Source organism: Homo sapiens, chromosome 16 (assembly GCF_000001405.40).
Source record: "Homo sapiens chromosome 16, GRCh38.p14 Primary Assembly".
NCBI classification, from domain to species: Eukaryota; Metazoa; Chordata; class Mammalia; order Primates; family Hominidae; genus Homo; species Homo sapiens.
In genome coordinates, this window is record NC_000016.10 from 77,120,769 (window position 1) to 77,242,664 (window position 121,896).

At 42.3% G+C, this 121,896-nt stretch overlaps 3 protein-coding genes, 1 long non-coding RNA gene and 1 pseudogene across 7 annotated transcripts, besides 16 other annotated features; 3 read left to right on the forward strand and 2 right to left on the reverse strand.

Annotated features, from left to right (window-relative positions):
- Positions 32,919-33,088: an enhancer, noted in NCBI's record as "experimental_45133 CRE fragment used in MPRA reporter constructs". NCBI's record gives its function as "activates a minimal promoter by MPRAs in K562 erythroleukemia cells, with activity observed for the introgressed 16:77187669 variant allele {active_cell/tissue: K562}" and the evidence as "EXISTENCE:reporter gene assay evidence [ECO:0000049][PMID:34662402]".
- Positions 59,911-60,111: a silencer, noted in NCBI's record as "peak2646 fragment used in MPRA reporter construct". NCBI's record gives its function as "represses an SCP1 promoter by STARR-seq MPRAs in K562 erythroleukemia cells {active_cell/tissue: K562}" and the evidence as "EXISTENCE:reporter gene assay evidence [ECO:0000049][PMID:32103011]".
- LOC124903725 (uncharacterized) lies at positions 69,140-69,798 on the reverse strand. The gene has a single exon (XM_047435021.1). It carries the CDS (start codon positions 69,796-69,798, stop codon positions 69,454-69,456), a length of 345 nt encoding a protein of 114 aa, XP_047290977.1. The 3' UTR covers positions 69,140-69,453.
- Positions 70,140-71,088: an enhancer, noted in NCBI's record as "H3K27ac hESC enhancer chr16:77224805-77225753 (GRCh37/hg19 assembly coordinates)". NCBI's record gives its function as "activates a minimal SCP1, AML or CMV promoter by ChIP-STARR-seq in naive and primed H9 embryonic stem cells {active_cell/tissue: H9 hESC(naive and primed)}" and the evidence as "EXISTENCE:reporter gene assay evidence [ECO:0000049][PMID:30033119]".
- Positions 70,214-70,503: an enhancer, noted in NCBI's record as "active region_11149". NCBI's record gives its function as "activates an Ori minimal core promoter by ATAC-STARR-seq in GM12878 lymphoblastoid cells {active_cell/tissue: GM12878}" and the evidence as "EXISTENCE:reporter gene assay evidence [ECO:0000049][PMID:35858748]".
- Positions 70,422-81,630, forward strand: MON1B (MON1 vesicular trafficking associated B). Of its 3 annotated transcripts, NM_014940.4 has the most exons (6): positions 70,422-70,490; positions 70,708-70,865; positions 72,683-73,009; positions 73,567-74,386; positions 74,767-74,914; positions 77,340-81,630. In NM_014940.4, the coding sequence occupies exons 2-6, from the start codon at positions 70,718-70,720 to the stop codon at positions 77,538-77,540; spliced, it is 1,644 nt and encodes a 547-aa protein (NP_055755.1). In that variant the 5' UTR covers positions 70,422-70,490; positions 70,708-70,717; the 3' UTR covers positions 77,541-81,630. The 3 variants fall into 3 exon arrangements, with proteins under 3 accessions (NP_055755.1, NP_001273568.1, NP_001273569.1); NM_001286639.2 differs by lacking the exon at positions 72,683-73,009; NM_001286640.2 differs by lacking the exons at positions 70,708-70,865; positions 72,683-73,009.
- Positions 70,524-70,573: an enhancer, noted in NCBI's record as "active region_11150". NCBI's record gives its function as "activates an Ori minimal core promoter by ATAC-STARR-seq in GM12878 lymphoblastoid cells {active_cell/tissue: GM12878}" and the evidence as "EXISTENCE:reporter gene assay evidence [ECO:0000049][PMID:35858748]".
- Positions 76,292-76,461: an enhancer, noted in NCBI's record as "experimental_45171 CRE fragment used in MPRA reporter constructs". NCBI's record gives its function as "activates a minimal promoter by MPRAs in K562 erythroleukemia cells, with activity observed for the non-introgressed 16:77231042 variant allele {active_cell/tissue: K562}" and the evidence as "EXISTENCE:reporter gene assay evidence [ECO:0000049][PMID:34662402]".
- On the forward strand, positions 78,640-92,447 carry SYCE1L (synaptonemal complex central element protein 1 like). 2 transcript variants are annotated; one of them, NM_001129979.3, is made up of 11 exons: positions 78,640-78,744; positions 85,673-85,732; positions 87,442-87,501; positions 87,697-87,771; positions 88,329-88,376; positions 88,649-88,703; positions 90,445-90,508; positions 91,362-91,431; positions 91,514-91,601; positions 91,806-91,878; positions 92,089-92,447. In NM_001129979.3, exons 1-11 carry the CDS (start codon positions 78,684-78,686, stop codon positions 92,161-92,163), a joined length of 729 nt encoding a protein of 242 aa, NP_001123451.1. In that variant the 5' UTR covers positions 78,640-78,683; the 3' UTR covers positions 92,164-92,447. The 2 variants fall into 2 exon arrangements, with proteins under 2 accessions (NP_001123451.1, NP_001335853.1); NM_001348924.2 differs by lacking the exons at positions 87,697-87,771; positions 88,329-88,376.
- LOC124903726 (uncharacterized) lies at positions 90,819-91,363 on the reverse strand. The gene is made up of 2 exons (XR_007065121.1): positions 91,261-91,363; positions 90,819-91,163 (listed from the first exon to the last, which is right to left on the reverse strand). It is a non-coding gene; the product is annotated as an uncharacterized LOC124903726 (long non-coding RNA).
- Positions 91,363-91,722: a silencer, noted in NCBI's record as "silent region_7730". NCBI's record gives its function as "represses an Ori minimal core promoter by ATAC-STARR-seq in GM12878 lymphoblastoid cells {active_cell/tissue: GM12878}" and the evidence as "EXISTENCE:reporter gene assay evidence [ECO:0000049][PMID:35858748]".
- Positions 91,363-92,443: a biological region, named in NCBI's record as "H3K27ac-H3K4me1 hESC enhancer GRCh37_chr16:77246135-77247108".
- Positions 91,470-92,443: an enhancer, noted in NCBI's record as "H3K27ac-H3K4me1 hESC enhancer chr16:77246135-77247108 (GRCh37/hg19 assembly coordinates)". NCBI's record gives its function as "activates a minimal SCP1, AML or CMV promoter by ChIP-STARR-seq in primed H9 embryonic stem cells {active_cell/tissue: H9 hESC(primed)}" and the evidence as "EXISTENCE:reporter gene assay evidence [ECO:0000049][PMID:30033119]".
- Positions 91,783-92,112: a silencer, noted in NCBI's record as "silent region_7731". NCBI's record gives its function as "represses an Ori minimal core promoter by ATAC-STARR-seq in GM12878 lymphoblastoid cells {active_cell/tissue: GM12878}" and the evidence as "EXISTENCE:reporter gene assay evidence [ECO:0000049][PMID:35858748]".
- Positions 92,223-92,312: a silencer, noted in NCBI's record as "silent region_7732". NCBI's record gives its function as "represses an Ori minimal core promoter by ATAC-STARR-seq in GM12878 lymphoblastoid cells {active_cell/tissue: GM12878}" and the evidence as "EXISTENCE:reporter gene assay evidence [ECO:0000049][PMID:35858748]".
- Positions 92,343-92,392: a silencer, noted in NCBI's record as "silent region_7733". NCBI's record gives its function as "represses an Ori minimal core promoter by ATAC-STARR-seq in GM12878 lymphoblastoid cells {active_cell/tissue: GM12878}" and the evidence as "EXISTENCE:reporter gene assay evidence [ECO:0000049][PMID:35858748]".
- Positions 99,626-100,496, forward strand: VN2R10P (vomeronasal 2 receptor 10, pseudogene; annotated as a pseudogene).
- Positions 99,708-99,817: an enhancer, noted in NCBI's record as "active region_11151". NCBI's record gives its function as "activates an Ori minimal core promoter by ATAC-STARR-seq in GM12878 lymphoblastoid cells {active_cell/tissue: GM12878}" and the evidence as "EXISTENCE:reporter gene assay evidence [ECO:0000049][PMID:35858748]".
- Positions 105,562-105,731: an enhancer, noted in NCBI's record as "experimental_45200 CRE fragment used in MPRA reporter constructs". NCBI's record gives its function as "activates a minimal promoter by MPRAs in K562 erythroleukemia cells, with activity observed for both the introgressed and non-introgressed 16:77260312 variant alleles {active_cell/tissue: K562}" and the evidence as "EXISTENCE:reporter gene assay evidence [ECO:0000049][PMID:34662402]".
- Positions 109,903-110,072: an enhancer, noted in NCBI's record as "experimental_45205 CRE fragment used in MPRA reporter constructs". NCBI's record gives its function as "activates a minimal promoter by MPRAs in K562 erythroleukemia cells, with activity observed for both the introgressed and non-introgressed 16:77264653 or rs12149296 variant alleles {active_cell/tissue: K562}" and the evidence as "EXISTENCE:reporter gene assay evidence [ECO:0000049][PMID:34662402]".
- Position 109,988: a transcriptional cis regulatory region, noted in NCBI's record as "Neanderthal adaptively introgressed variant 16:77264653 (GRCh37/hg19 assembly coordinates) or rs12149296 in the experimental_45205 CRE". NCBI's record gives its function as "modulates activity of the experimental_45205 enhancer by MPRAs in K562 erythroleukemia cells {active_cell/tissue: K562}" and the evidence as "EXISTENCE:reporter gene assay evidence [ECO:0000049][PMID:34662402]".

A 121,896-nucleotide genomic window follows, 5' to 3' on the forward strand; every position in this document is an offset into this window, starting at 1 on the left:
ATTACCAACAGGAAATTATTACCAATAGTTTAGTGGACTGTCCTCATTTTTTTAGTCTTATTGAGTTATAATTGACAAATAGCAATTGTATATATTTAGGATATACAACTTGATGTTTAGATATTTGTATATATTGTGAAATCACAAATATATTTGTATAGATTGTGAAAACACAAGATATACACATTTGTATAGATTGTGAAAACACACACACACACACAAAGCTAATTAGCATTTCCGAGAAAAGTTACCTCTTTTGTGGTAAGAAGCATTTAAAATCTAACTTTATTGAGCTTCAAGATAATCAATTTAGACCTCCATGTAGAATTCCTTACTCAGGGGAGATAGGCCAGGAGGGAGCTGGAGATGTCCTGTGCTAAGTCCTGATTATCCATCATCCAAGTGAGCTAGTCTGTGTCCTGGGGTCAGGAGCAGGCACCAGAGTCCTGGCACCTTTAGTCCCTCTACCGACTTCATCCACCAGTATCGTATCACCAACAAACGAAGTGAAAACAGGAATCCCACAGACCTCTGGGGCAAAATCAACATGTAGCTCCTTCCTTTTCCCTTTAGGGTTCATTTAGAAATGACTGGCAATGCAGACGCACTCTGTATTCCACCATATGTCAGTGATTTGAAGACACAGGTTTTTCACATCTCAATGGCTCTAAAATCTAGATGCATCTTACGATTGATTGCTGTTGGCCAGGCAGAAGCTGTGATGTAATAAATGAACCCTGTGACTAGAGTAACATTGTACAGAAGAGAGAGAGAGAAGACAATAAAGGTTTTGAGTACAATAGATAAGTTGTTCTTTAACTTCAGAGGACATTAGAATCACCTGGAAAGTGTTTTAAAATCCAGATTGTCAGAGCCCTCTTTCAGGACTTTGGATTCACTGGGCCTGAAGTGTGGCCAAGAATTTGCATTTCTGACAAGTTACTGGTGCTCCTGATGTTGGCCTGGGAACCATCTGAGAACTGTTTCTCCAGGAGCTAGGGACCGAATGTTTGCAACCCTCAAGATTCATTTATTGAAACCTAATGCCCCAATGTGATGATATTATCAAGTAGAGCCTTTGGTAGGTGATTAGGTCATAAACATAGAGCAGGGGTGTCCAGTCTTTTGGCTTCCCTGGGCTGCCAAGGAAGAATCGTCTTGCACCACACATAAAATACACTAATGATAGCTGATAAGCTAACAAAAAATTGCCAAAAAAATCTTGTAATGTTTTAAGACAGTTTATGAATTTGTGTTGGGCTGTATTCAAAGCCATCCTGGGCATGTGGCATGTGGGCCACAGATTGGACAGGCTTGGCAGAGAGCCTTCATGAATGAGTTGCTGTCTGTAGAAGGGGCTGAAGAAACCGTAGTTTGCCCCTTCCACCATGGGAGGACACATACGAGAAGGCACCAATTATGAATCAAAAAGTGAGCCCTCACCCGACACCAAATCTGCCAGTGCCTTGATCCTGGAGTTTCCAGCCTCCAAGACTGTGAGAAATACATTTGTATTGTTTAAAACTCCCCAGTCTATGGCATTTTGATATAGCAGCCCAAAAGGACTGAGACACAGGCTTTGGCACAGATCCTAGCTGGTCTCATCTGCAGCCCATTTCTAACTTGCACCCAAGACGGGTGTATTAGTCTGTTCTCACACTGCTGATAAAGACTGGGTAATTTATAAAGGAAAGGTTTCATTGACTCAAAGTTCCATATGGCTGGGGAGGCCTCACAATCATGGCAGAAGGCAAGGAGGAGCAAGTCACATCTTACATGGCAGCAGGCAAGGGAGAGCATGTGCCTGCAAACTCCTCTTTATAAAATCATCAGATCTCATGAGACTTATTCACTATCATGAGAAGAGCAGAGGGAAAATCCCACCCCTATGATTCAATTACCTCCCAACGGATCTCTCCCACAACACACGGGGATTATGGGAGCTACAATTCAAGGTGAGATTTGGGTGGCAGCACAGCAAAACCGTATCAGCAGGTCATTTCTGCAGGTTGCTGGTCATCTGTGTTCTCTGTTGATTTTTACTTCCTTTCTTGTAGATTTTGTCCCAATTTTTTATTGTTCACTGAAGAAAAATGTGAAATGACAATATCTGGCGTCTGATATCAACCTTTTTATATGCTTTTTTTTTTTTTTTTTGAGACAGAGTCTTGCTCTGTCACCAGGCTGGAGTGCAGTGGCATGATCTCGGCTCACTGCAACCTCTGCCTCCCGGATTCAAGCAATTCCCCTGCCTTAGCCTCCCTATTGAATAGCTGGGACCACAGATGTGTGCCACCACGCCCAGCTAATTTTTGCCTTTTTTTGTTGTTGTTGTTGTTGAGATGGAGTCTCACTTTGTCACCCAGGTTGGGGTGCAGTGGTGCAATCTCGGCTCACTGCAACCTATGACTCCGTGGTTCAAGCGATTCTCCTGCCTCAGGCTCCCAAGTAGCTGGGATGACAGGCACACGCCACCACGCCCAGCTAATCTTTGTATTTTTAATAGAGACGGGGTTTCACCCTATTGGACAGGACGGTCTCAATCTCTTGACCTCGTGACCCACCCTCCTCGGCCTCCCAAAGTGCTGGGATTATAGGCATGAGTCACGGTGCCCAGCCTTTATATGCTTTTAATCACAAAGTCCTCTCACCTAGTTCCTCAAGGGCCAAAATTAGGGATCCTTGTAGACATTCTAGCAATATGAGGTCACCCTATAGTTTAGTGCACTCTCAGATTGGATTCCTCTATAGTGTAGTTGAGTCTGAAAAAACACTCATTTAAGTTAATGAGCACTATTGGTATTATTACATATATTGCAGCTATCAGTTTTCTTAATGCTTTTACATAGATTATTTTGTTTGAAATCTTGAAAGAGGTAAAATGTAATTCTTTGTTCATTTTTATTACCATCCAAAGTTTTCTCCTTTGTTCTAGGAATATTTATTGAGGTCTGCTAATGGGTGTGGTGACTGCATTCTACAGGAGCAAAAAGAGAGGAAATTGTGGTCCCTTGGGTAGCTTACAAGTGACAAGACATGCTAAACAGTGGGATGGAAGCCATAGCAGGGATGTGCATTAGGGACAGTGGGCATACTTGGGAGAGGAGAGATTCTGCCAGCTGTGCTTTGAGTCAGATTCATGGAAGATGTCATGGATGAAGAGATAGTGGAAGGGAAAGTGGATCTTAGAAAGGAATTGGTATTTATCAATACACAAAGAAGGGAAGGGGCACCCTGGTGGCAGGACTGTTTCAGTAACTTGTTGTCTTTACTCATCATCATATTCCTATGCCTAGCCCTGGGCCTTACCCAAGAAGACTTACTTAACTGAATTCAGACCATGTTACACTTCTATAAAAAGTGCCTTATGGTAGTCTCTCAATCGTTACTGCTCATGATAATCATCTGGGATATTAAAAAAAATCTCTGCCTACACTTCAATGAGGAATTCCACTGGTATTGGTGGGGTCTAAGCACCAATATTTTGGATAGCCCAAAGGTGATTTCTGTGGACTGAATGTCTATATTCCCCCCAAATATATATTGGAGCCCTAATCCCTGATATAATGGTATTTGGAGGTATGGGGCCTTTGGGAGGTTATCCAGTTGTAAGGAGAGACCCTTCAAGAATGGGATCAGTTGCCTTTTAAAAAGAGATATGAGAGATATCTCTCTTTACCTTGTGAGGATACAGCAAGAAGGTGGCCATATGCAAAGCAGGAAAAGAGCCCTCCCTCACCAGGAACTGAATAAACCAGCACCTTGATCTTAGACTCCACAGCCTCCAGAACTGTGAGAAGTAGATTTCTGTTGTGTAAGCCACCCAGTCTGTGGTATTTTTGTTACAGCAGCCTGAGCTGACTATGACAGTAATTCTAATGTGTAACCAGATTTAAAAATCTCTGCCCTGTGGTAGAGTCTGGTGGTTCAGAAGCAGCATTATGGAAGAAGCAAGAAATACAGATAATGTGATCTAAATGAGATACTCACACTCTAAGCATTAGTCTCCTCATCTCTGAAATATAATAATTGTGCCTACTTTATAGGATTGTTGTGAAAGTTAAGTGGACTTCCATAGATGCAGCATACTGCTTAGAAAAGTATCTGACAGGGTGCCATAGAATTTTAAATTATGATAACTTATCTTTTAGGAATATTAGCCACTGATTTAGGGATAAGTAATTTCCTCTTTTTTAATAATAACAATGCAAACAATATTAAAAGTAATACAGAAGGTAAAGAAGTTTGATCTTCCGGCCGGGCACAATGGCTTACGTCTGTAATACTAGCACTTTGGGAGGCCAAGGCAGGTGGATCACCTGCAACTGGGAGTTTGGGACCAGCCTGATCAACATGGTGAAACCCGGTCTGTACTAAAAATACAAAATGAGCCAGGCATGGTGGCACATGCCTGTAATCCCACCTACCTGGGAGGCTGAGGCAGGAGAATCACTTGAACCTGGGAGGCAGACATTGTGGTGAGCCAAGATGTTGCCATTGCACTCCAGCCTGGGCAAGAAGAGCAAAACTCTGTCTCAAAACTAAATAAATAAATAAGTAAGTAAGTAAATAAATAAATAAATAAAAGAAGTTTGATCTTCCCAGAGACAGTTGCTTCCTAAATGGAAGTATTTCTCAGAACTACCCTACCTGACACTGTGGCTAAATGACTGAGTGTAGGCCGGGCACTGTGGCTCACACCTGTAATCCCACCCAGCAGTTTGGGAGGCCAAGGCAGGTAGTTCACAAGGTCAGGAAATCAAGACCATCCTGGCCAACATAATGAAACCCCGTCTGTACTAAAAGTACAAAAATTAGCTGGGCATGGTAGCGCATGCCTGTAATCCCAGCTACTCAGGAGGCTGAGGCAGGAGAATCCCTTGAACCAGGAAGTCGGAGATTGCAGTGATCCGAAATCACGCCACCATAGCACTCCAGCCTGGTGACAGAGTGAGACTCCATCTCAAAAAAAAAAAAAAAAAAAAAAAAAAGACTCAGTGTAAGCCCCGGAAATATCACTTGACCGTGGTTAGCCCATTGGCTAAGTGAAAACAGAGGTTTCTTTCTCTTTCTAAAGTCTTCCATAACAATAATTATTCTTCTTCAGCTTCATGAGTTTCACAAAAATCTCTATTATTGTCTGTGATAAGAATATTGATGAAAAAAGAAATTATTTCTTCCTGAGCTACTGTTCCAATGAATTGTACTCTATTCTTCCAAAATTCACAAAACCCTCTATAATTCCTCGTGATTCAAAGTGTGGCCTAGGAGCCCTGCCCCACACCTGCTGAAATGGAATATACCTTTCAACAGGGTCCGCAGGTGACAACCTCAGGTTTGCAAGGCACTGTTCTAACAGTGCTGGGATTGAAGAAGGAAGTGATTTCCTTTCCTGAAAGAGTTAATTGTATGCATAAATCCTGGAACTGGCCCTATGTAGTCTCTTTCCTGGGGAATTGAGTTTATTTTTTATTGTGGTGAGATATTTTCCAACAAACCCTGATGAAGTCTCTCAGCTGTTCTACATGGATCCTGGAAGCCCCGTTCACAGCTCTCTCCTTTGAGAAAGAACTGGTGAGCCTTCTTGCTGAAAGTCCTAGCTTAAAAATGTGTACCCAACCAAGAGGGGGTAAAAAACTGCCGTTTCAAAACAGGTGCACTGCTTTCATTCCCTTTTAAATTAAAAACGCAACAGTGTGTCTGTTCTGTTCTGCAGAATATCTTTTTTCTTCCCTGATCTGGAAGAATGTTTCAAGTTACAGTCCAGTGGAAAAACATAGCCACACACACAGGGTTTTCTTATCCTGCTGTGCTGCTTGTTTCTGCAGAGTATCGTTCTGCCCAGAATCCATTGTCAGGAGATTGAGAAGAGTCTGACCTATTAGAACATAATACTTAATTCTATAATAAGGAAAGTACAGACAGAAGAGTGAGAAGTTTAAAGACAGTGTTACTTCCAACATAAAAGCCCCACATATTTTGGACATTGATCTAAGGGTGAGTGATTTCTTCTTGTTTAATAATAACAATACAGATACTGTTAAGAGTTATATAAGATAGAGAAGTTTGACCTTTATAGAGATACCTGCATTTTGAAGGCAAGTCTTTCACAACTACCCATCACTATGCCTGAAGTCCTCCGTGTATGTGTATTTGTCCGTTTTCATGCTGCTGACAAAGACATACCTGAGCCTGGGTAATTTATAAAGAGTAAGAGGCTTAATGGACTCACAGTTCCATGTGGCTTGGGAGGCCTCACAATTATGATGGAAGGCGAAAGACATGGCAGCAGGCAAAGAGGGAATGAGACTCAAGCAAAAGGGGAAACCGCTTATAAAACCATCAGATCTCGTGAGACTTATTCACTACCACAAGAACAGCATGGGGGAAACAGCCCCCATGATTTAATTATCTCCCACCGAGTCCCTCCCACAACACATGGGAATTATGGGAGCTGCAATTCAAGATGAGATTTGGGTGGGGACACAGCCAAACCATATCAGTATGCCTCTCTGAAATGTCACTTTGGATCTTCGTTAGCCGATTCTAACTAAGCTTTACAGAGGTGTAGTTTCCGCACTACAAAATTCATCCTCTTTCAGTACACAGCTTGATGAGTTTCAGTAAATTTGTATGGTTACAGAATGCTTCTATTACTCCAGAATTTCCCTCATGTCCATTTTTAGTAAATCCCTGTATCTATAATCAGCCCCAAGCAATAACTGCTCTGTTTGGTGTCTCTGTAGTTTTGCCTTTTCTATAAATTTTACATAAATGGAATCAGGCAATATGTAGTCTTGTGTGCTTGCCTACTTAGTAAATGCTTTCGAAATCCATTCTTGTTGCATATATCAGTATTTTTTGCCTTTTGATTGCTGAGTAGTGTTTCATTGCCTGAATATACCACATTTTGTTCATTCATCTTCAACCAATGGGATGTTTGTGTGGTTTACAGTCCTTAGCTATTATAAATAATGCTGCTATGGCAGCATGGATGGAGCTGGAGGCTATAATCCCACAGAAACTAATGCAGAAACAGGAAACCAAATACCACATGTTCTTACTACTAAGTGGGAGCTAAATATTGGATACATATGGACGTGAAGGTGGGAACAATAGACACTGGGGACTACAGGAATGGGAGGAAGAGATTGAGGCAGAGTTCAAAAATTACCTCTTGGGTACTATGCTTACTACCTGAATGATGGGCTCAATCATTTCCCAAACCTCAGTGTCACACAATATACCTTTGTAACAATCCCACTCATGTACCCCTCAACATAAAATAAAAATTGAAAAAAAATACAAAAAATAATAAATAATGTTGCTATGATTCATTTGTAAGCTTTTGTGCAGATATATGTGTTCTTTTCCTTGGTAGATTTTAAGAAGTAAAATTTAAAAACTAGGAATACAAGAAATGACTTCAATATAATAATGGACATATATGAAAAGTCCACAGGTAACATCATACTTAGTGGTAAAAAATGGAAAGGTTTTCCTCTCAGATCAGGAACAAGATGAGAATGCCCATTCTCATCGCTTCTACTCAACATAGTACTAAAAGTCCTAGCCAGAGCAATTAGGCAGGAAAAAGAAATAAAATGCATCTAAATCAGAAAGGAAGAAGTAAAATTATTTCTGTTTGCAGATGACATTATGTCATATGTAGAAACCCCTGAAGACTCTATACACAGACAGAGAGAGAGAGAGAGAGAGAGAGAGAGACAGAGACAGAGAGACAGAGAGAGAAAGACAGAGAGAGAGAGATAGAGAGAGAGTAATAAATTTAGTAGCAAAGTTCCAGGATGTAAAATCAGCATGCAAAAATCATTTGCATTTCTATACACTGACAATGAGCTCTTCAAGAAAGAAATTAAGAAAACCCATTTACAATAGCATCAAAAAGAATAAAATACTTAGGAATAAACTTAGGGAGGTAAAATTACACTGAATACTACTGTGTTTTGGTAGGAGAGTTACATTAAAATAGAGTCGCTAGTGTGTCCAGAGAAGTGCCTTTATCTTCGTATAATCATTATTAAGAAGAAACAAGTGAATCTCTTCCCAAATTTACCCTCTGAATGTAGGTTTATATGGTGCTTTTGACATTAACTAGTGTTTACAAAACACCTGCCTTCTACATCTTTACAACTGAATGATGAAAGCACGATGAAAGATAATCAGAGAAAAGCATAAAAAGCAGTGCTTAAGAAATGAAAGCACAGGAACTCTTCACATTTGTCAGAGTGTTATCTTCATATTAAAGATGAACCAAGAGCTGTTTATTCTTCATTTGAAAATGTGGTATATACAGGTTGCTTCACATTATGGAGTTTTCTTCAGCAGCCAAAATTCTAAGTGTCTAGAGCTCACAATATATATCTACTTTCCAATTATATGCAACCTAAGCAAATAAATCTTTACTAAAAATTAAAATCTTTCCAAAATATTCAGAAAAGTGAGTAGTCATCTTTTTTATAGCACTCAGATATATTTTGATAAATTACTTTTCTCCAGCAAAGAGTGAGGCATAACAGCTGGATGTATATATTAATCAGTTTAAATATAAGAATATTGAATACCCTAAGAGACACAAGAATGAACACTGTTAAGGTTCTTTGCATGTGCCCCAGATATTACCTGGTCCATCTATTTTAAAAAATTATAAAACAATTTTCATCCACCCATATATCATCCTTGTCCAAAGAGGATTGCCTTTCCTTCAAAGCTGTTATAAGTGCCCTCAATTCTAGATTAGTTAAATAAAAATGCTATTTACTCCTCAGGTTTGCTATCACTTTATCAACTGAGAATTGCCTAGGAAAGCAGGCATCTGTTGCCATAGGTCATTAAATTTTCTCTCTTTCTCTCTGTGAGCAGCCACTTACAGGATGGAGTGGAAGGAAAAAGGAACACTGTAAAGAAAAATATCAGTCATATATTTTGTCACTCCCCTGCATTTTTTCCCCTCATTAAATTTTACCTCCGAACCAAAACAAAACAAAACAAAACAAAACAAAATAGCACAGAGGCAACCTTCCTGCCATATTACAGTCTTACTCTTTTCTCCACCTTGGATGCAAATGTAAGATTGGAAGCCTTCAAAAGCAGTGCTTTGAGTCTATTTCTTATTTCATTTATGTGTTCAAACGTCTTATTAGGAGAGGAAAATAAGAAATGGCGTTTCTTCCAGTAGTAACCATCTGATACGTCACTAGTCTCCCAGGTCAGCCACCTAACTCTTGAGTGGCCATTCAAAGATTTTTTTTTTTCTACATTGATAGTCACATTCCCAGTAACCTGATTGAAAGCTGCAGGGTTGCTCAATGATTATGCTCTTTGAAATATCTGTGCCACCTCCACTGGGTTCTTATCAGTCTCGAGGGCAGAAGCTCTCACTGGGAGGTGAGTTTCATCAACTTTCATTTTTAAGTAGAGGAAAAGAAGCCTGGAGCCAAGAAAATATGTAGCCTCCTCTGCTGAAAGCCACATATCAGCTCAGTCAATTTCCAGTTCCTCCATTGAAGCCTAATTTTCCCTTTGAACTCAGAGAAAGCTAAGGATGCCTCTTTCTTGGGACAAAAAGAAGAATGCCCTTCCTTCATACAAATCTATGTTGGATTTCTAAGTGAATATGGATGACAAAAGGACAAAAGGATGCCTTTGGGTGGAGGTGCAGAGGTGAGGAAGAAAAAAACTTTAAAGTTGATTGTGTGAACGTAAAATACCTGAGAGACACTTTAATAGTTGCCTAGGGTTGTCCAAAGTCTTGGTTTCTTTCCAACAAAGGATTTCTTTGTTGGAATTGTGTTCAGACAGGCATGAATTGAAATCCCAGCTTAGTCAATTACCAGGTGTATTTCTTTGTTGATTTAAGTTTTCTGGACCTCGGTTTATAATTCTGTAAAGTGAAAAACACTGGCAGTGTCATTCCTCTTCGTCTCTCCAGCACCTGGAAAGGCATCTGAAAATGTTTGTCATGATGTTTATGAAGAGAAGGATGAAGAAGGGAGGGACCAAGCACTCTGCTTCTGCTTAATAAACTCCGGATGTATGTTGATATCCTTTCTTTCTCCTCCAGACATTTCCAACCAGATTGCTTTTCTGCAAAATCCATGCTAAAGATTCTTAACTAGCTCAAGCAGACAGTGTATGGATGTTGTGGTCTTAAAAAGCAAGTTGGCAAAATTTTCACTTGAATTGGTTTGTTAGATTGTTTTGCCTTGAGTAATATTTTTGGCAATTTTTTGGAGAGTTTCAATAAAAAAATAAGTATTTAAGGCCAGGTGCAGGGGCTCACACCTGTAATCCCAACGCTTTGAGAGGCCGAGGCAGGAGGATCACTTGGGGCCAGGAGTTCGAGACCAGCCTGGGCAACATAGTGAGACCTTGCCTCTACAAAAATATTTTTTAAATTAGCTAGGCATGGGGGTGCATGCCTGTAGTCCCAGATACTCAAGAGGCTGAGGTGGGAAGAGTGCCTATACCCAGGAGTTCAAGGCCGCAGTGAACCATGATCCTGCCGTTGCACTCCAGCCTGAGTGAGAAAGCAAGATCCTGTCTCCAAAAGAATATAAGTAGTTAGATTCATTTCAATTTAGCAAGATAGGCCATTCCAATTCAAGTTCTGCTCCTAAACAGAGGCCAGACTGGCTTGAAGGAAAGATAGTCTAACATAAGGCAGCCTGCATCTATTCTCTAGGTTTATTCTGTAGTTTAAGCACAGTGGGGCTAAAAACACTATTGATTACAGCCCTGATTTCCTAAAAATGTCATGGACGTTTTACACTTTTCCTCTGAGGCATTAAATACCAGGCCTGCTATTAACCAGATTGTGATAACAGACACAGATAAAGACAACTGCAAAGTTAACAGTAAAGAGTATTTCTCCAAAGGTCATGCTGCAGCGATAGCATATCATAATGACCCTCTTCTTTGAGGACTACTGAGTTCTTTTAAAAAAAGACATCCCCAGCCCAGCTTTGCAACTTCCACCTCCCCAACAAAAGTTACACTTCATAATAGCAAACAATTCAGAACTGATTCATGCTTCTCTAGCCTTTCCTAAGACTCATCTAACACAGAAACAGCTCCATAGAAAATTCTCTCCATCCCTTCTTACCAAGGGACACTTCACGATTCACCTAGCATACCCTCCCTGATTGCGGAAAGTCAATAAATATATTTCGTTGGATTAAAGGTTTGTTCCTGGTGGACTTTGGCTGTAGTAATTCTATATTTTCCTTGCAGCTAAACAAACAATTTTTTCAACATACCCAAAAACAGCAGGCTCAGGTAGAGGAGCCTGTTCTTCCCTGGAGTTTGGATAAACCTGAGGTTTGTAAAGAGCTATTCCCATTTCCTGGCATGGTTCACAAGTCCACCGGGATCAGTAGAATGGCTGGAAGCAGGAAGAGATGTTCCTCTGTGACTGAGCACAGTGACCTCTTTCCTCTGGCTGCAGCCAGTATTTTCCAACCTTGCCCTAAAAACAATGTTGTTTCCTTGAGGTCCTCCTCCCCCTCCCTCTCCCCCTCCCCCTCCTCCCGTTCCCCTTTCTCTCCTCCCCCTCCCCATTCCCTTCCCCTTCCCCTTTCCCTCCTCCCCCTCCCCATCCCCTTCCCCTTCCTCTTCCCCTCCCCCTTCCCCTCCCTCTCTTCCTCCCCCTCCCCCTCCCCCTCCTCCCCCTCTCCCCTCCCCTTCCTCCTCCTCCCCCTCCTCCTCCTCGTCCTCCTCAAAACCCATGCACCACTGACTGCAGATATCTCAAAGTGTGGCATTTGACACTCATTCTCCATCTCAGGGCAAGACAGGTTTGATCATTCAAGGTCTTGCTAAAATGTCATCTCTTCAAAAACATGTTCTTTATCCACTCTGAACCAAGCAGCCTCCTCTCAGACAATCTCTAACACAACAGCTAACTTTATTTTCTTTTTAGTACTTATCACACAAGAAGTACTTAGTACTAGCTGATATTATCTTGCTAACTTGGTTATCATGTGCCTCCTTGCCCCCACCAACCTCCAAATCTAGTGTTTAAGCTTTTAAGGGTAGTTGCCTTGTCTATCTGGTTCACCTAATTTATAAGAGAAGTCCCGATACATATTTGTTAAGTGAGATTGTGTTACTTTGAAAAGGCAATTTTTAAAAAAAAGTGAGAGTGCAGTTGACCATTGAACAACGTAGGGGCTAGCGGTACCCGCACAGTCAAAACTCCACATATAACTTTCGACTCTCCAAAAACTTCACTACTAAAAACCTACTGTTGACAAGAAGACTTACCGACAACATAGTTGATTACTACATTTTTTGTGTATTATATACTGTAGGCAATAAGTTACAGAAAAGAAAATGTTGCAGTGAAAACCGTAAGGAAGAGAAAATATATTTACTAGTCATTAAGCGGAAATGGATCATCATAAAGGTCTTTATCCTCATCATCTTCACATTTAGTAGACTGAGGACCAAGAGGAGGGTTGGTCTTATTGTCTCTGGTAGTGGAGTCGGGAGACAACCTGCATATAAGCAGACCGGCAAAGTTCAAACCCACATTGTTCAAAGGTCAACCGAATTATCTTTTCTTCAACCAGGTTTTAAGCCACAACTGGTCTATTTATCTTCTCTGGCAACAAATAGTCATAAGTGAGGTGAAAGGGAATTAATTTGCAGATGTTCTGCAAAGGACCTTTCCATTCTATAAAATGAATTGTTGGGTTCTATATATCAAACTTTTTTTAAAAAATTATAAGTATAGACACAAATTATATTATTATGACATGCACCCAGACCATACTATCGAAGTGGCAGTTAAGCAACAAGGGGCCAGTTCATACAAGTATTTACTACATAGGAGATGGCCTTGTCATTCACTCAGGCACCCAGGACACAGTCCTGAGCACCACCCTTGGCTTTGTTCTCTTCTCTCACATTTCACGGTCAGTCACACACTGGGTCCCTAATCAGATCACTATCCCCTGCTGAAAATCCATTAGAATAATTTTCAAATCTCTCAGGCCCCTACATGAGGTGGGCTCTGCCTGCATCTCCAATATTATGTCCCACACCGAGCTCTTTCCTGACTCTAAGCCTTTGCATTTGCAGCTTCCTCCAGCTGCAGCAGTCTCCAGGGGTCCCAGCGCTCTTTCTTATTCGATGTCAGAATAAACATTACCTTTCCAGAGTCCCCTGTCACTATCACATCACCTGCTTTATCCTATTTGTTTCTTCATAGCACCTGTTACTCTCACGGTTATCTTCCTCATCTGCTGATCTACTTGTTCCCTGTCTGTCTGCCTGCTCTGCAATGTAAAGCCATGAGACATGAGGGCTTGCACACAGTAAGTAGGGTCTAGGTAATTCTTTTCCCAGTCCACCAGTCAGCCAACTCTCAAGTCCCAGGCACCTACAAGAGCCTATTCAACTGGCTTCTGGGAAGCAATAGGCAGGAATTTTGGCACAAATCCGATCATGTCATCTCTCTGCTTAAATTCCTTTGGTTGCTTCCCATTGCCTTTAGAATAAACCCAAATTATTTTTTTTTTACTCTTTCTGTTTTTAATTTAATTTTAGTTCTGGGATACATGTGCAGGACATGCATGTTTGTTACATAGGTAAACGTGTGTCATGGTTGTTTGCTGCACCTATCAACCCATCACCTAGGCGTTAAGCCCTGAATGTATTAGCTATTTATCCTAATGCTCTTCCTTCCCTTGTTCCCCTGACAGGCCCCAGTGTGTGTTGTTCCCTTCCTTAGGTCCATTGTTCTCATTGTTCAGTTCCCACTTGTAAGTGAGAATATGTGGTGTTTGGTTTTCTGTTCCTGTGTTAGTTTCCTGAGGATAATGGTTTCCAGCTCCATCCATGTCCCTGCAAATTACATGACCCTTTTATGGCTGCATAGTATTCCATGGTGTATATGTACCACATTTTCTTTATCCACTGTATTATTGATTGGCATTTGGGTTGATTCCATGTCTTTGCTATTGTGAATAGTGTTGCAATAAACGTAAGCATGCATGTATCTTTATAATAGAATGATTTATATTCTTTCAAGTATATACCCAGCAATATAAACCCAAATTCTTTACCTGGCTTACAAAGGCCTTCTTCTCCAGGTTTATTTCTCACCAGACAATAATTTGTAATGCTCTCCACTTTCCCCACTGGGTCTAGTCCATGGTCAGCAAAGCAGGCAAAAAACCAAGTTCAATCCAAAGGCTGGAATTCAGTGAGTGACCAGAGTGGGTGCCACAGAATCGAGATGGATGTGGATGTAGTGGTCTGAACATGGAACAGGGCCCTGACCACAGAGGGCAGGATGGTCCCAGAGCCTCCACAGATGCAAAGGGCAGTTATGGTCAATGGCCTGAGCTCTGGGGAGGCAAGGGGGCACCCCTCCTGTTGTGCCCAATTTCATTATGAAGAAAGCCTGAGCTCCTGGTTTTAGGGATTTTAGAAAGAAGCACTTTGAAGAGAGTGGGATTAGGAGTCTCAATCCTGAGTCTGGTCCCTAACGGACAGATTTGTGGCAAAATAGACTAGAATAGACATTTGAATTTTCATAGATCAAATTCATAGATCAGACTCTACCTTAGGCTATTTCATTACTAACAGCTGTGTGAAATAAGTACTAAATTCTCATCACTGAAAAGGATCTGAGGCTCAGAAAGGTGATTTGCCAGCCATGGTCATACGTGAATCTCATGCTGATCCCATCATGGTATGCTCTGACCTGGGGTCTTCAGAGATCATGAAGTTGAGGCTGAGGCTCCTCTCCCATTGTCCTACATTTTTCTATGCTGAACATGTGATATTTAGTCCACAGCAAAAGTAATTCAAAATAATATCTGGCCAGGCACAGTGGCTCACGCCTGTAATCCCAGCACTTTGAGGGGCCAAGGCAGGTGGATCACCTGAGGTTAGGAGTTCGAGACCAGCCTGGCCAACATGGCGAAACCCCATCTCTACTAAAAATACAAAAATTAGTCGGACATGGTGGCAGGTGCCTGTAATCCCAGCTACTCGGGAGGCTGAGACAGGAGAATCGCTTGAACTCAGGAGGCAGAGGTTGCAGTGAGCCAAGATCGCACCACCGCACTCCAGCCTGAGTGACAGAGCAAGACTCTCTCAAAAATAATAATAATCTTTCCTAAATCTGGAAGTTACTTGTTAAAACATTGTATGGTTTATACAGATACAAAATAAAATAACTTCATTAAGAAAAAGTAGTAAAACAAAAATAAATTCAAGTCTTAGAAACACCTTTGATAATATTAAAGTTTTTCTCACTGCCACCTCAAATTCTTCTCAAATCTGTAATTCCCTCCCCACGCCAACTCATGCATCAGCTGATGAAGTACAGCCTCCCATTTTCCATTCATTCAGTGAGCCAGTCTGTCCATACATCAGAATACCCTCTGACCACCTATTACTATGTTCCAAACATCATTCTTGGAGCTGAAGATATAAGATCTAAAAGGGCAGGACTTCATCAGTCAATGAATTTACAACCTACTGGAAGATACAGAGAGTAAATCAGTAAGTCAATTCTTATAGTACAGTCTACATAGCAAAGGATAGGCTAGAATAGAATTGGGTAGGGCACGGTGGGGTACAACAGGATAAGGTAGGGAAGGGAAGGAAAAAGTAGTGTAGTATAAGATACCATAGGATACTATAGGATAGGGTAGGACAGTTCAGTGTGGCCACTGAAAAAATAAAAGTTGAAAACCAGGAGATGGGAGGCAGGAGTTGTCTCAACTGGACTGTGGGGCCAAGAGGCTAAAGGGAAACAGGCTGAGTTTCAATGAGTAAGTGGGCATTAGCTGGGTAAAGAATGGTAAAAACAGATGTATAACTTAAGAAAAAGGGCATTCTCTTGGGTCAGACTGCCCTAAATTCAAACTCCTCCTCTGTCCACTGCCGCCTACAAATGGTTTTAGAGCTTACAGCTTACAGCTTAGACAAGTTGGCAATTAAATTAATTGACTCTTTGGCAATTAAACGCTCAGTAACCTCGTGTGCCACAGGGCTCCTTTCAGGTTCTTGATTCTATGCTTCAAGTTTTATTTTACAAAAGAAAAAAAAGGTCAGGTCGTGTCCTTGATTTGGTTTAATGACACACCAAAATCTGGACTACATTAGCAAGATGAGAGTTGTGTCCTTTTCTGCCTCCAGCCGCGATCAGCCTGTCCTCCTGTTCTTCTGCCACTCCCTGCCTCTCCTCTTAAACTCCAGCCCTACCAGCTGACCTGAAGTACAGGGCCTGCCCAAACCATGCTGTGTCTTGCGTCCTTGCCTTTGCTCCTGTGGGGAGCTCTGCCTACGAATGCCCTTTCCATTGTGTTTATTGGAAAACTCCTGGGTAGTCCTCTAGAATAATCTTACTCATCAGCCATCACCCCACCCTCCAATGTTCCTTCTCTATACTAATTCTGTTACATGTGTTCCTATCTGTGGTTTGTCACACACTCTGAAAACATTTTTGTACTTTCTCTTCCGCCTGTGAGCACTTAAGGCCCCTAAGGACAGACATACTGAGGATCTCTATAAATGTTGCATTCATAAACCAATGGCTCCTTCCAGACCCAAATGCACTTTCTTATCTGACAGAGGAATCCAGTTTGATGGTATTGCCACAAATTCATTTGTTATAAAATTTTATGTTTCCTCTTGAGAAGGGAAATGTCTCCTTCCTTGGTACTTTAAGAAAACAAATTCACGTAACAATTATAATAACTGAGATAAAACTGTAGTTTTTCACTGAGCATTTAATTTACCTTGTTTAGATAGAACTGTATATCTATGTTAGATTAGACCTCAGGCATGCCCAACCATTTTTTCACTTAGAATAGTTTTATTTTTATTTTTATGTTTTTGTTTTTCTTCAACTTTGATTTTAAGTTCCGGGGTACATGTGCAGGATGTGCAGGTTTGTTACATAGGTAAACCTGTGCCATGGGAGTTTGCTGCACCTATCAACCCATCACCTAGGTATTAAGCCCAGCATCCATCAGCTATTCTTCCTGATGCTCTCCCTCCAACAGGCCCCAGTGTGTGTTGTTCCCTACCATGTGTCAATATGTTCTCATCATTCAGCTCCCACTTATGAGAAGATGCAGTGTTTGGTTTTCTGTACCTGCATTAGTTTGCTGAGGATAATGGCTTCCAACTCCATCCATGTCCCTGCAAAGGACATGATCTCATTCCTTTTTATGGCTGCATAGTATTCCATGGTGTATATGTACATTTTCTTTATCCAGTCTATCATTGATGGGCATTTGGGTTGCTTCCATGTCTTTGCTATTCCATGTCTTTGCAGTGATGAGCATATGCGTGGGACATGACCAGTGTTTTAAAAGTTCTATTAGGATTCTGAGAAAACTGATGGTTTATATTCTTTTTTTTTTTTTTTTTTTTTTTTTTTTTTTTTTTTTTTGAGACGGAGTCTGCTCTGTCGCCCAGGCTGGAGTGCAGTGGCACCATCTCAGCTCACTGCAAGCTCCGCCTCCCAGGTTCATGCCATCCTCCTGCCTCAGCCTCCCGAGTAGCTGGGACTACAGGCGCCTGCAACCACGCCTGGCTAATTTTTTGTATTTTTAGTAGAGACGGGGTTTCACCATGTTAGCCAGGATGTTCTTGATCTCCTGACCTCGTGATCTACCCACCTTGGCCTCCCAAAGTGCTGGGATTACAGGCGTGAGCCACCGCACCCGGCCATGGTTTGTATTCTTAACGTGACATGAATTAATATTTTTGGTTGGTTAAGTTCTTCCATCTAGGGTCTTGATCAGTCTTTCCTTTTGTCCTGGAATTCTTTTAAGTCATTCTGTTAAGACTTTATGGTTTTCTTTGCTTATACTTTCTGGTTATATTAATTCCCAGGAATTTACATCTTCGTTGCTGTTCTGAATAGGATTTATTTTCTGATTTTTATTTTTAATTTAGTATTGTAAATATAAAAAAGGAGTTTTATATCTTTTGTTCAATACTTTATCCAATTCTCTTAACTTTCATAGTTTAGAGTTTTTACCTTTATAATCATATCAACATGTCTCTTTTCTTCAATAAGTATTGTAAATATTTCACTTTTCGTTTATATTACATTAACTGCTGCTCCAAAAACAAAGATCAAAATAGAGTAATGATAGAATCTAATCTCAGTTTTTAATGGGAATGACTTTCATATCTTACCCTTTAAAATATTGTTTGCTATTTTTAGTAAATAACAGTTGTATGTTTTAGCTTCCTTCTAATCCTACTTTCTTTGTAATATTCACAATAGCTCTACATTGTATTGAATAGCTTTTCAACATCTATTGATATCCTTTGGTTCACTGATATAATCAAATGTGTTGATAAAGTTCCTATTTTTTAAGTCCTTGTGTTACTGTAATTAATCCCATTTCTTCATGTCATATAATTTTATAAATAAATATCTGGATTCAGACATCTGATTATTTATTTGAAATATTTACCTCTATATACTTGGAATTTGTCTAATTTTCTCTTGTGTCGTATCTTCATGATACTTTATACAATGAATTAATGATCTTTCAACTTTCTCTGTGGACTAGAATTTTTTAAATAGCACAGGAATTACATGATGTTTGAATTTAGAGTAAACTCAGCAGTAAAACCATCTGAGCCTGCCACCAAATTTGGCTATGGTTATTGGTCTGTTCAGATTTTCTCTCATATTGGGTCAAATGGGGTATTTTACATTGTGACAACAAGTTAGCCATTTCTCCAAGATTTTCCATTGTCATTGGTTTGTATAAGAAGCTTTAATATAAATCTTTAAGCTCTTCCATATTTGAAGATGACATCTTGTTATTAACATTGTATCCTTGTATATTTATTTTCTCCTCTCTTTCTCTCTCTCACTCACTCTCTCATACATTTGTCACACACACACGTTTCTCTGGGATTTTCTTTTGTATTCTTATCAGAAATAAAATTTGTATTTTGCACAACACAGAACATACAGTATGTTACATAAAATTAAGTAACAGTGTCTTAAGATAAACGTTTATTTTTTTCTCAAGTAAGAGACACGCCAAGGTGTGCAGTCTGAGACAGATATGCCAGTGCCTCAGCATCCTCAGGGATCTAGACTCAATCTCATGCCCTGATTCCCGATGCCTGCCTTCCATCCTTGTGGTCTTTATCATTCAAGATGACTGTTGGAGATCCAGTCGTCAGATCTGTGTTCCTGGCAAGCAGCAGGTAGAAGAAGAGAAAGATCAAAGAATCACCTGGCCAGGTGCAGTGGCTCATGCCTGTAATCCCAACATTTTGGGAGGCCAAGGCAGGCGGATCATGAGGTCAAGAGATTGAGACCATCCTGGCCAACACGGTGAAACCCCATGTCTACTAAAAATACAAAAATTAACTGGGTGTGGTGGCGGGCGCCTGTAGGCCCAGCTACTCAGGAGGCTGAGGCAGGAGAATCACTTGAACCCAGGAGGAGGAGGTTGCAATGAGCCAAGATCGCCCCACTGCACTCCAGCCTGGTGACAGAGCGAGAATCCGTCTAAAAAAAAAAAAAAGAAAAAGAAAAAAAAAGAAAGGCCGGGCGCAGTGGCTCACGCCTGTAATCCCAGCACTTTGGGAGGCCGAGGCGGGTGGATCACGAGGTCAGGAGATCGAGACCAACCTGGGTAACATGGTGAAACCCCGTCTCTACTAAAAATAGAAAAAATTAGCTGGGTGCGGTGGTGGGCGCCTGTAGTCCCAGCTACTCAGGAGGCTGAGGCAGGAGAATGGCGTGAACCTGGGAGGTGGAGCTTGCAGTGAGCTGACATCGCACTATTGCACTCCAGCCTGGGCTACGTACGTAGCGAGACTCCGTCTCAAAAAAAAAAAAAAAATCACCTCACCAACAATTTAGCCCCCATTATTATTCTACTCAGATTTTCTAGACCATACCTTTGTTCCTACGCCATCTTCCAGGACTTAGTCACAGAGCCAGAACATGAGACAATGGGGAACTAGGAATGCAGCTTGAGTAGCTTTCCATTAAAAAAAAAAAAAATCGAAGTTCTATTACTAAATGAGAGGAGGACGTTTACTGGGTAGAAGTTAAAGTGTCTGCTACAACTTCATGCATCCTAGCAAATATTTCTGCTTTTGCTTACACTTTAATTTTTATAGCTTCCAACCTTCATCTCAATTATTTTTTCCTAATATCTAATAGTTTATTTTGATACTGATTTTTAAAGTTCTGAAGCCAAAGAGTTTGTGAATTTTTGTCTTTTTTCAAAATTATACTAAAACATTTGAAAATATAAATTTGAAATCCTGTATTTTATTACCAAATTTGCCACATCTTAACCCATTACCAGTGGGGTAAGCGTTTATGGAGCTGCCCAGAGCCTGCTGGAACTAACAGCATTGGATTTTAGGGTTTATGATCCTTGAACATTTATTTCCTGAGCTTGGTGGTTATTTGACATATTAAATATCTCTTTTCAAGCACATAGTCTCCCTGTATCATAATTCATTTAACCAGTTGCCTTTTGCCAGACATTTAGTGGTCTCTAATTCTTCAAGATTGTAAGTAATGCTATGTTTGCCATCCCTATGATCTATCTTTGTCCATCTGTGTAATTATTTCTGTAGGATTAATTTCTTGAAGTGGAATTGCTGTGTCAAAGGGCATACACATGTAAAATCTAATACCTATAATAAAACTACTTATTAGTTTGTATTTTGCTCCCAAAAGTGTCTTCTAGAAAATACAAAATTTCTTTCTCATATACACTTTTGGGAGAAGTGTACTTGGTAAAGCTGGTTTAGACAGCAATCTGGTAGTATCAGTCAAAACTTAAAATGGTATCGCCACTGATGCAGTAAGTCCTCTTCCAAGAGTCTGTCTTACTGAATTTCTTATATATGTATACAAATATGCACTGTATGTGTTGACTTGGAAATATAACCTAAAGACATTAAAATTAAGTGAAAAAATCACTTTGAAGACATATACTATGATCCATTTTGTGCAAGAAAACTATATGTGCATATATAGCCATATATTAGTTCTTAAATGCAAGATAAAGGAATGAGAAGAACACATATCCAACAATTGCCAGTGGTTACCTCTGAAGATGGGAGTGAGACAGGGCCCAGTTAAGAAAGATTGGAGTAACGGGATAGGTCTGTTTATGTAGATCAGCTTTTGTCTTACATGTATCCACTAAGAATATATTTTCCACTAAGAATATATTTTCATCTTGGTATTGAGGAAGTAAGATACTTATTAATTAAAATTAAATTAGAATATGGTACATACTTTTAAGTTATCTGTATTTCTTTTAATTATTTAATCATATTGTTCAGTTATTTGTATCTTACTGCCTTGACAACACCATCAAGGAGATCTGGGTTCTTTCTTGCTGCTCTGTTAGGATACAGATTGGCTGCTGCAGTAGCAGCTGTTATACGAAGACCAAATGAAATTCAGTGAAAAAAGAGGGGCTACTTTCAAAATGTCTCCTCCAAAGAAATATTAACTAGCAGACCATCCAGGAGACCTCTCCAAATACACACACATATGCATCCTTTCATGGTCATAATTTTCCCATGTTCATTTCTAGACTAGTCCCTGGCAAAAGAAATGGGATGACCAAGAGAGGCCTAATGAAAAATCTGATCATAAGAAGAAAGGTACATACTTGAGCAAAACCAGAAGGCTTTAAAAAAGAAAAAAAAAAATGAGGTAATGGCTATTGTATGAACAACCAGTAAGTTCTGGCAGTGTGGTGAAAGGGATCCCTCCTCCCCATGATAAGTATTCTGCCCTATTGATTTTTTTTAAGTAATTCTAAAATTTAGACCTCAAGGCAAATCTTACAGTGAGTGCCCTTCCCCAGAAACATCAGTTTTCATGGTGTTTCAGTGTGAGTTGTGGTTTAGGGCAATTCATATTGGGTACAAATTTGTGTGGTAAGGGTCTTAAAAGATTTCTTCTGTTCTACATGTACCTACAGATGAAGAAGTTTCCTAGGGAACTTAACAGACTACTATGAATCTGAAAGACTATAACATTTGATAAATCATAAAATAAAGACATCGTTTTCAGAATCTATCTATAGCTTAGAGCCACAGTCCTTTGTTCCCAGAATGGGCACCATCCAAACACCAGAGTTGCCTGGCATTGGAGCTTGGGGTAGGGAAGAAGCGTAGGGAAAGGTAGGCTTCTAGAAATCAGAGAAAGGCTTGATATGGACAGAACTTTGCCTAGATTAAGGAAATCATTCTACTTTCTTCACCAAGTCAGGCCTTATGAGCCTTACAAGTAAGATTTAAACTAAAAGTTTTAATAACTTGCTAAAGGCCAAGTGTGGGAAAGTGTGAGAATATGGAACCCCTGGGAGACTCAGACACAAGGGGAGTTTATACCAATTAATGGTTATTTTCAGTTGACATCACTGGGAACTTAGAAGTCAAATGGGAAACACGGTGATACAGAAGGCATAAAGCTCCACCCAGATCCTTCTCCCCTGTGGAACAAAAGCCTTAGGCTGTTGGGCAAAAGGCAACAAGAACTGTCAACCCCAGAACACAGGCAAAGACCCACTGCAGCCAGAGAAAGGAAAAAGGAAAAAATCCACTATTGTCAGGAAAATGTCAGAAAACCAGAAATTTATGACCTTTGCAGGAGTGGCAGGATCACTGAATGTGCTCCACCAGTGAGACCCAGGGATACAGTAGAAGCCCAAGACTGAGGTTAAAGAAGGAAAACCAGAGAAAACTCTCCAGCCCTGTACCCTCAACCAGGCCAGGGAGTATGAGTCACCAGAAGAAGAGCTGTCTGTCACATGGAGAGGAGCAAGAGTGTGCAGAAAGACCATCTCTGAGGTTTTGGCTCACAGGGAAAGCCTAAGGTTAAGAATTGAACAAGAACATTGAGAAAAATCCTCTGGCTACCCAACTCTACCCTAGGCACAAGGTAAAGCTGGAAGAATTCAAAGATGGTGGCCAACTGAAAGTAACCACAGCAACAACAAAATGCAGACCTAGCTTACCCACTAACTAGATTGCCCCAAAACCCCTTACTAAAAGTGTACTGGAAGAAGAGGTGGGCCCATTTCCCAGCATAGTGTTATTCCATCTCTACTGTCCACATGGTGGCCAGTTTTCTATCCCCCCAAAAAAGTGTGAAAAACACACACAAAAACAGAAGACTAAAAAACAAAACAAACAAACAAACAAACAAAAACTGTCAGGCTGGGCATGATGACTCATGCCTGTAATCCCAGCACTTTGAGAAGCTGAAGAGGGCAGATCACTTGAGGCCAGGAGTTGGAGACCAAACTCGCCAACAAGGTGAAACCCCGTCTCTGGTAAAAATACAAAAATTAGCCGGGCGTGGTGGTGCTCACCTGTAGTCCCAGCTAGTTGGTAGGCTAAGGAAAGAAAATTGCTTGAGCCCAGAGGCAGAGGTTGCAGTGAGCCGAGATCACTTCACTGCACTCCAGCCTGGGTGACAGAGCAAGACCCTGTCTCAAAAAATAAAATAAAATAAAATAAAAAATCTGTTAAAAAAGAAACTAATCAAAAGAAATATATTCAGAGATGACTCAGTTATCCAAACAACCAGGGAATTGGGAAAAATATTACATATATATATATATATATATATATATATATATATATATATATACACACACATGTTTGTTTACATATACATATGTAATTAATTTATTAAAGTCTGTAGTAAAACACTTAATTGGAGAGAGGAAAACCATTAGAACGACCCACATGTCCATACTATGAGATAAAAGTCAGAATAAAGAAAGTTTGAGGAGCCCATCCAAGGACTCAGCACAGCTGAGGAACTAGTTAGCGAAACTAAAAATAAATATCTGAAGCACAAATTGGTAAAATGAAAGTGGAAAAAAAAGTGAATGAAATACCAAAGAGCTTTGGGACAATATCAAAACCCAGAAGAACATTCCATTAGTCCTCTGTTCTTTATTCCATTAGTCCTCTTTCTTCATATCTTTTCACCTCATTGTGTGTTCTTTTTTAACTTAACTATATAATCTTCTGGTTTTTGTTCTACCTTTTATTAATTTTTGTCATTACACTCAAGACTACAATACATACACTGTACTTATTACAGCAGACCTTAACTGATTATTCTATCATAGCCTGAATTATGCTTGAGGCCATTAAAAGTTTAATTCCGTTTTCCCTTGTGGCTTTCTGGTTGTTGTTTTTGTTGTTGTCACTACAAATATTATTCCTATACTTGTTATAAACCTCTCATTGTTTTCTGTTTACTTATTCTAGGGCTATTGATTCCTTCATGCATGCCTCTGTTTTCAGCTGGGGTGGTTTTCCTTTAGCCTGAGGAATTCCCTTTATTATTTCTTATAGAGCAAGCAGATCTCCTGGTGATAAATGCTCATTTTCTAGGCTGAAAATGTCTTTATTTGGTCTTTATTTTTGAGCATTGTTTTTCTGAATTTCACATTCTAAGTTTGTAATGTTTGTTTTTTTTCTTTTTGGCACTTTAAGTATCCCAACCAATTTCTTTCTTTTTTATTTTTTAAAAATATTTTAACTTTCATTTTAGTTTCGGGGGTACATGTGCATGTTTGTTATATAGGTAAACTCATGACTCCGGCGTTTGAGATACAGGTTTTTTCATCACTTAGGTACTAAGGATAGTACCCAGTAGTTTCATTTCCTGAACCTCTCCCTCTTCCCACCCTTCACCCTCAGGTAGGTCCCAGTGTCTGTTGTTCCCCTCCTTCCAACCATGTCCAATCAATTTCTTATTATTTCTATACTTTCAGAATGTTAGCCATTATTTTTACTCCTGTTATCGTGAAAGTAATGTTTGTTATACTGTTAAGAATTTCTCTTTCTGTTTGGACTTCTGTGGTTTGACTATGATGCATATGGGTGTTGCATTTTTTGCAGTTTTTTGTCCTGGTGATAATTGAGGTTCTTGATCTATGGAGTAATGGCTGTCATCAGATTTGGAAAAATCTTGGCTGTTATTTCTTCAGCTATCATTTCTATATTTCTTTCCATTCTTCGTGGTTACCCAATTACATGTATATTAGACCTTCTGACAGTGTCCCATATTTCCTGTTTGCTCATTTTTGTTTCTTTTTGTTATTGTTTTTTATTTGTTCTTCATGTACATTGGCCTTTGAACTTTCCTCAGGTTTCTTAATCCTATCTTCTGTTCTGTCCATTCTACAGTTCAACTCACTCCGTGAGTTCGTTATTTCAAATGCTACATTTTCTTATTATAGAACATTCATTTGATTGTTTTTACAGATCTCAATTCTTCATTTATATATTTCATATTGCATTAATTTTATCCTTTCTTCTCTTTTATTTCATGTAGTATCCAGTTTTCTGAAGCTTTTGCCTACCAGCTGTAGATCATCTCCACATCTGTTTCTATTGACTATTTTATCTATTTTTGTACACTTTTTCTTGCTTCTCGTCATGCATACTAACTTTTTTACTGCATGCTGAGCATTGTGGGTGAGAATCTTTTTATCCTACCTTTCTCCAAAGAGTGTTGACTTTTTTCCTGGGTGGCAGCAAAAGTGCCAACAGATTATTTTGTTCCAGTGAGGCCCACTTTTAGAATGTATGAGGTTGAGTCTATTTCAGCTTTGCCCTAACACATATGTCCTTATTCACATGCCATTGATATTATGGATTCTCAAATTAAATGATGACCTGGTGGTTCACTTACTTTTAAAGTATTAATATTTTTTGAAGGAACAATACTGTTTTTTCATTTCTAGATTCTTATATCTTATTCTTATTAAGTTTGCTGCTCTTTATTTAAGTCAACATAAGACACACATAACTGGTGGTAGCAGAACAACACAGTTTAACTTGACCACTGCCAGGTTATACCAGTTATGCTTTCTCTATAATTCTGTGTAGAACAATATCCAAATCTGCATTTTCTTTTCCAACCATGTAGCCAGCTATCTGGGTGTCATAAAATGAAGCTATATTCTTTTAAAAATCTCAGGATTAAAGAGAAATAAAAGTTTGTTACAAACAAGAACGTACACTCACCTGTTCTATTAATTCCCCATTCACCATTCTGTCTGCATTCACAATGAGATGAACTGAGGTGAATGTTAACAAGGATGAATGTCAAGTTCTGAAGTTGAACTACAAACAACAACTTCCCAGGAATAAAATAAACAACACTTGACTTTAATGAGCATCTCATGTGAGAATAAAGCTCAGTCTGAATTCTAAAGTTAAGGCTTTAAAATTGACACTAAATGTATATTGGTTAGGAGGGTTTAGGGTACCTGAAAATATAAGTGTCTGAAGATGCCCTCAGGCATCCAGGACAGAAAATGTGCCACTGACCTACCTTATAGGAAAGGTCTGGATCTTCCCTATTATTTCTCTTAAGCCTGTATCCAGCGAAAAACATGAGAATGTGAACCCAGATCCTTAGCAGGGCGGCAATGTGTAGATATAAGGAATCATCAATTATAAGCATGAGACCTAGAGCTTCAGGCTTCCCAAGAAATACCTTGAGATAAATTAAATGTCTTAATTCCCCCCTCTGTGTTTTATCTTGCTATTTCTGAAAAGTTTGTATCTAAATCTTGCAATCAATTTTGCTTCTCTGAGGATTCAAAGATGGTAATACCAGCTACCACAGAGCTGCTCAGTAAGCACAATAAATGATGGTTAAAAACAAAACAAAATGTAGAACAAGTTAAAAGAAGACATTGGTGATCTGTTTAGAAGGAAAATCCATTTTACTATATAGGCCTTGCAAATTTTGACAGTTATTTCTGCAGAAGTTCAAGTTAGCCACAATTAGTTAACTTGTGAAATAATGTGAGGGAGAATGGTAGCAATTTTTAACTTATTGGTAATTATCTATTTCAGTTGGGTGAGCACATATTTCCTATCTTAAGTATGCTGGACATCATTCAATGGATCAGATATATGAGGCTTACTCTTTATATATGCTTAATGACATAGGATGATTGATTTCACTAAGATAGGAACCTGATTTGGCTTTTGTCATTCAGAAGTTCCAAACCATGGCAGATAATCCACTTAGAAATGTTAATGAATGTTGATCTTATACACAGTTGAGTAAAGAAATTGTTAAGCATTCAATGCACAGAATAAAGGACATATTTGTGAGGTTTTTTTTTTTTTTTTGGTAGTATCATTCTCTGTTAACACTAATTAACTGCCATCCACATTCCAGACAGTAGACTGTGGACACAATGAGAACAAGGATCAGGAAATACTGTGTAGTGTACAGTACATAGAATGCTGCTTAATTCAACTTGCTTGCATTTTCCTATATGTTATTTTATTTCATCTTCAAAATTTCCCTGTAAGATACTTCTTGTGCTCATTTCATACATGACAAAATTGAGTCTTAGGGCAGTTGACGGGTTTTCTTGACCCAGGTCCCAAAGCTGTGGGCGAATATGCAGTGCTCTCCCTACCTGTGCTGTGCTCATTTTTTTCTGCTGGCTCAGCACGAAGCAGCCATGGGGCCTGGGAAGTGAGAAAGGATCTGGAGTTGCAGCTGAGAAGGAAGGTAGATATATCCACATGCCTCCTGAGAGGCTAAGTGAAAGTTTGTGAAAAACATCGGATTGCAGGAGCTGTGGGAAAGATAGAAAGATGGGAGAGAGTAAACATGGCAGCTATTTGCAGAGTATGCCACTTGGGAAAGATGTGGAGCCAGGAAAGGGGGCTAATTGAAGACACCTGGAGGGAGATGGCGAGAAAGCTAAAATCATCCAGGATGTCTGGGCAAAGAGCCTTGATGCAGAAAGTGGACATCTTGAGAAGCTGCCATGAGGCCTTGTGAAAGAAACCAGACTTGTAGGTGGAAAATGCAACTCCTAAGAGGAAGGTGTGGTTACTAAAATTCCATGGCTATACATTGGTGGCCTGCACCCCAAATCTGGCCTAAGTCTTCCTTTGCCTTAAAAATAATGGAACATGGTGCCTTGGGCAGTGTCTGTATTCTTCAGGGTGCCACTATTCCCTGTTCACCCTGCATACCACCTCCATCTCCCCTTAACCTACCCACAGAGTCATAGCAATTCACACAGATGGGCCTGCTCCACTGATATAGAGCCCCAAAACTTCAGTTCCAAAGGAACAAAAGTTAGACCAGCATGAAACAATTTTCTCTACACTTGGTGGTGGATTTCTTTGGGCCCATCTTTGTTTATAGCAACTCTTTTCAACTTGGCTTATCATTATGCAACTATGGTACCAGCTAGAATCAACTGGCCTTCCAAACCCAGACGCGTTCATCTTTATCCAAATGTAATTTATCTGAAATGCCATGTTGTTTGTGAGCATTATGCATTACTGCATGAGCTTCTGTTTTCTTCTTAAATAATAAAACACCCTAATGGAAAATATTCCCTCTAAATAAATTTTAATGAGCACTTATTTGCCCAAATTGTCCTTTGTCTGAATGGCAGAAAATTAATACGAACTTGAAATTATCAGGAGCATTTTGTCATAATGGGTCTTGGGAATAAATCATGCAAATATGAAATATTTTCCTGTATCTTCCTGAACTGTAAGTGCTGTAGTAACAACTTCCTCCCAAATGCAAAGCGAGTGTCAATGTCTTATCTTTCATCTGTACAGAAAAATATCACATCGGAAATCATGTCAAAGTGTTAGATGTTACTGGAGCTTGAAGTGAACAAGCAAGAAGCCTAATTGTCAGAGAAGGGTGTATATTCCAGACTTTGCCACTACAAATGACAATGCATGTATCTGCTACGTTTTTTAATTCCGTGCATTGACTCGTTTTCCTGGAGAAAGAAAGCAAATGGAAAATATTACCCTGTATCCTGGGCAGACTAGAGAACTTGGGTCTCACTGTGCTCACCAAGAATTAAACGGGCCAGATGGAGAACTGGAGTAAGTGCCTTCCAGAGGAGAGTTTCAGCTGGACCAAGAATTATGAGCCAATGAAGTGGGAAGCCATATTTGAGGGCGCCCCCTTAGACTTCAGAGTGCACTACATTAATTGCTCCTATAGACTTTCTCTCCATCTGAAATACTGCCAAAGGGAGCTATCGCCATTTCTGACTCTTTTTTTTTTTTTTTAAATAATAGAAATGACACTGAGAGGAGCCATTTAGTTCACTTCAAGAAATATGTATTACATACTCTCGGAGTATTAACAAGCAACAGTGAAAGAGAGAGTTTCCATTTTCAAGAAGCTTTTCTCTGGAATGAGGAGCTCACCACTAAGTTAAAAGTACCAGTAAGTATCAGACAATCAGATTCATGTTTTTAAACCAGGAAAGTATCAGCTCAATGAGCACCTCCAGGGGGAAAAGGGCACCAAAGTCCCATAGGAGGCTTCTGGGCATGGCCAGAGAGCATGGGCTCCAGATGCTGATGGCTGCACCACTCGCTGCCTGAGTGGCCTTGACAAAGACGATGAATTTGCTGAAAATGCTACTTCCCTATCAACAAAATGGAAATAATCTTGTAAGGTGATTCAGAGATACACACAGATGGCAGGCATGCAAAAAACCTTCTCTTGACCACCTCTCCTGCAAGCAATCTCCAGTTGCCTCTGCCATCACCTCATCATGAGAGTCCCAGATCCCCCCACTCTCCTGGCAGTTTTGTCCAGGGACAGTTCTGTCCACAGAAATGACCAAATGATTATATCATGGAATCTCAAAGAAAATATGAGAAGTTATTTAGTCCATGTAGAAAGAAGGTGAAGAAAAATATTCAATGTAATTTAAATTGTTTTGTAATTGGCCAGGTGTGGTGGTTCATGCCTGTAACCCCAGCACGTTGAGAGCCCAAGGTGGGCAGATCACCTGAGGTTAGGAGTTCAAGACCATCCTGGCCAACATGGTGAAACCCGGTCTTTACTAAAAGTACAAAAATTAGCCGGGCATGGTGGCATGCACCTGTAATCCCAGCTACTTGGGAGGCTGAGGCAGGAGAATCACTTGAACCCAGGATGCGGAGGCTGCAGTGAGCCAAGATTGTCCCATTGCACTCCAGCATGGGCAACAGAGTGAGACTCCATCTCAAAAAATAAATAAGTAAATACATAAATAAATAATTTTGTAATCAGTAATGGTAACATACCCCTCTTGATTGAGGTATACTAATAATCATTCCTATTTAAACAAAAAACAAAAAAAAATCCTTATAAAGCATTTAAAAGTGGCAAAGCACTTTTATATTTATTTTCTAATTTAATCTTTAGAATGATCTGGTATTATTAGCAGAGTAAAAAGTTCTACCAATTTTAAAGAGGAGGAAACTGAAGCACTAAGGATTTGTCTGGCTTGACCCAATCACATAGAGTTGCTGGAAAAACAGCTCAGGCAAACTCAAATAGTATTTTTTTCATAGCATGTCACACTTCCTGAATAAATTTCTCTAAAAGAGGACCAGACTGAAGTTTTATTCCATACCAATATGCCTGCTCCATAGCTCAACGTGAATGTCATTTATGTAACTCAAGCTACGTCCCAAACTTTATTCGTGAACTCTCCTCACACTGCCACTCCTTCAAGTTTCCTGTCTTCATGTACGTACAACCAGTCATCCAGGTGTTCACACCTGTAGTCTTGGGGTCACCCCTGACACCTCATCTTCCCCCACTCAATGGTGTCTATCACCCATCTCAGTGGACTTCACCTTTTAAATATCTTCTGAATCTGACCCCATAGTCCTAGACTAGCCACCACTATCTCTTCCTTCTTATTGCAGTGGCACCCAAGATTGCAATCTTGCCATCTCTAATCTGATCCTCCAGAGAACCATCAGTTATCTTTGTAACACACAAAGGTAGGTCCATTCCTTTCCTACCTAAGTCTTTCCTCCCCAGTCCTCTCAGACACATCAAATCTTTCTGGGTCTCATCCATTCTCATTTTTCCTCTCCTTACACCACCTGCCCAGGGCCCTTTCAATCCCAGCCTGCTAAATCTCATCCCACCTCGGGCTTTCCATAAGACACTCTGGATTGCATGTTCTTGCCGCCCACGACACCCGCTTACCTCCTACTCACCTTTACGTCTTTTTCTGAAAGCTCTCTCTTCCTAATGCCTTTTTCTCAACTCCTTTTTACTCCATGTGGTAGGAAGAATAATGGCCTCCCCAAAGATGTCTACCTCCTAATCCCTGAAATCTGTGGACAGCAAAAGAGGCTTTGAAGAGGTGATTAAATTAAGGATCTTGAGATGGGAAGGTTATTGTCGATTAGCCAGTTGGCCCAATATAATCACAGGGGTCCTTATCAAGGAGAGAAGACAGGAGAGTCAGAAGATTTTTTAAATTTAATGTTTTGTTTCCATAGGTTTTTGGGGAACAGGTGGTATTTGGTTACACGTGTAAGTTCTTTAGTGGTGATTTTTGAGATTTTGGTGCACCCATCACCCGAGCAGTATACATTGAACCCAATTTGTCAACTTTTATCCCTCACCCACTTCCCACTATATTCCCCCAAGTCCCCAAAGTCCACTGAATCATTCTTATGCCTTTGCATCCTCATAGCTTAGCTCCCACTTATGAGTGAGAACATACAATGCTTGGTTTTCCATTCCTGAGTTCCTTCACTTAGAATAATAGTCTCCAATCCAGGTTACTGTGAATGCAGTATTAATTCATTCCTTTTAATGGCTGAGTAGTATTCCATCAGAAGGGGATGTAAGGATGGAAGCAGATGTTGTGATGGATTGCAGGCTGAGAGCCAGGGACTGAAGAATGCAGACAGCCCCCAGAAGCTGGAAGAGACAAGGAAATGGGATCTCCCTTAGAGCCTCCAGGAGGAATACAGCCCTGCCAACAGCTCAATTTTAGCCCCTTAAGATGAGTTTTGGACTTCTTGCTCCGAGAACTGTAAGATGATAAATATGTTTTGTCTTCAGCCACCAGTTGTATGGTAACTGGTTGCAGCAGCAACAGGAAACTATTATACTTCTCAACTCTTATGCCCTAGGCTCTTCAAGGCCCTTTGTCTCATGCTTGTACAGGACTCTGTGCTTCTCTTAACTATGCATAGATCTCTTGCAAATACTTACTTGGAATATTGTTTTAATATCTGTTCTTCTGTTCAGAGAGTGTAGCACTCCTCGCATATTATAGTTTGGCCCCTCTGAATCCCCAGCTTCTAGCGTAGGACCTGGTCCACAAAGGAATTCACAGATGCAATGAAAATATTCACAAAGCATTGTTGTGGCAGGAGAAGCCACCTTGCATTTGTAGAATGATCATAACAAGTGGGCTAAGACTACAGAGAAAGAGGCAGCTTCCAGGTGTTGTTGAAGATATGGAGAAGGACCATCTTCCAGGGCTAGCTCAAAACCCTTCTAAGTTAGCAAGGGGTACTCGCTGCTTGCAGAGTCTGCAATGAGTTTCTGAGTTTGTACAACAACAAAATGAAAGGTCAGTTGCCTCCAAAGGACAGAAGATACCCAGGGACCTGAGGCTCTGAGTCTCTTTCCTCTGAAAGGGAATCCTTCACCAGGCAGAAGGAAATGTGTGGCACTATTTGGTTGCTACTGCTCTGGAATACAGAGATATGGGAAACAGTGTCTCACTGTGGGAAAAGGGGAGGATTTTTGAGTGCCTGACATTACATATGTGACTCCCAAGTGGTAAAACACGCATATAACTCAAACCAGCTTATGTACAACATATCAAGCCATCTCTCTATGAGGATTGAGGAGGAGCTAGTGTGGTGCTTGAATTAATCCATTATGAAGTTAGATATATCTGGCTTCCAATTCTGGCTCTTCCTGTTATAATTAAGAAACTAAAGTCAAATCTCTAAATCTCTCGTTTTCTTCATCTACAAAATGAATTTGTAGTGCCTACCTCATATTGTGCTGAGGATAACAGAAGAACATGCAGATTAGATGCTTAGTGCACATCACACGTTCAATAAATGGGAGGAATTCTTATTCTGTTTTGAGGAAGAGAAGGACAAGAATGCTCACTGAGTGTTCTTTGTTTTTTTGTTTGTTTTCGAGACGGAGTCTCACTTTGTCGCCAGGCTGGAGCACAGTGGTGCAATCTCAGCCTCCCAGGTTCAAGCAATTCTCCTGCCTCAGCCTCCCAAGTAGCTGGGACTACAGGCATGCGCCACCACACCCAGCTAATTTTAGTATTTTTCATAGAGACAGAGTTTCACCATGTTGGCCAGGATGGTCTTGATCTCTTGACTTCATGATCGGCTCACCTTGGCCTCCCAAAGTGCTGGGATTACAGGCATGAGCCACCGCGCCTGGCCCACTGAGTGTTTTAATAAGCCACACACTTCCTCAGGGGCATTCACAATTAGAATCTCAATGTATTTGTGCTGCAATCCAGTGAGGTAGACGTCATCATTCCAACAAAGCAGGTGAGAAATCTGGCCCATGAAGTGGGTGTGATCTGCCCAGATCCACAGAGTGTACATGGTAGAATGTTTGATCATTCTAAGCCAGAGTGGCCTCACTGAAGGTGGACTTGTTCTTTTACTGTGGGAAAGAATAATCAATACACCTGCAGGAACACTGTGGAGAGAATCCTGACATGAGCACAAAGTTTCTGAGAAAAAGAAATTGCAAACATTACTGTCAACAATCAGAAGGTGCTCAACAGGAGAAAAAGTACTATGAGAAAGCATTTTTTAAAAATCTTTGAAACAGAGCTGATTTCCCTAGGCAAACGGAGAGCTGAATTCCTATAATTATCTATGCATACACTCCTGTCATCTTCTATATTTGTAGAAAGTACATTTTATTAGTAAAGAAAATAAAGACAGAGATGCCATTGCTCATATCTTAGCAACCTAAAAAATAATCTCTCCTCAGTCTCTTCTCTATTGCAGTCATCAGCACAATGTGTTACGATAAGTTTTGGCTATAGGTCAACAAATATATCTGTAAAAAAACTAGTAAGAGAAATGTGTGCTGCTGCTTGTTAGTGTGACAGTATAATTAATTGCTTCCTGATTCTTAGGAGAAGGGAGTTAGGACCTCTCCCATGGTGGAAAATAAACTCTCAGCTCCAGCCAAATGGGTCTAGTGAGTAGGAACATGAACTCAGGAGGGCAGACATGCATCAACTGCCCACTGTCCCCACACAGCCACCTGGACAACCAACGCCTGGTCGCAAGGCCCATCTAGGCTCTATATCCCCAAAGTCGGGAAAGCAAAGCCTGGTGTCTGTTTGCTGAGACTTACTTGGGACTGCTGATACGACTGTGTGTTGGGGGATAGAGGGGCCCGAGCCCATGCTGGCTAAAGGTCAGGGTCCTGGATTTTGTGTAACTGAGTGTACCCACTGCACGTTGAGCTGAGAATGCACATTCACACCCATGCGCTGAACTCATTGTTTCCTTCTAAAACCTTTTCTTGAGTCCCAGAGTGCTAAATACCTTCTTCCAATCCCGCAAGCACTAAAACACACTTCTAGCTATATTCAGAACTGTCCAGCAGGCCAAAACAGGCTTTTCTGCATTCTAAAAAAATTAATCTATTAGAATACTCAGTCCTGGGGCTCTTCAGGGAAGCTGGTCGGAGTGGCTAGTCAATTTCAGAGTCCCCCAGCCTCTTCCTTTTCCAGGCCTGTCCCATAGCCTGGTGGGCCCAGAAGCCACTGTGAGCACGGGTCTACACATTCCCTCTACTTTCCCTCTCTATAGGGACCTGCAGCAGCGGGCCCAGCTCCAGCTGGATCAGGGGCCAGAGGGAAAGGACTTATGTGAAGCAACTGATGACCCAGAAGAATGACCAGAAACCCAAAGCCACCCATAGGAAGCAATGGGGCAAGGGGTAAAAATAAGCAGGTTAAACCGAAACGGCCATCAATGATAGACTGAATAAAGAAAATGTGGCACATATACCATGGAATACTATGCAGTCATAAAAAAGAATGAGTTCATGTCCTTTGCAGGGACATGGATGAAGCTGGAAACCATTATCCTCAGCAAACTATCACAGGAACAGAAAACCAAACACCACACGTTCTCACTCATAAGTGAGAGTTGAACAATGAGAACACACGGACACAGGGAGGGGAATGTCACACACCAGGGCCTGTGGGGGGTGGGGGGCTAGGGGAGGGAGAGCATTAGGACAAATACCTAATGCATTCAGGACTTAAAACCTAGATGAGCTGTTGAAAGGTGCAGCAAACTACCATGGCACATATATACCTATGTAACAAACCTGCACGTTCTGCACATGTATTCTAGAATTTAAAGTAAAATATAAATAAATAAAAATAAAAAATAAAAATACTAATAATTTTTTTAAAAGATTATAAAATAAATTATACAATATAACTACATTGTTCTTAAAACAATAAAATGCACAAGTTATTTTCATATGTTTTGAAAAGATACTAGAAGAAAATATATCCAACTTTTGAGTTTCTCCCCCACCTCGACTTCTAAGAATATAGGTGATATTTACTTACAGTCATCCTTTAGTATACTCAGGGGATTGGTTCCAGGACCCCCACATATACCAAAGTTCATGCATACTCAAGCTCTTCAGTCAGCTCTATGGAACCCACGTATAAAAAACTGTTGGAGACCAGGCACAGTGGCTCACATCTGTAATCCCAGCACTTTGGGAGGCTGAGGCAGGTTGATTGCCTGAGCCCAGGATTTCAAGACCAGCCTGGGCAATGTAGTAAGACCCCATCTCTATAAAAACAAATGCAAACAAAGAAACTATCTGGGCATGGTGGTGTGTGCCTGTGGTCCCAGCTACTCAGGAGGCTAAAGGTGGGAGAATCACTTAAACCTGGGATGTTGAGGCTGCAGTGAGCTGTGATGGTGCCACTGCACCCCAGCCTGGGTGACAGAATGAGACCCTGTCTAAAAAAAGAGAGAGAGAGAGAAAGGTTGGCCCTTCATACACACAGGTTTTCAATCCACCGTAGGTTGAAAAAATGGGTATAAGTAGATCTTCACAGTCCAAAAACTGTGTTGTTCAAGAGTCAACTGTATACTTGTGAAAAAAAAACCCTATCTTTTTCTAAATTGTCTATGTTAACTATATGCTACCGTCAAAATGAGAAAAAGAAACCTATTGTTAAAAAAATTTACAGATTACCTACACTGGCTCGTAAGTCAAGGGGAGCCAAGTGAGTCCAATAAGAACACCAGTCTTGGCCGGGAGCAGTGGCTCATGCCTGTAATCCCAGCACTTTGGGAGACCAAGGCGGGTGGATCATGAGGTCAGGAGTTCAAGGCCAGCCTGGCCAAGATGGTGAAACCCCATCTCTATTAAAAATACAAAACTTAGCCAGGCGTGGTGGTAGGTGCCTGTAATCCCAGCTACTCGGGAGGCTGAGGCAGAGAATTGCTTGAACCCGGGAGGCGGAGGTTGCAGTGAGCCAAGATTGCACCACTGCACTCCAGCCTGGGCAACAGAGTGAGACTCCATCTCAAAAAAAAAAAAAGAAAAGAAAGAAGGAAAAGAAAGCACCGGTCATTCTCCAAGCCCTGCTATGCCCCAGAGATAGCTTCCCTGTAACCAAGAGAATGAAACTTTAACACATGTTCATCATCAAACATTTAGTCCTTAGACAAAATATTTTTAGATGTGGATAAGCAACTGCCTTTGCACAGATTAGACTAAGGTTATTCTGAACAGGGAGGAAGTGCAGGCAGCATCCTCTTATCCACGGTCTAGTTCTTCCATCCCAGTGCAGGGAGGCTATATTTTGACCATCTCCCAGGAGGTCTGATGCAAGGCAAACCTCAGGACCATATTGTGGATGGAACAAATAAGGCTCCAACCCCAGCTTTGCAGCCACCCAGCTGCAGTCTTTCGGCAAATTATCTACTTTCCCCTGGCTTCAAATTCCTGATCTGTATTGCTGTTCTCTCTTCTGTCTCCAAGTAAGCATTTTTGAAGTTTCACAAAACATGGACAGCTCAGAACAGGAACTGGAAAAAATTACAACTGTAAATCAGAAACACACAGCATCTTAGCTTGGTAAACATGGAATGGAAATGAAGTGTAGTGTGTTTGCCTTTAATTTTGCATAAAGTGAAAGAAAACCGAAACACCCCACCCTCATACACACTCCAGATAAACTATAATTGTATATGAAGGAAAACTAGAGGTTTTCAAAGCAAAGCCCAGAATATCAGAATCTTCTGAGTCAGTGTTGGCAGCCACCAGCCACATGAGGATGTTGAAATGTGGCTAGTCTAAGAAAAAAGAATGAGATCATGTCCTTTGCAGGAGCATGGATGGAGTTGGAAACCATTACTCTTCAGCAAACTAACAGAGGAACAGAAAACTAAACACCGCATATTCTCGCTTATAAGTGGTAGCTGACTGATGAGAACCCATGGACACATAGGTGAACAACACACACTGTGTACCTGTTGGGGGTTGAGGGGAGGGAGAGCATCAGGAAGAATAGCTAATGGATGCTGGGCTTAGTAACTTGGTGATGGGATGATGGGATGATCTGCGCAGTAAACCACCATGGCACACATTTACCTATGTAACAAACCTACACATCTTGCACATGTACCCCGGAAGTTAAAAGTTAAAAAAAAATTAAAATTAAAAAATTAAAGAAATGTGGCTGGTCTCAATAGAGATGTGCCGTATGTTAGTTTGCCAAGTTGTCCTCACAAAATGTAGCAAACCTAATGGCTTAAACAACAGGAATTCATTGCTTCACTGTTCTGGAGGCTGGAAGCCTGAGATCAGTGCGTGGGCAGGGAAATGCTCCTTTTGAAGGCACTGTAAGGATTTGTTCCAGGCACCCTCTCCTAGATTCTGGTATTTCTTTCACTTAGGGCAGCGTAACTCAAATCTTCCCGTGGTATTCTCCCTGCATGGATGTCTCTATTTCCAAATTTCCCTTTTTTGTAAGAACAGCGGTCATATTGGATTAGGGGCCCACCCTGCTCCAGTATGGCTTTATCTTAAAAATTACATAGGCAGGCCGGGCGCGGTGGCTCATGCCTGTAATCCCAGTACTTTGGGAGGCCGAGGCGGGTGGATCACAGGGTCAGGAGATCGAGACCATCCTGGCTAACACGGTGAAACCCCATCTCCACTAAAAATACAAAAAAATTAGCTGGGTGTGGTGGTGAGTACCTGTAGTCCCAGCTACTCGGGAGGCTGAGGCAGGAGAATGGCGAGAACCCGGGAGGCGGAGCTTGCAGTGAGCTGAGATGGCGCCACTGCACTCCAGCCTGGGTGACAGAGTGAGACTCTGTCTCAAAAAAAAAAAAAAAAAAAAAAAACATTTACAGAAGCAATAGCCCTGTTTCCAAATAAAGTCACCTTCTGAGGCACTGGGAGTTAGAACATTAACATATAAATTTTAGAGGGAAACAATTCCACCCACACTATGCTGGATGTGTAAGATACACACCAGATTTCAAAGATGTAGTATGAAAAAATATAAAATCATTAATTATAATTTTATATTGATTATTTAACTGATAATAATTTGGATATATTGAATTACACAAAATATATATTATTAAAATTAATTTTACTTGTTGCTTTTTACTTTTTGTGCATCTTTTCCATTTTCTAATGTAAAATCATATATGTGCCCAACATTATATTTCTATTGGATAGTGCTGATCTAGAAGAAGTTTTTTTTATTTTTTTTTTGGCTGGGCGCTGGGGCTTAAGCCTGTATTCCCAGCACTTTGGGAGACCGAGGTGGGCGGATCACTAGAGGCCAGGAGTTTGAGACCATCCTGGCCAACATAGCGAAACCCAGTCTCTACTAAAAAAATACAAATATTAGCCAGGCGTGGTGGAGCGTACCTGTAATCCCAGCTACTCCAGAAGCTGAAGCACAAGAATTGCTTGAACCCGGGAGGCAGAGGTTGCAGTGAGCCAAGATCGTGCCACTGCACTCCAGCCTGGGCAACAGATCGAGACTCCATCTCAAAAAAAAAAAAAAAAATCTAGAGAGAGGCACTCTCTGCATGCTCTCCCAGTCACCATATGGCATGTGGAGAGCACTCTGTGAAGTGCACTTGACATAGGGCAGATGGAAGGACTGATGGTACTCCACCACCCTAGGACTCTTCAAGTTACAACAGCTGAGACTTGAGCCACTTTTTTCCCCTTCCTTTCTCTCTCCCCTTCTTCTTCCTCTTCTTCTTTGCTCTTTCCTCTTTTTTTTTTCCTTTTTTCTAAGATTATTTATGCCAAAGTCATCTGCTGTTGTTGAGCTCTAGTAGCAGAGAGGTGTCAGAGAGATCATTAGTGGGCCCTATTTCCTTCATCATTAGCAGCTGATTTACTGGGAAAGCTTAACTCCAGGTGACATCATTACCCACCAGCGTGATGTGACTGGTAGAGACAGGTTTTGCCTGCTCAGAATACTTTCAATGTTCTTTAAGTAACAGTGTTCTGTTTTTTTCTTTGCAACTGATCATTTCCTTTGGTTGTGTCAATCGCAGTGTTCGACACCCTTCCCTTCCCCACTGGATTTTCAGGACAATCCAACTCCCTTTCCCGGAATGTAGATCTCAAGAAAATTTACACATAATGAGAATGGAGGTGAAGCTAAGCCATTTTAATATCAGTGTCCAAAGGAGACTGGACCAATTGCTCTTGCTACTGGATTCTTGGAGGGGCCCTTGATACTGTCCCTAATTACTTTTCAGTTCTTCCTTTGATCTAATGAACTACCCAGTAGTCTTGAAATATCTTCCTTTTGCAGTTAAGCTACCCAGAGTCATATTCTGTTATCTGCACTCACAGCCCTCTATGCTATTATTCTGATCTCGCAAAACAGTGAAATGCTACAAAAAGTATTTAAGGACCTTTATCCCTGGCTGCAAATATGAGTACCAACAGGAATAAGACAGAATACAGAGATACATTGGTTACAATATAGCCATCAGGTTTGTCTTTGCAAAAACTGCAATCGACCGGGTCCTGAGCTAGCTCGGCTAAGAGTAGAACTGAGTCCAACCAGTGCCTTGCAGACCTCCCTTCCATGGCAGGGGACTGAGCTCTGGGAAATGGGAGTTAAGCGGAGTGGGATGGCTTGGATTTCCCCAAACTTTCACTTTTGAAACATTACTATAGTGAGTTCTTCACACTCAGGTTGTCCCTTATGAAATCAAATTCTGATGTTGTGCCTGAAGCTATACATCTTTGAATCATCTTTAAGGTACTTCTTAAATTTCATCCTCAAAGAAGCATCTATTTTCTTGTAACATATATATGTAACTTCAATTACTTTTGTCATTCTGGCGGAATACTGGTGGTTTTGCCTGAATTTCCTGGTTAATTGAGGTAAAGAAGGGCTTTCTTTCCTCTCAAAGGTACCCAAATTTCCTCTTATTTGGGTTTTTCAAGTATACTTGATCCTCTCAAAATGTTTCTACCTTACAGCTTTTCAAAAAATAAATAATAAAAATCTGAAAAAAAAAATTTGGTCATAGTTTCTCACTGCTTCTAATTGTTACCCAATATAAATTATTTAGAATTTTTTGATGGGAAGAAGAGAGGGGGCTATATAAGATTTCATGTACATTTTGTAACTGTGAGCAGTGAATTTGCCGTCACTGAAATACACTGCATTTGCAAAATAAATCTCAAGAATTTGTTGTTTTTTTCATGAGCCCTATGTTTGTAGGTTCTATACTTGCTAGAAAAGTAGGTTCCAGTCAGGAGGAAAGGACTCAGGTGTAATTCTAACTCCCTGATGTGTGTGAGATACTGAATACTCGTCTATACAAAAATTTTTTTGTTTCCATACTAAGTTTCAGGCACTGAACTAGGATTTTTCATTTATTATTTCATTTGTTTGACATAAAAACTCTAAGAGTTAAATATTGTTTCCCCGATTTTTCAGATGAGGAGACTAAACCAAAATAATTAAGTTATCTGACTAAAGTCACCCAGCTAAGATATAGCCAATTGAGGTTTCAAAGTCCAACAACATGTAATTTTAACTTTAGTTAATTCTATCGGATCTTCTTGTTATATGGCTGTTATTACTGTTGCTGTTTAATAAAATTAACTTTAGTAAAAAAGTTAAAACTTTACCAAGCCTACCTTGTTTCTTATGTGCTAGTAAGAACATTTAGTAAAATGTTCTTAAGTAAAATGTGAAACAAGAGTGAAAGAAACAGACCCCTCATCAAGGATAGTTACACTAAACCAAAACAGTATGTCAGGTTCCAGTTTTTAAAACTTATCTCCAGTTCCCAAGCATCAGACTGAAGCTGATGTTGAGAAGCCATTATCCTCTATCTGAACAGATAAAACAGATAAAATAAACCTGGCATACTTTCCCAGGTCCTGCTGCCCAGAGTTTCTGGATCCAGGGACAGTGTCCCCTGTAGGCATTCTATGACTTGTTGGCTGTCCTTCCTCATGAAGAGCATCTGAACATAATTTGCCCCTAGGCTTGTCCTGCCAGGTTTCTCCCTGAGGCTTAAACTAAGCTGAAGCCAAAAGGACCTCACTGCAGCCCCCAAACCTGCAATAATAAGTTTCTAAACTTCTCAGGACCAGATCCCCCTCCTTTTAAATAAATATTTGAGCAACTACACGATGTTGTTAGTCATCCTCTGGCTCTCCATCCAAGATGTACCACTTCTCAAAGTCTCATGACTTTCAGCCACACACCTGAAATAACTTAAAATACAAAATGCTAAGTTAAATGGTTATTTTCTAATAATGTCATACATGGGGGCTTATCCTATTATAATATATGGTTCTCAATAGAGTCATAAATGGATTATCACCTGAGAGTTAAAAACAACAACATATCAAGGGGAGTCAGAATTTGGATGCAGGCATTCTGGCTGTAGAGAGTATCCTCTAACCCACCATGACATAACCCTTGGTTCACCATGTTTCACTAACCTTGATGTTCCTGACCTCAGCTGATTGGGTGAGCACTGCAAGCAAAGGTGGACAAGCTCCCCATGTCCTGGAAGACCTGGCTCGAAAAGATGAGCTGAACCAGTCTACTTCTCACTCAGACATTTGAACTAAGATACAAAGAGTTTTCCAAGAAGCGGTGGGACTTTGGGTTCAAAGTTTTAATTATAGATAAGGTCCACATCAGTAGGCTATGTGATGTGCAAATAAAGTTGGGCAGCAGAAATCAGGGCGGGCTGGGAGAGCAGCTGATAGGCAGGGAAGAATCAGGTGTGTTGGGTAACTAAGTCAGGTGGGTAACACAGCAGTGAGGGCTGAGATCTTGCAGCTTAGGGGCTCTGCCTGCCCACGCAGTTTCTGCAAGGCCGGTCTCTAATATTCCTCCCATTCTGGGTTTCCATGCCTGCGTTAAGGGGAGTTTTTCAAATGGCCCCCTAAAGATGTCCTTCTCGAATCTTCAGAAGTTGTGAATATGATGAGAAAATGTTAAGACAAACATAAGAAACATTGTTTGGCAAAAGACTTTGCAGATGTAATTAAGTTACCAATCAGTTGACCTGAATAGTATCTTTAGATAGGGAGATCATCATGGAGCATTCTAGGTGGGTCCAGCGTCATCACATGAGCCCTTCAAAGCAGAGATCGGAGGCAGAAAAAGAGGGATTTGAAGTTTGAGAAGAACTACATGCATGATTGCTGGCTTGAAGGTGGAGGGGCCACGTGGAAATTTGAGAAGGAAATAAATTCTGCTATTCCTGTAACGACAGAGCTTGAAGAGGACCTTGAACCCTAGGTGAACTCAGCTGGCCAATAGCTTGAGCAAAGAAGTCAGGTAAGCCCACGAGAGTTTTGAGCTAATAATATGAGATAATAAATGTTTTACTTTGTTTTGTTTTGCTAGCTGCTAAGTTGTGGTTATTTCTTATACAGCAATAGAAAACTAATATAATGTTCCTTTGTCCCTCTATTCCTATGTAATGGAGCAAAGTGTTCCATCTATTCCTCATCAAAGGTGGGTGAAGAAACAAAACAATTTAATGCAGACCTCACTAGAATGGCCGATAAGAGCCCTATCTGGGGTGAGGAAAAGAACAGATATTAAAGGATAATATAGTTTATATTAATCCAGCAGACATGAAATAGAACATGAAAAAATGCTCATGATACCTTGCTCATTGACACCAATATTATCTTAGATTACACTGTTCTCTGGATAATTCCTATTCCCCCTTGATAGATGTGCAGGTGCTTGCTGCAAAAGTCTAATAGTAAAAGAAGCCTGAGGCTTTCTGTGGTTAGGGTGTAAAAAGTATACCCCATCCTGGGAATGCCTACTAGGCCAGGTGACCTAGAGTACTGTGGCTGCCCCTGGCCCCTCCATAGGGCTTTGGCATCACAGGCTATAGTGATCTTCAAGAAAAGCTCCACGTGTTCTGGTCTTGATGGCTCTGACTTAGTGGGGACTGTCAAAGAATACAATTTTAACAAATTCATTTTCAAAGATTTAATTGGCTTTCATTCCCAATTCATAAATCAGGTGGTATTGAATCTTTGAAATAAAAAGGCACTCCAATGAACTGAGCAGAGGGGGGTGAGATTTATAGACAGAAATGGCTGAAGAAAGAAAGAACAAGAAACAAACAAAAAAAATGGATTGATATTTTCAAAGTTAATTTCCTTAATGGGTTCAAGCAGAGGGGACTTTCTTATCATGCTGATTGAGGTTGACAGAGCCCCTTTGGTTGCTCTGAATCTCCTGGTTTTTGGAAAATGGGCACTTTCTAGGTTCTGTTTGATTTTGTGGCTCCTAGCATGAGTGACTCCATTCTGGTTCAGTCTTGTCTGTTGAGATGGACTTCAGTCCAAAGCAGTGACCTCCCATAAATCTTACTTAACAGGATGAAGGACTCAGAAGTTAAAATACTGCTTTGAGGGACACGTATGAAAATTTGCAAAGAAAGACTCAAACAAAGAAGTCTTTGGGGTTTGACCTGAGGCCACGGGTGAGGAAAAAAAAAATAGAAAAATATGAAGTCTTTGGTGGGGCCAGGTGTGGTGGCTCACGCCTGTAATCCTAGCACTTTGGGAGGCTGAGGCAGGTGGGTACTTGGGGTCAGGAGTTCAGACCAGCCTGACCAATACGATGAAACCCCGTGTCTACTAAAAATACGTCTAAAAATATAACAATTAGCCAGGCATGGTGGCATGTGCCTGTAATCCCAGTTACTCAGGAGGCTGAGACAGGAGAATTGTTTGAACCCAGGAGGCAGAGGTTGCAGTAAACCGAGATCATGCCATTGCCCTCCAGCCTGGGCAACAAAAGTGGAACTCTGTTTAAAAAAACAAAGCAAACAAACAAAAAAGTCTTTGGGGGAAGAGAAGAGGCCATGTGGTCCAGAGAAACTGGGGAAAGGTTGCACTCCTGAAAGGACAGACAATTCAAAAGCAGTCAGTAAGGCCAAACTTCTTGCTTGTCATATCTTGATGGAAGCTTCCTCTGGGAATGAAAAAGGCCCAGTATCTGGGTTACCCTGTAAGTATCATTTCCCCTCCCTTCTAGGAGCTGGATCCAATTCACTACTCAAGTATGTCCATTATATTATTCAGCCATCTATTGAGGATTTTAAGGTTATTGTGTTATAAATATATGGAAAGAAATAAAAACGTTTTAAATTGCGGCCAACTAAACCAAAATAAAACATTTAAAAAATATTGTTACTCCTTTACATATAACTTTTTTTTTTTTTTGGATGGAGTCTCGTTCTGTTTGCCCAGGCTGGAGTGCAGTGGTATGATCTCAGCTTACCGCAAACTCTGTCTCCCGGGTTCAAGCGATTCGCCTGCCTCAGCCTCCCGAGTAGCTGGGACTACAGGTGCACACCGCAACACCCAGCTAATCTTTTGTATTTTTAGTAGAGATGGGGTTTTACCGTGTTAGCCAGGATGGCCTCGATCTTCTGACCTCGTGATCTGCCTGCCTCAGACTCCCAAAGTGCTGGGAATACAAGCGTGAGCCACTGTGCCCAGCCTACATATAACTTTTACAATGAAGAGAGAGAAAAAAATCATCATGTATTCCTTTGGAATTTTCCAGAGTCTCAGTTACCGTTTGTATTAGGGTTCTCTAGAGGGACAGAGCTAATAGGATATATATATATATATATGAAAGGGAGTTGATTAAGGAGAATTGACTCACACGATCACAAGGTGAAGTCCCACGATAGGCCATCTGCAAGCTGAGGAGCAAGGAAGCCAGCAGTGGCTCAGTCCAAGTCCCAAAACCTCAAAAGTAGGAAAGTCAACAGAGCAGCCTTCAGTCTGTGGCTGAAGGCCTGAAAACCCCTTGCAAACCACTGGTGTAAGTCCAAGGATCTAAAAGCTGCAGAACTTGGCATCTGATGTTCCAGGGCAGGAAGCATCCAGCACTGGAGAAAGATGACAGCTGGAAGACTCAGCAAGTCAGCTTCTTCCACCTTCTTCTGCCCAGTTTTTCTAGCCCCACTGGGAGCTGATTGGATGGTGCCCACCTACGTAGAGAGTGGGTCTTCCTGAGGGTGGGCCTTCCTCTCCCAGTCCACTGACTCAAATGTTAATCTCTTCTGGCAACACCCAGGTGCACCTAGAAACAATACTTTAAATCCTTGAATCCAGTCAAGTTGACACTTAATATTAATGAATCACACCATTGCACATAGTGTCTTTTGTGTTTCATTAAAAGACAGAGTAAGGGGCCAGGCGTGGTGGCTCACACCTGTAATCCCTTTGCTTTGGGAGGCCAAGGCGGGTGGATCACAAGGTCAGGAGATTGAGATCATCCTGACTAACATGGTGAAACCCCGTCTCTACTAAAAATACAAAAAAAATTAGCCAGGCGTGGTGGCACGCACCTGTAGTCCCAGCTGCTTGGGAGGCTGAGGCAGGAGAATTGCTTGAACCCAGGAGGCAGAGGTTGCAGTGAGCCGAGATGGCGCCACTGCACTCCAGCCTGGGCAACAGAGTGAGACTCTGCCTCAAAAATAATAATAATAGTAATAATAATAAAATAAAAGACAGAGTTAGGAAACCACATAGCTCTCAGGATAGCCTCTCAATTGGATGGGATCCTGTGTCTTCTTTATCAAGGATATAAGATAATCAATGACAGCAATATTGGATAGGGATACACAGTGCAGGTCTTGTAAATCTTATGGTAAGTCCACACATTTCCTAAAAGTCCAGTGAAATTCAATAAAACCAAAATTATCTGGAAAAGAATTGTTTCCTTTCAGAGTGACTATTTTCTGGACTGCAATGCGATGGTTTCCTGGCTCTTTCATTGCATCTATTTCAGAGCAGTCTATTTCTGCTCGTGTTTTGTATCCTCTATTTCTATTTTATGGTGATACTCTCCCTTAACCCTCTAAGGATACTAATTATACTAAAAGTCTTATTCTGATTGTTCTACCAACATTTGCCTCATTATAAACTCCGTTCTTACTCAGTTTGTAGATTCTCTTTTTAGAATTAGTACTAAAGTATTCTAGTGATTCTTAATAGTGAACTCATCTTTCAAGGATAGCTCCTTCGACTTTCCTCTTCCTGCCCCAGCTTCTGTAGACACCTGAAGGAAGCAAAGCGTAGAAGTAACTTACGGACGTATGCCCTGCACAGTTTCCAGTGACAATGGAGCAGGCTATTAGGTAGAGGCTGTTTCAGGTGACTTTTCCTCTCAGCATGGCCGTTTCTGATTCTCCAAGGTATTGTTGGCCACCTGGGCCATTGAACTGTCTCTACCTCCAGTATTGTTCTGACTTAAACACAGACACAATGGAGGGGAGGAGGGGAGGGATGCACAAGGACCATCTACTCTGATTGCTCCTGTGTATGTAGTCCCTAAAATTCCCCCCATCAGATGGCTCCAGCTTCCCTAATTTCTAGGTTTAGAGTGTGGATGATACCCGTATTTTGTAGTTGAGCTCCCGTTAATATTCCTGAACGCATTTTGCTTTGCTATCACCACTTCAATATGATCCTTTCTGATTTCAGACTTTTAGGGATCGCATACAATTTTCTGGTCCTCCAATGTAGCTACAGATTGACTTATTAGGTTTCACACATATTTCTAATCATCTCTAAGGAGTGGAACAGGGAAAGACAAAGAAGGGGCTCCTGCTTGAGTGCAGTCTACCAAGTACTTCTTGGCTTGAGTCTTTGGTGCTTACAGAGAGAGAGAGAGAGAGAGAGGCAGAAGGGAGAAAGGGAGGGAAGGAGGGAAGGGGAGAGGCAGAATGACAAATTTTAGAGAAAAGTGTGTGTTGTATAATCTTGGAGGGGAATAAGGAAAGGTAAAAAAATACAAAGGCTTGAATCAAATAATAGAATAAATGATCTTCATCAGTTGCATTTTCTCTGCCTCTGAACCTTTTCTGGGGGAGAGGGACAATAAAGAAAAATATTTCCTGAAACAGCAAAATGTGTATTATACTTATGCCCCATGGTACTATATCTTATTTGTCCCAATTCTATGATAAAATTGAAAATTCAAATCTGTTTCTAAAAGAAGCACTGATCACTACTCTGGAATATCAAGCACAGAATACCTATAGTCATGTAGCCAGACGTACCATTTAAAATCACTCAGCAGAAAATTCCAAAAGTTAAATAAGTCTAGCCCCAGTCATCTCTCAGTATAATCGAAAAATAACCTTTTTGGATGGCTGTTGGAAGGGAAGAACATGGAAGGTCTGCAGTTCAATGGAAAGAAAACTGAGGTTGTCTTGTAGTGGAGACCAATGGCAGATAACGTGCTCTGAAAAAGGTGTAAGCCAAATAATCTCCATCATTTTGGTTTCATGGGGAATAAATGAAGATGACTATCTGGATCTCAGTTTTGGCTCCTCTGGTAGCTGGCTTTGTGACCTTGGGTAGGAGGTTTAACCTGTCTATCAGTTCCATCAGTTATAAAAATAGGCATAATTATATTTCCCTCATGGATTGCTATAAAGATTGAGCCAGGTAGTGTCTGTAAATAAGCTAGCTCAATCCCTGACATAATATGAGCTTAATGAATATTATATTTTTTCCTCTTAGTCTGAGTATATCTATTACTTCTGTTGGAAAAGAGTCTTGATTTTAACTACAAATATTGTTGCAGCCAACTGTGAGTTGAGACAGGAGCTTAGAAGAGGGCTCCCATTAGGCTTCTCAGTTTCCCTAAAAATGTCAAATATGGAATTTTAATTTTCCAAGACTCAGAAGTAAGGAGTTGTTCTTACCTCACAGGACTGTGTAAGTAGAAAATTAAACTATGTAAAACACCTTGCACTGTATAGCATTGAACGCATACTGTATGTGGGTGTGGCCCATTGAAGAAATTATTGCCAGCCACAAAGTTATGAACATATTCTCCTAAATCCTGTCTAGCATCGCGATTGTTTTCTCTCTCACAGTGAGAAACCCATCTGGAAAATCCATTTACAACCCATCTGGAATTGATTTTTGTTTATGGTATGGGAAAGGGAGTTTATAATAATTAATGATATTTATAAGACAAAACCAGCAAAATACTCAAGACCACCTAATTGTTCAGTAGACTCTTTTTGATTCATGAGACACTCACGACCTTGTCCCTCCAAAATTACCAGGTTGCCACAGCACTCTGTCTTCCTTCCTTCCTCCTGCCTATGTCAAATTCTCTTTCCCACTCTTCAAGCTTCCTATATAAGCAGACACATCCAGCCAGCAAAAGAGATTGCCTATCTGTCCTTCTGAAGCACTCATCCATCATAAAAGATGGTCCTGGAAAATCTCTAAAAGGTTGAAGTATGGGCTTTTCACAGTGGGAAGAGCCACATCACACCCTGATCCTTCTTTCTAATCTTCTGTTCATATAGGCTTGGCAGGAAATAAGAATTGGATGATGATTGAGGCAGCACAGAGAACTTGGAGACTTCTCTAGGGGTCTAGGGTTTGACCCTAGTCGTTTGGTCTCTGATACCTGCTTCTGGGTTCCGTTTATCAATTACCAGGACACCAGACAAGTGTCACAGGTCAACCTCCCATCATGCTTGGGTGGGCATACAAGGAAGAAAGGGCAGTAAAAACACGTAGCTGAGGCCAAATATATATGGTGACCACTTGTCAGTTTCACCAGCAGATTTACCTGCTCACAGGCTTAGAGAAAGGAGGAGTGCTAGCGCCCCCTGCAGTACAGAATCAAGAATCCCTAGTACCCAGGAGAGCATCAGTGATTCAGACTGAGGGCACATCGGGTAGGAGGCTCTCAGCACCCCTAAAAATTGCAAAACTAAAAAACTTCTCGCAGCTGAGAAGCTGGAGATAATGTTCATTTAAAAAAAACTGAGTAATCTCTGTTGTCAAAGAGCTATGTGACACCTGAAAAAATAGTATGCCAATATTTGGGGAGGAAAAAAAATAAAGCAAAACAGGAATTAAAAGAAAAAGAACACTTCTATCTCAAAAGACACAGCTTTTCCCAATTTTGAAAATGTGAATTACAGCCAACGTATTAAGTCCCTTGAAATTAGCAGGTTATAAAGAGCTGATACAGCCTTATCTAAAGAAAGCAAGAACAGCCCCATTACAACAGAAAAACAAAACAAAAAACTTCTAAATCATGCATGGCCTGAGATAAAGAAAAATTAAGGTCTTTGCATAACATTGCCCCAGAACTAAGCCTAGCAATATATTTTCCTGAGGAACCTGGAATGGGGGCCAAGTCAGATTTTCTTGTGTGGCAGAATACCTAATGGGAATTTTTAGAGCTGTGGATGGCTGGGAATTTTTAGAGCTGTGGATGGCCAGGAATTTTACTAAGAAGCAGGAAAAGTTGTGGGCAAAGAAACAAGAATAATGATGCATGGAGAGAAGTATAGGCAGGGGTTGGGTGTCAGAGAAAAAGAGTTTTCAGAATCTTTCTTTCCAGTTTCTGCTTCCATTTTTCCTGGAGTTCAGCCATTTTCCATCATGCCCGCCATGACTTAACTTTAACTGATTTCATAGCCACTTTTTCAACGAGATGACTGGGATTGGTTTCTCCTACTTTCAACCAAGAATCCTGACCACCATAGTGGGTTTTAGGAGATGGGCCAGTGAGTGGGGAGGCTGTTCTCTGGGCACAGGACCCTGACACAGACATCCCAGCACTGACAAAGCTCATTCCTCCCCAGGGATGCTGAGCTGCTGCAGGAAGCTCTTGAACATCAAGTTATGCCAGCAGAAAAAGACATCAGATTGGAAGAATGTGGGTGATGTTTTGCCTGTGGAGGGGGTGGAGGATAGCCTTGGATCCCTTGAAGCCCCTAGGACATGGGTTTAGCCACCCCATGGCACTACAGAGGGTCACGTGATCTGGAGCTAGCAGGATAGTGCTGGTTTAGAATATTCTGCTGACATCGTCCTAGCTATCGTCACAGTGTTTCCTTAAGCATTAATTTATGGTCACAGTTACTGTAACACAGCTAAAATTTTTTACCATATCTACTCTTTCTAATGGTCTAATAATGAGAAGGTTTTTAGCACACGTGTCACAGGGTCAAGAGAGCAATTACTTTTCATCTGAATTCATAAAACCCTTATTATACTAACACAAAGCACCATATTTTTAATTCCATGTAGTATAAATAAATAAAAAGAAAATAGCCACGAGCATTTTTCTAACCATATGACCTTGAGCAAGTTACGTGAACTCTGTGGAGATCTGTGTACTTTTCTGTAAAACAGATTTACTGAGCATTGCATCATATAATTATTGTGATGATTAAATAAATTTATTCTATAAAGTGCTTAGCACAGTGCCTGGCACATGGTAAAGTGCTGAGTAAATATCAGCTCTTTTTATTACTGGAAGTACCTGGCTTTCCCCATTGACTTGATTTCAGAGGCAGATGAATTCTCCCTTATCCAAAATTATTTCATACACCACTCTGGCCACCAGAGATTCATTCACACTTTGAGTTGTCAAATAATTTCTATTGTTATGCAGAAAATCCTAGTAGAAACCATAAAATGCTACTTAATAGTCATTCAAGCTTTTTATAAAATAGTTTTCAAAGTAAATTGTTTCCTTTATGGGTTTTAATGACGAGAAGGATGAGATTAACCACAGGACTCTGGAGAGAGGTACAGATTTGGGGGATTTACATGGGGGTGGACTGATATCACAATGATCCCTAATTTTCTATATTCACCAGGCAGATGAGCTGGTCTCAGAAATACTCAAGTCTCAAAATCTTTGGAACATATGCTTCCATATCAGGTACATGGGTTTTTTCTGCCATCTAGTGGCCACCTTTGATAAAGACAGTCATCTTTATGTGAGCAAAGGTTTCCCACCTAGAGCACTACATAGGAAACTCCCAGGCTCCCAGGCATCTTTTTCAGTTTACACTTTTCAGGGAGTTCCCCTAAAATTGCCTCTGAAATTGGAATAAAAGCAAAGGTCCTAGTCCTCAGGGAGGCACAAAGCTAGGATAAGTTGTTAGAATAGCACTAGCTGAGCCACTGATTCTCTGGGTGGCTGCCAGCTAAGTCTCTTTTCCTTCCCCAACCTGTTTTCTCATCTATAAGATAAATCACACTGGCGGGTCCCTGTTAGCTCTAATACTCTGGTGTTCTGAGTCCCTCCAATTTTAAATCTTTATTTGGACAAGCATGTCTATACTTGCCTCATTAATTAAAGTAAATCGAGGAGAAATTATAACATCTAGACAACGAAGTTGCTATTCCCTAGGACAACTCAGCGATAAGGTAGTTGAGTATCATGTTTCTGACATCATCTTCCTCTTGGGGAAGGTTTTCCTTTTCAATTTCCTTGTAGAGACTGTATGAATCATGGCTTCATTTATCCTAAAGTCCATAAGTAAAATGCAGATTATCAATGAGCAAGTTGTTTATTTCAAATATGTAGATACTCCTTGACAAATTCTCAAAAGGTTTTATCGCACTGATAATGGACAGTAATCTATTTGATGGGGTTTATTTAAATCGCAATTTTCTATTCTCCGTGCCACAGAAATGGCTTAAGTCCTCCCAAGCTTTTATTCGAAGGACTGACATATTCTCATTAGCATCCCACCTGCTTCTAAAATCTCTTTCCTTTCATCGTTATTCCATCCAAAAATCAGGAGAGAATAATCTTTTTCATTCTTCTTTTTAATTGACAAATAAAAATTATATATATTGATGGTGTCCAACATGCTGTTTTGATATATGTATAGATATTGTGAAATGGCTAAATCAAGCTAATTAAATATGCATTACCTTCACATACTTAACATTTCTTTTTTTTTTTTTTTTTGCAATACAAACACTTAAAATCTACTCTCTTAGCAATTTTCAAGTTTGCCATACTTCTACCCAAAGATTCCACTGGCTTCCTGCCACCATCCTTCAGTCTAAAACTGTATCATGCTGTTCCTGGCATTCTTTGATCAGGGCCTATGAGAGAAATTTATTTCCTGCTTCCTGGGCATTCAGATTCCCAGCAGCTGCAACAACCTGAACTTCCTTTGGACAATTACTCCTTATGATGACTTGAGTGATCTTGGCCTCACTTTCAAGCCCAGGGTGAACCTTCATTGCCTTGGCCCATTCTAAATGAATCATTTCCTGGCCATAGTGATTGGTTCTGGCATGGACACATATCTAACCAGAGTCAATGAGATTTCCACTGAGACTTCTGAGAAATAGATTCTCTCCCATCCCTTCTGGACTTAAAGCAAGACATATGTAGCCACAGAAGCAGCTAGAGCCCTCTTGAGACCTGGAGGGAGAAACTGCTAGAAAATGGAGTATACATCAAGGAAGAAGAGGAAGGAATGAAGAAAGAAACTGAATCTTGGCCACATCATTGGAGCCCTGGATCAACCCTCACCTGAAGATTGCCCTCACCTTCTTTTCAACTCACCAATGAAGTGTTTTCATTGTTTAAGGCAGTTCAAGTTGGGTTTTCTGCAATTTAAAATAATAATAATACTAATAAAATCTATAGCTCATGTGGGTTCCAAGCAACCTTTCCATGTGTTTCACCTTAGTTTTCATAGATGCTTTTCTTCCAGTTTTGCCAAACTAATGGAGAATACTCAGGCAGAAGAGACAGTGTGGTTTACTCTAAGAACTCATCCAAGTTCTGAGAGTACTGAGTTGATCATTAATAATTGGACCTAGGTATGTGGGAGAAGGCAGAGACAAGGGTGACCCCAAGGTGAGGGACATAAGTCACTGTGGGACTAACTTCTGGTAACATTAAGAGAAGAAACAAGTTTGGGAAAAGGAGATGAGTTTCCATTTGGAACAACTTGAATTTAAGTAGACTTATCCTTTTGAGCTGCAAACGTTGACCTGTCTGCATCCTCCAGAAAACTGGAAGTTTGTTAAGGGCAGGGACTGTGGGCTCTAAATCTTCAATCATCTCCCACAGGACCCCAATAAATATGTATTCTAATAATAAGAAAATAAAATCAATGAAATATAAGTTACCCAAAAATAATTAGAGAACAGTGAAGTCCCAGTCTCCTCTTTGGGCCTGATGATTACGTCTGTCAAATGTTCAGAAAAATTCTGAGATGCCTGCTGGAGAGAACGAGTTCTGTCAGTAGAGGAGGCAGCATTGAAGCTGTACTTGTAATATTTATTTGGAAGGAGAGGAGTACCCCATCCCGGAGGAAGGGCTTGAGCAAAGGCACTCCTGCTCCCTATCTGACTGGGGAATACCACTTGTAGGGTACAGAATCATACCATTATTTCAGAAAACTGAGGAGAGAGCTGGAGTAATACTACCAGTAAGAGATCCCACTTCACCTGACAATGACCCATCAGAGTGGTCAGAGAATCAGAGGCTACACAGAAGGGACTGTGCTTGGAGAAATAGGTCACAGATAATTAAACAAAAGAAGAATTTTTGTTTGTTTGTCTTTGAGACGGAGTTTTGCTCTTACGCCCAGGCTGGAGTGCAGTGGCCAGCGATCTCAGCTCACTGCAAACTCTGCCTGCTGGTTTCAAGCAATTCTCCTTCCTCAGCCTCCCGAGTAGCTGCGATTACAGGAGTCCACCACCACGCCCAGGTAATTTTCATATTTTTAGTAGAGACGGGGTTTCACCATGTTGGCCAGGCTGGTCTCGAACTCTTGACCTCCTGATCCACCGACTTGGCCTCCCAAAGTGCTGGGATTACAGGCGTGAGCCACCACACCCGACCAAAGAGGACTCTCTTTAATAATGCCCGTTTTTGTAGGAGTAAGATGGAATCTCATTGTGGTTTTAATTTGCATTTCCCTGATGATTAGTGATATTGAGCATTTTTTATATGATTTTTGGCCATTTGTATGTCTTCTTGAGAAATGTCTATGGTGGGAACGTAAATTAGTCCAACGTCTATGGAAAACAGTATGGAGATTACTTAAATAACTAAAAGTAGGTCTACCATCCAATCCAGAAATCCCACTACCCAAAGGAAAAGAAGCCATATAAAAAAAAGACACATGCACTCATATGTTTATTGTAGCACAATCCACAGCTGCAAAGATGTGGAACCAACCTAAGTGCCCATTGGCCCATGAGTGGATAAAGAAAATATGGCATATATACATCATAGAATACTACTCAGCCCTAAAAAGGAATGAAATAATGTCTTTTCCAGCAACTCGAATGGAGCTGGAGGCCATTATTCTAAGTGAAGAAACTCAGGAATGGAAAATCAAATACCATATGTTCTCACTTATAAGTGGGAGCTAAGCTATGAAGATGCAAAGGCATGCAGAGTGATTTAATGGACTTTGGAGACTCGGAAGAAGGTGGGAGAGGGATGTAGGATAAAAAACTACATAGTAGATAGAACAAGCACTACTCGGATGATGGGTGCACTAAAATCTCAGAACTCGCCACTGTATAATTCATCCACTTAACCAAAAACCATTTGGGGGCCAAAAGCTATCGAAATAAGATATATGTGATATCATATATATATGTTAAAATATTTTTTAAAAAGAAGATTCTAAACAGCAACTTTCTACCTCCTTCAGCTGACTCAGGAGACCATTAAGTGTGTCTCTATTGAAATCCAAAGAAGGAGAAATGAGGCAGATAGTGCTGATGCTATGGGCTTCTTTTTTCTGATTACATACAAGATGGAGTGAAGGAAGAAGTGACTTTGACCCATTCCGATAAACAAATCCAGAAGTCAATTGCATTGGTTTGTTGTCTTAATGATAAAGGAATTTTCCAGGGGGAAAGTTATAAGGAAAATATCTATTTAAAGAGGAAAAGTCTAACACCCATAATTGTTTCAAATTTAAGAAAAAAAAATCTTCAAAAGGAAAGCATTACTTCTAAGCTACGCGTTCCATATGCATTTTAAAAAGAAAATATGGGACAACCTAAAGCAGCTTTCTGTCAGCTATTGGAAATTTGCATGAGAATGATCAAAAAGGCCCTCTTCCCTCTCTCTGAGATGTATAAAGTCGTATCAGTCTCTTCTCAAAAGGCTTTCTGAGTAGGCAGTTACTCCTCTATCAAAACTGTTTACACTTGCAGGCAATATAACTCTCATGGCTGGTTTTATGAATTTCTTAGCCGTCTGAAAGGAAGTAGTTTGAAACATTAGAAAACCTATTCAAATCTTATTTTGCTGGCAGCAGGTAACTTGGAAATGGTTTTGTGCTCCTTCTTCTTTCCTAATTCTTTGAAGAGTGATGATACTGACGGGCTTCATTACTTCCACAGGGAAACAGATCTGGAGACCTGTGAAGACAAAGTTACTCACCCGTCATGTGAGGGTGTCATACACATGCTAGGTGTCATACAACACCTAGCATGATGAATGCTGCAATTTACACCGTCTAAGTTTTTGGTGGCCAGATGAGATTTATCCAAAAGAATACTGAGATAATTGTGGCCTGGAAATTGCTCATGTTTTTGCATTTTAATAGGAACACTGTAAGGGAGAGCTAAAGTGGGGAGGAATAGTAGATAAGGCGTGGGATTGGGTGGCATGAAATCTCACATGCGAATTCAAGTTTGACTTGGCTAAATAATTTAAACTTTCTAAACATCTGTGTACTTCAACTCTAAAATGGGTTGGCTATATCCATTCCAAAGGGTTGTTCTGGAGATGAAACAAGATAATGTATCTATATGTAATATATGTACATATTATATAAGATAATGTATATATGTAATATATACATAATATATAACATAATGTATATATATCAGACATTCTCTCTATATTACACAATATTGGTTCGATGGATTGATGGTGGTGGTGGTGGCAGTGGTGTTATTATTCTTACTATCCTTTAAGTATCCAATGAAAGAAAACATTTAAGTGAGTTAGTCAATTCTGAATTATCCATGATGATGGCAAAGGGTTAGAGTAGGAATTAATGTCATAGACAAGTAACATTATTCAAACATTATTGAAAACCAGCATTGTTTAATGTAGGATTTAATTATTGTTATGTTATTTAAAGTTAATGTATACTCATTTTCAAATATGTTTTAACATATAAAAAGCTGTTCATTTTTAAGTATACAACTTGATGAGTTTGGGGATAAGTATATACCCATAAAACTCTCACCACTACCAAGGCACAAATATATCCATCACCTCCCAAAATTTCCTCCTGTCTTCTTTATTATTATTATTTTTGGTGGTAAGAACACAACACCTACCCTTTTAGCAAATTTTAAGCATACAATACAATATTGTTAGCTGTAGGTTTTATCGTGTATAGCAGCTCACCAGAACTTACCTTGTGTAAATAAAACCTTGTAGGCATTAACCACTCCCTCTCCAACTACCCCTCACCTCAACTTCTAGCAACCACCATTCTACTCTCTGCTTCAGGGTTTCGCTATTTTAAATTTCACATGTAAGTGAGATCATACAGTATTTGGTGTTCACTGGGCAGAATGCCCTCCAGATCCATTCATGTTGTCACCGATGGCAGAATTTTATTCTTTTTTAAAGATGGATAATATTGCATTGTAGGTATGCACCATGTTTTTTTAATTCACTCATCCATCAGTGAATATTTTGGTTGTTTCTTTTTCTTGGCTATTGTGAATAGTGCTGCAATGAACATGGGAATGCAGATATCTCTTCAAGATCCTCATCTCAATTCCCTTGTATATATACCTAGAAGTGGCGTTGCTGGATTATACGGTAGTTATATATTTAATGTTTTGAGGAATATACACTGTGGTTTTCATAACAACTGGACCAATTTAAATTCCCACCAAGAGTGTACAAGTGTTTTATTTTCTCTGCATTCTCACCAACATTTATGTTTTGGGTTTTGTTTTTTTTTTTAATAGCAGCCATCCTAACAGGTATGAGGTGATATCCTATTGTGGTTTTGGTTTGCATTTCCCTGATGATCAGTGATGTTGAGCACGTTTCTATATACCTGTTGGCCATTTGTATGTTTTCTTTGGAGGAACGGCTATTCAGAACCTTTGACCACTTTTCAAATCAGGTTATTTGCTTTTTTTGCTATTGACTTGTATGTGTTCTTTATATATTTTGAATATTAACCAAATATGTTTTCAAATATTTAAATGACAATTGTATAAAGTGGGAAATGAAAGTATCTTAGAATTTTGTAACTTCTTGCTCTATGATATGGGAATTATACTCTCAAATTTATTTTTGTGTACATATAAAATTAGTTTTAGAACAAAATAATAGCTTTTGACTCGACATTAAGGCTTGATCTTGGTGAGATGATGGACCATTTTATCTCTAGGGCCTTATCTTTGAGGTAGAGTCCATTGGGAACTTTAAAGTTTTGGTTCAGTTTATGAGCCAATAGCAAATTAGGCTTTCAGAGGAACAGAGGGGATGTGAGTTTTCTATTACCAAATAGTCTAAAAACATTAGTATTTCTTGTTGAACTTCACAAAGTAATGACTTTTGTCAAAGGATAATTTCAAAAAGTTAAAACCAGGATTTTCATATAAACATAAAATAAAGACATACAAAGATTCCTTTGTACACCTCATCTTCAATTTAGAATTTAAGGAACAGAAATTTAAATAGTCACTCAATGGAATGTGAAAATTAATTTGTTAATAGATACAAACCCGCTTAATGTTAAAGATGACGAAACAGTCACCTTTAGCGTTTAGAGTTCTGATCAAACAAATCTAAAACTTAACGCACAAAATTATATTATCAATGTTCCCATCAAACAATAAAGAACAAAATTAAACACAGGTGCATTGTCTTAAATAAATAATCCTTGGATGAGACCTCTTAACAGTGACCTTCATTTGACACTGAAAATACAGGATCTCATCTTTTGCTTTATTTCTAAATTTTGAATGTTAATTTTTCTTAATACTTTTTTTCACCTGTTCTTGTTTGTTATGATCATGGTCCCTATTATCTTTTGACTGTTAAAATCCTCTCTTCTGATGTGTCTTTTATTTTTTTATGTCTTTTATAATAGAAAAAAATATTTTATAAAGAAACAAGATGTCAAATTTTGTTCACTTGTTCTTTTTATTTTATAGATAGGTAAAATGGAAATGGAGTCCATTTTATCTCCTATTCTAGAGCTGATTCCATCAAAACTAAAGATTAACTATTAAACTCTTATTACAACTTTTTGCATATTTCTTTAAATTTTAAGCTTAGAATAAATTCCTCTCACTGGGAGCAGTGGCTCACGCCTGTAACCCCAGCACTTTGGGAGGCCGAGGATAGTGGATCATCTGAGGTCAGGAGTTCAAGACCAGCCTGGCCAACATGGCGAAACCCTGTTTCTACTAAAAAATACAAAAAATTAGCCTGGTGTGGTGGTGGGCACCTGTAATCCCAGCTACTCGGAAGGCTGAGGCAGGAGAATCACTTGAACCCAGGAGGTGGAGGTTGCAGTGAGCCGAGATCACGGCACTGCTCTCCACCCTGGGCAACAAAATAAGACTCCGTCTCAAAAAAAAAAAAAAAAAAAAGAATAAATTTCTCTCATGCCCTATCCCACCCCAAGACCATATAAAATGTCTCTCTTTTATGCCCCACTGCACTTGTGACCCTAAGATGATATACTTCCTAGCCACCTGCCACCACCCACATGCCCTTCCATTAACTTGGAATCTTTAAGGGCAAAAATTGTCTTAGTTCCCTGCTCCTCATGGCCTGATTTATATTAGGCACTTAATAAGTTACACTTTAATTATTTACTGATGTATGGACACTATTCTTATGGTCAACGAAGAAAATGAAAAAACTGTTTAATGTAAAAATACAAACCGAAAATAAATTTAAAACTTCTTTCCTCATATCTCCCTCATGTTTTTGTTTTAGTCATTAAACAAAACTTACTCTGTCACTCAATCTAAACATCCTAACACTCTTCACCTTTTAGTGTATTTACACAATTAATTAGTAATTTTGCTGTTACCTTAATTACTCTTCCTTAGGTAAAGCATAGCACAATGGTCAAATCTGAGTTTCTCAACTCAAAGTTGAGCTTAGGTGTTCAAAACCAGCTTTACTGAATGTAAACATGTGTTTAACTTTGTTTTATATTCAATAGTTATAAAGGGATGTTTCCCCTCTCTGAGCTTAAAAAAAAAATCCCTCCTAATTTTTTAGAAAGAACTGAATAAGAAAGTCTTCCTTATCATAAAGCAATTTTGTGGTGCAACTAAGGCTAATTCTTGACACTCAAAGTAGTAGATGAGAGATTAGATGATGCAGTGACAAGTCAGTACATATGCCCAACCAGTGTGACAAAATGTCCCCATCCGTCTTGGTTCCAAAATTCGTGGCTGATGGGAACAAGCACAAGTAGACCAGAGTTAGATAATTCTTGCTGCGTAATGCACCCATATGAGGCAATCAAAGACCAAGGATTACTAGGCAACTTAGAAGTATTACATAAAGGCCAGGCGCGGTGGCTCATGCCTGTAATCCCAGCACTTTGGGAGGCTGAGGCAGGCGGATCACAAGGTCAGGAGTTTGAGACCAGCCTGGCCAATATGGTGAAACCCCGTCTCTACTAAAAATACAGAAATTAGCTGGGCGTGGTGGCGTGTGCCTGTGGTCCCAGCTGCTTGGGAGGCTGAGTCAGAGGAGTCACTTGAAGCCAGGAGGTGGAGTTTGCAGTGAGCCGAGACTGCACTGTTGCACTCCAGCCTGGGTGACAGAGCAAGACTCTGTCTCAAAAAAAAAAAAAAAGTGTTACATAAAATACTACGCAATACCACACTACCATAATGAGAACTGAAAGAAGCTAATGTGCTGGAGAAACAAGAAGCCAAGCCTTCCCCTACTGTTGTTAATATCACTGGGAGGGCAACATAATAAGTGCTCAGTGAACGTCTGCTCATTCTACTACTCTCTCGCCTGCCATCACAGGCCCAGGCCAGATCACCATCTGAGAGGTCTTACACATACCCTAAAAGTTACCAGGTAAGGAGGAGCATGGTGACTTGGGGCAATTGGAAGTGAGTTTCCTCTTTCTTTTCTGTAGGAATTGTCCAGTGCCGTGCTAGTTAACAATCAGCACTCCCAAGAATGGGAGTGGACAGCCTTGGATTTTACAATTTGCCAATTTCTATGGTGTAAATACTTTCATCATCTCATTGCCAATCTCAAGCTACTAACCTGAGTTTGCTGAAATACATCCTATTAAATATATTAGACGTATCAGATATTTCAGCTTCTCCCTTCAGTAACTTATAAAAATAAACAGAAAATTACTTAGTATTTAGAAAACATAAACAACACAATCAACATGATCAACAGCAGAATAACAATTATTTTCTTTTGCAAATGGAACATTCTCCAATAGGGATGATATTTTATGACATAAATTTCAAATATATAAAAGGATTCAAATAATCCAGACTACGCTGTCTAATCACAGAGAATTAAATCTATAACTGAAATTATTTGAAAATGTTCAGAAATTTACAAGTTAAACAGCACACTTCTGAATAACCCACAGAAAACAAAGAAGAAATCACAGAGGGAATTAGAATATATTTTGTACTGAATAAAAAACCAAAACATTTCAAAATTTGTGGAATAGGACTTAAAACAGTGTTGAGTACAATTTATAGCTTTAAATGCTTAAACTAGAAAAAGTAGAAAGATTTCATATTAGCAACCCTAAGATTGTCACATTAAGATGCTGGAAACGAAGTATATATTACAATGAAATTTAAGAAAAAGATAAATATGAGTACAAATCAAAGGAGAGAAAACTAGAGAATTTCAGTTAAACCAAAAGGTTATATTTTGAAAAGGGCAACCCACTAGGTTTATTAATCAAGGAGAAATTTGAAAAGGTGCAGATGACCGTTATCTGGAATAATAAAAGAATATCACTACAGATTTTACATACATAAAAGTAGAATAAAAAATTAAGAAAATTTTTATGCTAATTAATTTGAAAGCTTAGATGAATTGGGCAAATTTACCTTGAAAAATAAAAATTACCAAAAGAGGGCCAGATGCAGTGGTTCATGCCTGTAATCCCACACCTTGGGAGGCCGAGGCAGGTGGATCAGCTGAGGCCAGGAGTTCGAGACCAGCCTGGCCAACATCATGAAACCCTGTCCCTACTAAAAAATATTTTTTAAAAATTAGCCGGGCATCGTGGCAACTGCCTGTAGTCCTAGCTAGGAGGCTGAGGCAGGAGAATCGCTTGAACCTGGGAGGTGGAGGCTGCAGTGAGCCAAGATCACACCACCACACTCCACCACAGGTGGCAGAGCAAGACTCCATCTAAACAAACAAACAAAATTTAAAAAAAAAAAATTACCAAAATACACTCAAGAATAAATACAAAATTTCAATAGCATGGAAATCATTAAAGAAACAGACTTTGCATATTGAATTGGTTTTACAATGTAAATAGTTTGTTTAACTGAATTCAAATGAATACTTACGAAAGAAATAATACACTCACAAACACTTTAAGAAAATAAAAGAGAAATAGGCCAGGCACGGTGGCTCACACCTGTAATCCCAGCAGTTTGGGAGGTCGAGGCGGGCAGATCACGAGGTCAAGAGATCGAGACCATCCTGGCCAACATGGTGAAACCCCATCTCTACTAAAATACAAAAATTAGCTGGGCATGGTGGCACTGGCCTGTAGTCCCAGCTACTTGGGAGGCTGAGGCAGGAGAATCGCTTGAACCAGAGGTCAGAGTTTGCAGTGAGCCGAGATCGTGCCACTGCACTCCAATCTGGCGAAAGAGCCAGACTCTGTCTCAGAAAAAAATTTTACAAAAATAAAAAACCTCCCTGGTGATTCTTTGCTGAAGTCCTCCCTAGCCCCTGCACTAGACAAACACTGGTCTGCTTTCTATCAAAATACATTTGATTTTTTTTCTAGCATTTCTTACAAATGGAATCAAAAAGTGTGTACTTTTTTGTATCTGGCTGTTTTGCTCAGCAAAATACTTTAGAGATTCATGCTGTTGTTATACGTATCAATAGTTCAGTTGTTTTTATTGCTGAGTAGTATTATGAATATACCACAATTCATTGTCCATTATCTTCTTGTTGGATATTTGGAGCTTTTCTCCAGTTTTTATTTACTATAAAGAAAGTTGCTGTTAGCATGTGTGCAGAAATAATTTTGTGGGCATATGTTTCATGGTAAATACCTGAGAATAAAATGGGTGAGTCATGCAGTAAGAGTGTGTATTTATACCTCATAAGAATCTACCAAAGCATTTTTCAAAGTTGCACCATCTTGCATTCCTGCCAGCAATGGGGAAGAGTTTGTTTCTGCAAATTTCCTCGAGCAATTTGTATTGTAAGTTTTTCTTAAATATTAGCAATTCTAGCTAGTATGTGGTCAATTCTTACTCTAGATACAATGTGCCTTTTTAGGACTGATTATTATGGTAAGCATTTTTTCATGGACTTATTGGCCTTTTGTGTCTTATTTGATCAAGTTTCTGTTTAAATCTTTTTTATTGAATTGTTTGCTTTCATATTATTGAGTTTAATATGTCCTTTTAAAATTTTTGTATTATGGGTACAAGTTATTTGATGCGCACAGGTATTTTTTCAGTCTATTGCTTGCATTTTCATTTGCTAACACTGTCTTGAGCAGATTTTCATATTTTTCAAGTTCAGTTTCTCATTGTTTTGGTTGATGATTCATGATTTTGTGACAAAACGAATAAATCATTATATATACACCAAGATTGTAGAATTTTTCTTCTATGTTTTCCACAAGAAATACCATTTTAGCTTTTATGTTAAGCTGTATAATATACTGTAAATTAAATTTTTGTATGGTGTTATATAAGGGTTGCAGTTCATTTTCTCCATGTGAATGTCCACTGTTCCAATTCTATTTGTTGGTAAGATTAGCATCTCTTCAATTAATTAGATTGGTATCTTTGTTGAACCATACAGGTGTGGAGAAATCAGGACTGTGTGATTTGATAAATTGATCTATATATTTATATTTACATCAATACGTGATCTTTGTTACTTTAGCTTTACAGTAAATATTAAAATAATGTAGTTTAAGTCTATCTTTGTTCCTCAGAAACGTCTTGGCTATTCTAAAATACTGGCATTTTCATATCAAAATAATTTTGTAATTTGTCTTTACAAACCATTCTAGGTTTTATATTAGGATTATGTAAAATTCAGTAGATAATTTTAGGGAGAATTTATATTTTGATAATGAGAAGTTTCCAATTGTTGGACATAGTGAATATCTCAATTTACTAAATCTTCTAAGTTCCTCCAGAAAAAAAAAATGATTTTACAGTGGATAATTAAGGCATATGTATTATTATAATTATATAAGCATATATATCATTATAATTATTCCTAAGTATTTTAAGTTTTTATGCTATTGCATATGGTATTTATCTTTTAAGATTCCATATTCCTTTCCTTCATTAATTTTCTGTGTGTGTGTGTGTATGTATCTACCTGTATTATTGCTGTGTGTATATCCATATGTAATTGATTTTGGTATTCTTTAACCTTGTTACAGTCACATGTATATAACTTAAAATGTCTATATACAATGCCATATTGTTTCAGAATAAAAGAGATATTTTCATTACTAATATTTAGGGGTTTTTATTTATTTCTCTTTTTTTTCTATTTATACTAGCTTTAAATATGCAATGTAATCTTGAGCAAAAGTGACAATAACAGACATCCTTGACTTTCCCCTAATCTTAGGGAGAAAGTAGTCGGTCTTTCCCCATAAAGGCTAAAGTTAACTGCAGGTTTTTCTTCCATGTTCTCATCATCTTAAGTACATTTTCCTTTATTCCTAGTTGATAAGAATGTCTTTAATGAATAGTAATCAAATTTTGTGATATTCTTCTTCACTTTTGATATGTCAATATATTGAATTCAATAGTCTACAGATTTTTGAATCCATATTCTTGAAGAAATTTGACCTGCTTTTTCATTTTTATAATGTTTGCTATAGTTTTATTATTATGGTAATTATCAAATTATAAAGTTGAAAAGTTTTTCCCTTTTTTTGCTTTTCTGAACAAAATTATACAACATTTGTAATACTTGTTACTTAAATATTTGAATCCACCATTGATGTCATCTAGGCCTGGAATTTTTATGGGAAAACTTTTAATTATAAATCTAATTTACTTAGTGATATAGAGCCCTCAGGTTTGTTCCATTCCTTGTGAATAAATATTTGTATTGGCGTCTTTCAGTAATTTTTCCTCTATATTCTCAAAGTTTTTGCCATTAAAGTGCTCATAGTAGTTTCTTACTACCCATGTATGTCTATGCCATCTCTAATCATGTTACCTTCTTTCAGCCCTACTATTGGTAATTTGTCTCCTGTTTTATCATTTAAGCAAAAGTTTCAGTAATTTTATGGATCTTTTCGAAAAATATATATATTGTTGCATTGATTTTCTCTTTTGGTTGTATGTTTTCTGTCTCACCAAATTTCACTCTTATCTTTATTATTCCCTTACTTCTTAGTTACTTCAGGTTTAATTTCCTTCTTATTTTCCAGCTTCTTAAAGTTCACATGTAGACTATTGATTATAGGCATTTCTTCCTATGTACATAAGCATGTAGTTATACACTTTCTTATAAGCACTGCTTTGTATCTTCCAAATTATTTGTTGTGTCTTTATTTTCATTCAGTTCAAAATATTTTCTAATATTCCATCGAGATTTATTATTTGATCCACGTGTCAATATGAAGTGTGTTGTCTTAATTTTCAATAGAGATTTCACAGATATTTTTGTTAATAATTTCTATTTTAATTCTATTGTAATCGAAGAACACCTTCTTTATAATTTTACTTATTAAAAACGTATTAAAGCTTGTTTTATCTTCCAGCATATGCTGTACCTTGTGAGTGTCCCATGTACACTTTAAAAGGATGTATACTCTACTATAATTGGGAGGAGTATTTTTACAAATGTCAATTAAGTTGATTTGGCTGATAGTTGTTCACATTAGCTATACCCTTTCTTGTTTTCTACCTTAGTGTTCTGTCAATTACTGAGCATGGAGTGCTGAAATCTCCAACTATAATTAGGGATTTGTCTATTTCTCCTTTATTTTCTGTCAATTTGACATTTGTGTATTTTGAAGTTTTGCATTCATATATGTATATTTAGGATTGTTGTGTCTTCTGGATGAAAACATATTCTTGAACTTTGTATCATCATGATATGTCCTGTTTTAATATTTCTTATTTTGAAGTATTTTTTTCTGATAGTAACATAGACCCTCAGATGTTATAATACCTGCATTATCTCATAGTTTAAAATGTTTTGACATTTTACTTTTAAATGATCTGCTTTTTTTTTGTATATTTACAGGAGTCCCTTTTTTTGTTGGTGTTTATTTATTTATTTATTTATTTATTTATTTATTTATTTTTGAGATGGAGTTTCGCTCTTTTTGCCCAGGCTGGAGTACAATGGCATGATCTTGGCTCACTGCAGCCTCCACCTCCCAAGTTCAACTGATTCTCCTGCCTCAGACTCCCAGGTAGCTGGGATTACAGGCACATGCCATCACACCCAGCTAATTTTATATTTTTAGTAGAGACAGGGTTTCACCATGTTGGCCAGGCTGGTCTCGAACTCCTGACCTCAAGTGATCCACCCACCTCAACTTCCCAAAGTGCTGGGATTAGAGGCATGAGCCACCACGCCTGGCCCATTTATATTTTTACAGACCACATAATTACATTGAGATCTTGTAGTGAGCCTATATTTAGGCCCTGATGTTATATACAGTTGGACAATCTCTGTTTTAATTCTACTATTTATTTGTATTTAATGCAATTTTTAACATAGTTGAATTAGTGTCTTGCATCTTGCTGTTTGTTCTCTATTTGTCCAATCTGTTCTTTATTGTTTTGTTCCTCTTTTTCATCTTTCTTTTGGATGGCATACACTTAGTATTCCACTTTATCTCAACTCTTGGCCTATTATTTCTTTGGCATTAAATTTCTTTGGCATTTCTGTATTTTTTTCCCCATGTCAACAAAATGCTTCTTTCATTCCTCACAATATATCTTCAAATAATAATTCTTCATGTAAAATGTGAGAGCCTTAAAGTAATGTGCTATCATGTATAACTTCAGTCATTTGTGTTATTGCTGCCACACATTTTATTTCTACAAATATTATAAACCCCACAATACATCGGTTTTGCATTTAGATAAGTCAATTATATTCTTAAATGAGAAAATATACTTTACTATTTATCCACAATAGTAAAAGTCTTTTAGATTTTGGAAGCAACACATACCACATTTCAGTGTGTGACTTTGACTCATTTACAGAATTACCTGTAGATTTCAAGTGAGAAGAACAAAAGAAAGTGAGTTCAGACTGCAGGTTAAGCTAATCCACCACTTGGGGCTTATGATCCAGCAGACCCATAGATTGTCAAACTGTCCATGGCAAATAAGGATGCTCTACAGAGCATCTGGCAAGCAACAATAGGACAAAAAAAAAACACTACACAGATGTGTAAGATTTTGAAATAAATCTATCCTCTCTTCTGTAGTTAATGATTCTTCTTTTGAACAGGTTTGGGACCAGGCCTTGGTAAAGAATGAGCACCTAACTATGGGATGTCAGGTGATTGCACAGCCTGAGATTTCGATCATGGGCTGGGTGTTGGATACTCACCTAGCTATAAGGTTGGGTGCTTTATTTATTTATTTTATTAATATTATTATTATTATTTTTGAGATGGAGTTTCACTCTTTTGCCCAGGCCGGAGTGCAGTGGTGCAATCTTGGCTCTCTGCAACCTCTGCCTTCTGGTTTCAAGCGATTTTCCTGCCTCAGACTCCCAAGTAGCTGGAATTACAGGCACCTGCCATCACGCCCTGCTAATTTTTGTATTTTTAGTTTCACCATGTTGGCCAGGCTGGTCTCGAACTCCTGATCTTGTGATCTGCCCGCCTCGGCCTCCCAAAGTGCTGGAATTACAGGCATGAGCCACTGTACCCAGCCTGACATTGGACGCTTTATTATCAAACAGAAATGGTACGTAAGAGATCAAGCTCAGGCTTAACATGAGGGTCTAACTGAGTTCCTGTCCTTAAGTCCTAGGCAGTATTTTGTGTTTTCCTTTACGTCCTTTCTTAGACTCATCTGTAGCTTGGGATTACCTGGGACTTACACAGTGTCCATAAAGTCAGGAAGTATAAACATATATAATGTCACAAAGACATCTTTGATCTGTTAAAAAAACAAACAGAAAAAAACTCTGTGTCTGTGTGTGTGTCTACAATTTGTAAACACTCTGCAGTTCAAGCCATGAGCCATAACTTAAAATCTACTGGAGAGGTTTGTTGAGATATTTTTGGTCTTTGCTTTTCTGATTAAAAAAAAAAAAAGGCAGACACACCAGAGATGGCTCTATGTTCCTTCACTTGTTCCCATCTCTCATCTTTGATTGTAGAAATTGTTTAGAGTGGCAAATCATCAAACACGGAATGCTAATAAAGCTCCATAAACTTACGTCTGCAGTTTTGAAATCCAAAAAGCTCCAGAAAAATAATTTTTAAAAGCTCACTTGGAGGTAAAACCTGAACTAAACTAACATAAGACGGTTTAGTGTTTCTCTTACTGGGAGTAATAAAAAGTTTCACTCAGAAAAAATGAGTTTAGTTATCAGGTGTTTCCCAGTCCCTTGCTGGGCTCTATATAATACATGGCACATGCACCTAATTTCATTTCTAAAATCAGGAAAATGTGTGAATTTAAAACACATCTGGCACTAAGGGTTTCAGATAAGAGACTGTGTGACAATTGTTCTTAGTTCTGCCATTTTCCCTGGAAAACAATCTTTAAAGTTCACAGAGCACATCAGCAAGAATTTTTAAAAGGAGCCTAATTGTGATATGGTTTTGTTGAAATACAAGGCAGGTGTAAAAGGAAAATAAATCTCAGGACTCCAAAATTACTAAGCCAAAGGTAAAAGTCAAGCTGGGAACTGCATCAGGCAAACCTGCCTCCCAGTTTATCCCTAAATAAGATATTTACAAAGATAAAGCTACATACTTCCCTCATAATTTGCCCTCTAGGGATTCCTTGTGGGCTGCAAGATCTTTACCCTAAAACGGTTCTGTTGAATTTTACCCTGACAACGTAAATTGATAGTTTATCTTCACAGGTGCGAGACAAAGGAGCGAACCCCAAGTCATCCCTCTGCTCACCTGAAACAAATGCATATCTGATTGCTTCCTCTGAGGTAAAAATGCAGATTGACAAAGCTAGATGAAGGCGTAACTATTCCTCTACTCCCCTGATAAGGTTTGGATCTATGTTCCCACCGAAATCTGATGTCGAATGGTAATCCCCATTATTGAAGGTGGGGTCTGGTGGGAGTTGATCGGATCTTGGGGGTGAATCCTTCATGAATGGTTTAGCATCATCCTCTTGGTGACAGTGACTGAGGGAGTTATTGCGAGATCTGGTTGTTTAAAGTGTGTAGCCCTGGGCTGGGCATGATGGCTCACTCCTGTAATCCCAGCAATTTGGGAAGCTGAGGCGGGTGAATCACCTGAGGTCGGGAGTTCAAGACCAGCCTGGCCAACATGGCGAAACCCCATGTCTACTAAAAATACAAAAATTAGCCGGACGTGGTGGCGGGCACCTGTAATCCCAGCTACTCCAGAGGCTGAGGCAGGAGAATTGCTTGAACCCGGGAGACGGAGGCTGCAATGAGTCAATAACATTTTGCCATTGCACTCCAGCCTGGGTAACACAGCGAGATTAATAAATAAGTTTGCTTATGAGATGTTATTTTATTGTACTTTTTTACATGTTTATTATATATTATATACTTCTAAATGTATTAGGTAAATATATTTTGTATGCACATAAATTTATCCATTGTTTCTGTTATATAAATTTAATATTTATTACTTATCGATTACCTATTGTATATAAAGCACATGATGCTACACTGGTATTTGGAATTCATTACCCTAACTATACTGTAATTAAAATAATTATCCTAACTAGTACCAAAGGCTTCCCCTTAGCAATCACTCGAAGTGTGCCAGCACCTCCACTCACTTCACGTCAAGCGATTCCCATCATTGTTTCACTGATGGAGAAACCAAGGCCCAGGGCACTTGGGGCAAGGCGTTCAGGGGGCTTTCGGTCCGGAAGCAGCGTCGGGGCGGGAATTCGAACCCTGGGTTCCCACACTGGCCCGTGGCAGGGCCCCCAAGCCTTTTCCCAAACTGATCACAGAAAGTGACGACCCGTTCGCCCGGCGGACCGGGGGCGTCGGGCAGGTCCTGGTCCAAGTGAGTGCCCGCCCCTGCCCTGGGCTGGCAGAGTTCTTCCCCCAGCTGCAGGTAGACGTGGGAACCCGGCAGGGTACGGAGCTGCTGGCGCGGCACGCTGATTAGAAGCGGCGACTGCCCGTCAAGCATTCGCGCCTCTCCCCTCCCTTGACTTTCTTGGCAGGGTTAAGGGATAAGAGAAAGTGGAGTTGCCTCAGTTCTGGGAGAGCCCGTTTGTGGGTCCGGCACAGGTATCCATCGGGACTGACGCTGCAAAAGTCCTCTTGTGAAACAAGGAATAGGCTCGAGTCTTCGATTGGGTCGAGGGAGACGTCAATCAATGGATGGGCGTGTGCAAACGCAACACAACGCACAGTATTGGTTAGGATTTGGCGGGGGGAGTAGACAGCGGGGAAATGAGGCGGCTCATCTCGATTGGCCCAGAAAGAAGACGGTCGCGCCCTATGTACTCCGGGATTGGCTAGAGCGAGCCGCGTCCCCCCTCACGCCAACCACTGGTAAGCGAAGTGGGCCTCGCTCTCCCGGGTTAGCAGCCGTAGCCAGATCCGTTGAAAGGAGTGCAGAGAGGTCTCATTGCGCTCCCGAACAGACCTGACGTAGATCCGAAGTGGCCCGCGCCATCTCAACTATGAGGGGACACCCGTAGGCGGCGGGAGAGGGACGCCGCGAGGAGCCAATAAAGCTCCGCAACCGGAAGTGTCTTCTGGGAGGGGTCGTACCCGGAAGTGTGGCACCTCCCGGGCCGCACCCGGAAGTGTGATGCCACCGCCGCTACGGGGAAGTAATGGTATCCGGCCAATTGAGATTCGGAGTTAAAACAGGTGTTTGTATATCTCTATTTCCTGAGGCCCAGTAGAGTCTCCTCTTTTCGGAAAGTGTTGGAGGGGGGACGTATTTGGGCATGATTTTGGATGTCTCGTCCTATTGAAATCCGTGGGGAAATGAGCAGTAGGAGTGTGTCCAAGGGGGCCTGACTCTATAAAGGCTTTTCAGAAGTTTCTTTCACCGCCCGTCACCCTCGATTCCCCTCCCACTCAGGGATGTGCAGATGGAGGTCGGAGGAGACACTGCTGCCCCGGCCCCCGGGGGCGCGGAGGACTTGGAGGACACGCAGTTCCCCAGTGAGGAAGCTAGAGAAGGTGGAGGGGTTCACGCGGTCCCGCCGGATCCCGAAGACGAGGGCCTGGAGGAAACAGGTATGACTCCACTTAGTGGGGTCTTAAAAGGAATCCTTAGGGGTTGTCATTGTTGGACGGGGGAAGGGTCAGTGGGTGACCAGTAGGGAGTCTTGGGACTTAAGAGAAGTGGCTTAAACCATCGCCGGGTCAGGAGGAGGTCACTGTGGACACATGGTGTAGTTTACATCATTGAGGAAGTCATTGGCTGTCAACGGATGTTCACTGGGGGTTTGGTGTGAGTTTAGGTCATTGAGGAATCAAAAAGGGGGCTGTTAGGACCAAAGAGGGTCACTGAGGATTTAGAGTGTTTAGATCAAAGAATGCGCTGAAGAAAGTCAATAGACTCAACAGAGGAGGACTGTTGAGAAGTTAGTGTTTTTGAGGAGTAGGGTGTTATTTATTAAATAATAGAAGTGGGAAGGGGAATCAGTGGAGTTCGATGGGCACTCAGAGTATTTACATCATTGAAGTCACTTGTAGACTGTTGGGGAAGTCTTTAAGGGACCAAATGTTAGTGGATGTGTAAAGTTGTTCATTTGAGATTTAATGGAAGTCACTGAGAAGTCTGTGCCATTGATCACTTTGGAATTAGTGGATGTAAATGGAGTCATTGGGAAGGATCAGTGGACCTCACTGAGAATAAATGTGGATGGGGAGGTTGAGGACTTGGGAATTAATAGCAGGTAAGAGCAGTTATTAGGAGGGAGTAAAGATATTTGGGGACATGGGAGTGTCAGTGAATGTCAGTGACAGAATATGCAATTATTGGGATTTTATGGGAAAATTATTGAGACATAGTTGCACATGGATAATAATGGTTGTCATTGGGGGATGAATGGAAATCAATGGGAATAAATGGATGTGTCAGTAGGGGCTGTTGAAGTTGTGGGTTTTAGTGAATGTTAATGATGGTCATGGGTAGGGGCAATGGAAGTCATTAAAGTCTTGTGTGTTAGTGGATATTATGATGGTTACTGTAGGGAGGGGAGTGGATACCAATGAGATTGAAGGTGGTCAGGGGAGTGACTGAAGGTCTCTGAAGTGCTGGGTGTTAGTGGAGGTTAATGATGGTCATTGTTGGGGGTAGGGGGGAGTAGACATGGAGTAGAATAACTTGTGGATCAGGGCAGTCATGGAGGGTCATTGAAAAACCAGGTGTTAATGATTGTTAATGTGGGGTCATTGGGGTGTTTGTGAACCACAGTGGGAGTGAATAGTGGATTAGGGGAGTCCTAAATATCTGGGTGTTAGTGGATATTAACGACAGTCATTGGGAGAAATAGTGGACATTACCAAGAATATAAATGGGCAACCAGGAGAGTTAGTAGGGGTCATCAGGTATCAGTGGGCATCACTGATAGGGTAGTAGCGGGGGTTGGGGCATTCAAACAGTTAAGATATTAATAGATGTTAATGGTGGCCATTGGGTGAGCAGATATCAGGAGAAAAAATAGCGGTCAGAGGAGTTAATGGGGGATCATTGAAGATGAATAATCGTCATCCAGAGTCAATGGGGTGCTTTGAAGACTTTGGAATAACAGTGATTGAAAGGGAAGTAATTGGTCTGTAGGAACATAGCAAGTCCAGTGGAATAACAATGAGAATATGTTGGTTTATTAGGGTTTTAGGAAGTTCATTGGAACCTAAATGTTAGTGGAGATCATTGCGGGGTCCTAGGGCAGTCATCGGGTCATTGAGGGGCATAGGAGACACTTGGAGTTCTGCGTCAGCATGCAGGGGTCATGGAGGGGCTAGTAGATATTTGGTGGGTCCTTGGGGATGTGGGATTAGTTAGGAGTTCACATGCAGATGACCCACCAGGGGCTCCCTTTCAGGATCCAAGGACAAGGACCAGCCACCCAGCCCATCACCACCGCCCCAGTCAGAGGCCCTGTCAAGCACCTCTCGGCTCTGGAGTCCTGCAGCCCCTGAGAATAGTCCCACATGTAGCCCTGAGAGTAGCTCTGGAGGCCAGGGCGGGGACCCCAGTGATGAGGAGTGGCGCAGCCAGCGGAAGCATGTGTTTGTGCTGAGTGAGGCTGGCAAGCCCATCTACTCGCGGTATGGTAGTGTGGAGGCGCTGTCGGCTACCATGGGTGTAATGACCGCCCTGGTGTCCTTTGTGCAGAGTGCGGGAGATGCCATCCGTGCCATCTACGCTGGTGAGCAAACAGGTGGGAGGCAGAATGGGGGACAGTGACTGGGAATATGGCTGGCACGGGTAGGTCTGTCTGCCTCAGGCACTATCCAGCCAGCCAGGGTTGGGTCCATGTGTGTGGATGGTCAGCCAGAGCTCTGTCAGTGGCGGGAGGTGGGGGGGTTCATCTCTGTCTGGCCTGCTGGTTTCTTAGTGATTGACTTGCTGGGATCTCAGTGACTAGCTGGATACTTCTGTGTCACCTGAGAGGATAACTGTGGGGGCTGTGTGGTTGAGCTGTGTCTTTCTGGCTCTGTGTCAGCCCTTGTACCATCTCTACCCGCCTGCCCGTGGTCTTTGCTGTGTATCTAACCTACTTGTTCCTTTGTCCATCCCATCATGTCTCTGCAAATGTCCAGATTCCTCCAGCTTGTCCTTACCCCAGTCCAGGTGCCCACAGAGTGAGCATGTGGACTCGGGCCTGGTGTGTGTATGGTAGGAGAGGGCAGAAGAGCCCCACTGTCTCCCTCTGGTCATTCCTGATCCAGCTGTACCCCCCCTTCTTACCCCTTCCTTCCCTAGAGGACCACAAGCTGGTGTTCCTACAACAGGGCCCACTGTTGCTCGTGGCCATGTCACGGACTTCTCAGTCAGCAGCCCAGCTGCGGGGGGAGCTGCTAGCTGTGCACGCACAGATCGTGAGCACACTTACACGTGCAAGTGTCGCCCGCATCTTCGCACACAAGCAGAACTATGACCTCCGCCGCCTGCTGGCTGGTTCAGAGCGCACACTGGACCGACTTCTGGACAGTATGGAGCAGGACCCAGGAGCCCTGCTCCTGGGTGCCGTGCGCTGTGTGCCCCTTGCCCGCCCGCTGCGAGACGCACTAGGTGCGCTCCTCCGACGTTGCACAGCGCCTGGCCTGGCGCTGTCAGTGCTGGCAGTAGGCGGTCGACTTATAACAGCAGCCCAGGAGCGAAATGTGCTGGCCGAGTGCCGGCTGGACCCAGCTGACCTGCAGTTGCTGCTCGACTGGGTGGGTGCACCAGCCTTTGCGGCGGGTGAGGCTTGGGCACCTGTGTGCCTGCCCCGCTTCAACCCTGATGGTTTTTTCTACGCCTACGTGGCCCGCCTGGATGCTATGCCTGTCTGCCTGCTGCTGCTTGGCACCCAACGTGAAGCCTTCCATGCCATGGCCGCCTGCCGGCGCCTGGTTGAAGATGGGATGCATGCCCTTGGTGCCATGCGTGCCCTTGGGGAGGCTGCCAGCTTCTCTAATGCCTCATCAGCCAGTGCTCCTGCCTACAGCGTGCAGGCTGTCGGGGCGCCGGGCCTCCGGCACTTCCTGTATAAGCCGCTGGACATCCCTGACCACCACCGCCAACTGCCCCAGTTTACCAGGTAGGCCCTGACCCTAAGGCAACTGGCTGGGTGGGAAGGCCTGTCAAACCAGGAAGTTCAGCATCTCAGGGATGTGACTCAGGAGAGATAACCAGCCATGCTTAAGAAAGAGGGAAGAGAACAAGTCTCTGTCTGATGATGGAGCATCAGCCACAGACCTAAAGGAATCCCCCTCTTCTGGTGGACAGCAGGGCCCTAGTACTCAGGGAATCTCCTAGTTTGATGAGGGAAGGTCAGCCTCCAACCCCTGAGAATCCTCAAGTCTCATGGGAGAGGCTCAGCTCCCTAACTTCATTGAAATCTCTAGACTGAGGGAGGAAATGGGCCAGCCAAGAAGGCCCTGGACTAACCTTGTCCTCCACCTCCCTCCATCATGGCAGCCCTGAGCTAGAGGCCCCCTACAGCAGAGAGGAGGAGCGGCAGCGGCTGTCGGACCTGTACCACCGCCTGCATGCTCGTCTCCACAGCACCTCCCGACCCCTGCGCCTCATTTACCACGTGGCTGAGAAGGAGACACTACTGGCCTGGGTAAGTTGGGCAGGGCTCTGAGTGAATTAATTCCCCACTTCAAGCCTCCTTTCCCTATATTGTATCCCCTCCAGCCACAGTGCCTCCACCAAACACAGCAGGCCTCTGGCTGGGCTGTGCCTTGCCTGCAACACTGTCCCTGCCTTTACACACACATCTTTGAAGCCCCTGACAACTAATGACCGTGTCTCTAATCCGACATTAGCCTCACCCTCCTGTGTGCTTCTCCCAGATTAGCAACCAGGACAGTGTCTTTGACTTTCCAGAGGCCCCATTAACTACCACTGCTGTGCCTGCCGATTCCCCAGTAGCCCAATCCATGTGTTTGGAGGCACCCCATTCATCACCAGCTCATTGTGACTCCATGAGTCCCCAGCACTCCTCAGACTACAGGCGTGGTCCCTTGCTGTGCCCTCCACCTGGGGTATCCTTCCCTTTGGTCTCCTCTGGGCTCCAGCCCTCACTTCCTATGGGTTTGCTAAAGGTCAGCTACTAAGGGAGGCCAGTGAAGGAGGCCTCATCAGAAATGGCACCTGCCATGTAATGCATATTTATTAATTTATTGCGTGACTGCTGTGGATCAGGTATTGTCCTAGGCTAAGAATTTTGTTTTTAAATTTTTTTAACTTTCATTTTCAAATAACTTTAGACTTAGAAGCTGCAAAAACAATATAAAGAGTTTTTATATTTATATTTATAAAGAGTTATAAAGGGCGTGGTGAAAACCACGCCTGGTCAGATGGTGGTTTTCCTAACTCCATCATTCTTTCTACATTTATTGGCTGGGATTTTACTATAAAGAGTAACATGGGGCCGGACGTGATGGCTCACGCCTGTAATCCCAGCACTTTGGGAGGCTGAGGCAGGCTGATCACTTGAGGTCAGGAGTTCGAGACCAGCCTGGCAAACATGGCAAAACCCCGTCTCTACTAAAAATACAAAAATTAGCTGGGCGTGGTGGTGCGCACCTGTAGTCCCAGCTATTCATAAGGCTGAGGCAGGAGAATCGCTTGAACCTGGGAGGTGGAGGTTGCCGTGAGCCAAGATCGCGCCACTGCACTCCAGCCTGGGCGACAGAGTAAGACTCCATTTCAAAAACAAAAAGGAATAACTTTTCCTTCTCCTATTTATTGAATTTTTAATTTTCTATCAATATTGTCTCATGGATTTTTCTTTAATTCAGTGAGCTAAAATCCTTCTCTAGCATTTATTTTGGTGTTCAGATTGCCTCTGATTTAGCCGGTGGGTACCCTGATTTAGCCAGGCTGATCCCTGTGTCTCTGACACGTCCCCTTCACTATGTGAGCACATCTTACTTGACTTTCTCTATTCCAGTCCTCAACTCAGCCATTTTTCCATGGAGCCCTTATACCTTTTAGTAGAGATTGGAATTTTAAAACCAAGATATGGGCCAGACACGGTGCCTCACGCCTATAATCCCAGCACTTTGGGAGGCTGAGTCGGGGTGGGAGTTGGGGGGAGTGGGCGGCGAGTCACAAGGTCAGGAGTTCGAGACCAGCCTGGCCAACAGGGTGGAACCCCATCTCTACTAAAAATACAAAAAATTAGCTGGATGTGGTGGCATGCGCTTGTATCCCAGCTACTCGGGAGGCTGAGGCAGGAGAATCGCTTGAACCTGGCAGGCGGAGGTTGCAGTGAGCCGAGACCGTGCCACTGCACTCCAGCCTGGGTAACAGAGTAAGACTCTACGTCAAAAACAAAAAAACAAAAACAAACAAAATATATGTTAGGAGCAGAATTTTAAACCAAGTGATCAGGGTGGCCTCCCTGAGCAGATGGCATCTGAGTGGAGTAGGGAGGTATTGAGCTACGTGGATATTAGGAGGAAGAGTACACCTGGCAGAGGGAAAGGACTGATATGCTATGAGGTGGAACCAAGCCTGGCTATGTTTGAGGAATAGCAAGGAAAGGGTAGAGTGGCCGGAGCAGAGGGAGTGAAGGGGAGCGCTCTGGGAGGTGGCACAGGAAAGGCGCTAGTGACCTTGTGGGGTCAGGCCTCTCCATGTGGTATGAGGCATAAATTGAGTTCCTCTTTATATTATTCCCTGGCTGTAGATGATGAAAACATAGTTGTAGGAGCTTAGAGCAGGACCTTGTACACAATAGGTTACTGACAGAATATTAAACATTGTTACTGTTTTCCCCAGTTCCCAATGAGCAAACAGGTCTAGAGAGTACCCACACACACAACCAGCATCATCCAGTTGAAGTCACTAGGTCCAGCTGAAATTGCACAATATCAGCTTACCTACCTTAGCCCAGTATCTAGGCAGCACCTGGTAGGAGGTGCTGCCAGGTACATGTTCCAGGTTGCAGGAGGCAGACATGCAGCTGCACTGGGGTAGGCAGGATTGTCCATAGCCAGCTCTGGCCCATCTGACTCTGTCTCCTCCGAAACCCCCAGGTGACCTCCAAATTCGAGCTCTATACCTGCCTCAGCCCTCTGGTGACCAAGGCAGGTGCAATCTTGGTAGTGACCAAACTCCTGCGCTGGGTGAAGAAAGAGGAGGACCGGCTCTTCATTCGTTACCCACCCAAGTACTCCACACCACCAGCCACCTCTACGGACCAAGCTGCCCATAATGGCTTGTTCACTGGACTCTGATAGTTGGAGCTCCCAGACCAGGCAGTGCTGGGAGCAACCACCTTTGTTTTTTACCTTCTGTCTACCCTGGAAATGTGTGTGGGGGTGTGTCTGTGGCCAGTCATTGTCTCCCTAAGCAATGGGGCAAGGTCTGAGGGCCCACCGATGAGAGAGATGGTGGCAGCCGCCAGGCGAGCAGGCTGCTTTCCCTGCCCAGTCATGCACCTCCCCCTCTGGGGAAATCCTTAGGCCTCCCTCTCCCTTCCCTCTGTCTCATCTCCTCCACTTGGATGATGCTCTAGCCTCTGTCAGGGACTGTCCCCTCCAAACTTGCTTCCGTGGTCTGCCTCCTAGTTGAATCTCAGCCCTGAGTGTCCAGATCTGGCCAAGGTGTCTAGGGTGGCCCACGGGGGTGCTGGAATTGGCACTTCAGGGCCAGGCTATGCTTGGGACTGGCCTGAGGGTATTTTAAAGAAAAAAACTACATAAAAGGCCTAAAAGTAAGACCCACAAGGATATTCCTTTGCCCTTCTTGTACTTTTTTCATCTTTACCCTGCCAGAAATGACCCGCCCTCAATGCTGGCTGCTGCTAACATTAATGAGAAGGTGGCCTTCAGTGTCCACCTGTGGAACCCAGGACACAGCACCTGACTGCACACAGTGGCTGAAATCCAGCATTTTTACATAGGAGATGCACTTAGCCTCTAAGCCTCGTTTTACTCATCTGTGAAACAGAGATAAGTAACCCTCTCTCATGAACTCTTTGATGAGGATTTGTAAACGAAAACAGACTCGAACTATTGTGTACCACCACATAGCACATGCACGTCTGTCCCAGACTTTGACAACCTGCACAAGACAAGCAGCCTAAAGCAGGAGAGACCTCCCTAGGGTTTTGTGTGTGTGCACACTACCCTCACTCCCCAACTGGCCATTACCCTAGTTCTGCCCTTGTTTGTGGAGTTACAGCCTCAAGGTTGTAGCATGTGTGCTGGCAATCAGGGCCGCAGTGTGTTCTGCGCCTGCCCAGAGCTGACTCCTGATTTAACCGCTGGCGTAACCGCGGGTTGCACGCATGCGTGCTGAAAAGCCTTTCACCCTCACGTGGTTTCTTTTTTAACCAGTCATCAAGCGAGGCTCGCGCGCAGGCCCCGCGTTGGAAAATGGCGGGGAAGCTGAAACCTCTGAATGTGGAGGCGCCAGAAGCTACTGAGGAGGCTGAAGGTAGTGAGGGCAAGTGGGCTGCACTCCTTTCTCTCCAACCAGGGCAGAAAGGAGGGAGGATTCGTCCCATTACAATAATGAAATAATGATATTCTAATTTTTTTAAATAAAATGTTAAGCCTTTTGTTATTGAAGAAAAACAATTTTTTAACCGTTCAGCACAGTGGAGATAAATTAACAGGCATATTCTTATCACCGAGATTAACTTTTGTCAACTGTAGTGTATACGTTGTTGAAAGTAAACAACATGTAGTTCAGTACGAAAGTCTTCAAACAAAAGTGGGGCGGTGGGGATGTTCTCATAACAATCACCGTGCTGCAGCCACCCCTTATTAACAGTAATTCCCAGTGTCGCCATTTCACACCTAACACATATGACACTTTGATGGACTCTTAAACCTCCTAATCGAACATGGCCTCCCCCACAGCCTCTTTTCTCCAGGGTATTGACTTGAATGACAGGCAAAGGAGGGTGGAGGGGTGTCGGCCTAGACACTATTGGAAATTGTATTCCATCCAAAAGAAAAAAAAATCTCAGGCCGGGCACGGAGGCTCACGCCTGTAATCCCAGCACTTTGGGAGGCCGAGGCGGGCGGATCACGAGGTTAGGAGTTCGAGGCCAGCCTGACCAACATGGTGAAACACCATCTCTACTAAAAAACTATATATACATATACATATGTGTGTATGTGTATTTATATGTATGTATGTATGTGTGTGTATATATATATATATGTATATGTGTATATATATATATATGTGTATATATATATATATATACACACACTAATCAGCCGGGCGCGGTGGTGTGGGCCTGTAATCGCAGCTACTCAGGAAGCTGAGGCAGGAGAATCACTTGAACCCGAGAGGCGGAGGTTGCAGTGAGCCGAGATCATGTCACTGCACTCCAGCCTGGGTGACAGAGTGAGACTCCGTCTCAAAAGAAAAAAAATTCTCCCTTGGCCGGGCTTGGTGGCTTATGCCTGTAATCCCAGCACTTTGGAAGGCCGAGGCGGGTGGGTCACCTGAGGTCAGGAGTTTGAGACCAGCCTGGCCAGCATGGCGAAACCTCGTCTCTACTAAAAATACAAAAATTGTCCGGGTGTGGTGGCGGGCGCCTGTAGTCCCAGCTACTGGGGAGGCTGAGGCAGGGGAATTGCTTGAACCCGGGAGGCAGAGGTTATCGTGAGCTGACATTGCGCCACTGCACTCCAGCGCGGAAGACAGAGTGAGCAAAAAAAAAAAAAAAAAAAGAAAAAACAAAAAGAAAAAAATCTCCCAAGGCAGTCATGCATTTGTATGCCACTAGCATTTTTTTGTTATAGAAATATTCAAAGTGTACCAACGTAGAGAAAATAGCTTTAAACAAAGCCCATGTGTACCTATCAGTATGCTTTAACTGTTGTCACCTTTCTGCCCCACTTTTATCTATCTCGAACACCCCTTTCTGCACACTCTTTAAACCACTGTATTAACAAACACATTAGACTGCATCCTGCCAGACCTACCCATACAGACATCAAAGTAATGATTATTGCTTATTGCCTGACCTAGGATGTGAGCTCCATGAGAACAGAGACTGTTTACCTCTCGCTCCCCTGCACCTAAAACAATGCCTGCTTGGTGTAAAGTAAGTGCTCAGTAATTTTTTAATGTGTGACCAATGAAATAACTTCAAGAGCAGAGAGCTCTTTTAGATTAGAGGCACATACTAAGTGCCAGCATTCAACAAAAGACAGACGGAAATAAGACAGATGCAAATAGATCTCATTTATTAACTGTGTAATGCAGCTGCCACTGCAATTAAAAAAAAAATTTTAGTATCAACCTTTCAAATTCCTCAAAATTAAAGTTATGACTAACTTCACCAGCAAAGGAAAAATTGAAGGATGTATCAAGTTGCCATTTCTAGCCCATCAAATCGGCTTTATAAAGGGAAGCATAGTATCTGGTATTGACGACCTTGTAGAGAAACAGGCCTTTTCCTGCCTCAGGGAAGAGAGCTGACTCAAAGTAAAGGCTTTGCTAGAGGCAGTCGGCAGAGTATTTTTAGCATCTAAAATGCTCTTCCACTTCGGCAGTGACCATGCGATGTAATCAAAGGAGAATACGTAAGTGTATGGACCAGGAATGGTCACTGGAGTGTTGATGTAGGCACAACACAAGAAGTAGTCACAGAAATTGCTAAGTCTAGGTTTATGTGTGCATGCTGTGGAGTGTCTCTGTGGTGGATTTCTTTTTAAGAGGCAGAAAAAAATTCTAATTTAAATGTATTAAATTATAAGTTCTAATTTAAATGTATTAAAATTAAATTATAAGTTGATAGGATTATTATTGACACACAAGGAGCTCCAAAAGAGATCGTATTTTTATTAGAGACAAGCCAGTTGGGATTGAAACAAAAATGGAGGGGGGTATAGCCCTGTGTATGTTGCACAGAAAAAGTATCTGAATGATAAAGGCCTAAGTGATAACTCTGGACAAGGAATTTGGATTTTGGGAGTAGTGCAGAGGTAGAGGCATTTTTGTGATTTATTGTTCTATTTTTTCTTCTAGAAAAATGTAAGTAGTCATATATAATTTTAAAATATAAAGGAGAAGAGGCAAAATGTTGAATGGCACCTGAGGATCCTATATTCATATTGGATCAGTATTAACATCCAGGTTTTGATTGTTGTACTATGGTTACCTGGTAGATTCCCTTTGTATATAGGAAATAGACACTGGAATAGTAAGGAGTAGTGGGTCAAGATGTCTGCAACTTATTGTTCAGAATCACTCACAAATGGGAAATCTGATATAAGGACAAAATGGGAGCACTGTGGCCTATTTTTACAACTTTTGTGTACATCTGCAATTGTTTCAAAATAAAATGTTTAAAAGGGTGCTCTTACTGTGCTGGCCATTTTCTTTTGTAATGGACTTTGTGTGTGTGTGTCAAAATGTTAGTTGGATTATTTAAAAGATTTATTTATTACCCACTCTTGGCCTTATTTCATGACTAGCACTAGAAAGCAGAGAGAGGAAAAACACAGATGGAGCTTCTGCAGAAATGGTTGCAAATGCCAGCCATAAAAAAGATGTGGAGACAATTGGGAAATTAATGTATAGCCTGGGTATTAGGAGATGTTACCTGATGAGTATTAATCTTGTCAGTTGTGATTATAGGATTGGGGTCAGCTAAGAAAATGTCCTTAAGTAGTTGAGACTCCTAATGAAGTTTCTGGGAATAAAATGTCAAGAAGCCGGGGGCTTGCTTAAAAATAATTCAACCCAGGAAAAACATAGCTGAAATAAATAGGGTGAATATTAATGATTGTCAGATCTAGGCAATGAGCATATCAGAGTTAATCATAATATCCTCTCTACTCTCATGTGCATTTGAAAATTCTCATAATAAGGTATTAAAAATAAAATAATCACAAACACCTCCCCTTGTTATTAAAGTAGCTTTACTTTTTTGTCTTATTTCCAAAATATTAAGAATATTTTTAAAATTAAAAAAATCTCAGGCAGGGACATGCCAACTTGTTCAAAGTGATTGTATCAGGGGAAGCAGTGAGATTTAGGATTAAGGAGAGAAGAGAAAATTTCATTTTTTACATCACGTATTTCTTTGTTTGAATTTTCTTAGAATTTTACTCGAATAAGAAAGTAAAAATTAAAGCAATACGTGAAATGTATTTTACTAAAAGACCAAGTGTTGTCACCGAACTGCTGGCAGTGGTTACTTCTGGGAAAAGGAGTGACTTGGAGAAGGGGCTGCTGGTGAGGGGAGACTTTTCCTTTTTATTTTATTCTTCCACATTTGTTTATCATGTAAGTTATTCTACATGTGTTTATTATGTAATTTAAAAATTAAAATGCAAATTAAAATAATACATACTAATTTATAAAGGATTTCAGGCCAAAAAAAAAAGATATAAAGAAGGTGAACATACCACCAAATATTTCAAAAAAAAATCTAATAAGCTCAGGTTAAAAAACCCTGATTTACAACATGGATTTTAATGGCTGCAAAGAATTTCAGCCTGCAAACATGCTGTAAGTAATCCCCTAAGGTATCTTCAAGTTACTTCCTTTTTTTTTTTTTTTTTGAGATGTAGTTTTTTGCTCTTGTTGCCCAGGCTGGAGTGCAATGGTGCCATCTCGGCTCACCGCAACCTCCATCTCCCGGGTTCTAGTGATTCTCCTGCCTCAGCCTCCCAAGTAGCTGGGATTACAGGCGTGCATCAACATGTCCGGCTAATTTTTGTATTTTTAGTAGAGTTGGGGTTTTGCCACGTTGGCCAAGCTGGTCTCGAACTCCTGACCTCAGATGATCCACCCTCGTCGGCCTCCCAAAGTGCTGGGATTACAGGCGTGAGCCACTGCACCCGGCCGTTACTTCCAAGTTTAAAATTATAAGCAGTGAAACAACATCTCGCCCACCATTATTAATTATGTCCTTAAGACACATTCCTAGGAGTGGAATTTCTGATCAAGAGGAAATGAATAAGGTTTTGGTACTTATTCATCAGAAAGTTTGAAATGAAACAGTTTTTGCCTGTCCAGTTGGCAAAAAAAAAAAGAAAAAGATTAAAAACATACTTGCCTGGTAAGAGTATGATTTTGGGGCCTGAGACAGGTGAAAGGCAATTTCCTATCAGCCAAATTCCATAATATACATTCCCTTTGGTCCACCAGGTAGCGTCTAGGTAGTACTCTATGTGTACCCAGTAGATACAGTCTAATGCAAGCACAAAGAATAATGTACAAGGATGGTGTACTAGGTTAAATTGTGTCCCTCCAAAATTCATGTCCACCAGAACTTCAGAAATGTGACTTATTTGGAAGTAGGGTCTTTGCAGTTATGATTAGTTAAGATGAGGTCACACTGGATTAGGGAGGGCCATAATTCAATGGCTGGTGTCCTTATAAGTAGAGGGAAATATAGACACATAAAGATATGAGAGTGGCAGGTGAAGACACAGACAGGGAAGACCCAGTTTGTGGTACTTTGTTATGGCAGCCTGACAACACAAATGTAGATGATCATTGTGGCATGCCTTGTAACAGCAAAATAAGGTAAACAGCTTAAATATCATCAATAGGATATTGCTTTGAAATTACGGTATATCCACACAGTGGAATGCCATGCAGCCACTAAAAAGAATAAAAAGATCACTGGTGTACATTGTCAAATGAAAAATACAAGATGGGGTGCATCATGTACAACATGCTACCACTTACATAGAAAATGTGGGATGTGGCCGGCTGCGGTGGCTCACACCTGTAATCCTAGCACTTTGGGAGGCTGAGGCGGGAGGGTTGCATGAGCTCAGGAGTTCGAGACCAGCCTGGGGAACACAGTAAAACCCCATCTCTACTAAAATACAAAAAATTAACCAGGTGAGGCGGCGTGCGCCTTTAGTCCCAGGTACTCAGGAGGCTGAGGCAGGAGAATCGCTTGAACCTGGGAGGCAGAGGTTGCAGTGAGCTGAGATCGTGCCACTGCACTCCAGCCTGGGTGACAAAGCGAGACTCCATCTCAAAAAAAAAAAAAAAAGAAAAGAAAAAGATAATGTGGGAGGTATGTTTGTATATACATTGAATTATCTCCAGGTACCTACACATAGCTTGTAATGCTAGTGGCCTCTGAGGAGGAGAATTGGAGAACTTAAAATCTGAGGGAGAGGGAATTTTCACTGTATACTATTGTGGGTAAGCATTTCTTCATTAACTTTTTGGCTATCATGTTTTGTGAGCCGCCTTTCGTCTTCTCTTCAGTTTTCCTTAGAGAGGCGTAGGTCACTGAGATTTGACTTTTACCACTGATTTCAAGACTTAAGGAATTTTTTTATGTTAATATTTTCCTGTGGTTTTTCTTCTTTGAATTTTAGAAGTAACACAGGCTCATGTTAAAATATACATAGAAGTAAATATATATATATATATGTATACATACATATTTACATAGAAGTATATATGGTGAAAAGTGTGGTGAATCAGGGTTCAAATATTTAGTTGATTGATATATGCCTCAAGTCTTTTTTAATCTGTAGGATTTTCTCTCTCCCTCATTTTCTTCTTTACAACTTATTTGTGGAAGAAACCAGGTTTTCTTGTGCAGTTTCCCACAGTCCACGTGATGTTGAGCACATCCCCAGTGGTGTCATTTAATGTGTTTTCCTGCCCTTTGTATTTCCTCTGAATTCATATTTAGATGTGGAGACCTGATGAGATTCCATCCCGCTTTTTTGTTTTTGGTGGGGGTTTTTGAGGCAAAAATCCTTCATCAGCCGTGTTGTGTTCCTTCATCTAGAGGCTCATAGGGAGCACTCCCCAAGGCAGCTTGTAAGTGCATCCTGAGCTGCAGTCCTCAAACTTAGCTGAAACAAACTCTCTATATTAAAAATAAAAATAAAAATCCTTTGAGCTGGAGCTGCAGGGTATAAAAAGAAAAAGAGAGAGGCTCATAATATCCAGTTGTCTTTTTTTGATGTTAGTAGCCATTAGTAACTATTACCTAGATCTATCAGTTCATTAAGAATTTATAAATTATGAGCTATTATTATTTCAAAGAAATTCATATGAAATCTTCCTGCCCTATTGTTCTGGTTAGAACTTCATAATGATCTTGAACAGCAGCATCAGCAAACATGCATTCTCTTCTCTCACCCCTGAGTTTCATTAAGGGGATGTTTGTGGTGGTGTTTTTTAACCCCTCAGGGAGAAGCTGACCCTTAGGGGTCCTGATTTATCTAGCACACACTATAAACCTCAAGGGCAAGAGACGGGGGCCCTGCTTCAGATGGAAACCTGTCTGTCATTCCATCCTTAGCCCCAGCCCACGGGTGTCTGCAGAGCCCACTGGGACTTCCTGCCTCCCTTCTCTCTCCCCTCTCACTCTCGCTGTGTCCTGTAATTTTGATTTTCCTTTCTACAGGGCAAGCCAAGTCTTTGAAGACTGAAGACTTGCTGGCAATGGTGATAAAGCTGCAGAAAGGTCATGTGTCTCTTTGTTTCTGAGCCTCAGCCTGGGGTTTCAAGTCAGAAAGACATGGTACAAATTCAGCCCCCTGAACTCACAACCTCAGGAAATTATCCCATTGCACTTTCTCCCTCTTATACAGTTTAATTCTTTGAACCAAGAATACAGTCCCACAGTTCAAAATTCAAGAAGTTTAAAGGAATGGAAAAACCAGTTCCCCCGCCATCCCTACTCCCTCCCCCCACACACCAGTCATCTATTTCCCTGACTCATGGGCAAGCAGCTATTGTTTTTCAATTCTTAAGTATCTTTCCAGAGATTTTTAAAAAATGCATTCATGGATGTATATTTTTTGTCCTCCCTTTTTACACACAAATGGAAATGCAGTTGGTTTTGCACCTTGCTTTGCTTTTTGCGGGAAACCTGGGAGCCAGTGTGCACCCAGTATCTACATCAGAGCTGAGGCAGTGCTGGCCAGAGGTGAGACCCCCAGCCCATTCTCATCTTAAAATACTATCACGTCAGTCTATTCCAAACAAAAGCAGCAGCCTCCCCGCTCCCATTCTGTGGCTGCCTGCAGAAGAAGTGCACTGGGACTGCTGCCTACGGTAAAATTAGGGAGAGAAATTGCAGGGCTAGAAATGCAGTGATCCAACCTGATCATTTCCAGTAAAACAAAGACCCCCAGAGATTTCTGTCAGTCATAATCAGCACCGTGGAGAGCACCCACTCTCCTGGAAATCACAGAAGCTGGAGTTGGTGACCTTGGAAAAATCCATGGTCTGAGTTTATTAACCCCAGAGTGTCTGAGGGGTCAGCAGTGAGATCTGGCAAGGGTTGGACAGCTTTTTGCCCCAGTTCCGTGTTGGCAACCTTGAAGCCAGAGAGGGATGAGAAGGAAGTCTTCTGCGTACAGAGCACTGAAACAGGGGCTATGAGAAGTTAGAGGTGATTCCCTAAAGGGATAGTGATCACCCTGTCACTGGGAAACTTGCAAGCTGCCACCAACAGTGTAAAAGCAGGGATTCCCCATTTCTCAGATGAGGCCAGTACCAGAGCCCAGACTGACAGAGTGACAACCCTTCCTGCCTGGATTTTGACAGGGCGGGGCAGATGGGACGTCTCCATTGGCTCACACCACACTCAGAGTTACATCTAAAGGCTTCCACGGTGGCCCAAGAGGCCCTAGTGATATCACTTCCCACTTCCCCCACCTTACTTTCTGCTACTCTCCACTTGCTCACTAGACCTGAGCCACACCAGCCCCTCACTGTTACTTTGGACACGTGCCTCACCCGCTCCTGCCACACTACAGGGAATTTGCACTTGTTCCCTCTGCCTTGTTGCACTCTGCCTGGAATGGGTCCCCCCTCCATACTCTTTACCCCCACAGAACTGCAGGACCTGCTTCCTTCTTCTCATCTGGGGCCTTTGCATATCCCCAGACATGCCTTTTACCCTTTTGCTCTTCAACACTTTGCCTCACTTTATTTCTCTTCACAGCAGTTACTGCCACCTGAATTGATTTATTTATCTTTGCTCAATGTCCATCTTGCCAACCCAGAATGCAAGCCCTTCAAGGGGCTCTGGCAGAGCTCAACACACAGCAGGCGCTCAATATATGCCGGTTAATTGATAGCAGCAGACACAGTGCTTCTCCGTCTGCCTTGGACAGCCAGACACCAGTCTTCTCTGGCTCACTCTTTCTTCCTTTCTTTCTTCAGAGGGAAGCCTGGAGCCACAGATAGAGGACCTGATTAGCCGGATTAATGATCTTCAGCAAGGTAAACTTGGGGACTTAGACTGGCCAGCTGGGGCGAGCAGGAAGTGACTGGATTTATAATGAATCCACCTCCTCATCTATAAAATCTAGGCCCCTCTAGGGTTGTTTGAAGATGACTGTGCAATGTCATATTTGCGAGAGAACAGCAAGGCTAGAGACTACACTCATACAGTGTCTTTTTCCCTTCTTGGCCCAGCAAAGAAGAAATCCAGTGAGGAACTGAGAGAGACCCACAGTCTCTGGGAGGCCCTGCATAGGGAATTAGACTCCTGTAAGTGGGGCCAAAAGAGGGACCCATCAACACTGCAGATGTTCCTGTGCATACCTCAGGGCCTTTGCACAGGCTGCTCCCTGGCCTACAATGCTCTTAGCTCACATAATCTGTATTGCCTTTCACTGTCTCATGTCATCTTTCAGCTCTCAGCTCAAATTTCACCCTGATAGGCCTATCTTGATGGTCTCATCTAAGAATAGAATCCCGCCCTCTCTTGGTCATTCTCACGCCCCTGGCTGATTTGTTTCTTAAGAGCCTTTATGTCCACCTGACACTGTGTGTGTATTTCTTTATAGCCATCTTTCTCCTCAGTGTAAACCTTGTACATTCTTCAGGGTCTTCACTCCTTCAACATTTACAAAGAATGTGGGCATAGAGGGGGAGAAGCTGGATCAGGATGGTCCTTCTGGGAGATGGTTGCAAGGGTGGCAAGAAGATACCTCACCTCTCCTAGGGCTGTACTACACCTTCTGTGTGGCTTTCCCCTTATATGAAGTTGCACTGGGGATGGCAATGGGGTGCCTGGAGGCAGAAAGTGTCATTGTGTTTTCCAGTGAATGGAGAGAAAGTGCACCTAGAGGAGGTCTTGGGCAAAAAGCAAGGTATTTACCAGTTGCTGTGTCTTCCTTATTCTACTCTTCCACCCCACAAAAGTCTATGCTCCTCAGAGCAGCCAGAGGAATCCCACTGAAACCTAAGGCAGGGTGCTTCCCTCTCTGCACAGATCTCTTCCTGGATTGCTACATCACTTGGAGTAAACACCCAAGTCCTCACAGTGCCCTCCAATGCCTGACATGATGTGGGGCCTATTACCTCTGGCCAACCCTGACTCCCCAAGAGCTCTCAAAGGGTCCCCTTGGTTCCTTCCCCACAGAGGCACTGAGGATCCTCCAGATGCACTGCCAAGAGAAGGAAAGCGAGGCTCAGAGGTAAGAGGCCCTGCCTCAGCTCTTCCCTACCTCATTCCCCAGCTGAAAAAGGAGGGAGCAAGAGCTGTGGAAATGAATCTTGGACACAGAAGCCTCATTTTACCTTTCTATAAAATAGAGCAGCCTGACAAAAGATTTCCTTGGTTATCTCTGATATTAAATGGTCGTGTTAAGATTAATTTACTCATTTAATTATTCGTTACTAATTTCTTTATCAAATATATTCCCTCCATTGGTCTTAGCCTCAGTCTTTTTCTGTTGGCTATCCAGCTCCTTTGATATCCATTCACTTGCTTATTTGCCTCCTTATTTTAAGCCCCAGTCATCCATTTGCCCACCCATTCATCTATCCACCCATCTAGCCATTCACCTACTCACTCATTCATCCATTCATCCATCTATCCAACCATGTCATCCAGCCAGATGGCTGTTTTATCTCCGGCCTTCCACCTAACAATCTTCCATCCATCCAATCATGCATTCATCCTCTCTTTATTCTTTCCATCATATATTCACTTAGCCAAACATCCATCCAGACATCTACCCTTCCTTTTAGCAATCCTTTCTTTCTCTGTCCAGCCACTATTCCTCTACTCATCATTTCTCCAATCAGCTATCATTTCTCCAGCCAGCAACTCACACATCCAGTCAACTGTCTATCCAACCTGTATCCATCCATCTCTTCATCCTCCCGAGTAGCTGAGATTACAGGCATGTGCCACCATGCCCGGCTAATTTTGTGTTTTTAGTAGAGATGGGGTTTCTCCATGTTGGTCAGGCTGGTCTCGAACTCTCGACCTTAGGTGATCCTGCCCACCTTGGCCTCCCAAAGTGCTGGGATTACAGGCGTGAGCTACCACACCCGACATCTTCTGAACTTTTACCTAGCACACTCCTGTTACCAGAGGTCTCTCATCCTGGTGCACCATGATTTTAATTGCATGGGGAAACCTGATGTTAGCTAATGTGTGATACTCAACCACACTACTCACACTGTATGATGAGCATTTATGCTCATTTATGTACCTAATCCTCACAATGATAATTATAGGAGTTAAGGCTAATGTCACCCTCCCATCACTACCACCATTTTACATATTAGGAAACTGAGACCCAGAGAGGTTAAGTAACTTGGCCAGGGTCTCGGTGAAGTAACAGATTAGGGTTCAAGCCAGGATGTTATAGAATCTGTGGTGCCAAATTACCACACGCCTCACAAAGCTTTCTTGGGAAGGCAGAGTTCATTCCATGGGGGACAGGATGGACAGGGTAATGTTCTCAACAGAGGCCCATGAAGGTTCTCATTCAACAGGAGAAACAAGAAAGGTGAATGCTGTGAACAGACATCCCAACTCCCACTCCTGCTGGAGTGAATGATGGGTCATTCAGAGAATATGACTGAGGGTTGTCTTTCCCTTCCCAGGAAGCACATGCTGCAAGAGTGCATGGAACAAATTTTTGCCCATAATTCTCAGGTTTCAGAGTCTCAAACAGAGGAATCTGGGGTAACTCCCAAGCCTGGGGCCTGGCAGGCCACTGTGTAGAAAGTGGGAACAGGGCTTGCATCAGGGAGAGTTTGTTGGAAGAGGTGCTACGGGAACCAAAGCTTAGAGGATAAAACCCATGAAGGGGCTCCCAGCAGAGGGAGCATGGGCAGGATCTGAAGGCCTGTGCATGAGGAGCCCCCAACAGGGTGTCAGGCCTAGCATGTGTTCTCTTATTCCTGGGTGTCGGCCTCCAGGTTGGATGTCAGAGGACAGCTGGAGGATCTGATGGGCCAGCACAAGGACCTCTGGGAATTCCACGTGAGCCATTATCATTGCCTGCAACCAAAGCCACTCCTCCCTGGCTTTAGTGTCGCACTGACTGGCCCAGAGTCCACCCCTGCCCAGGCTCAATGCCGCGGGATAGTCCTTGATTCCTTGCTTCCGCTTGCCCACCTATTCAGTCCCTCAGCTTTTATCTAAAATCAACTTACGCCTCACCATGCCCCACTGCCACACCCAGCATCACCTGCCCAGACGGGTGCAGTACCATTGTGATCCTGCTTTCCCCCTGCTCATCTAGTGTATGTTCACCTTGCAGTGGCAAATGGCAGCCCAGGGAAAGCCATGGTCAGGTCATTCCTTCATTTAGCTAATGTCAGTGGTTGCACCGGTCAGCATTTGAGGCAGGGAGGGAGGGTAGCAGATCAAAGAGTCCACGTCTTTGCTGTCCCAAGCTGGTTGGGGACGGTGGAGGCACCAAGAAAGTTAGTGGCTAGATCGTGGAACTTCAGTGGGAAGGCCTCTAAGCAAGTGACATCTCAACGCAGAGGTGAAGGAAGTGAGGGAAGAAGCCGTGCAGGTATCGGTGCAGAAGGAAGGCCCTGGGGCTGGACGGTGCCTGAAACCGTTGAGGAGCCGCAGATTGGGGAATGGAGGATGAGGAGAGTGGGAAGAGTTCAAGTTTGAGAGGTGCCTGGAGACATGGAGAGCGTTTAGGGGGAGGTGGGTGGGTCTCCAGCCACAGCAGGAACTGCACATTGAGTTAATAAATAGTTGAATGAATGAATGACCTAATGTAGGTGAAGACTTCGCGAGAAGCACAAAAGGGGAGGGGCGGGCCGTGTAGCCAAGAGGACGGCCAAACGGGGAGGCCTCCTCTTTGTCCTCGCAGATGCTGGAGCAGCGACTGGCCCGGGAGATCCGTGCCCTGGAGAGAAGCAAGGAGCAGCTGCTCTCGGAGAGTGAGCCTCCCGCGCCAGGTGGGCGGGGGGAGGGGGATGTGCCCGGGCCTCGGCCCTGCCCCTGACGCCCGCCCACCGACAGGGAGGCTGGTGCGCGCCAAGCTGCGGGAGGTGGAGCGGCGGCTGCACTCGCCGCCTGAGGTCGAGGGCGCCATGGCGGTGAATGACGGGTGAGAGGGGAAGGGAGGAGTGGGCGAGGAGGGCAGGGGCAGGGCGGAGGGGAACCCGCCCAGGTCCCCCGCTCCGCCCCCGACTGCCGCTTCCCCGGCCTGTGCCTCCCTCGGCGTCGTCGGGTCTCCGCGTCTCGGTGGCTTCCTCCTCGTCCCCTGGACTCTCGCTCTCTTCCTCCTGTCTCCTCGGCCCCTTCTCCGCAGGCTGAAGGCGGAGCTGGAGATATTCGGGGAGCAGGTCCGGAGCGCCCCCGAGGTCGGGGCCGGCGAGGGAGAGGTAGGGAGCCCGAGGAAGGGAGGCGGGGCGGGCAGGGACCGAGTCAGGAGAGAGCGGGCGGGGGTCCTGGGAGCGGCCCCCGAGAGTGGGGTCTGTGGGGAGCAGGGCGGCCCCGGGGACAGAGGAAGCCGCGGTGGAGGCCTAGGGCAGACGCGGGCGGACGCGAGGAGCGTAGGAACCTGGTCCGCAGCCTCACCCAGCCCCCGGCAGGCCGGACCTGAGCTCCCCCGCGCTCGCGACGAGGAGGATCCCGAGCCGCCGGTGGCTGCCCCTGACGCCCTCTAGGCCAGCAGGACCCGCCCGTTCCCGACCTTCCCTCGAGACCCGCCAAGAAATAAAGGCGATGATTTCCGACCATGCTCGCGTTCTCCGCGGAGTCTGTGCTACACCGTGGAGCGGGGCGGGGCGTGCTGGGATCTCGAGGCGGGGCCTCTGCCGGACCCCTCCCACCAGTCGAGCCCCGGGCGCCGTACAGAGGCTGGGTAAATGCTCCTGAACTCAGAGAGAGTAAGTGGGTGTCAGTATCCCCCGCCCCACGGCCTCATCTCGAGTTCCCAAACCATCTATGTTGTCAACAGGGGCCGGAGGGCAGGTGTTAACCCATTCCGGTCCTCGGGGCCTGTGCGTCTCCGGTGGTCTCAGGAAACCCAGAGTCTCTGCAAGACCCGCAGACTCGCGCTGGCTCTGGGACATGCCCGCCCATCTGAGCTCCCCTCACAAATTGGGTTCTAGCCAAGGCTGCCTCTCCACCCGTCTCAAACATTCCAAAACACGTGTCCCCTCGGGGCCTTCGCCCTACTGGTCCTTCTCTGGGGTCACATCCCCCAGGCAACCTCAGATCTGTTAAATGTGTCCGCCACTCTGGAGGCCGGCATTTGGGACCCAAATCCAAAGGCACCCAGCAGCAGGCTGCGGCCATTGACTGAGCATGTACTGACTAAGCAGGCATTTGCCGATTGCCTGCTGGGTACCAGGCACTGTTCTAAGCACTGGATTTTAAACAGCGCGGTCAGCGACGGCCTCACCTAGGAAGTGGTATCTGAGCGGAGAAGCGAGGTAGAGAAGCGAGGGGGTGAGCCCTGTGGGTGTCTGGGGAAAGGTGGGCCTGGCAGAAGACATGCCTCATGCCAAGGCGGGAGGTGAGGCTGCACTTCGCTGTGTTTGAGGAGACGTCTGGAGAAGGCCGGCGTGGTAGAGTGGAATGAGGTAGAGTGGGATGGGAGACGACACTGGAGAGTTGCCAAGGACCAGTCAAGTTGGACACTATCTAATGTGTGTAGAAGAGGACCTGGCACACAGTCAGTATTCAGTGAATGCCAGCTCTCACATATTGTTGGGATGATTCACTATTCCCAGTCCCTAGAGAATGGGAACTGAGATGTGTGACTCACTTAGATCAGAGGCTTCTGTCCATTAAGTGATCAGTAAGTGGTTCATATGATTTATTATTATTATTCCCAGGCTACAGATGAGGAACACTAAGGTGTGTATATCTCTCAGAACAGAGATTTTTATAACATAAATGCTCAATAAATGGTATCTATCATTTATTATTCTCACTGCTATTCTTGCTGTTATTCCCAATTTAGCGATGAGGAAAATTGAGATAGTGAATCTGTACAGTAAGCCCTCAATAAACGTTGGGTCTCACGTTTGTTGCCATTATTATCCCAAGTCCACAGATGAGGCCCAGGGAGCTTTAGTCCCCGAGTCACCACTCGCATCCGGGCAGAGCTGACTCCAGGCCCAGGCTGTGGTCCCCTGCCCCACTGACACCACCTACTTGCTAAGGCCAGTCTCCAGGAATCTCTAAGGAACTTCAGTATCCTCTTTGTCATCCTCTCTGTGTCACACAAATGGGGTCAGCCTGGATATTCTGCCGATTTACCACTGGGCACCTAGGATTCGAGTCCTGGTTTCCCTGTTCACCAGCTGGATGACCTCAGGCAAATTGCTTAATGTCTCTAAAACGCAGTGACCAGCTGGGTGCTGTGGCTCACGCCTGTAATCCCAGCACTCTGGGAGGCTGAGGCGGGTGGATCACGAGGTCAGGAGTTCAAGACCAGCCTTGCCAAGATGGTGACACCCCTTGGTTTGGTGGTGGCAGGTGTCTGGAATCCTAGCTACTCAGGAGGCTGTGGCAGAGAATTGCTTGAACCCGGAAGGCGGAGGTTGCAGTGAGCCAAGATGGCGCCACTACACTCCAGCCTGGGCGACAGAGCGAGACTTTGGCTTTTGATTTGCCCTGTGTTCTCCTGACTCAACTGACCTTCCTGGCAGGGCTACTTCTCCTTTCATTGAAATAATTGACAGCTGCCTGGGAAGTCTTCACTCACTTCCTGTAACAGCTTTTCTCAGGGCTTGCATTCAATTACCATAATTCTCAAGCTTCTTGGCTTGTAGTTCAGGTTCAAATGTGAATGAGCCTGGGGGAGCTCAGTGTTGCCAAAAGGCGGAAGGACATTCTTTTTATTATTATTATTATTTTTATTTATTTATTTATTTATTTTTGAGACGGAGTCTCGCTCTGTCGCCCAGGCTGGAGTGCAGTGGCGCCATCTCGGCTCACTGCAAGCTCCGGCTCCCAGGTTCACGCCATTGTCCTGCCTCAGCCTCCAGAGTAGCTGGGACTACAGGTGCCCGCTACCACACCCGGCTAATGTTTTTCTGTATTTTTAGTAGAGACGGGGTTTTACCGTGTTATCCAGGATGGTCTCGATCTCCTGCCCTCGTGATCCGCCCGCCTCGGCCTCCCAGAATGCTGGGATTACAGGCGTGAGCAACCGCACCCGGCCAGGACATTCTTGAAAAAAGTAAGCCAGAAAGAAACCCACTGAAAAACAGAGGAGTCAGAGGAGGGGCCCGAAGAGATGCAAACATAGCACATCCTGAGTAGCAAGCTAGACAAGGCATGGAAGAGAGAGTGGCCAAAGTGACTGCAGTAGAATCTCCCGGAGGATAATAATATTACTACCTAATAGAGCACACTAGTTAGCAGAACAGAACCCAGGGCCAGACTGTGTTTGTTAGAATCCCAGCTCTGCTGCATACTAGCTGTGTAACTTCAGGTTACACAGTTAGGTTACTTAAATTCCCTTTTTTTTTTTTTTTTTGAGATGGAGTTTCATTCTTGTTGCCTAGGCTGGAGTGCAATGGCGAGATCACGGCTCACTGCAACCTCCACCTCCTGAGTTCAAGGGATTCTCCTGCCTCACCCTCCCGAGTCACTGGGATTACAGGCGCCCACCTCCACACCCAGCTAATTTTCGTATTTTTAGTAGTGACGGGGTTTCACCATGTTGGCCAGGCTGGTCTCAAACTCCTGACCTCAAGTGATCCACCCGCCTTGGCCTCCCAAAGTGCTGGGATTACAGGCGTGAGCCACCCTGACTGGCCGTTCATAAAGTTTTGAGGACATGTAGCATGTTACGTTTCAGAGAATCAAAGGCATCCACCATTTCTTTTTTGATCTCTCAATTTTGTGTTCATTTAGATTTCAGACAGCAATCAAAACATCAAGTACAGGTGAATACAATCCCAGGCCACCTTTTCCTGGGAACCTGGATATTGAGCTCTTACTTTTCTCCATTCTAGGATCTTGTTAAGCAGTGATGCTAACCAGTGAGTAGAACAGTGAGAGGTCCGTGCATATTCTATTTGCTGATCTACCAGCTGTTTTAAGGGACTGGTCAGTGGCAGAATTAACATATTTGCCATACCTACAAAATTCACAAGTACCTAGACTTCATTTTCCATTTTCCTACAAAACTCAAACTCTGTTTTTGTGACCTATTACTCACCGTAATCCTACCCAGCATCTTTCTCATTGGAATCTTGAGTAACATTTACCCAAAGATTACATTAGTTCCATTCTTCTTCCTTTCATTATCAAGTCATTATTAGATGGAGATGATTTGAATAGCCTAGGTGCCTGTTTTTTGTCTTGTAGTCCTTCCTTGGTGTTAACTCTGAAATTAATTTATCTCTTTTTTTATTTTTATTTATTTATTTTTTGAGATGGACTCTCACTCTGTCGCCCAGGCTAGAGTGCAGTGGCACAATCTCGGCTCCCTGCAACCTCCACCTCCCGGGTTCAAGCGATTCTCCTGTCTCAGCCACCCAAGTAGCTGGGACTACAGGTGCCCACCAACACGCCCGGCTAATTTTTGTAGTTTTAGTAGACACAGGGTTTCACCATATTGGCCAGGCTGGTCTCAAACTCCTGACTTCAAATGATCCACCCACCTTGGCCTCCCAAAGTGCTGGGATTATAGGCGTGAGTCACCATGCCCTGCTAAAATTAATTGATTTCTTCCAAGTGTGTGCAGTCATGTTTTACTTCTGTGATCAGACCTATTTAAGAGTTATAAAGATTCCTTCCAATTGTATCTTATGAAAGCCAGTAGGCATTTAATGACCTTCTTTTCTGGAGTCATTGTCTTTATATTTTGTGCCTCATTTTTGGAAAGCCTGTTTTACTTTCCGTGTGTCTTCTTATTTCTAAAGTCTTATTAAACCTACATTATCTAAAATGCCCATTACCTATAAATTTCTCTTCCACTCTGAGATTAAATATCTTTCTCAGTGGTTACCTTTATATTTTTAGAACATTTTATTGTTTAAAAATCACAGTCAAAGCTTCAAAAAACATACACCCCAAAATATCCCAATTTCAGTATCCTACTACCCAGAGGAGAGCACATGGCTGTTCTTCCCCTTCTGGTGCCCACAGCACTAGCGAGGACCCTGCCCTGAAGAGACCACTTGCCCACCCTCCTGCCCACCATATGTTAAGTCACCGTTTCTAATACATTTATTTATTTATTTATTTATTTAGTAAGATGGAGTCTCGCTCTGTTGCCTAGGCTGGAGTACAGTGGTGCAGTCTCGGCGCACCGCAAGCCCTGCCTCCTGGGTTCAAGCAATTCTGTAGCAGCGTCCCGAGGAGCTGGGATTACAGGCACCCACCATCCCATCCAGCTAATTTTTGTATTTTTAATAGAGACGGGGTTTCACCATGTTGGCCAGGCTGGTCTCAAACTCCTGACCTCAGGTGATCCACCCACCTCAGCCTCCAAAAGTGCTGGGATTATAGGTGTGAGCCACTGCTCCCGGGCCCTAATGCTTTTATAATTTAGTTTATATTTGAACTATTTGGAATTTATTTTGTGTCTGTACATAATCTGGAGAGAATTTACTGAATAGCACATGTATCCCCCCAACTGCAATGCCATCCTCGCCATATACCAAATAATCATGTCTATTTTGGTCAATTTCTGAACTGTTTATTCTATTCCTTTATCTAGTTACCTATTTATACACAAATACCAAACTTTTTATTATTATACCCTTAAATAATATTATGAAACTCACTTGGTGAGACCTCCTCTATATTTTCCTACTGTTTCAGAATTTTTCAAGGGTAGTTTCTTTCCTATGCATACTCTAGAATCATATTGTCTATTTCCAAAAAAAAAAAAAAAACAAAAAAACAAAAAACCTGACTGGGCGCAGTGGCTCACAGCTGTAATCCCAGCACTTTGGTGGGCAGAGGCAGGCAGACTATGAGGTCAGGAAATCAAGACCATCCTGACTAACATGGTGAAACCCTGTCTCTACTAAAAATACAAAAAATTAGCTGGATGTGGTGGCACAAGCCTGTAGTCCCAGCTACTAGGGAGGCTGAGGCAGGAGAATCACTTGAACCCAGGAGGCGGAGGTTGCAGTGAGCAGAGATCACGCCACTGCACTCTAGCCTTGTGGCAGTGTGAGACTCTGTTTCAAAAAAAATTAAACAGCAGCAACAACAACAAAAAACCCCTATTATTATTTGATATTTGTATTGAATGAAATATATACATTAACATGCAGGAAATTAGTATCATTATATTGAGCCTTCTAAAGGAGAAAAGAGTCTGTTTTATCTGTTTAGTTTTTTTTTTTTTTTTTTTTGAGATAGCGTTTCACTCTTGTTGCCTAGGCTGGAGCGCAATGGTGTGATCTCAGTTGACCACAACCTCCGCCTCCCGGGTTCAAGCAATTCTCCTGCCTCAGCCTCCTGGGTAGCTGGGATTACAGGCATGCATCACCATGCCCAGCTAATTTTGTATTTTTAGAAGAGATAGGGTTTCTCCATGTTAGTCGGGCTGTTCTCCAACTCCCGACCTCAGGTGATCCGCCTGCCTTGGCCTCCCAAAGTGCGGGGATTACAGGCGTTAGTCACCGCACCTGGCCTAATTTTTATTTTATGTGTTCTTCTCCTCTGTATATCTCTTTGAATTCTATTTTACCTGATAATAATGTTGCTACAGTAATTTTTTTTTTTTGAGACTGAGTCTCACTCTGTTGCCCAGGTTGGAGTGCAGTGGCACTATCTCGGCTCACTGCAACCTCTGCCTCCTGGGTTCAAGCAATTCTCCTGCCTCAGCCTCCCGAATTGCTGGGATTACAGGCACCTGCCACCATGCCCAGCTAATTTTTTGTATTTTTAGTAGAGATGGGGTTTCACCATGTTGGCCAGGCTGGTCTTGAACTCCTGACCTCAGGTGATCCACCCACCTCAGCCTCCCAAAGTGCTGGAATTACAGGCGTGAGCCACCACGCCCGGACAATAAATGTATTTTTAGGAATATTTTTCTTCGTATGTTTCTTTACTTGACTGTCTATTTAGGTATCTAATTTTTCAGGGTTTGTTTAATAAAACTATACTGTCATTGATAATTCATAGCCTAATGAGGAAGGCAACCCAGGACAAAGGGTTCAAAGACACAGGTACATACTAGAGTGTGGGGAGGCATGCAGGCACATCCTAATGCAGGTAATGTTGACTACGTTGTTAAAGGCAAGTAGGAATTAGTCAAGCAAAGAAGAGAGCAAAAGAAACTCCCTGTTGAAGAAGGTCATGGCAAAGCGAGAAGGCATGAGCACTGTGAGTATGATACATAAATCTCTACATCAGAATCTTTTGATCCAGTGTTTAGTTTATGACAAAAGATAAGGCCAGAAACCTATGTACAAACAAGATGATTAAGACCTTTCCTGCCACATCAAGCTGATGGAATTCTACCTCGAAATGTGGAAGGGATACACTAAGAAATATTTAGCTATTAGAACCTGAGGGCCTCTTTGATACCTGTTAAAAGTTGAACAGGTCCCCATTCTTAATAAGGCATCTGGTTCAGTGTAAATTCTTAGAAAATAATTGTCATTTGTGTAAATAATCCAGGAGAAGGCAGAGGTCAGGAAATGTTTTTCTTAGCGGGCCAAATAGTAAATATTTTAGACTTTGCAAGCCAAGAGGTGAAATTGAAAGTATGTAAATACTTGTATAACCATTTAAAATGCAACCATCTAAAAGTATTAAAACATTCATAGATTATAAGCCCTATAAAATTACTAATGGCTAGATTTGACCTGTAGGCTATAGTTTGTGGACTCTTGGCCTAGAGAATGGATATTTAAATTTTTAAGGGAGTATAATGCTTTCATTATGAAAGAAAATGGAAAATAATTCGTTGGCATGTGGAGAAATGAACAATGAGAGAAAATGTTATTTTGGGAAATAAAACCAAGGAGAGAATTGGCATGTTAGTTTGAAATTATTGCTTCTGTAACATGCTAAAAAGCATGACATTTGAGTATAGCACTGAGATGGACAAGGTGCCCTACAAGGCCAAAAATGACTTTTTTGTTTCTGGGAATCAGTAAGGATTTATGAATCTTGAACAAAAAACCATTGCTTTGTTTTTCAGATACTATTCAGTATAAGAAGTGTCCAGATGATCAATATCAGAATAGTCAGAGAATTTACTGTCTTCCAAAGGATGTGAACTTCTTGGCTTTTGAAGGCCCTTTGGGGATGTCTCTGGCCTGCACAGCCCTGCCTCTCTGTCCTTACTGCAGTGGTCCTTGGGGTATTTGTGAAGCAGCAGGAAATCCCCTCGGTTAAAGCCAGTACATGGGCTTTCAGCTGCACCCTGCTGAAAGTCTGGCCTCCGTCACACTGTGCTTCCTCTGCTCTGCCCTATGCATTGGCCACCCCCACACAGCTACGTGGTGACTCCAACAAATAGCATTTGGAGTTGTGTTTACTATGGCTATTTCTATCATTCTGACCAAAACCATCACTGTAGTTCTGGCTCTGAAGGCCAGAATGCCAGGGAGAATAAGATGGTGATTGGTATCAGGATCTCCTAATTTTGCCCTTTTTATATTCTCCCTAATCCAAGTGGAATCTGTCTCCTGATCTGTCAGCTCGGGCTGAGAAACTTTCCTCCCTTCATTGACACAGACACACTCTCTAAGCTTGGATCTGTAGTTCTCACACGCAGTGAGGTTTCAGCACTGTCTTCTACCATGTCCTAGGATACCTGGGCTCCTTGACCCTGGGGAGCTTTACCTTGGCTTTCCTGGCCATGGGTTTGCCTGACACCTTCAATAAGTCAAGTTCTTGATGTTCAGCATGCTGGTGTTCTGCAGTCACCTCCCTCCTTGCCGACCACAGCATCAAGGGGAAGGTCCTGGAAGCCATGGGGTTCTTCTTCATCTTAGCTTTCAGTGCTGAGCTACTTGGCTGCATCTTTGCCCCCATATATTACGTTACTCTTATGAGATATGAATACCTTCCAAGGTCTGAAGATTAAAATAGGTTCTGGAAGCAGTAAGAATTCCAGAGTTTTATTTCAAAAAAGGGGGAAAAAAAAAGAGGCGACATCCTGAATTTAAAAATTCACTATTATCACAATCAGATGCAAGTTAATAATTGAATCAAACTCACTACCTCCGAAGATAAAGTCAGTCTCATGTCTTTAAAGGAATTAAGAGCAATACCACTCTCAGTTATCCTGTTTCATAGTGTGAATGTTATGGACATTTCCCATCCATGCCTTTTTCTTCAATGTATGTAATCTTTCATGCGGCATTTCTCTTCCTTTTTATGTAATAACAACCTACATAACCCAGTGTCTTCAGCCAACAATCTTGCCTAATTTTCCAGTTTGGAGATTGTTTGCCTTCACGGGCATTCCTTTCCCTTCCCCTGTAAGCTCTATTGCCTAAGATTCCAGCCATCTGGGTTGTGAGTGGAGTCATCCAGAAGGAAGCAGTGTTAGAATAATGGTGGCTTTTTCTCAGTGGCTCTACCTCCTCCTAGACAAATCTATTCTGCTTGCAGCCTCCATCGAGTGATCCCAGGCGCTGGGCACTGTTAACTCTGACTCCCTGATAATTTCTCTCTCTCTCTCTTTTTTTTTTTTTTTTTTTGAGATGGAGTCTCCCAGTCACTCAGGCTAGATTGCAGTGGCATGATCTTGGCTCACTGCAACCTCTGCCTCCCAGGTTCTAGTGATTCTCCTGCCTCAGCCTCCCAAGGAGCTGGGATTACAGATGTCTGCCACCAGGCCCAGCTAATTTTTGTATTTTCTTTTTTAGTAGAGACAGGGTTTCACCATGTTCTCCAGGCTGGTCTCAAACTCCTGACCTCAAGTGGTCTGCCCACCTCGGCCTCCCAATGATAATCTCTTTTTAACTGCTACTCACATGTTTGGTTCTCAGATCCTCCAGCACCTGCAATTCCTTGCTGTATTAGTCCAGGTTCTCCATAGGAAAAGAACCAAAAAGATACACACAGACACACACATATATGGAGAATTATTATGGGAATTGGCTCATGTGACTATGGTGGCCGAGAGGTCCCACGATATACCATTTGCAAGCTGGAGAACCAGGAAAGTCAGGGTGTAATTCAGTCCAAGTTGGAAGACCTGAGAAAGAGAGGAGCCAGTGGTATAACTCCCACTCTGAGACTGAAGGAGGCACTGGCTTAAGTCCCTGGAGTCTGAAGGCCTGAGAACCAGGAGCTCTGATGTCTGAGGGCAAGAAAAGATGGATGTCCCAGCTCAAAAAGACAGTCAATTTACCTTTCTTCTGGCTTTTTGTCTTATTTAGATGGGCCCTCAATAGATGAGGTGATGCTCCGCAACACCGGTGTGGGTGAGTCTTCTTCCCTTAGTGGACTGATTCAAATGCTACTCTCTTCCAGAAACAGCCTCACAGACACAACCAGAAGTAATATTTTTCTATCTCTCTGGCTGTCTCCTATCCCAGTCAAGTTGACACATTAAAATTAACAATCACACCTGCAATTATATTCCCTCTGCTTTAAATAAATTCTATCTTTTTATCTGATTAGACCCTGACTGACAATCTTGCTACCAGGAGAAGTGCCAGGAAACACATCTTCCTATGGGATTCTGGTTGGGGTTGGCCTGCTTGTGCATGAACACAATCATGATCTTATTGCAGGTGGAAAATGGAATACTGATTCTAGCAGATAGGGTCAGCGCCTACCTGTACTCACTTGTCTTACACCTCATTGCACGCCAGGCCGGCTTCCATCTGCCAGGACATAAATTCCTTTCCATGACATTTTTCCATGACATGGATGCTGAAGTATGCCTGGCCTATTTGTCTGGTGGGCTAGAAGTGTTGCAGAATGAATTTCTGCCTCCCTAAGCCTCAGAACAGTCTTCATCTATTGACCGATAGGATTGGGTGTATATGCCAGTTAACAATGTATTGCCTCTCAGCTCCAAATTCACCTTTACCACCTGCCTTGTGAAAATGGATCAGGCCCTTGAAACAGTTTCCTTTGCCAGCTGACACGATGTTAAGCTTTGCTCAGTAGAGGGCGCCAGGGAGACGTTTCTGCTTTGGTTCTGGTCTTCCGGCTAGGTAGGTTTCTGCAGGGTGGACGACTTCTCCAGCGCAGGTTCCTGTAGCGCATGGCAGCCAGCAGCGTCCCAAGACACCATCTTTGGTAGTTTTGTAGCAGTGACTCTAGTGAGACACCTCTCCATGAACAACGTTCCCCAACACCTCAGAAGATGGATTTCTGGCAAGGTTTAGAGGGCAGATTTCCAGAAAGTTCTACAAAGGCAGCACTACAGCAACTTCTTTGCCCTTCAGTGAGTCACAGCCATGACCTGTCCAACTAGGACCTGACCTCACCCTGTGGGTAGAGGGTCTCCCTTGGACGCTCCAGCTCAGCCCTGCAGGCAGTAGCTGCTGCGTAGGTCGGCTCTTTCTGTATGCTTCAGAGTTTTCTTTGCTTTTTCCTAGTGAACCCCTCACTGCCCCAATATCCCATTTTAGTTAATAATGATGTATTTTAAACTTTATCTGTTCAAATTATTGCATAGTTTTTCTCCCTTGATAGGACTCTTACTGTGCATAAATTCTCCAGCTCCTTTGGCGTTTGGCTGGAGTAAGTTTGAGGCATGCTTTTATTTATTTATTTATTTATTTATTTATTTATTTATTTATTGAGATGGAGTCTCGCTCTGTCACCCAGGCCGGAGTGCACTTGTGTGATCTCAGCTCACTGCAACCTCCGCCTCCCGAGTTCAAGTGATTCCCCTGCCTCAGCCTCCTGAGTAGCCGGGATTACAGGTGTGTGCCACCATGCCCGGCTAATTTTTGTATTTTTAGTAGAGACAGGGGTCTCACCATGTTGGCCAGGCTGGTCTCGAGCTCCTGACCTCAAGTGATCCGCCCACCTTGGCCTGCCAAAGTGCTGGGATTACAGGCGTGAGTCATCGTGCTCAGCCAGGCGTGCTTTTTTAATACTGGCTCCAGGGTATCCCCAGTGGCTTGTTAAAAAAATACATCATGGGCTGCTTTTCCTTTCTTGCTGTGGGAATGTAAAAGGACCTGATGAGGATGAAAGACACGACTTGTTGACAGCCCTGGGAGTCTAGAAGGAGGTGGAAGTCAGAAATGTTGCAGTTGTTCAGAACGAATTCCTAGTACTGTAACTAGGCCAGTGCTGGCATGGAAATAGAGATTACCTACACACCCCAAAGGGGGCTTAGGCCTGCATGCACCTGGTGATTGAATGTGAGATCGAGAGGGCTTTCCAGCAATAGAAATATACACCTTCCTATTGCTCCAAGATGCCAAGCAGAAAGTCAACATACATTTGAATAGGTTCTATCAAAAGAACAATTCCTTCTCTGATGTGGATCATGAAGTAGCAATTATTCTATCTCTATTCCCATGCAAGCTAAGCGTATGCATAGAGATGACCATTTCTGGGTTATGTCTATGTCATAAACTTGTTTAATGCAGTTGCTGCCTTGGCATCCGTTGTTAGGCCTGACATAAGTTGTTTGAAGTCCAGTTGTACCCTGTCACCTTTGGTCTAGTTAAAACTTCCTCTCCCCATGTGGCTGTTTGCAATATAGCCCACTTGTTCCTCATCCCACTGAACCCAAACCCAACATATCCCACAGCTGCTGACTGTGATAAAACCCAGTGGCCAACACCAGAGTCGTGTAGGTAAGTTCCCTTTCTCACACGTATTTTCCTTAAACTAGCAAATTCACAACCCCCTGTGGAAAGCCTAAGTGAGAACACTCCTGGAGCCCCTAGACCTTGATAAAGGCGTGCTCCTGCTGGTCATCTCTCATGTCATGCATTTCGTTTTCCCATTTTCCTTCTGTCTCTCCTGACTGGCACACCTGAACCTTAACTAGGACATAAGGAGAATAGGAAACCAAAATGCAAGGTCCAGGGGCTCCAGGAGTGTTATCACTTACAACACGCTCTCCTAGAGAGTGGCTATCTTGGCAGAAATAAACTGGACACAGATCAGACAAGAGCCACAAAGCGTGTCTGCTGGATTTCCTTTGAGAGAGACAGCTGGCTATGGATCAGACTCAGGCATTAGGCTGTCAATCAGGATAAAGAAGCATCATGTGAAAGACACACTGTAAACACCTGTGAACATCTCCCCTGGAGCCCTAGCAGGGCCAAGCTTTATCGCCACTCTCCAGAGAGTCCTGAAGAGCAAATTAGAGGAAAATCTCAACAGTACAGTTATTCATCTGAAGAAAGGCTAGAGAACAAAAGTAATAAGCATCAGAAACACACTTGTTGGTATGGTTTGGCTTTGTGTCCCCACCCAAATCTCATCTCAAATTATAATCCCCATGTGTCAGGATAGGAACTTGGTGGAGGGAGGTCGTTGGATCATGGGGGCAGTTTCCCCCTTGCTGTTAGTGTGACAGTGAGGGAGTTCTCACGAGATCTGATGGTTTACAAGGTGCAGTTTCCCCTTCTCTCTTTCTCTCTCCTGCTGCTGCCATGTAAGAAGTGCCTTGCTTCCCCCTTCGTCTCCCACCATGATTGTAAGTTTCCTGAGGCACTCCCAGCCATGCAGAAAGGTGAGTCAATTAAACCTCTTCATTATAAATTATTCAGTCTCAGGTATTTATAGCAGTGTGAAAATGGACTAATACACTTGTGTTAGTAACTGCAAGCTTTGGAACCCCTGTGTATCTGCTGTCACCCACTGATTCTCAAACTGCACTACATGCTACAATCAATAGCGGTGCTACAAAGTGCCCGGAATCCCTTTCAGAAGGTATAATTCACTCAGTTTGGGATAATGCCCGAGTATATTTATTTTAAAAATTTTCAGTTGGTTATGTGCAGTTGGAGTTGCAAACCATTTATCCAGACATAAAAGGATACCTATTGACTAAGATAGTGCTTCTGGAAATGTGATCCCTGGAATAACAGCATCAGCATCACCTGGGAACTTATTAGAGATGCAAATTATTGGGTCCCACCCCAGATCTATTGAATTGGAAACTGGGGCAGAGCCCAGCAATTTGGGTTTAACAAGCCTGCCAGGTGATTCTAATGCCCAGGTTTGAGAATTCTTGAACTATCACAAGGAAGAGTTCCTGAATTCTTCCACTTTTTGTGATGGAATAAAAATAAAAATACCCTTTGGAGTCAGGAATTTTGGGTTCAAACCTGGAATCTTCCTCACAATTAAAAGTGTGACCCAGGACAAATTATTTTGCTCTCTAATCTTCAATTACATCACTTGTAAATTAGAAAGTCAGATAATCCCAGTTTTAATAATGTTGTTGTGAAGATAAAATAAGATGTCACTTTCTCTCCCTTCCACATTAAGGGGATTATGAAGTCTGTGCTTTGATGGGAATGATAGGCATATCTATGTGTTCACCCTGGATCCCAGCTAAGAATACTAAATAGTCTGTCAATGTAATACTTTTTATCAGTGGCTTAGATATTTTCCCAAAGTGTGGGACAACAATCACTTGTGATCTATGTGGCACTGGTGCTCAATAGCATTGAATCACATGGTAGAATGTTTTTCTCCGTTCAAAAATTTCCAAAGATTGTTTAAATACATTTTTTAAAAACATCTTATTTTAGTTTAAAGTGCCTGAAACACATCTCTAAACTTCTAATGTCCCCTTTAAAATAAAGCCTTTGACAAGCAAATATATTTTTCTAGACTTTAATACATTTGTTTACCTTCTTTTGCAGACAAGTAGTACTAGGTTTTCATATATGATAATACAAATGTTTTAAAAATAAATTTAACAATGAGTTTACCGAAATAAACGCTTAAAACACACTACAAAGTTGTGACCAATGAAGGCATGCATCAATGTCACTGTTTTCCATACTTCAACGTGTGCAACAGAAATCCCAGCCTTAAATAGTTCATAGGGAGAGAGGACTGGTATACGGAAACTCTGAAAACAGAGGTCAGAGTCAACATTCTTATGGGATTAGTGTGAATAATATATATGATGCCGAACTACCAGGGTTAGGGTATAAACAATTTAGCGGAGGTTCCTGTGAAACAGATCTTGAGGGTTTAGATTACATTGTGCAAGAATGTTTGATAACTCTTTAAAACTGGTTTTGCACCTTAAACCATTGATAGAACTCTAGTATGCAGAACAAGGAGATCATGGTTGTGCCAACTTGTCCCTGCTCAGGGCATTTTATAAAACTATAATAAACTCAGTTTGAGTTGAATATTAACAAAATAAAGCCCATTCAGATGGAGGAAGGGGCTAGTAGGATAGAGGTTTTGAAGTGTAGATTACGAGAGCTAAGGCTGAAGGATTTAAGAATATTTATTCTGAAGAAGAGATACCTGGGTACTAAATATCATCTTTGTATATCTGAGCATATATCATGGGATAAAGGAACCAGAGAGGCAAATGAGGACTTGCTAACAGATACCACTGTCCAGCAGTAGAATCAGCAGCCACGTTGGATGGGGCAAGCTCCATAACCAGAGGCAATCCAACAGGGAAAGCAGCAGGTAACGAGCGTGCCAGAGCCAGTATGGATGATGGTTGGGATGTTAAGGTAAAGGCCTGATTGAAGTTCATGTGTGTGTTGGGCGGGGGGGAGTGTAGAAAGGGAATTCATATATGGAAAGTACCTGCTGTGTTACAGACTCTTACTAACACTTTGAGTCATCCTCTTGCCCATGAGGGGGCTGAGGCTCTGAGAAGTTTTGCAGCCTTCTGTAGTTCTCATAGCTAATACTGCATTTAAACTCAAGTCTATTGATCTTCACAACCATGCCACGCTTTATTCTGAACTCTGTTCCCTTCCAGCTCTGCATTGTTGTTGCTTCCTCATGGGTTGTAACCCAGATAGAAGCCACAAAAGTATATTTCATGAATGGGTACTTTTTACGGTCTCTGGCTAAAGTCACCAGCAGCCAGTGTGGGAGAGAGAGCTTGAAGTCCCTGCTACCAAACCCAATGCCAAGTCAAGCCCCCCTGGATACCTGATAGAGAACATCTGTACCGAAATGCTGTCAGTCAGGGTGAATGTTGCACTGCACCACCTGGATCCCACTTTGGGAACAGAGGGCTTATTCCTGCAGCTGCTAGCAGTACTGCTGCTGCTGGAAAGCTGCCCTCAGTGTCAGTCCCCTTCAAGAACCCCCTCAGCAAGGGTCAACTCCATTAAAGTTATGCCTCTTCTTGGGGGAGGCCACATGCAATAACCATTTGGCTTAGAAGTGTAAAAAAGCCCACGGGTCATGAAGGCCTGACCCTCGTGGCTGAACATGGGGTGGCTTGGAATGGCCAACCCATCTTAAAACTCTCCATGAGGGTGGCTAATGCTTCCATTGAAATTTCTCCCTCTGCTCAATCCTGCTTCCTTTCTTTCCCTTTCTTTCTCTTCCATGGGAGTTGATCCCAAGATCAGTCCCTAATCAACATTCAGAATGCTGATCTCCATTTCAGAGTCAGCTCCAGCAGTCAGCTGCAAAATCTCAGCTCAGCATCTTCCCATGTGGCTTGTCTTCCGTTTCAATTGTTCAAATAAATAAGAGGTCTGGCTACTGAACTGTACTCATTCATTTATTCTTTCATTCAACAAATACTTAACCACCAGCAACGTGGCAGTGAGTGCACTAGGCACTACTAGAACTACTGTAATGAGGAAGGATTCTGTTCTAGCCCTCAATGAGCTAACAGGGAAGAAAGACCATCAGCAAATAATTACATAAAGAATGATGTGATGACTTTATGAGAAGGGTTTTGAAGAACTGCAGGGCACTACCAGTGAGATCACAGGAGTCTAGTCTAATTTAGAGAAATCAGTAAGATCCTCTGAACATGGTGACATTTAATCTGAGACCTAAAGACTAAAGGAGGTGGGTATATGGGAGACGGGGTAATTCTAAACAGAATTAACAGCATTAGGCAGAAAGGATATTTGTATATTTGAGAGAAAGAAAAGCCTGATTGGCAACCACACAGTGAAAGAAACAAATGAAAATGAGGCTTGCACAGATACTATAGGGACTTATAAAATTTTTTTGGTACAATTATAAGCATGAAATAGTTTTATGATGTGACTTGGACTGATGTTGTTTCACATTATTTAATTCTACCAAGAATTGTGTGCATTGTTTGCCATTTCCCCACCACCCTTTTTTTTGAAACAGAGTTTTGTTCTTGTTGCCCAGGCTGGAGTGCAGTGGCGTGATCTCGGCTCACTGCACATCCGCCTCCTGGATTCAAGCAATTCTCCTGCTTCAGCCTCCTGAGTAGCTGGGATTACAGGTGCACACCATCACGCCTGGCTAATTTTTGTATTTTTAGTAGAGATGGGGTTTCACCAGGTTGGCCAGACTGGTCTCGAACTCCTGACCTCAGGTAATCACCCTGCCTTGGCCTCCTAAAGTGCTAGGATTACTGGCATGAGCCACCACGCCCAGTCTTTTCCCCCCTTTTTTTTTAATAGATGGGGGAGGAAACCTAATTTCTGAGAGATTCTGTGTTTTGTTCAAGGTCAAAAAACAGCTCAAATAAGTCAAAGGAGGCCCACCTGGATCCAAAATCTATATACCTTCCACTATATCATATGAGAGTCCTCTGACTGTCTTTAGGGGAATGACATTTTCCATTTGAGTCAATGGAAGCTATAGCTTTACAGAGTAATGACCTTTACCTTATACCCTATTTTAATTCCCTTTAAGCCTGAGGGCCCTTGAATAGTTGGTTTCTACAAAAATGAAGCTGAAAAACAATTACCAAAATATACTAACGACCTCCATGCTATAAAATTATTCACGAGCTAGACCACGGCGAGACTTCTCTAACAAATCCACATCATCCATTTCAAATTTTTAAATTAAATTGATGGCTCTTTAGCTCTGATATGTCACTTTTGTTTTCTTTTCTTTGAGACAGAATTTCACTCTTGTTGCTCAGGCTGGAGTGCAGTGGCACAATCTCGGCTCACCGCAACCTCCACCTCCCAGGTTCAAGCAATTCTCCTGCCTCAGCCTCTGGAATAGCTGGGATTACAGGCTTGTGCCACCATGCATGGCTAATTTTTTTTTTTTTTTTTTTTTTTTTTTTTTAGTAGGGACAGGGTTTCTCCATGGTGGTCAGGCTGGTCTCGAACTCCCGACCTCAGGGGATCTGCCCGCCTCGGCCTCCCAAAGTGCTGGGATTACAGGCGTGAGCCACTGCGCCTGGCCTGATATGTCACTTTTAAAATTCCAAAGGCCCTTTTCCATGAAAGGATCCAGGAATTACTGGCTTCCGATCACCCTTCACAGTCCTTTGTTCATTTTGCTGAACTAGGGTTGCCATTAGAATGGTTCACTGAAGCTCATTCATTCCGGACATTGCCCAGGTGTCCTGCTGTGAAGAAAATTGATATTTTTATTGTGGCTCTTTCAGTTTGCATTGCAAAGGCAAGTATTTTTGAAATTTTGAAATAGAACTTATAATACTGTGTTAAATTCCTATTGCTTATTTCCTCATATCTGCCGGCTGTGTTCTCACGTCCATCTTTGTGTTTTCTGGAGCGCCAATATCCTAGCTCAGATTGGCATTGCCACTTACATGGCTACGGGAGAACTTCATTTCCCACTCTGCCTCTAGCCTTGTTCATTTCCATTTGTCAGTCACATTGTAGTCAGAACTAATTCACTTATAGCTCTTTACTTCTCTGGTTTCCCATGAACTACAGGGTCAAATCCGAAAACTTTATTCCAGAATGCAAGTCCCTCTCTAATGGTCTTATGTGAACCTACCTTTCCAGCCATACATCCCACTACTACCTCTCACCATTCTGGACCCCTCCCTGTCCACCCGCAACTCATGCAAGGCAAGATTTCTTTTCGAATATGACTTTTCTCCCTGCATGGTGTTTACTCTGATTGTATTTTATCTTCAAACACCAGAAGCTATTCATTTTTAAGTGCCCCTTTATCACATAGCCTTCCTTGACCTCTCTGAGAGCAACCTCTGTTTCCTCTGTGTTTCATCATCAAACTACTTATACCATGTCTAGATGAAGTATGATCATTGATGTTATACACCTTCGTGTGCTGGCTGAGAGCTTACATTCTAAGAAATGAGGTTATACCTTATTAATTTTCATATTATCTCAATAATAAGTATAACAAGTTACTGAGTAATTGCTGTAAGAGGAGAACATCTTTGGAGCATCTAACCAACTCACCATGATTTTTAAAAAATCATCTCCCTCTATCAACAGCACTACATGGTGCTATCATTCCCAACAGTCATGTCGTCAAATGTAATTTTGCTCAATTCACTTGCAGGCATCTGAAGATTATGAAATTTAAAAATAAAATGTAATCACTCACGTGCTTAGTGGCAGGCCCTCTGCTTAATGTTATTGCATAAGCATCAGTCATTCGGGTATGGTCTTTTCCCATTGTGTCATTATAGGTCTTATAGACATTAAAAGAACAATAAAAGTGTGTGTGTTTGTGAGCTAAATGACTTCGGAGAGCAAATTAAAACATTTAGATGAGATGGACAAATTTCTTGAAATATGCAAATCCCTTAAACTGATGCAGGAGGAAATAGAAAATCTGAATAGCTCCATACCTAAATCATTATTTGGAAAAAGTTAAAATTAGGCCCATGTCTCACCATCCACCACAAGAACAAGCAAATAAAGGATCTAATGTAATAATATGAAAGCATACAAGTGCTAGATGGAAACACGGGTGAATTTCTCTTTATTCTGATGTAGGAAAAGGCTTTCTGGCTATGACTCAAAACCCAGAGGTGATAACTTTGACTACATAAAAAAATTTGCATGGAAAGAAATACCATAAATGTTCAAAAATATGTTACATATATTATGGATAAAGATTTAATATCTATAATATATAAAAAACTCTTGAAAGAATAAATTTCAAAAATGAGAATTCTTTAAAATATAAACAGCAAGAATCAAGACTGCTTATGCAGAATTATAAATATGTAAAAATAACAGCAAAATAATGAAAAGGAAATAAACTATTTTTTTTTTTTCCAGATGGAGTTTCACTCTTGTCACCCAGGCTGGAGTATGGTGGTGCCATCTTGGCTCACTGTAACCTCTCCCTCCCAGGTTGAAGTGATTCTCCTGCCTCAGCCTCCCGAGTAGCTGGGATTACAGGCACCCGTCACCAAGCCTGGCTAATTTTTTGTGTCTTTAGTAGAGACGGGGCTTCACCATGTTGGGCAAGCTGGTCTCAAACTCCTCACCTCAGGTGATCTGCCCGTCTTAGCCTCCTAGAGTGCTATAGTTATGAAATAATGACAATTGCTACTTTTTTCCTTTTTTCTACTTCTCTGTGTTTTTGAAATACACTAAGTACATCTTTCTTTTATAAGCAAATAGATGTTATTATAATAAAAAATGTTAAAAGACACAAAGAGATACCATTACAGGCTCACTAATGTGTAAAAATATTAATACACATTGTGGGGAGGTTGTAAAATAACCGGAACACTCAAACATCGCTGGTAGAAGCACAAAGTGGTGCAAACACTTTGAAAAACGGGTAGTTTCTTCTAAATTTAAACACATATTTACCATGACTCAGAAATTCCCCTCCGTGGTATTTACCCAAGAGAAATGAAAATACATAGCTTCATTAAAAAGTATACGTAAGGCCGGGCACGGTGGCTCACGCCTGTAATCCCAGCACTTTGGGAGGCCAAGGCGGGCGATCACGAGGTCAGTAGTTTGAGACCATCCTGGCTAACACGGTGAAACCCCGTCTCTACTAAAAATACAAAAAAATCAGCTGGGCGTGGTGGCGGGTGCCTGTAGTCCCAGCTACTTGGGAGGCTGAGGCAGGAGAATGGCTTGAACTGGAGAGGCAGAGGTTGCAGTGAGCCGGGATCACGCCATTGCACTCCAGCCTGGGCGACAGAGCAAGACTCCGTTTTTTAAAAAAAAGTATACGTAAATGTTCATAGCAAATTTTATTAATAGTTGCCCCAAACCGGAAACAACCACTGTAATTAGAGTTTGAAATCAACATGCTCCACATTCAGGCCACTCTCATAACCACAAAGATAATGGGAAAATAGAGCAGGAAAATACTTTGATATACTTAATTTCTGTGAAAAAAACAGGATGTTTTTCTGATGTCTGTTTCTTGGAGACAAGTAATTGTTCATCTCATTATCGCCTCAGACGAGAAACAAAGCAAATAAGAAATGAGATCGTTCTAATCCTTCTATATTTTTGCCCAAATCTTAAGCCACAGAGTAAATAAGATTCTCGGGTATGGATGAAAATAGGGCTACTTTGTCAAAAGTGGAGTATAAAAAAGAGATGCTTTCTCACAGATGAGAAAGAGCTTCCTCTGGGTTGGGAAGGGAGTGAGGGAGGAGAGAAGCCCTGGACTTGGACGAGGAGTCCCAGGTTTATGCGGTGTTTACAAAGAAGTTGCAGGACTGAAAGGGACGTGCCCAGTGGCATATTTATACAAACATGGGATTGGCAAAGAGGCTCCCCCCCCAGCCCCCCCCACCCACATCCTGCGCACACCATGGAAATGGCCAAGGACCTCTTGAAAGGTCCAGAATTCACAGATCTCTCAAAAATCACCTGGTAGAATAGCTGGCCAAGAACCAAACGAACCTCCACACTGTAACTCCTAACATCACCCTTAGAGGTTATGTCAGAGGCCTTTGAACCAGAGCGACTCCATCTTGAATAGGGGCTGGGTAAAATAAGGCTGAGACTTTGCTGGGTTGTATTCCCAGGAGGTTAGGCATTTTAAGTCACAGGATGAGATTAGGAGGTCAAACATCACAAACACCTTCCTGATAAAACAGCTTGCAGTAAAGAAGCTGGCCACACCCACCAAAACCAAGATGACAATGAAAGTGACCTCTGGTCGTCCTCACTGCTCATTATACATTAATTACAATGCATTGCCATACTAAAACACACTCCTACCAATGCCATCACAGTTTACAAATGCTATGGCAATGTCAGGGAGTTACCTTATATGGACTAAAAACGGGAGGAAACCTCAGTTCTGGGAATTGCCTACACCTTACCCAAAAAACTCATGAATAATCCACCCCATGTTTAGCATGTAATCAAGAAGTAACACTAAGTCTGAGCAGCTGAGCGGCCCAAGCCGCTGCTCTGCCTATGGAGTAGCCGTTCTTTATTCCTTTACTTTCCTGATAAACTTGCTTTCGCTTTATGGATTCACCTCTAATTCTTTCCCGCGGGAGACTCAAGAACCCTCTCTTGGGTCTGGATCAGGACCCCTCTCCGGTAACAGTTGGAGCATATAATTACCACCCACCTGTCAAAATGTGGGCCACCCGAAAATAAGTTAGTTATAAAAATTAAAGCTGATATGGTTTGGATTTGTATTCCCACCCAAATCTCCAATGTCGAATTGGGGGAGGGGCCTGGTGGGAGGTGATTGGATCTTGCACGTCAGCGTCCCCCTTGCTGTTCTCACGATACTGAGTTCTCAGGAGATCTAATCCTTTAAACGTGTGTGGCACCTCCCCCTTCTTACTCACTCTCCTGCTCTGCCCTGGTAAGACGCCCCAGTAAGACGATGCTTGCTTCCCCTTCGCCTTCTGCCATGATTTTAAGTTTCCTGAAGCCTCTCAGCCATGCTTCCAGTTAAGCCTGCGGAACTGTGAGTCAGTGAAACCTCTTTTTTTCATAAGTTACCCCGTCTCAGATAGTTCCTTGTAACAATGGGAGAACGGACTATACAAAGAGTGCAGCTTTTTTCACACCTGTGTGGACTGAGATTAATACTGTCTACATATACATGGCAGGTGTCTTCATTTTAACCTAGGAGGATGTTTGAGGAATGATTTACACAGGTTTCCCTTGGGAAGACAGGATGAGGAGACATTTTCTTCATTTCATGCCATTTCCTTTAAATTAATACATGTTAAGCCTTTAAATAATTTTTTTAAAGCCAAAAGGAGAGGATTATGAGCTGCTTTTTGTTTTTAGTATTTATGTGTTTAATTTGTTCTATAAGTACACACAAAGCCAAGTGAAAAGGTTCCAATAGAGGTTTGGGTGTGAGGCTTTAAGTGGCTTCTATTTTGCAAGGTTTCTATGAGGTTAAACAGTAAATATAACAGTATATATTGCTTTAGAATACATATTTGTTTCCATGCATAAATAACATGGAAAAATTACTTTCTGGTAAAGTTGCTTAATTCCTACCACTGACAACAACATCTTCACATAATTTGCTTCAGAATCATGTAGGGGCCTCAAAGACCAGAAAGAAAACAAGCAGCACAGGGTGGTTTGTAAAGTGCAGCAGGGTGGGTACCGTGGCTCATGCCTGTAATCCCAGCAGTTTTGGAGGCTGATGCAGGAGAATCCTTTGAGGCCAGGAGTTTTAGACCAGCCTGGGCGACACAGTGAGACCCTCACCCCCACCACCTCTGCAAAATATATTTTTAAAATTAGCTGGGCGTGGTGGGTGCACCTGTGGTTCCCGCTATTCAAGAGGTTGAGGCATCAGGATCACTTGAGTCCAGGGAGGTCCAGGCTGCAGTGAGCTGTGATTGTGCCACTGCACTCAAGCCTGCGTGACAGAGCAAGACCCTGTCTCAAAAAAACAAAATCGCAAAACAACAACAAAAAAACCCAACCACCCCCTCGCCAAACATACAAAAGTGCAGTGGTAAAGATTTGTGTAGGGGAAGGCGGGCCCAGAGGATGTTTTGAAGTCATCAGGGGCTCTGCTGGCAGCCAACTAGTCTTTCCTGTGTGTTTTCATGCCTTCCAAAAGTGGACCCTGGGAATTCGGGCGAAAGTGGCCCAGTCCTTGTGGCTCCTAGCCTAGAACGCTGAATAGTCTGGAGATTTGCTGAAAGCGACTCTCACCAGGAGATGGCAGCGTCGGCTCAGAGATGCTCCAAGCGGTCCCAACCGCCTTGTGACGCCATGCAATATGTTCAGGGCACACCAGAGGGCGCTACGGCTTCGCGGCTGGGCACTGAGCCGGGCTGGCTCCGAGGCTTTCTTTGCGGAGCCTCCTGTCTCTGCTCCCCGACCCACATGTGCACCTACTAACCAAGAGCGCCCTGTTACTGTCCACGTAGGTGTGACTGCTCTGCGTAGACACACACCGCCCCCAAGCTGAGGCAAGGCCACTGAGCCACCAATTCCAAGCAAGGTTCAGAAGGAGCTGCCATCTTTTTAGCACCTCTTTTAGACTTAAGCCACCGAGGGGGAAAAAGCAAAGAACTAGGACGAGTTGCATGCATGCTTCAGTATACTCAGCACAGATGCGCACACTAAAAGATCATATCTATCCACATAGATGTGTAGTTTAACATAAGAAAGTAACTTTATCCTTTACCCCGCCCGCTTAATACTCTAGGTGATTGATTTACAGGGTGGTAGAAAAGAGATGCAATCCCAAATTTGTCTAATTCTAAATCATCCCTTCTTGTTAAAGCCTTCACTCCCCCCTGCAACGCTGGAACAAGAGAAAATTCATTCGAAAATTAAATTCAGTGTCACTTGTAATTTATTTTTTTTTATGGGGTCTTGCTCTGTTGCCCAAGCAGGAGGGTAGTGGCACGATTTTGGTTCACTGCAGTCTCGACCTCCTGGGTTCAAGTGATCCTCCTCCCTCAACCCCCAAGTAGCTGGGACCACAGGCACACACCACCATGCCCCGCTAATTTATTTATTTTTATTTTTATTTTTTGTAGAGACAGAACCTCACCATGTTGCCCAGGCTGGTCTCAAACTCCTGGGCTTAAGTGATCCGCCTGCCTCGCCCTCCCAAAGTGTTGGAATTACAGGCGTGAGCCACTGTGCCTGGCCTTTTTTTTTAATTTTCCAAACAGATCACTATTGCACTAAATAATTTTACCAACTGCTAAATAGAAGCTTTTCTACCAAAAGCAAGTTCTGGTTAAGTGAAATATAATATGGAATTCTGGCCTCGTGTAGAGTCTCAGGAGCATCGCATATTACAGTCTTTTGTAATCACAATAGCACCTAGAAAGTCCAATTACCATATACATTCTAAAGCAAGGCTAAGGCCTCACAGCTTGTAATCCCAGCATTTTAGGAGGCCGAGGCAAGTGGATCGCTTCAGGCCAGGAGTTTGAGACCAGCCTGGGCAACATAGGGAGACCTTGTCTCTACGAAAATTAAAAAATTAGCTGAGTGTGGTGGTACACGACTGTAGTCCCAGTTATTCGGGAGGCAAAAGCTGGGGAGAAAGGATCACTCGGGCCCAGGAGGTTGAGGCTGCAGTGAGACAAGACCCTGTCGCTGAACTCTAGCCTGGGCAACAGGGTGAGACTCTCTCTCAAAAGGAAAATAAAATAGAACAAGAGTAGATGAAACATGCTGTGCTTGTTCCCTAAAATGTTAATAAGTAAAACAAAGTGCATGTTGTCAGGTCGAGGTGAGATGTGAATGAGTGCTGACCCAGGAGTCTTTTTCACACAGATGACTGCTGGCTGCAAGGCCTTTATAATCAGCAAAACAAAGCTATCTGGTAAATCAACATGAGCTGAAAGTGACATTAACAAAAGAAAAAAGATTGAAGCCATGAATGTAACAATTTTTCTCTAACCTGCCTTGGTCAGACCACTCTTGGTGGTGCTGAGCTTTTGATGCTACACTTTGAAGGTGTTTTGAGTGACTGAAAAATTGTCAGGAGAAGGCTCTGGATGGTCAAGTACTACCCCAGGCCAGATGTTCCCAGGGCCCTCAGCTGTTTTTTATACTGTAGGCTGAAGAAGAGATGACTTACAGAGAGCATTGCACCTGTATTCAAATACGCACATACTCGGGGGAGGTTTGAAGGGCTCTTAGTGATCAGATGTAGACCTATGAACAGAAGATAGACACAGAGGTGGAGCATATATCCTTTAAGGAGAAACATTGTCACACACAGCATGATCCTGTAGTGAAACGGGTAGCCTGGTTAAGGGATCAGTAAACACGTGAAGGACTCATGAGATATTAACACATAAGAAGGAAATTCTTTCCACGGATGGTACGTGCTAAAGTAGATGCTGGGAGTATGACAGTGACCGAGGCAGGCTCTGTCCTTGCCTTCCCAGGGCTTCGGACTGATGGGAAAAACAGGCATTACAAGCATGGGTGCGTGAAATGTAGTATAACTGCGGAAGTCAGAGAATAATTCCCAGGGGAAGATTGTCTAATCTGTGACCTGCAAAGTGAGTGAATAGGAGTGACTTAGATAAAGAGAGTGGGAGAAAGAGGATTTTCCCATGGGAATAATCTGCCTTCCCAAACACAAAGGTATCTGTGACTTCCTATACACATGTGACTTTTCCAAAACACCAAGAAAGATGTCCTAACAAACTATCCCAAAGTTTTGTGATTGAAAACCACGATCATGTATTTGTTGATGATTCTGAAGCTTGGGCTGGGTCTGGGTGGTTCCTCTCTTGGCTTACCTGGGGCCCCACGTAGGGCTGTCATAATATGTTAGGTCAGGTTGGGTAAATGGTCCAGATGGTGTCAAGTTTCTGGCAGTGGATGCTGGCATTCTCTGAGTCACCTTCATTCTTCTCCACCTGGCCTCTTATCCTCCAGTAGACTAGACAGTTTGTTTTATCGTGGTCTCAGGGGAGCATTTCAAAAGGGTAACGGAGGGTGCTTCAAGGTATTTGGGGGCCCGGGTCATAAAACTCACATACAAGGCAGCTCACTTGAGCTCAGGAGTTCAAGAACAGCCTGGCCAACAAGAGGAAACCCTGTCTCTACTAAAAAGTACAAACATTAGCCGGGCATGGTGGTGCATATCTGTAATCCCAGCTACCCGGGAGGCTGAGGCAAGAGAATTGCTTGAACCTGGGAGGAGAAGGTTGTAGTGAGCTGAGGTCATGCAACCGTACTCCACCCTGGGTGATGGAGCAAGACTCAGTCTCAAATAAGTTTGCAAGCTCTCTTTTAAGCAAATCCTTCTGTCATTTTGAGGTGAACCGACAACCCCCTCTCCTTTGTGCTCGAAAGTCTTTTGGAAATCAAGTAGAAGCATGTTCCTGAAGCCATACCAAGCATAACAAGTATCTTCCGCTTCCTAAGGGTACCTCTTTGTTCCTTTAACCCAAAGAAGCAACTGTAGACATACAAATCAAGAGTCCAGCAATTCTTCATAGTTATGAGTCGGAATTTGTGTTATTTAATCAACCTTAATGCTGGCAAAAACTATTCCTTTGTTTTGCTTTGGGGAGAACTGGAGTCTCTTTGAGGTGGCAGGAATAAAGATCTGTTGATTCAACGCATTTTGTGTTAGATCAGCTAGGCTCTGTAAAATGACATGCCCCTGAGCGTCAGGTTGCCTGTATTTTGCTAAGATAGGAAGGATCCCCTCAGGGACAGACAGGCCTGGGGCTAATTATTGCTGCAGGGTGGATTCATCCTGAATCTTTTCACTAACAAAGACAAATTATCTCATATATTTTACAAGGCCCTAAAAAATTAGGTGAGTGACTGTAAATGTCCAGCCAACACATGAACCCAGAGTCAGCAGACAGCACCCAGCCAGAGAGACTCCTCATTTTGGTTTGCATAAAGATGAGACTAGGTTACCACAATGGGACAAACAGTTGATGAGATCTTTCACATACCATGATTTTCTTTGATCCTCACTGCAGGCATTGAGAGGGAGGCATTATTATTACCTTCTTCTGCAAACAAGGAAACTGGCTTGGAAACCTCAGAATAAGAGTCAGTAGAGCTTGGGTTTTGTGGACGTCCAGCTCTCAGCACCAATTCCACCTCCACCATCCATTTGCAGTGTGACGTTCAGCAGGTTTTTAAACCTCAAATCTCTTCGAGACTCAGTCTTCTTATAATGGGGATGATACTACCTACGTCATAGACTTGTGACAACAGAGAAGAATTCATTCACACCTGCACCCACCAACAATGCCTGGCGCCTCAGCAGTGTTATCAGTGGTGGTTAAGCAGTGGGCCTGAGGTCGGACTGCTTATGTTCAAAGTCTGTCTCTGCTGCCTGCCAAAGGTCAGACATTTAAAACCTGTGCCATATTGCCTGATTTATAAAATGTGGACAATGGCTGGGCACGATGGCTCACGCCTATAATAATCCTAGCACTTTGGGAGGTCGAGGTGGGTGGATCACTTAAGGTCAGGAGTTCGAGACCAGCTTGACCAAAGTGGTGAAACCCTGTCTCTACTACAAATACAAAAATTAGCCGGACGTGGTGGTATGTGCCTGTAATCCTAGCTACTTGGGTGGCTGAGACAGGAGAATTGCTTGAACCTGGGAGGCAGAGTTTGCAGTGAGCTGAGATTGCGCCACTGCACTCCAGCCTGGGCAACAGAGCAAGACTCCGTCTCTAAATAAATAAATAAATAAATAAATAAATAAATAAATAAAGTGAAGAATAACAGCTGCCCTAGTAGTTTATTGTGAAACTTGAAATTGGTAATGGTAGGGAAAGCCAACAATAAGCACTTAAATGAAGATGATAATAATGGTTCTCTTAACCCTCGCGGGATCTATCCCAGGTCACAGAGCGTGTAAAGCCCAGGGCCCGGTTCCAGTGCCAGGTCTTCTGGATTTAAATTCTGAGGATTTTCTATGGTGAGACTAGAGCACAGGCCGAGTACAGTGGTTCATTCCTGCAATCCCAGCACTTTGGGAGGCAAAGGTGGGTAGATGACTTGAGCTCAGGAGTTTGAGACCAGCCTGGGCAACATGGCAAAACCCCCACCTGTATAAAAAATACAAAAATTAGCTGAACGTGGTGGCAGGCACCTATAGTTCCAGCTACTTGGGAGGCTGAGGTGGGAGAACTGCTTGAGCCCAGGAGGTCGAGGCTTCAGTGAACCATGATCGTGCCACTGCACTCCAGCGTGGGCAACAAAGTGAAACCCCATTTCAAAAACAAAGAAAAAAGAAAAAAAAAAACAGTAGAGACTACAGCACAGAATTAAGGGCAAGGATGGTAAACAATTTGAAGTTCCAAGACACGAGATTTCTGTGATGGCAGAAGAGACTTGAGCAACTTTCAAGAGACAATGGAAGCCTGGGAGGGCTGGGCTAATGCCTTCCATGTGGCCAAGATGCGACCTCTCAGGCTTTAATCAGACAGTCTCAGAATGAGGTTACGTTGCAAGACCTGCATAGCTTTTCTAGTCTGTGCACAAACTGTGTTGGTCACGGACTGAGTTATGAAGCTATTGGGTCTGGGTGTGAATGGCAGGGTCTGTCTTCAGCTCAAGTTTGATAGAGGAATCTCTGCCATAGCCACAAGGAAGCCATGTTACTTTATTTTCCTTCCTTTATCTCTGTAGCCGCCTCTTTTCAGGAATTACTGGGGGTAGTCATTTGTATGTGTAGTAAAAAGTGTCTTCTGTATCATTCACTCTTTTTGCTTCTTTCTTTTTTTTTTTGAGATAGAGTCTCGCTCTGTCGTCCAGGCTGGAGTGCAGTGGCATGATCTTGGCTCACTGCAACCTCAGCCTCCTGGGTTCGAGCGATTCTTCTGCCTCAGCCTCCCAGGTAGCTGGGACTACAGGCAGATGCCACCACGCCCAGCTAATTTTAGTATTTTTAGTAGAGACGGGGTTTCACCCTATTGGCCAGGCTGGTCTCAAACTCCTGACCTCGTGATCTGCCTGGGCCTCCCAAAGTGCTGGGATTACAGGCGTGAGCCACCGCGCCGGGCCCCATTCACTCTTTTCTGGCACTACCACTTGACTGAGGTCAAATGGCTATTTGTGTTAAGATTCCATTTCCTTATCTGTAAAATGGGTAACAATGTATCTATTCCTCCTAAATAAAGTATTTTCTTGGGATTTTAACTGAGTTCATATAAGATAATGTAGATAAAGCACTTGCCAATTATTTACTAGTCACTGCTTTACTACTTATTGATAACTCTATTCGAGATACAGTATTAGGGATATAGCAGGAAGAACGGGATTTGGTTCTTTGGTTATAGCCTGGAGGTCTGAGTTTGAGTCCTGGTTCTGTTACTGATGAGTTTTGTGATCTGGGAAAAGTAACTTTTTCTTTCAGACCTTTTTAGTTTTTTTTTCTTCAGCTTTTAAGTTCAAGGGTACATGAGCAGGATGTGTGGGTTTGTTACATAGGTAAAAGTGTTCCATGGTGGTTGGCTGCACAAACCATTCCATTACCTAGGTATTAAGCCCAGCATCCATTGGCTATTCTTCCTGATGCTCTCCCTCCCGCTGCCTCTCTCCCCCACACAGGCCCCAGTGTGTGTTGTTCCCTCCCTGTGTCCATGTGTTCTCATGGTTCACCTTTCACTTATAAGTGAGAACATGCAGTGTATGGTTTTCTGTACCTGCATTACTTTGCCGAGGATAACAGCATCCAGCTCCATC

Excerpts from the sequence above, each read along its gene's own strand:
- SYCE1L (NM_001129979.3), top strand. The coding sequence starts at position 78,684 with ATGGCGGGGAAGCTGAAACCTCTGAATGTGGAGGCGCCAGAAGCTACT. Across the intron at positions 85,733-87,441 it reads GGTGATAAAGCTGCAGAAAG|AGGGAAGCCTGGAGCCACAG; the intron begins GTCATGTGTCTC and ends TTCTTTCTTCAG. Across the intron at positions 88,377-88,648 it reads GGTCTTGGGCAAAAAGCAAG|AGGCACTGAGGATCCTCCAG; the intron begins GTATTTACCAGT and ends CCTTCCCCACAG.
- LOC124903725 (XM_047435021.1), bottom strand. The coding sequence starts at position 69,798 with ATGCTTGACGGGCAGTCGCCGCTTCTAATCAGCGTGCCGCGCCAGCAG.
- MON1B (NM_014940.4), top strand. The coding sequence starts at position 70,718 with ATGGAGGTCGGAGGAGACACTGCTGCCCCGGCCCCCGGGGGCGCGGAG. Across the intron at positions 70,866-72,682 it reads CGAGGGCCTGGAGGAAACAG|GATCCAAGGACAAGGACCAG; the intron begins GTATGACTCCAC and ends GCTCCCTTTCAG. Across the intron at positions 73,010-73,566 it reads CATCCGTGCCATCTACGCTG|AGGACCACAAGCTGGTGTTC; the intron begins GTGAGCAAACAG and ends TTCCTTCCCTAG.